A 144,179-nucleotide genomic window follows, 5' to 3' on the forward strand; every position below is an offset into this window, starting at 1 on the left:
GCAAGTAGTTAGATGCTGCACAGACACAGAAGTGGTTCCACCTGACTAGACAGGACTTGCATACTGAGGGTTCTTTCAAGTGAGCTAAGATGTTCTTAAGCTTCCCCTTGAAACAGATGAAGACTGAATTCTCCACACAATCAGTATCGTGTGTGGTTTCGAAGTTGTGGTGGAGTATTTGGCCTCTGAGACAAGAGGTTCAGAAGGAAGGCGAGGTGACAATATTTAACTCCGCCACCGTTATGTCATCAGAATGCAATCAATATTGGACTTGGGTACCCTCTTGAAGCTCTTGGCAATTAGTTGAATGCATAGAACAAGCCCAATTTCCATTGGATTAGAAAAGCATCATTTATGAAGTGGAGATGGTGTCCAACCCAGCTGCAAAATTTATGGCACTTATTGTTGTGGGTCTGTTTGCCACCAGCCACAGTATGGCAACCTCAATGATGAGTTGTAGGGTGGAAGTCTTCAACACCAAGACTCCACTCTCAAGCAACTGCCTTGTCTCCCACTTTGCTGAGTGTGCCTGCCAAGCTGGACAATGGTTGGGATTGATTTGTTGAACACACCAGTCCCAAACTGTGTGCGCCAAGGTGCAAAGAGGTTTTTATGATGCATTATTCAGTTTATTATTAATTACTTTTCAGCCATATTCATATAGTACACAGGTCATTAGTTTGTCCATTAGAATTTGTATTACTTGCTTCTTCAACAATAGTAGAAAGGTTTCTAACACTTCAAGGCCGCTCAGCAGTTCTGAAAAGCTGAAGCAGGACCAAGCCCTATGGACATTAAGGAAGGCACAGTGAGTTTCCCATCTCCCTATTCCAGTGTTTGTAGTTATGGTTTTGGGTGGATATGTCAGAACGGGAGTTTACCACTGTAGAGAATGTAAAGCTTTGTCTGAAATGACTAGCTCTTCGTGTAGACCAAAATACCAGGCCCATAGCGTCAGGACCTGAATACAAACAGGAACACTTCTCCGCAAAGGCCTCAAAGATGTGCTAAAGAAACAACTGCCAGGGTAGATGACATATGCCTGAGGACTCACTGTATCCAATTACAGGTTAAGACAGTGATATTTGAAACTGTAACAATGGACATTATGCCCTGACCCCGACCCCATGATTGTAAGATACATATAAAGCTTGTAGAATCCAGGACTCATATAAAAGGGTGCCCTGAGATTATTCCAGATAAGACTTCATTTGGTTAACATACAGAACCAGGGATATTGACAGGGTTAGTGAAGGCCAGGTGTTTCAGGAGTTTTGAAACTGCCGAAATAAGCCAACCATCCAGATTCAGGAAAATCATCATAATTTGACAAAAGCAACATAAGCAATTACAGCCACATACTTTGTGAAGACCCTTAGTGCCATGGAAATGCCAAAGAACACTTGCTATTGGAAGTACAAAGCATAGATATATTTGACTTTGTAGGCATAAGGTGATGTGGAAAGTAGCCTTCACATTTATGGCTGTGCACAAGGTTCTCCTTTTAAAAAAAGTTAAAATGTTCATACATTAATTTCCTTGTCACCCTTTCAGTTGAGTACAGGATGCAGGCTGTTGTCTCTTTTTGGTATGGTGAAGTACATCAAATAGAACCCCCAAGGATGTTGGGCTAAGAGGTGCTGCGCATTGGCTTCCTTTTCAGGGAAAAAATAATCTTCTATTTGGTGCAGCAGAGTGTGGGTGGTGAGAGCTGGGACACTCTTATTAGTGAAACTCTGGCATGGCAGATTCTGATTTTGTAAATCACCAGCTGATCTGATGCTGAGGAATCCCAAATTTCTGCACAAGTCTTTAGATTGCCAGTGGTGGGTGGCATTCTGAGATACAGGTGCATAGATGCCTGTGGCAAGGAAACCTACAGAAGACAAAGAGATGGAATCAAAGGCTGTTTACTAGCCCCTATACTTTTCTGGTTTTGTCAACCTTTTGCTGAAATGAAAACTGAATGAAAACACTAAGCCCTGCCTGACTATGGTTTGTAGTGACTGAACACCATTTATGTGCCATAAGTCTGTCCTGTCTGCTTCAAGGAAGTCACTGCATGGATGATGGAAGGCACTGCTGACATGGGCATCTCCCACTACAGACTAGAGGCAAAGCTCCCTTTCTCTCCTTGTCTACCTGGAATACTTTTTATGATGGACACAGGTGTCTCATAGGCAAAGTATCATATCCATCAATGTAGGGAAGGGTTCCCCAGTGGTGAGACTTCTTAAATTGACCCAGCTTGCCATACAATGAAGCATGGTTCAGTGACCTATTAAATATTAGAGGGTGCAATCCTAGCCCCTTATGTCAGTGCTTCCCAGCACTGGCATAGTGGTACCTATGGGACATGTGCTGCATTCTGCAGTTGGGTGTCACTCACAGAGGCCTCCTCAAAGTAAGGGAATGTTCCCTTACCTCAGAGCTGCATTGCCCTTATGTCAGTGCCGGAAAGCACTGACATAAGGGGTTAGGATTGCACCCCTAGATGCTTAAACATTTCTGTACAACTAATCTGCTACTATCATTTACAATAAATATTAAAATTGAGCTGAAGTCTGTTTTGTTTTGTCTGAGATGAAAGGATCGAGAGAAGTGGCCTGCATAATGCCACTCTGGGGAGGTCAAAAAGGAAATGGGATGTCCTACCCATGCCTGAGGCACATAGGTCATGAGCCCATGAAGAAGAAGCAGCTCTCTGACATAGATTGGCTTGCTAGATGTATGCATCCACTTATGATTGCCTGTTCGATTTCAATGTCAATACTGATATCACCATCAGTGAATTCAGAATTGTCTAGGATTGCACTGTAGGTTATTTCTTGGTGGTTTTCTTTTCAAGAAAATGAAACACCATTTCAAGCTGTTTTTAAAGGAGCACCAGCCTTAGTGAACACTATTTGGTTGCACGTAAATCAAAGTTCACTGGAATGTGACTGTAATTTGAAGTCCAACAAAGGCTATGCTTAAGCATGCCAAAGCTGCACTTAAGCCATTTCTGCCCAACGTTGCATATATACAACAGGGATCAAATGTGTACACCTTTGGGCTGAGCAGAAATGGATTAACTACAGAATGTTAAGATTTCTTCCCCCAAGTCTGAAAACACAAGTTATTTATGACGTTTCACAGCTTTCTTGGCAAGCTATTAGTAACACTAAACTTCAAACCACAGTCTTATTTAGATGCCTGGCCTCTCAAGCAAGGATATACGCCTTCCAATTGTGACAGTACTCCAAGCAAAACATCAGTCCAGTGTGGAAAGGAGTTTCCTAGAGAATACAAATAGGAAGCATTAGATAATTACATCTTGGGGATTGCATACTTCTCCAAGCTTCATCATTGAAAGTGACAAAGAGGCTCACGATTGGTCATTCTATACACCCCGCAGGGGCTGTCTGGAATTACAGATCAGGGACCTTATTGTCTTACCCCAGCTGCTGCACAAAGCCGCTAGAAGGAAGGAGATTTACGAGCATTTCAGCAGCACTGAACCAGGCTATAGAAGCGGTACAACTGGGAGTACAGTAACTCTAAATCTACAGGCATTATGCAAAAAGAAAATGCAGAGTCTGGTACCAGGGGAGCCCTTTAGGAGCAATAGAACATTTTTGCCAAATCTCTAAAGAATAAATTTAACAGTTATTAGAGAGCAACACCCTGTTATTGCAGTTGCTGAACTTTACATCACAAGGGAAGATGCAAGGGATTTTCAGGAAGACATCTGTCATTTAAGAGTGACAATGACCTCAGTACAGACAAGCAATCCAAATACCCAGGGACAGAAACAAATTAACCCCTTAGTGAATAACAGGACAAGAACCTGAGCACACAGAGGCTTCCAGAAGTTTCAAAAGCAGCACACAGCAGTGAGACATTCACTATCAAAACAATGAACAGAGATGATAATTTAAATAAAAGTGTGCAAGCAGGCTGTGAACAGGCATTTTATCCAGTTTCTAAATTTCAAGAACAGAACCACTTGGGTAGAAACAGCAATTTGGGTTCTTTGTAATTGTTGAATATAACGTCACACAAGAAAACATATATGGTTTGGGTTTGTTTTTTAAATGCAAAAAAGTTGCAGCAGTTACCTGCTGTAACTACAGAACGCATTCAAACAGATTTACAGGCCCAAATCCACAGCACCAGTTAGATCAGCAGCTGGATCAAGATATACAAATCTGTTCTACACAATCATCTTAGCATTCAACTTCTCTATGCATGGAGAAAGAAGTCAAACACGTAGTCTGCCACCCAGAAACTGAGGAGCTATGGTACAGTTCTATCACAAGGCAAGTTGTTTATATAGACCGGGCCTTCCTTGGAAAGATATTCCAATTATTTCAACAAAAGAAGTGCACTAAACTCTGATGTGTTACAACAGCAATCCTAGCACCTCTTAGTCAAGCAATGTTCAGTGTCTTCAGAATTATGTGTCCATCGTATTTCCTGCCCTTGGTACATTACTGACACCTAAAAATAATGCAATCGACCTGTGCAGAGTATTAATATGACTGAGGAGTATTACAAAGACACATACAATTTTCTACAGCAATTGGCACAATAAACAAACATTAGAAAACTGGCTAGCTTAAAAAATGAAATCCTGAAATCCTCTTGAGTTGTTGCCCATATTGACTAACCACATGAGTACAGTAGACACAAACATATGATGCAGCACTTTAGATACAAAGGAATTGCACAAATCATAAAATGTGCCCCCAAAAATCAGCTTTTGAACCAAGGATATTTTTACCGCAAGGCAATATCTTATCCAACACTAGATAATATACCCAATTTGGCTTTAACTAACTTTCAGTCTAGCGTATCACTTAATTCATCTCCTGCATTAAAAATATAGACTACTGTTGTATTTTTTTCCCCCGATATCTGCCTTGGATGGAACCAACAAGTTGCAAGTTCGTGCAGTCAACATACAGACATCTTTCCAGAAGAAATGGCTAGTTTCAACTAGTGTATTTTGTTTTGTTTTTTTGCTTCCTTTGTCTGAAAGCCTGTGTGTGCACTGAAACCATTTCACAATCTTCAAAAGCTAAGTTTGTGTCAAAACCCTTCTCAACTCTGGATTTTACCAACTGCAGGCAGCTGGGAAACCTAAAACAGGTCTCACAACATTTCCCTCCCCCCACTTTCTTTTGCTTAACATCTAGTGATTTTAATTAAAAGGCCTATAGAATTTTAATGTTTGCTGTTTTGATACCTTCTTACATTTTGGCTGATCCTAGTAAAGCCTGATTTAGTAAAGCCATTACCCTACTTTGAATTGCAAAGATATTGTGGCATGATTTTATGGACTACAGTTCAAGAAACTACCCTACAAAAAATATGTTGACTCTTTCTGCTAGAAACTAAACTGGCTGCCTGTCTAGAAGCATTAACTATGCTTACCATGTCTTATTTCTCTTTCACTATGTTTCTGCAGACATTGATATGGTCTTCTTAAGGCCACATTTGAATGGGATCTAACCATTCAAGCAAATGTAGTTATAGTGCTTATGTCACATGTTTAACCTGACCTTATTTAATATGTCACATATTTAACCTGACCAAAACAACAGAGCAAACAAAGACTGCTTGGAGCAAAAATGCTGAAGAGGCCACCAACACTGTGCTGTTATCTTCGTCATTTCTCGAACATTTTTTGCCCATGATCCCCTTCTGAGCCTCACTTACCTCTGTGGCCCACTTCATAGCCACTGTTAGTTTGAAAGAAAGGTATTTCACTATCTGTATTGTTTATTCTAATAAATCAGTATATTATTTCTAAGGAACAAAGAAAATTCTTAAAGACATTAAACAGAGTAGCAGCATAAGCATTTGTTAGCAAAAGCAGCTAACAAAAAATACTCTCTTAATTGGCACTTTATTCAGTGTGATCTTTTTGACATTCAACGTATGCCTGCCAGTTAAATTTGGATGCTCCCCCTCAGAAAGTTACCGTGGCACCCTGATGTTCCATTTTTCCCCTGGGGCCTGCTAGAAGTATGGCGTGGCCACATGGCCCATGTTGAAAACCACTGATGCAGGCAACATACAAAGCATTAGATTTCACTGCCCTTTATCAAGACAGGATATCTACATTTTCCTATTTCAATATACTGTACATTTAATAACTCAGAACTACTAGGAAAATATGCTTTTGTTGAAATATACGGAGTTTGAAGAGTTGACTTCTAGTCGAAAGGAAGCGGTTTTTGTACAAGGGCAAAAACAGCTTTCCCTAATAGCAGTAAACCAACCTAACCTTCAACATTGTTTATGTACCTTATTCTGCATTTTTTCCCAAAGATATTAAAAATGCTATTGCACAATGCTATCTCAGTGCTCCTTCAGCATTTGAGAGATTGGCTGTCTTCATATGCCAACATTGGAGTCTCCAAGATGGGCATCCATTACCAAAGTGAGCTTCCGAAGAACAGGACAACATAATAGTTTAGCATGTGACAAAACCATACAATTTTCATTCCATCTCTCCTAACGTGCAACAATAATAATCTTGCTTATCCTAATCTTCTTCTAGTCAAAGCCACAGCATGCAGAAGTTTTTAAAACCTAACTACTAATTTGTGTTCAACACAAACCTTTTCTCAATTCTATGCCAGACAAAGGTCCATTCTCACGGCTATATCAAAAATTGATGCACATGTTATAACTGGGGAGGGCCCATAGCTCAGTGTAGAGCACATGCTTTGCAAGCAGAAAGTTCCAGATGCAATCAATGGGGACATACAATGGGCAGGAAATGACCTGTCTGAAACGCTTGAGAACCACTGTAGAAGAGTCAGTGTAGTCCATACTGAGCTGGACTAATGAAATTTAAGGAAACTTCCCTTAACAGAACTTTAGTAAGTCCCAATAATTCCTTTCACTCTTCTACACTCATTGCCACCAACAAATGAAAAATGTACAATAAAATGAGAAATTCTGGATGGATTACAAAATTCACACACAGTCACTTTTCAGTCTTTCTGTAAAGGACCATAGCCAGGGTCTGGACCATATAGTGCACTCCTTGATTCCCAAATGGCCCTTCTCCTAACTCCATAGTCAGTCCACCTACTCAGCAGAAAGAAAAATCAATAGAGGTGTTTGAAAACAGTGCTATTTACTTTCCTCCTAAGTAAGCCCAATCTGTTCAGTAAGACTTAAACCTGTAAAACTATCTTACTCACTGGAAACAACACCTCTACAAATCAGTTAGCTAAGGAACATATCCCCTCAATCAAATGCCACAGCACAGTAATGCAGCCCTGAAAGGGTAAGTTGTGATCAGACTGAGATAAAGGGATGGAACACGAATCAGGACCCAGCATGAACTTGAGTAGTATATACATAACACATCAAAACAGAGGCTGGGAAAAGCAGAGATTGAAGGATATGCACCAATAACACAGACTTGGACAGTCAGCTCCAAGTTAGTTAATTCCATAAGCAACAAGAAAAAGTTGCTCTTACCAGCAGCCATATTCAGTGGGTAAGAGAACAATGCGCAAATGACCCTAAATAATCTCCACCTATGTAGGCCACTATTAATATTGGTACTATTGGAAATATCTCTTTACCACAAAGAGTCAAACATCATTGCAATATGGCTAGAAGATTAGAGCAATGTTTTCCCACTGTGCATATGTTGGTGGACAATTACATCACTACCCTTATATTTCAGAAATGCTGAGTCAAACAAAATCTAACATTTTTGCTGAACCTTCAATTACAATAACAGGACACAAAGGTTTCTAAAAGACTTTATTACTACAAACATACATTTTTATCACAAAAAAGCTACCAGTATGTCATAACATGTATTTTACAATGAGTGATGCAGTCCAAAGACAGCCACCCTCACAGCATAATCTGGTTAAAGTTTACACATTCTAGAACTAAATATGCTGTAGCACTCACACAGCATGTACCTAAATAACTTTGCGTTGAAATGACTGAACTTTATTGTGTACAATTCTCAACATCAAGAGGGGAAAACTAATGTTTTAAAACATACACAGTACAATAGTTTCAGGCCTAACAGCAGGGTTATTAAAAAAGCTCAACTAAAAACCTTTACCTTCTTTTATAAGCAAAGCTGAAAAACAGATTACATAAACACATATTTCAAATTTAAATGGAATGCATGCACAGGGTGGGGACAACAACAAAAGCCTAATTTTTAACTATCAGAAGTGTTACACTTAGCCACGTTAACAGAAAACAGCATTTTTCTTTAATGTTAGTTGCCTGTATTTAGTTCTCTTCCGTTTGGTCAAGAGTGAAATCGGTTTGATCTTCAGCTTCTGCCTCTTCCTCCTCAGCTTCTGCCTCCTCTTCAGGCTCCTCTTCAGGCTCCTCTTCCTCAGGTTCATCAGCTTTATCTTCTTCTGCTTGCTGCTCTGGAGTCTGATCAGTAATTTCAAATGGATTTTCACCCTTAAAAAATTGGTTAAACACAAAACAGTTTCGGCAAAAGTAAAAATTACAAAACTATGCAGTGGCAAGAGTCAACAAAATAGGGAAAAACTCAACTCTGACTATACAGTTTCACTTCCTATTTTATATAGCATCTTCCAAATGATTATCTGCATCTATGTTTTACATGTAGCGACAAGCAGAGTGACTTCCTATTATGTTTGACATTTTATATTCTACAGTTTTTTAAAAAATCCTACTCAAAAATGGACATATAAAACCAGCATGTCATCCAACCATTTCCCACTAGCTCTCTGTTCTGAAACCTTTCACACACAAAATAACATTTAGTGCACCAGGTGCAGAAGCAACATCTACAGGAACTAACCCAGAAACTACACTCAGCCTCTCTCATACCACCAGTGGTACTTGGGGTGGAGTCCTGCGGCATGTGTGAGACCCCCACCGCCGGGCAGAAAGACCAACAATGCAATGCAACAAGGAGCAGCAGCAGGTTCAGCGGGCAGAAATCACGTGCTTGAAAAAGCTCTCCCATCCCCCGAGCCTCTCACAGCTGTTTACCACATTGTGTGTGGTCTCCTAACCTGGAAGTAGCCGGCAATTACATCACCAGTTACTTCTGGTGGTACTTCCAATAGGTGAACCATGCGAAGCAGGGGACAAACATTGAGAAACACTGTTGTAACTCATTTCATAAAAAACCCTAGTGGATCAGGTTAAAGGGTTCATCCAATTCAGGATCCCATTTCCAGGCACTTCTAAGCAACTCACAAACAGGAAATGAAGCAAGCACACAGTTCTGAACCTGAAAGTAGTAATACAGCCATCATGACTAGGAGTCTGATCAACTTGTATTAGATAAATTTATGGAGTGCACTTTTAAAACCACCTAAGGGTAGTGGCCATCACCACATCCTCTGGTAATGAATTCTACAGATTAATGATGTGCTGTATAAAAATAGCTCTTCCTTCTGTTCATTCTAGGATCTTTCACAGTTGACACTTGAATGATGCCATTGTTCTAGTATTACAAGTTCCAGAAAAGTTTTCCTCCCTACACCATGCTCAGTTCTAGATGCTTCAATGTCCCTTCCAGTTGGCCACCTTTATTTCTAAAGTACCCTAGAACACTGTATCCAACAACATACAAACCTTTATTAGGCATATAGAACACTGTATCCTTTCCTATTAAAGAAGATGCTCCAGCAACATTATTTTCATTACCATCTTCTTTTTGGCTCTCCCGTTTAATTCCCACACACTTCAACAAGCTGGAGCTGAAAGGCAGGTACTGATGTTCTGACAGCGCTTCAGGGGCTTTACAGAAAGCACTGATGAGCCTTCCTTGTGGGAAAGGGCCCCAACTGCCTTTTCCTAGCAGTCTGCCACTTGGACTGCAAACTTGAAGTTCAAAATAAATTACTGAGGTTTGTAAGGCTTAAGCTGCTAGTTCTCTTTTATTTCACTCCACTTGGAATAAACTAAAGGTGGCTGTTAATTGAAATGAAGATGAAAAAAAATGGTACTGTAGCTGAAATTTCAGCTTCTGCCCACACAAACAGGAGAGTATGGGAGGCCATATCCACACTTAACCATGGATGCAGGAAGGACCCCCAAGCCCCTCCCCCTGGAGGCAAGGGGACCTTTGCTCCCCTTACCTCTGAGGGTCTTCCAAGCCCAGCAGAGGCCACACGTGTCTGCCTGTAATCTCTGCCAGGTTCAGAATGATGGAAAAACAGCCAAAAAAAGAGCAATGGAACAGAATGCCTGAGGATATGGGGCACACCTGTATAAGGCTACCTTCTACAACTAACACTGAGTTTTAGTAGTACATTACTTTCAAACAGTAAAGCTGATAGCCAATTTCATGCTTCTAACAGCAGGGACTGCGACGAAAAAACTGAACACTTTATTTCAAACATACCTTGACATAGCGCTCATACCGTGCCTTCACAATCGGGTTATTCAAGATGCTGGTAGCAGTTAGTACACTCTCTCTTTTAATTTGTTCTTTGTACGTCTGTGAACAAAATCATATTGTAAAAACAAATACTGATAAACTATTACAGATGGGGCATTAAATACATGTGGTAACAAATGTTGTATTAGCTTGATGTCTGAATGTTTTATTCAATAGAGCAGTGGTTCCCAACTGTGAACCTTGGCTCCCCAGGGAGCTGTGGAAACCAGACAGGGGAGTCACAGAATCCTTGAGAAAAACCTGACACCCTATACAGTGAATAGAATTGTAGCCCTAATGGGGAGCTGCAGCCAATGGCCCAGTAGGTCAAGGGAGCCATCAGTTGAAAAAGTTTGGGAACCACTGCAATAGAGTAAAAGGAAAATAATGGCCAAAAGAAGAAAAGGCCTTGTTGACAGGTCAGTGTACAAATTTAAATATTTTCCTTTGCAAATGCAAAGATATAGTGTAGTCCTGTTATATATTACAGAAACGAGTGCTCTATGGAACTCCATTAAAAATGAATGAGACTTAAGCTTCCATTATTTCTAGTCATACTATCTGTCCAGTGTTAACTTATTCAGTTGTCTACTAGTAGTAAGGAGAATGTAAGCCACACGGAAGCCTAAATACATACTTCATTCTTAGATTTATTTCACGAAAAATTCCATATAACAGTAAGAATTTTTAAAAGTATGCAGCAGTTATAATTCCTTTCTCAACTGACAATGAAAGCTTATTGCTGCTCTAATATGCACTAGTTTCCAAGTCCTGGCATTCTGATCAACTGTTGGAAGAGGATTTTGATTTTCTGTGTATGAGAACTACTGTTGGCATTAACTTTTTATATCATAAAATTCATTTTGCTTAACTGGTCAGTGCTTTGTCACAAATTAAAGTTCGTTCTAAAAAGCTCTATAGGATGTTCTAAAAGGAGAACTGCTAACAGCAATGTATGCAAGAACTGCCAACTTTCAGCATCTAACACATTTCTGATCACCAAGGCTGCAATCTTACGCATGCTCATCTAGAAGCTCCACTGAACACAATGGAACTTCCTGCTGAGTAAACATGTATAGCATTGTACTGCTGCCAAGTTTTACACAATGACTCCACAGTCTATAAGCAGTACTTCTTCCCTATGGAAAGTGATGACAGCACAACTAAATTCAAGCCACCTTCCTAACAAGCAAAGAGATAGAATGTTTGGCACTTTTCCACAAAAGAGAACACTATTCCAAATTTTTTTTAATGATGAGCAGCATCAGAAGTCTCAGAATTTTTTCCCAGTATCACTGAAACATTTTCATTTTTCCAAACTTGAGGGCAATTCCATCTTACTGTCATTTTTTAACCATCTGACAATATCACCATCTAAACCCTTACTGCAACACTACCAGAATAATCTGAAATCCCAATCGAAACCATTTACACAGGAATGCCCTGCCCCCATGCTAGATAAATTAAAACTTCCCACCCACTGAAGAGGAACCTAGAGTTCCTGAGTAAATCTAAGAATACCTGCAGCTTTGGCCCAGCATGCCTTTAAATTAGACCAGATGTCGGGAGAGGAAGAAACTACACTCTCCCCCCTCAGACTATAAAAGCAAAGCAGGAAGTCCAAAGAGGCAGGGGTTCCAGGGAACACCCTCAGCTGTGTGCTGGGCTGCTCTAGATGAATTCTGGCACCATGTATAAAGGTTTCTTCTGCTTGTATTTGGATTTCAAAAAGCATATGATTTATGGTTGCATGCTCTCTTCCACCACTCATTTAAGGAGGTGCCATGGTCCCAATCTATTGTCTGAATGGGTTTCCTACATTTCCACCTACTTTGCATTATGTGCTGCAGTCACAAGCTATGCTGAAAATACTATGGCCCAAATCCTAACCCACTTTCCAGCACTGGCAATGGGACATGTGCTGCATCCTACAGTTGGGTGGCACTCATGCAGGCACCCTTGAAGTAAGTAATATTTGTTCCCTTACCTGAGAGCTGTATTGCCCTCATGTTGGTGCTGGAAAACGGGTTAGGACTGTGCCCTATGTTATACAGTTCCCAAGCACTCAGGCCTCCAGCAAAACAATTGTGCACATGCACAGTACTTATTACACAGTACACCACAAAAAGAGTTAAACCAAATAGCCAATTCCTACCTGTTTTCCCTTTGCATGCTCAGGAGATTTTAAGTGCTGTTGTACTGAACTGTGTAGTGCAGGAACATACACACTGCATGCAGAGCAGAGAACAGTCTCAACTTTCATCATATGGTCATCAGCTGTAACACCTGACCAAAAAAAACAAAACACACACACACACTTTATGGGTGTTGTTGCTTCTTATTATAAGACAAGTGATGCTTAACATGGGAACTTTGCAGTGGACAGCTGATGCTGCAAGTTGGCTAGGACATCAAATGTGAAAAATGATGGGGGGGAGAAGGTGCCAGGGAAAAACAATTGGTCTGGGAAGAATTAAGCATCCCATTTTCTGTCCACCTTGCACACTGCAAAGTGGCAACTGGGTCTGGAAACATGACTTGGCCATATAACATTCATCTCCAGACTGAACCCACATGACAAAATGGCAAGGTCGAATAAAACTTGCCTTCCATTAGATCTTTTTCAGGAATCTGAGCAGCTTCCATTTGGGTAGTAGTCTGCTGCTTACGCATAGCTGTCTTCTTGAATTTATTCACCATACACTCCTAGAACAAGAGCAAACACCGTTTTAAGAAAATCAAATGTTTTCTTTCATTGTCCTAAGTTTCACCTCCCACATTTTGAAACTGCTCGACTTGTTGGTCAGAACCCAAGGAACAGTGTAATTACTTTGATGAGTCAAAGAGACCTTAAAAATACAGGTCCAACCTTGTTATACATGGATTTGACTCAACATGAATGCAAATGAGAGGGAATGTGCAGATCCCTGGGGAATGGGAAGAACGCAACCCTTTAAAATCAGTTTTAAAAACTGCTTTTCTTACTGTTGTAGAGAGACAGTTATGTACGTGATTACAGGTATAACCTAATTATCCACACATTTTTCACCCATGGAAAAATCCATGGATTTTTCTATCTCAACGCAATGAGAAGGGCCCTTTAAATTAAAATAAAACAGTCATTTAACAATAGTCTCATTAATGCAAGAGAGGGTAGTTGGCTGACAATCCATCAATCCTTCTCTCCCCAGCCACTTAGAACAGCTTCACTCCAAGGCAAGCAACCCCTCCCTTCCCCCTGAGCAGCTGAAAGAAAGATAATCACTTTGCCCTGGGTGAAGGGAGGAGTCACTGGCTCAGAGTGAAGCCTTTCTAAGCTTCTGGAGAGAGACTGATTGATGGCTTGTCTGCTTAATGACTCCATCTTGTATCACAAAGATCAGCAAGGTTATTTTTAAATCACCTAGCAAAGAGAAATTGTTTTTCAATTAATGTGCTTTAATGTGATTTTTGCCATTCTGTGAATAGAACCCTCCAAAATAAAGAGACTCACTGCCCAATCCTATCCAATTTTCCAGTGCTGGTGCTGCTGTGCCTATGGCGTATGCACTGCTTCCTGTGTTGGGGGTGCAATCACAGAGGCCTCCTTAAGGTTTGGGAACATTTGTTCCCTTACCTCGGGGCTGCATTGCAGTTGCACCAGTGCTGGAAAGTTGGATAGGATTGGACTGTCAACCTGTATGTTTAACCCTGCAGCACCCCTGAAGCTGCATCATAAACTGGCTTTGAAATTGCAGGGAGTTACAAAACCAGTATGCAATGTGATAGGTCAGCCACACAAACCCAAAACATCAATGGACTAATGCAAGCCACCTGCTCAAACATTTTGGCATGCAGTCACCCTATACTATGATGTATCAGTAAAAATGCATTAGACATTATCCATGTTTATGTTTAGAAAACTTGGGCATCACTTTTTTAAATTTAAAAGCCACTTTACATTTGAAGACAAAAATACACTGAATAGTGACAGTTGTTTTAAAGTGAATTTACTTGTCTATGGCCCCATAAACAGTTTAAAAATAAAAAGGTATTTACGTACATGCAGAAACTCCATCACAACTTTGTCAAATTTGGTTTGTTTCTGAATATGATCTAAAGTTTCCTGGTGAACAGCACTTTCCAGATGCGCTTCAATGTCTTTTTCTTCAAATGTTCGAAACTTACAGAACGAGCAGGTGAATGCCATTCTAGCAAAAGATATAGTCACATGATATTTATATATCAATCATTAAAACCAGATCACCTTTAAGCAGATTTGATTAACAAAGCTGATAGTCAAGAGTTATACATATGCTGATGAAGAGAAATGGTTCCACCATAATAATGCAGATACTATCAAACAGGCTACCTAAACTTTCAGCTGCCACAACCACATCCCTCACTCCTGCTCTTATGGTTAGTTTCCTCTTATTAGTTTCCTAAAGCAAAATTAAACACAGACCAAAGGATCAACGAAGTGAAGGATTAAAGTGCACTATTTTCAGTTTTATAAAAAACTATGCGGAGAACTGGAAAAAATTATAAAAGGCACAAAAAAAGAGAAAGTTTTGTGGCACCTCAGAGAAACAGATTTATTGTGGTCCAAGTTTTTATGGGCTACACTGCGCTTCATCAGATGCACCTTCTTAGCTGGGACTAATGCACTTAAGCTTATGCCTCAATAAACCTGTTATGCCTTTAAGGTGCTAGTAAGCTCTTTTCTCATCACAACAGTTACCCCCTTCTGACATTAAAGAATAGAAGCAACTGTTATCTTAAGCATCTATCATCATTGGCATCCTTTAGTCTCGAAAGACTATGCTATCGCGCTCTGAAAAGTGGTTCTGGAACAGTGTCTAGTGTGGCTGAAAAGGCCAATTTGGGAGTGACAATCCCTTTCACACTGGGAGCAAATGTAGTCTGTCCCTGGTGTGTCTCCCTGGCTATGGGCCTTCCTTCTTTGCCTCTTTGCCTCAGTCTGTTGGCCAAGTGTCTCTTCAAACTGGGAAAGGCCATGCTGCACTGCCTGCTTCCAAGCGGGACGCTCAGAGGTCAAGGTTTCCCACCTGTTGAGGTCCATTCCTAAGGCCTTCAGATCCCTCTTGCAGATATCCTTGTATTGCAGCTGTGGTCTACCTGTAGGGCACTCTCCCTGCACGAGTTCTCCATAGAGGAGATCCTTTGGGATCCGGCCATCATCCATTCTCACAACATGGCCAAGCCAATGCAGGCGTTTCTGTTTCAGCAGTGCGTACACGCTAGGGATTCCAGCTCGTTCCAGGATTGTGTTGTTTGGAACTTTGTCCTGCCAGGAGATGCCGAGGATGCTTCGGAGGCAGCGTGTGTGGAAAGCATTCAGTTTCCTCTCCTGTTGCGAGTCAAGAGCCCATGACTCGCTGCAGTACAGAAGTGTACTCAGGACGCAAGCTCTGTAGACCTGAATCTTGGTATTTTCCGTCAGCTTCTTGTTGGACCAGACTCTCTTTGTGAGTCTGGAAAACGTGGTGGCTGCTTTACCGATGCGTCTGTTTAGCTCATTATCGAGAGAAAGAGTGTCGGAGATCGTTGAGCCAAGGTGCACAAAGTCATGGACAACCTCCAGTTCATGCTCAGAGATTGTAATGCAGGGATCTGAGTCCACATCCTGAACCATGACCTGTGCTTCCTTCAGGCTGACTGTCAGTCCAAAGTCTTGGCAGGCCTTGCTAAAACGATCCATGAGCTGCTGAAGATCTTTGGCAGAGTGGGCGGTGACAGCTGCATCATCGGCAAAGAGGAAGTCACTCAGACATTTCAGCTGGACTTTGGACTTGGCTCTCAGTCTGGAGAGGTTGAAGAGCTTTCCGTCTGATCTGGTCCGGAGATAGACGCCTTCTGTTGCAGTTCCAAAAGCATGCTTCAGCAGGACAGCGAAGAAAATCCCAAACAAGGTCGGCACAAGAACACAGCCCTGCTTCATTCCGCTTTGGATGTCAAAGGGGTCTGACGTGGAGCCATCAAAGACTACAGTGCCCTTCATGTCCTTGTGGAAAGATCTGATGATGCTGAGGAGTCTGGGTGGACATCCGATCTTGGGGAGAATCTTGAAGAGGCCGCCCCTGCTGACCAGGTCGAAAGCCTTCGTGAGATCTATGAAGGCTATAAAGAGTGACTGTTGCTGTTCCCTGCATTTCTCCTGCAGCTGTGTAAGGGAGAAAACCGTATCAGTGGTGGACGTGTTTCCTTGGAATTCACACTGCGATTCTGGATAGACGCTCTCTGCAAGTACCTGGAGCCTCTTCAGTGCAACTCGGGCAAACAGCTTTCCTACAACGCTAAGGAGAGAGATGTCAGGGCAGTCACTGCAGTCACCCGCGTCACCTTTGTTCTTGTACAGCGTGACAATGTTTGCATCCTTCATGTCCTGTGGTACTCCACCTTCTCTCCAACAGAGACAGAGGATTTCATGCAGCTCAGTGGCGATTATCTCTTTGCAGCACTTTAGGACCTCAGCAGGGATGCTGTCTTTTTCAGGTGCCTTGCCAGATGCAAGAGAGTCCAGGGCCACATTAAGTTCTTCTAGGGTTGGTTCACTGTCAAGCTCCTCCAACACAGGCAGGCACTCAATGTTGTTCAGCGCTTCTTCGGTGACTACATTTTCTCTGGAGTATAGCTCAGAGTAGTGCTGCACCCAGCGTTCCATCTCCTGCGCCTCATCCTGGATGACCTCGCCTGTAGCAGACTTCAGAGGGTCAATTTTCTTCTGTGTCGGACCTAGGGCCTGCTTGATACCATCATACATCCCCTTGATGTTGCCTGTGTCAGCTGCTATCTGTATCTGGGAACAGAGTTGGAGCCAGTAGTCATTAGCACATCTCCTGGCTGTCGTCTGGACTTTGTTGCGAGTAGCTCGGAGGATCTGCAGGTTGCGCTCACTGGGACAGGCTTTGTATGCTGCTAGAGCTCTCTTCTTTTCCTCAATGACTGGTCTCAACGCCTCAGAATGGGCTTCAAACCAGTCTGCCGTCTTGTTGGTCTTCTTGAAATGTCCCCATCTGTTGGATGCATTTGCATCGGCCGGGCCTGGAAGAGATTCTTCAAGCGCTTGTGCAAATTCCTCCACTTTTCCCTGATCCCGGGTCTTGCTGGTGTCAATGTGAGGTCTTCCTTCCTTTTCCGTGTGATACAGTTGCTTTGTTCGCAGTTTCACTCTGCTGCACACCAGGGAGTGCTCAGTGTCACAGGCAGCACTATATTCAGAATTGCAATACAAGATAAATGCAATAAGGTTGGCTCAATATCTCTGCAGTTACGTCATTCAAAGAGCTGCATGTTTTCTTAGCTTAAAAAACAAGAGCTATTTCTTAAGGCAGTGTTATTCAAACTGAGGCACGGCTCCCTGGGCAGGCGCGAGGACCACACAGGGGAGGCGCAGGATGTTCTCTTGCAGTGATAGAGTCACACCACCATTCCTGGGCAGAATGCGAGCCCCTCCTTCTTCTGCGCTTTTTTTTAAAGCAGAAGAAACGGGGGTTGTTCAGCTGCTCCCTCCGAGAGGAACTGTAAGAGTGGCTGCCGCCGCCCGCCCTCTTCTCCCTCCTCTCCGAGGCTGCCACCTTCTGTGTTTGCTGCATGTTGTTTCCAAAGCTCTTCGACTCCAACCCCCAGCTGGCAAGTAATGAGCATGCTCAGCTTGCAGTCCTTGCCCTTGCTGACTGTCAGAAAGAAACCCTTGTTGATCCTTGTCTAGTTGGGTCCTAGTTCCCAGTCTGGGATCGCTTCTCATCAAAGTGAAATCTCAATTTTCAACCCCCTCCCTCTTCCACTTCCCCCTTTCGATCTCCAAACCTTCCTGCTTTCCTCCCCCTCCCCAAATAAAATGCTTCCTATTTTACAGTCACTGGGGGTTTTAAAGTTGTTTCCATGCAGTTGGCAAGGGAGGGAGGAGAGACAAGCACACACTTTACTTGGCCAAGAGCAGAAAAAGGGTAGTTTTTAAAGTGATTTATTAATCTTGTTGTTTGACTGAAGAGCAGAGGCTGTATTTTTAAAGTGATGAATCTTGCTATTTGAAGGGAATACTTATCAGCCATTGATTAAGTGATTGCCAGCCCAATCCTATCCACACTTTCCTGGGAGTAAGCCCCACTGACTCTAATGGGACTTACTTCTGAGTAGACATACACAGGATTGAACCATGCAACTCCTAGTATAGGAGACAAATAAGCCTCCTAACCAAACCCTTATCAGCTCTGATATATTTTCATGGTCTATTTTTGTTTTCCCCATCAGCTGCTGGGAAAATTTAATTTAATTTAACAAAGGGTTCAATCCTATCCAAGGAGAATGGGAGAAATGACTAGTTGGATTGGGGTCCACAGGGTCGGTGGGTGTGTAAGTAATGTTGGTCAGACTGGTTGTCCACAAAGTTCATTTGATAAAACAATTTTATTGATAAGCTTACAAAGTTTTAAAAAATGAGACCAGACAAAATCTACCTACTTCAGCATCCTGTCTCCAACAGTGATCAGCAGCTGATCATTTATAAAGCATGTATATTGCTGTGTATTAATAATATATTTTTAAGATCTGCATTTAATTAATGATATCATTAATATAATTAATATTTCTGGCCACTTCCTGTTTAATGATGTCACTTCCAGCCCTCAGGAACATGATGGAGAGTCATGGCCAACAGCCACGGGGGTCAAGGGAGCCACGGGCCAGAAAAGTTTGAGTACCACTGTCTTAAGGGTTAGCTTGAAGGAAATGTAACATTTCAAGTAACATCAAGTAACATTTCACCAATGAAAAAAGTTTCCTTTTCATACATTTAAGATTTAATAATAGATATATAATGATGTGTAGCATTTTTAGTACATATTTGTATTTGAGGTGCTGCAATAGAGAATCCCATTAACTCCTACAAAAAGGACAGTTTTATTATTGGCAAGATAGCAAGTTTTCTTGAGGTGGGGTATTTTTTAAAGGACAGAGTTAATGGCCAAGGTGACATTTGAATCAAGTACTTCTGCTTCACAGGTCACACTGAGCAGACAAAGCAAAAGCAGCTTGGAAGAGATTATATTTACCATGGTACATACTTGTGAATGGGATTGGAGAACAAAACTAATGAATGATACTTTCACCACAAACCTGTAACCATCACCATATTTTTCACTGTTTTTCTCTCTCCTACGCCTTTGTTTCTCTCTCCTTGCCTCAATCCGACGTTTTTCTTCTTCTTCATTTTTCACTTCTGGCTTGGCACCTAAAAATGGTTAAGCACTAAATTAACACTTGAGAGTTCTGGAAGCCAACCAGGGGAAATGTGAAGTCCAACTTACCCTATCTCCTCTCAACCATCATTTATGATCTTATAAGGAGTAATAAATTGAAGCCATGTATGTCAATGGCATCTACAGGAGTGTTTGTTTAATTAGAAATAAACATTAACATTCAAACAGTTTTGTGCAGATTTGTAATTAAGAGTCATGCTCTCAAAACTTAGATCCAAAGTTAAAAAGGCAGCCTAACCTCACTTGTGGCTAGATACTAAATGCACGGTCTAAGTAAGTGACAAAAGACAATAATGGGATTGTTACAGTCATTGTATGCCCTATAATTTTAGGACATTCCTGAAATTTACTGCCACATAAAAATTCTATTCTCTGCACTAGAAGCTTGCTGATTTTATTGTGAAGACAGCTTACAGTAGGAAAGAAATGACCTGAAAAGGAAAAATTGTGCAAGTTTTAAAAGCCTGATGAATGAAAAGTCAACTTTTATCCTCAAATAAGATGCAACATCAAGTTACACATCCTATCTCACCCTGTACAATCTGAGAAGTCCGAGAATATAAATAAGAATTCATAAATGTTACAAGTTCTTCCAAAATTGTGACAGAACAGTAGGAAAAACAGCCTCAAAAAATTTGGTCTAAAGATTACATTATGGAGTCCCTCCATCTATCAGAGGGGCAGGCTTTCAAATCCATCTGTTAAAACAGGCTTTTGAATGTCAATCAGGACATGATTTTCAAGCAGCCAAACAGCTGTTCTTTCCTTGCATGTCACTTTGAGGAAAAAAAAGTCTGCCTTATTAAAAACAGGTACTCTGTAATCTGTCAATTTTTGATTGCTAAACATGCAGTGTCACAAAAGAACAGCCTACAATTACTTATGAAGATTTTAAGCAGCAATGAAGCACTACATCCCTAATTTACAGAACGAACACGCCATTCTTCCCCATACACACATGTATACCATGCATACTCCATTTCACAATAAAAAATACCCAGCCCCTGCAACAGGGACAAATTTTACAAAGTGGCACCTTACCTCCAAAGCCCAAAATGATAGGCAAATGAGTCCTTGTTTAATTGCTGCATAAGCCTGCTGACATGGAATTCTGTAGAGAGCGAGTCTGCATCTTGCTTCTCAAGATAAGCAGACACCTTTAAATCCCTAGCCTGTTAACACTGCAGGGGAATGGAAGCTCGAGTCCAGAAATGAACTTGAGGTGCCTCCTTTTCAGCATGATACTTTAAACTGAAGAGGGGGAAGTGTGCATTTGCAAAGGTGCCATTACTGATGAATCCATAGACTTAATGCTACACTAGAATCTCAGAACAGATTTGAGTTGTAACCTGAGCATGGTGCAAACTTGAAGTGTAAAAGATCCCACTTGGCCTTGTAATCAGAGCAGCAAACACAAAATAGTGCACAGTCATTTCATGGAAAGCCAATTACACAGTATGAGATATGACCACAGTTTTTTCTGAGACAAGTAAATCCATACAATTCATAGCAGGTTCCCAACATTCCTCAAATCATACAGACCGTATACAATAGTAAGGCACATCAGGGGAAAGAAGTTAAGCACAAAATTTCAGCCTCAATGTAGGATTTCCATGCTTGTGGGGTTGAAGATATGGTTTAGAAACAAAACTTCTGTCTCCTAGAAATAGATAGTTTACCTGTTTTAATAAGCAGGATGTACAAACACAGCCAATTTATGGTGAAGAACAGCTGATAATTGGTCTACTTTAAAATCAATACCTAATGAAAAATTCAGCAACTATCAATGTAAAGATAATCAATGCCAGAACACATTTAATGAGATGGTATAAATGCTAAGGTTAAAGAAATTTTTAATTAAACACACCATATACAAGATGTCAAAGAGAAAAGCAGCAAGAACCAATACAAGTGTGATATAATCAAAAGCCATCAGTACCTGCGAAGTTATCAGCTTTGAGGATAAGCAACAACTACTGCAGGAAAACACACGAACAATCAAGTGTAGCTTTTCTGGAGAAGTTTCACCAGGTGAAACTGTACAGGCACAATAACCTGAGTTTTACCTGATAAAATAAGCAGGCTTACCTTCAAAGGCCTGATAGATGCCATCATAGGCATCTTTTGTAAAGTCTTCATCTGTTAATGGGACACCTGCTTCAGCTTCATTCCCCTAATGAAAGGTCAAATGCACAAGTTTCCAATGTAAACAGAGGAGCTGACAATATGTGCCATATTAATTCCAGTAAAGGAAGAAAATATTAATTTCAATCCAGATAGCTGAAGTTATTAGCTTAATGAGGTGCTAATTCTTTATAAAGAATTGTTCTTAAATGAAGTTGTCTCCCAAGAGTTGTGTATTTAAAGCTGCATTTAGTTAACCATTCTTGATATTATTCAGAATGCCTACTTTGCATGCTAAAAGAATTCAAGTACTCTGGTGAGTTGAGCAAGGCAGATCTCACTCAATGGTCAAGATCATCTTGTGGTCAGCATTTGTATACCAGACTTTACAGATAGCTGCCCCATCTTTTCCCCTTCTATTTTATCACTATCTATCTATCTATATATATACACACACACACAAACACACACATATATACACATACACACTTTGCTAACCATTTTTAATTTTGAATTAATCATTCTTCACTGATTCAGCCTTGATGCTCAGATGTTTCAGTCTCAGAGCATGTCAGGGGTGTACACTACCATATGTGGAATCTCCTGAGCTAGGGTGGTTCAAGTTCATTTAGCCTACTATTAAGTGCCTACTATCAAATGTTCAAGTGAACAATGAAGGAATTGGCATCCCTGTGTGTTATTTGATTTGATTTTTTAAAAACATTTTTGCAATTTGTTTATTAGCTAGTTCTTGATTGTTATTTTCTTGACTTTACTGCTGCTTCTTTACTTTTTGTTATAGGAATTGTTATTTAGATTTCTTCATCTCTCTCTGCTGTCAGCCTTAAGGGAGAACTAGCTTGAACAAAGAACTGGGGTAAACATTACAAAACTTTAGGAAATCTTTGACTGCAACCCCAATTTCAATCCCTTCATCATCTGAAGGCAAGCAGTCTTCTGGAAGTTGGGCTTTTTCTGCATCAGCACTTATATACCGGTTTCACTATACCTCAGTCTTTATAGAAGCCATTACATGTATTTGTTCAAGCAAGGGGGACACAGATAACAGTGCCTTAATAGCAGGCAGCCCAGTCCTGAGCTGCCCGGCACGCTGGGCTGCAGTGGCACCAAAAATGGCTGCCACTGCATCCTGCACACTCAGCAGGCAGCACTGGCAGCTCCTCTGGGGAAGGGAACGTTTGTCCCCTTTCCCCAAGTAAGGCAAGTAGCCCCACAATGGGGCTACTCAATTCTATGACGATACAAGGGACACAAAGGCTCAGGATCTGGTAGAGCGAAACTCCACTGGTCCCGCCTCCCTTCCACTCTGCTCCCTCCCCCAGCACATCTCGTCTCCCCCGCCCCAGAACGCCTTCTGCATGCCTCCTCCCACACCCCCACCTACTTCTCCTCTGCCCGGCAGTCCGCATAACCACCAAAGCACTGGTGCTCCATTGGCACTAACCCAGCGGCGGCTAGCACTGAGCTAGCACCAGCGCTCCAATGTCACTGAAGGTCACAAACGTGCCTTATGGCACATTTGCAACAGTGCGTGCCAGCGGTGAGCTGGCATGCACTGCACAGAATTGGGCCCCAAGTCATCACACTGCTATTCATATGCATTTCACAAATGTTGATTGCATTATGTTTTTGTTCTTGTGTTTTAACAGTTGTAGATTTTATGATGCTACCTGTGTATTGCTATTTTAAATTGTGAACCACCTAAAGCTCTTTTTAAATCTAGTGGAATACATATTTAAGGATGGACACACACACACCCTTGCAAAGAGTTAGGAAACAGTTCAGCATTTCTGATGCTAACATTAAAATACCAGCTTCACAAACTATGAACAGATTTCAAATTTCAATGTGCCTCAACAAACAGATGTTTAGGATTTTTCTAGACTTCCCATTTAAATTGAGAATTCAGAAGATAAAATCATAACCTATGTTCAGAACAGATTACAAGCACAAGATGAAAAAAATTTATATGGATCCTGACAATACCCTTTATATGGGTTCTTCTACTAAACTATTGAGAATTTTCTTGTAGTTCTGATGTTTGTTGTACACAAGTTCAATAATTTTTAAAAATTCAACCATAGGGTTGTATCCTGAGAGACACACAGGGATGCCAATTCCTCCATCACCACCACAGCCCAACAGCCCCATGTCCCCAGAAAAACTGTTCTGGAGGGTCAATAGGCTCTCAAGTGTTTAAGTCTGCAGGGCATGGAGAGCTCAAGAGATAGACAATGATCCCTGTGTTAGCAAAAATGCCTTCAGTTCATAAAAGAGGTTAGGATGCAACCCATGATCTTCATGACTAAAATAAGGAAGTAAATGAATAGTTGCCATGCACATGGTCTGCATCTTGCCTTTTAATACTCCATTAAAACTAATCACACAATATATTAAACTAAAAGTTGACTGCTCTAAAAATGGAAGATAATCTGCCATCACAGATGCACATGATTCTTATGCTCATTTCCAACAGACATTGCATATGCTGCATACAAAGTGCTTTACGAGTTCATCCCAGACAATACTGTTGGAAAATAGCTGAAAATGTCCATTGTGAATGCAGAGACCCTCTCTGTATCATGGTCTTCTGGTTCACAGCTTAACTGTAAAGATCAAGCATGTCGATTACTACTGTAATAGGCAAGATGCACTCCAATGGTTGCTGCAAAGTAAGTTATTTTGCAAATTGAGAGATCTTTACCTCTGCAGTAGTGTCCTTGCTTGGTGTCCTTGCGTCTATTAGCATGAAAGGAGGAAGAAATTTAAAGAGCATCAAACTGCAGTGTAATGTTTTGTCTCACCTATCATTTTGTTAAAATCCTTGAGAAACTGGGGAAATAGGAAGTTCGGTTAAAGAAAACAAGAATACATGATTGAAACCGTCATGCAGTAGAAGGGTACATCAAAACACGTAAGAAAAATACATTTGACTTGGCCACCGCTTTCAGAGGCACAGAAAGCCAAAACACAGCCTATACAGTTAAAAAGAAAATGCAGTAGAACATGTGGGATTATATCATCATACTGTGTAATTGGTTTTCCATTCATGTTACAGATCTTTCAATTTTAGTTCACAACTGTTTAAACATTCGTCTTCATGATGCTATATGTAAAAAGATTCGTGGAATTTTCCACATTTACTCTCAGACTCCAACAGTCAAACAGCATACCTGAGCAGTTACAGTAATTTCAATGGACCACCATGCCCAGTGAAAGCAATTAAGAGAGGCTGTGACCAAAATTCTAAGTTAGCTTGCTGATTTGATAAGGAAAACAAGACCATATTTATGAGTAGCAAAAGAATAATTTTTTTTAAAAAAAACTTTAAATTATTCAAAATCACAGTAATTTTTTATCCAACATAAAAGTACAACAGATAGCTTATACTGCAACAAGGTAAATTAAAGCAAGTTTTGATTTCGATTTCAGTATGGGGATAATTTTCATGACAAAATGTTCTTTAAATAAATTCCACCACTACAACACTAGGGTAGTTTTTAGGTAAAACAACTTCCCTAATAAGGCAAAACAGAAGAGACAGCCATATCCACAAACATCATCTCTAGTAAGAGGGTAACCTCTTAACGTAGCCAAATGTGTTTGTACTGCTTATACAATTTCTGAAGTATTACTTTTTATGTATTTCTGATACTTTGTATGCATCCACTATACAATGTACAACATACGTTATCTTGGATGTGCAATATGGGTCAAAACAAGGAACTAAACAATGCACTAGAAAAATTGAATATGACATTTTAGCCCTGAGTCACCCACCCATGCAATCTCTATAGAGATGTGAGCATATGGGTGGGCAAAAAGAAAACACAGAAATTTGGGGGGAGGAACACAAATTGTCCTCACTTCCCCAAGGACAATTTTCAATCTTGCCAATAGAAAAATCAGAAATTTGGGAATAAGCTACTCTTTCACAAAACTAAATCTGATTTGGTATTTGAGAATATGTTCATTACTCGTGTCTTATTTTATCCACAGTTAATGTGCCATATAATGTGTATGATTTCAATATTCTCAATGCTGAGTTAAAAGTTTACATACAATAGGTTGCTTGATGAGTCTTCAAGAATCTGACTGTATGAAACAGTTTGTCCAAAATTTATGGTTTCTGTTTTCACTTATTCCTACTTTTCACATGGTAAAAACCAACATCAAAGTAGGTGTAGCATGAGGTGTAGCCATTTGCAGCTTGTGTGTATATTTGAAATTATGCATGTAAAAACCTAAAAGTAAAACCTAAGGTTTTTATATCTTTAAATGCCAATTGTAACACTTTTATATGCTAACCAAGTTATAAATGCATTTTAGGCTGCTAAAGCAGTAATATTTAAGCTTAATGTGAGTACTTCTGCATATTTCAGTTTTCTCCCAAATTTCCATTTTTTCCCAGAAAAGCATAGGAAAAAACCAAGCTATTTCCTCTGGTTTCATAAGTTCTGGAAAATGTACATCCCTATGGCAACCTTCTACTCTCTCATATGCAGCCAATTCACTGAAAGGGAGAAAAATGAAGCACTTTGGGATGATGTCGTAAGGGTAAAACACAGCAAATGGCTCAGCCTCCATCAACTAGAAAACCATGTCAACATAACGCAACAACTCCCCTACTTTTAATGTCCCTGTAGCAAGTTCTATACGTATATCCTGTTTTTCATAATTATGAGCACTTTATCAATAGAAATATATTATGAATAAGAAGAATGCCACCCAAGTCATTCAAACAGCAACTTACTAGTCAAACGCATCCCAAACACACAACATGAAAAGAAAATTCTTTCAGATTAAAAATACACAGAGAACAAACCGCATATTAGGCTTTTAGTAATAATTTTGAGAACTACTAAGTTTCTGGAAATGTGACTGCATTACCTTGAAAGGTTTCATTTTTTCCTACTTGTCAGAGTTTTCTAGAACTTAGTACTAGTTTTCAAAGTGACTACAATTTTCAGTAGTGGCTGCTACGTCACAGCAATTGTCAAAGGCACTGTTTGGAGTCCTCTTACACAAGGTCCTCACTGCTGTCCCCTCCACCCAGTTAAAAAATTTCAAACAGCTACACCAACATGCTAAATTTGCCATAATGCTAGTATAAGAACCCTCTAGCTCAAATTGACCCAGACACTTTTGAATGGTCCCAATCAATATGTTCCAAGAGTATACACAACGTAAGAGAAGTGGACAACAAAATTCTGTAACATTCTCTGATTGGAAAGGTTTCAGCTTTCTAATAAAATTCCCAGTGAAACTAGTGCAGTTTAAGCTTAAAAAAGTATCCTACAGGGTGAGCCACCAGTTGGCTCCATGCGATTCAATGCTTGCAGAAAAAAATATGAGGGGACAACATATTTGTTTCCCATCATCACCCCCACCTGTGTAAGCTGGATTAAGATCTGAAGTAACAATTGTTCTTATCCTGGTAATACCCTAACAGTCTTACTACAGCATGTATTTAAGCAAGCAGTCTTCACAATAAAAGAAGCTATAAAAAATTTCAAAATATATAAATTCATCCCTAAAAGGTCTGAATTTCCTAAGTGTGTGACACAGTAAAATAGTATGCAGGCACAAAGCTGATAACCTAACTTCCCTAAGTACCAGATTAAAAATTCTAATTTGTGCCAAAATCAATCTCTATTATGAAAAGTTGGTTTCAGAGGGGACTTAGAGGCTGAAAAATGAAGAATGGCAAAGCATCATAAATGTGTCCTCTCAGGAAAAAAAGTTAAATAGTGCTATAATTCGCATCTTTCATTCAATTACTTACTAGGTTTGTTTTGGTTCATCTTCACATTAGGTTTTGTCAGTTTGGGTTTCTTGATAAATGTCCCACCTGGTTTATTATACGGCTGCTGTATCATTTTTCTCTTTATTCCTCGTGCAGCTACTGCTGCAGAACTGGGTTTGTTATGATAGTCTACCACAATTCCAGGTCTATGCATGCCTCCAAAATCTCCCATGTACTGTAAACAGGTGAAGAACACGTATTAGAAAATGATGTGGCTGCTGAAAACAACATAATTACTACATGGATAAATTTACAAACAATTTAACTCAGGAAGACACACATTACACTAGTAAGTTAACACATATCAAAATTGCAAGCTTATTAGTTTTTCAGTTACTTGACCATAAAACATTGATATCAAATAGATTTCTGCTTATTCAAAGTCATTAGTCCAGATCATAAATCCATTTAAATTTTAAATTGTATTTCCTCTCTTTAGATTGTCCAGGTAATACTTCAAAAAAAATTCTACAGCTCAGCTAAAAGCCAAGTGCCTGTGAACTCTGACACACAAAACTACATAGTTAGTGCTAAAGATAAATTATTTTCCAACTGTCCACGCTGAACTGCTAACTACCAAAACATTTCTTATCATCTGTATGTCAGAAAAGGCGACCTGTGGCCTAATCCTGTGGAAAATTTGCATATAGTGATGAAGTATGGCAGCCACAGGTGTGAAAAAGCCATTTTTTCTTTTGTTCCTACTTCAGACACCTACATAACGGCACCAGTGCCTTAACTTGCATGTTTTTAAAAGTACTAAACACTGGACCAACTGAAGAGAAGAAATCAGCAGACTCTCCAAAATAAGATCTGCTTTCTTAGTGACATACTGAAATGGACAGTCATATACACAAAAGTGCATCTGACTGGATGAGTGAAATCATATAAGCAGAAATATATACTGCCATAAAACCAGGACTTAAATATTTAATATTAAAGAGTTAAGCACATTAAAGGCAGTAAAATCATTAAATGGTCTTCCACTATGACTAAAACCTTTAACCCTACTAAGCCACAATATGGCATAGATAATAATTATGCTAACTACTTCCATGCATAATTTCTACATTTCTGCTAGTCTACAAATTGGGCCCTAGTAAAGAACAATCTAGCAATATCTCCACACTGTATGTACATAAATCAAAGGACACTTTTTAGGTGATTTACATTTGCACAAGCAAATATTTCCATAATCTATTAAAGGTGCAATGCATTTTAATGACAGTAAGAATTAACTTACATATCCTTCAAAGTATTCAGAGTGCAGGAGAGGCACACTCAGCTTTAAGTGAACAAGCCAATATGTCCAAAGATTTTGCATTAAATTTTAATTCAACCTTATCAATCTAATTTTTTGAGGGGAGGGGGGTCCAACAAGAAATTCACAGAGACATGACAAGAACTCAGAGCTTTCTTGTAGTTTGGTAATCAACTACTTTGTAGTCCATTATCAAACTACAAGAACATTCTGAGTTCTGCTCATGTCTCTGTGAATTAGATCTAATTAGACCAATTTTATCTTTAAGAATGCCACATGCATACATCAATTTTTAAAGCTAGATTAGGCATGCAGATGACCTAACAACTTTCATTCTCCTCACAATTTAAGTTATAAATATGTTCCCTGGCTTTAAGATTTTCTTCTTGAACATACTATGCTTGAAGATAACATCCCAATAGCTGAACTATTTATTTGTACTAAAATATGAAATTTACAACCAAATATGATATTATAAAATAAGTAAATGGGGCACATATAATCCTGACGTATTCCATCAGGAGTATAGTGATTTTTATCCATTTTGCCAATATCTGAACCTCTTTACTTGTTCTCAGTCTGCCAACAGCAACACCACATCCAGCATGAAAGAAGATGTAGGGAATTCTGAAACAGCTGTTAGACAAAACTGTGAACTGCATGAAGTTGATTTTCATCTTGAAATGACATAATTTCAAGTTGATGGAATCCCTTTAACCATGGTTTGAAAACAGCTTATTTTTGATAATCTACCTTTATTAGATCCACCCCCTCTGGTAAGAACTGAATCCTATGCATATCTACTCAGCAGTATGCCCCATTATAGTCAATGGGGCTCACTCCCAGGTAGGTGGGGATAGGATTGCAGCCTAAGTCCAATTAAGAATGGGTACAAAGAACCGATTGTCTGTCTACCCATCTGGACAAAATCTACTCGATGGCATTCACCCGCTAGAGTTCAAAATTATTCATACATTGCACCTTTAACCTACTCAAAACTGAGAAAGGTTCTAATTAACCTTTACAGTGATTTAAAACTTCTCTCACTAGCCAAGATGCTAGTGTTAACAAGGAAAAATGCAATTCCTTTTAATCCCTTTTAGACCAAACCCATTGCCTTAATCTTCACCTTTAAACAAAAGGAGAGATTTGATAAACCTTAGCAACTAATCTCTTAGTGTTTTTACTCACAAATAGAGAGTGAGGGTACTGTGTTCTAAGTAAACATCAAATGGGATTGGCAGGTCATCAACCCTAACAGTTTGGCCCAAAGTGCACTGTGATGTACAGTGTCATTGGTTATAAATGCTATGGTCTTGAAAGGGTTTAAAAGAGCGACTAGTGAAAAGAATCTGAAAAGATTCTGTACTTACTCCTCGGCCACGGCCTCTGCCTGTTGATGGTCCTCCAAAAGCATCATAGTTTCTGCTTCCAAATCCACTGTCAGGGTAAGCAGGCGTTCCTCTCCCCCGAGAGCCTACAGGTGCAGGCTTCATATGGGGTGAAGAAAAACTGCTGTAGGAAGAGTAAGTCTCTCTTCCTCTGTCCTCCATAAACCCAGGCCTCAACTTTGAGCGTGAGTAAGGTGCTTCCCAGCTAGACCCGCCCTGGTTTCTACCTCCGAAAGAGTCAAGGCTATTCCGGTAGTTGCTGTCAAATCGACCACCATAACTACCTCCGAAGCGGCTTTGTTCAGGTTCATTATAACCATAGCCAGATCTGTACAGATCTCGCCCACCCAGAGAAGACCCGGAGTCGTAAGACTCATAAGGTCCAAACCTGGAAGAGTTGCAGTGAGGAAAAAAAAAGTAAGCTTACTAAAGTCAAACATTTCAAAAGACAAGTTATCAGTTGACATTTATCAACTAACATAAATGAATATTTTACTTAGTTATGCTGTGTCTTGATTAGGGCTGGGCAATTCCAAGTTGTGACCAGACAGAAAACTATCTGAGTCACTTTTCTTTAAAAATAACATTAAATTTCAGAATACCTGAACTTCATTAAAATTTAGTTTCTTAACAGTACTTAAACCTCATTATTTGTGCCCAGACCTAGTCTTATAAATGCAGGCACCTGCATAAAGATTAAACAAGCTGTTTTCTCTTTAACATAATACCTAACAACAATTCAACAGCATTTAAAAAGGCATTGCCTTTAAACTGGGACAGTATAAATAATGACAAATACTACAACTCAATACTTTCTTTTAAACCCTAAAATATTTACAATTCATTTTTTGATTTATTGCTTTTTACAAGGTGTAATCTTCCAATTGCAAGGATAACAACTGCCAGCATGACCTATATTCTATTATTACATTTAGCATATCCTAGCTGATAAGGCAGGTTACCCTAGTAACAGAACTGAAAAGACAAAAGTCTTCAGTATCAATGAAATATGGACTACTATTTCTGAGAAGTCATATTAAACAATATTTTACTTATGTACTGATTAAAAAATGAGAATACAGGGAAACATTACTGTCATGTGCAACTGCACTAAAAGAGGAGTTCATTGATCTTCAAAGCATTAAACTACAATTAACTCCACAGAAACACAAGACTCATATTAGACAGAAAAGACTATATATGCTGCCCTTGCCTACAACAGCATAATCTATTTCTCATTTCAAAAAATTTCAGTCACACATGACTTGCCTAATTAAAATGCAATCTATAGAATACTCCATTATGGAAACAATTTCATGTACTTTTTGTGATCAGTGAACTCTAATCATATGCAGATTACTAAATGGTAGGTACAACTTATACCAGAATCTTGGGGCTGATACAAATATTAGATACTTCAACCAATTGTTGAACAAAGCTGTGCTGTAAGACACATTTTCCAGCTTCCCTAGTAATCAGTACAACAGAACTTATAATTTCAGAGTTGTCAACCTGCAGACTTGTACTGTCATACAACACGCAAATAAGAACATAGTGAGGTTTAATATTTCATCCTGTTATTGTTTAAAATGCACAGATCTTAGATAAAAAACAATTTTGCTTAAAAACTGCAACCTGAAGTTAGTATACATGAACTGCAGGCACAGTGCAAATCCAAAAGCTTGTCATAAATATCACTAGTGCTCAAATTACAAAATTGTAAGATCACTGCACCAGAAATTTGAATAGCCCAAACACACATATTTTAGTGTAATTAGTACCTGCCAATAAAATAATCTGGACATGATAAGTTTTCTACCAGTCAACATTCTTGTGACATATTAGCACTAAAGTTGAACTTAAGTGTTCCTTGAAACATGAAATAAAAGCAGTAATGCTGATCCAAACTAAGCTAGTTTCAGGTTTAAGTTCTACACAAATACTTAAATGCTTAACATGTACTACAATGCAAAAAGAAGACAATTCAAATTGATTTTAAAAGTAGATGAACAAAACATGTATTACAATACTATACACATTAAAAGAAACCAAACTCAAGAATATTTGTTTTAGATCAGAGAATTCATACTGCCTTTCTGTGCTTAACAGAAGACAAACCCATTATAATGGGCACAAGGAACACTTGAACTCAATAAAGATATACTATAAAATTTAACTGTGTTTTATTCAATACATAAAAGTAACCAATTCAGTATTTTACCTGTTTCCACCACCCCCTCCACCGCCGCCGCCTCCATGACCTTCCATTCCATATGACTGATTCATATAAGAGTCCATAGCTCTTGGACCACCATAGGCACCGTGCCCATAGTCACGGTCCATTTCTAAGAAAAAAACAAATTAGATTTTATTATAAAGAGACTAATCAAGCCCTGCCTGGTGGATCAGCATGTCAGAGATACACTTTGAATAGAATATGCTATTCTCCTGATGGGGAAACAAATTTAACCAAGTTTCCTGCTATCTAACTCCCTCCCACTGGCAACAAGAACAAGCAGACTAGAGAAGCTTGCAAATTCTGCCATACAACAACCAATCTTTGTATTAAGCAGGAACACCTTAAAGAACAAAATACTGCTGCATTTTTAAAACTCTAACAGCAATAAGAGAACAATGGATTTCACAATAAGAGCAATACTGTTGTTTCTCTTAAACAGTTATGCCCTGCTACTGTAGGCCCACATGTGGCAGCCCCATCACTGCTGCCACCTCATCTTCCTGAGCACAGGAAAATATAAAGAGCAGCTGTGTAGAGCAGATCTACTCTTAAAGGACAAGCTTATACTTTTATGTGGACAGCAGGCAGTGCAGGGGAAAGGGTTCACCTGCACCACCACACAATGGCATTCTAGGTTCCATAGCATATTCTGACTTCAGTCAGTTCACCTCTTAACTAGTCATCAGCATAATATCCCAAACCTACTAGAACAGAATATGGACTATATTCACTATTTCATACTCATACTTTGGACTGCTGTAGGTTGACAGAAATTACTTTGAGGCTGCACTCCTAACCTCACTTTCATGGAAATAAGTCCCACTGAACACAACAGGACTTACTTCTGAGTAGACCTGGTTAGGATTGTGCCCTAAATTTCCTCACTTAGAAGAATTACACAGGCCAACACACATTTTGCTTCCTTAAATGTTACACCAATTCCTGGGTATAATTGGGGTGCCGATTCCAAAAATGGCATCTGTTTTGCCCTATCACGTCTAGTTTTGGGGACACAGCATAGCCTCTTTAGTGAATGGTTCAAGCAGCTTCCTCATGAGGAAGCCTACAACATGGCTCATGAGGAAGCTACTTGAAGCATTCACTAATGAGGTTATACTATATCTCCAAAACTAGCCGTGACAGGGCAAAACGGATGTCATTTTTGGAATCGGCATCCCAAATTCATATCAAACCACCATAAAGTTTGGGAAAAACTTTTCTGACCCTCAATTTTGTAGGCCTGTTACTCCAGAACTGAACAAACTGCTTTTTTAAGGTTCACACACTTTATTATGTCAGCTGTAGAATGTTGTTGAATTAACTGTTAACGAATCAACAACTTGCATTTGTAGTACTAAGAATTCTGGTCAAAGTAGGTTTTGCAGCTATGTTACAAATTTTGCTTACAGCAACCATAACTGCTTTAATGTACTCTATTCTTGCAATTCATTTTTATTCAGAAGCAACAGATACATTTAGCTAATTCTTTTCTTTAAGAGACAGTTACCCAAATTGAAATATTTCTGTCATAAAATAAGCACATGCCTGTAGAACTAGAAAAACCACATAAAGTGATCCATCTAACAAAAAAACACATATATCTCTTCATGCGTGCAATTAGTCAACAGCAATTGACTTCATTCCCACAGATTTCCTTAGGAAGAGTAACTCACAGTCATGCCATCTGCTGCCTGTTCTTGGCTATCCACAACTATTAGCTGCATTCACAGCCATTCAGAAGGTATTCACGGCCATTTTCAAACTATCTGTGGGGCCATTCTGAATCTTTGGTGGCCATTTTGAAGCTATCCAAGCCTTTCTTAAGTTACTGAAGCTGTAGCCAGTCAAGTACTGGCAGTACCCCAGAATACCTTGCAGCAGCTAGGCTGTGCCCCAGAATGCTTTGTGGCACTAGAGTCGGAGTAGGTTGCAACTTCTGGACCACTGAAGCATCAAAGGTGCACCTTTTTTTAAACTATAAATTGTTTTTGTTCTTTTATACTCTTGGTAGCTCCCCTGGGCATCCAGCAAAAAGGACAGGAATGAGTATGACCGTAAGTAATCCTTTTATATCACAAGTATATACCAGTGTTTCTGTATCTGTGTATATCTGTGCGTCAGGACCGACTAAATGGGTCGAGAGCCAATTTCAGGTGAGTCCCCATGCATTTCACTATTTTATTTTTAATATATTAGACTTGATGCTGCCATACTATGTAATTGCATTTGGGGAAATGCTAGAGATTTGTACTTTTAACAAATTACTATGTATATTCTTTTAACAATGATAGTAAATGGAACTTACTCCTGGGTAAGTGTGGGCAGGATTGCAGTCTAGCATTGTTAAAAATTTTCCTGCTTGATGATGTCACTTTTGGCAGGTCCTGACAGGTTTTCATTCAAAAAAGTGGGTCCCGGTGCTAAATGTGTGAGAACCAGTGGTTTAGAGAATAGTCTCTGCAGAACCTGACCCCATTAATCCCATATGATTAATGATTGTAACTGTATTTTCTGTATCTGCTGGGTTTTTCAGGAATCTAACCCAAGCAGATAACAAGAAGTGACTGTGGGTGCAGAATAATACACAGACACATTGTAAATATTTTTTTTAATTGTACATTTTAAACCCACAAAAGAGAACTGAGAAAATTCACTTCGGATCAGAAAATCAACTTTTCTGAGCTATGTGGCTGAGTTAGTTTGAATTAAGCAGCATTCAGCAATAAAGCAATAAATTCAAGATACATCTCTTAAAACGACACTCCGATGCTACACTTGGGACTGAGGGCACAATCCTATCCACTTTTCCAGTGCCGGTGCTGCTGTGCCAAAGGGGCAAGTGCTGCATCCTGTGGTGGGGAGGCAGCCACAGGCCTTCGCAAGGTAAAGGAACATTTGTACTCCCAGGAAAGCATGGCTAGGGCTGCAGCCTGAGAGCCCAAGCCCATGCATGTCTACTCAGAAGTAAGTCCCACACTAGTCAAGGGGCTTACTCCCAGGAAAGCGTGGCTAGGGCTGCAGCACTTAAGCTGGCTGCTTCAGATGGACCACGTGAGAGCACCGAGGGCTGGGGCGCGCCCCCCCCCCGAGAGCCTCGCCTCGCCTCCTCCGCACAGGCGCAAGAGCAGGAGCCCCCCTGCGCCCGCTCGGGAGAAGGCCTGGAGCGGCGGGCACCACTCCCGAGCAACGGCCACAGGCTCGCGCAAGCCTCTCGCGGCGAGGCTGGCCGGGCGCTCGGGCCTCCGAGGGCCGTCCCGCCACCCGCACCACCAGGCCGCGCCGCCGCCTTTCCCGCCTCCGCAACGGGCCCGCCGCCATCTTGGGCCGAGCCCCTGCGCGGCCTTTCTCGCCCCAGCCGCCCAGCGGCGGCCCGCGAGGCGAGCGCTCACCTTCCCCGTAATCCATGCCGGCGACGGTCCCGGGGTGCGTGTGGTGCGTGTGCCTGCGCGGGGGGGCAGCGGAGCGCTCGCAATTCCAGTCGCAGCAGCCGTTGCCTCGCCTCGAGCGGCCAGTGACGCGGCTCCTTCCACAACGAGGCTGAGGGGGAAGGGTAGAGACCGCCCAACTGTCTCCGGCTGCCCGATTGGCCACGCGAGCCTCCTACGTCAGCGCCAAGATGGCGTCGAGAACAGGAGGAGGAGGAAAACTACGATGAACGATAGAGAGAGTCCTGTGGTGGCAAGAGCGTCTCTCCTTGCCTTCTTTTGTCTTTGCCGCTGTTATGTAATGGCGTAGTCAAAGCTGGGTAGGGTCTTGTGGGCGCCCCCTGCTGGACAACAAGCGCTGGTGTCATCCTAGAGAAAGAAAACCCAAGAGTCTAAACAGGGTACAGTGTTTCTCAAACTGTGGGTCAGGATCCACTAGGTGGGTCACGAGCCCATTTCAGGTGGGTCCCCATTCATTGCAATGTTTTATTTTTAATCCATTAGACTTGATGCTCCCATGGGATGTGACTGCATTTGGGGAAATGTTACAGACCTGCACCTTTAACAAGCTACTATGTATATTCTTTTAACAACGATAGTGAAGGGGACTTACTGCTGGGAAAGTGTGGGTAGGATTATTAAAAATTTTGATTGGTGGCGTCGCTTCCAGTCATGACATCACTTCCAGTGGGCCCTGAAATATTCTCATCCTAAAAAGTGGGTCCCAGCCCTAAAAGTTTGAAAACCACTGGGGTAAAATAAATACATTTGATGAGAAAGTTTAGTTGGCAACCTTCAATCTCAAAAGACTATGGTATCGCGCTCTGAATGGTGGTTCTGGCACAGCGTCTAGTGTGGCTGAAAAGGCCAATCCAGGAGTGACAATCCCTTCCACACGGGGAGCAAGTGCAGTCTGTCCCTGGTCTGTCTCCCTGGCTATGGGCCTTCCTTCTTTGCCTCTTTGCCTCAGACTGTTGGCCAAGTGTCTCTTCAAACTGGGAAAGGTCATGCTGCACAGCCTGCCTCCAAGCGGGCCGCTCACAGGCCAGGGTTTCCCACCTGTTGAGGTCCACTCCTAAGGCCTTTAGATCCCTCTTGCATATGTCCTTGTATCGCAGCTGTGGTCTACCTGTAGGGCGCTTTCCTTGCACGAGTTCTCCATAGAGGAGAACCTTTGGGATCCGGCCATCATCCATTCTCACGACATGACCGAGCCAACGCAGGTGTCTCTGTTTCAGCAGTGCATACATGCTAGGGATTCCAGCTCGTTCCAGGACTGTGTTGTTTGGAACTTTGTCCTGCCAGGTGATGCCGAGGATGCGTCGCCTTTGATGAGAAACAACTGAAATATCAAGTGGTGTCAGGAGACATTAGCCTTCTGCACAGTTGAGGAGGTCAGCTGAAGAGCACAACAAGAAGGTTAGGTATCCAAACAATGCAATAACCCCCTCCCCTCTTCCAGAAAAAAGCAACAAATTACTTACAAATGGAGATGAGGGGAAAAAAACTTAAATTTTGATTGATAAAAAGATTAGAAGGAGCATAATTAAAGCTGACTGTCACAAAACAAACACCTATGATTTAGGCAAAAAAAACACAACAACCCAGACATCATGGGAAACTTACAGCACAATCCTATGCACACTTTCCTGGGAGTAAGCCCAATGAACTCAGTGGAACTTACTTCTAACATGCATAGGATTGCACTGTTAGACATTATTCCAATATAATACACACACAAACACACACACACTTATTTATAATTATTTTTCTACCCTGGCCTGCTCATGTTCAAACAAACTCAAGATGGCTCACAATGAACAAAATATAATTAAAAACAAAACACAGAATCAAAAAAACAAAAACAATACCACTATAAAAGCAGTGGCAGTCTTCCCCCACCCCCGCAGCATGGGACAAAGGTTCACAATGGTGTCCCCTGTGGGATGTTGCCGCCCCCCTGCATGCAAACCCCCCCCCACTTACCTGGAGCTCACGGAGCCTCGTGCAACTCCAGGATGCGTCAGAAACATATATAAGGTTCCCCAATGTTTTAAACCAGTGGTCTCTAAACTTTTCAGCCAAAGGGCCGCATCAAATATCTGGCACAGTGTCGAGGGCCGGCTAAAAAATTAAATATAAAATTTAAATAAATACATTAGAGATAGCTCTTAGATGGAATGAATGTATGGGCTCAAATGTCCAGGATTTCTCCAAGCACCAAACACAGCCCAAGAAATAAAGCACACACTTAAATAGAACCCCATTTCCCCTCCCCACAAGCACAACTCCGGTTTCATTTGGTCAACTGGGCCAGAAGCTCTCAGGGGATCAGAGGCTGGCTGTGGGCCGGATAGAGGCTCTCTGCCGGCCGCATCTGGCTCCTGGGCCGGGATTTGGAGACCCCTGTTTTAAACTGTGCTTCCAGAAAACCGGACTATGCATGACTATGCAGAAGTAAGGCCCATTGAATTCATTGGGACTTACTCCCATGGAAGTGTGTATAGGATTGCAGCCTTAGGTGAATGTGACACTTCTAGGTAACGATGAAAAGGATTGCACTTTCAGTCTAGAAGTCAAAAAAAAAATCTCACATGACTCAGTATTTGTGTGCTTCAGTTTCAGTAAGAATGCTATTTAATCTGTGCAGCCCACAAGTGTACACATTTGACCCCTGTTGCTTATATGCAATATTGGGCAGCAATGGCTTAAGACAGGAGTGTCAAATTCATTTCATCCAGAGGGCCACATAGCATTCATGATGCCTGCTGAGGGCCGGAAATGATGTCATTAGACAAGAAGTGATGTCATTAAACAGGTTATAACCAAAAATAAACATTTTTTTCACTTAGGAACTCATTAGCTGCAAATAACAAAAGAAACAATATATGAATCTTGATCATATTTCAAGCAGGGCCTCGGAGAGGAATTTTATCAGGGGGTACAAAATTAATTTTGGGCCCCTTTGCAAAGGGGGGGGTGAAACAGAGCAGGGGAGGGTGGTGATGGGTGAGCAGAATAGGGACAGGGAGGGGCAAAGCAGGGTGAGGGGAGGGTAGAGATGGCTGGAAAAGTCTTTGGAGCCCAGGTCTACCCACCCATGTGGCATCAGTAGTGTCCCCAGCATCCCGTATGGGCAACAAGTCTGAGTAGATAGGAAAATGTCAGATCCCAGCAAATTTCTGGGCCCCCTCCTTTGGCTCCTGTGGCCCCCTTTTGACCCTGGGCCTGGGTACAAATTACCGCCTTTACCCCCCTCTCCTAGGCCCTGATTTCAAGATATGGGAGACCCCAATTTTCTTGGGGGCTGCTCTTTCAGCAGTAACACCTCAGCACTCCTCAGCAGCTGAAAGCCTGAGGGCCATATAAAAAGCTTCCGCGGGCAGCATCTGGCCTCCGGGCCTTATTTTTGACACCCCTGGCTTAAGACAAGATTACCGTAAGGAAATGGATGCCTGATTAAGAACTAGGTGCTGGAATAACAGGTAAATAAAGCAAACATCAAACAATAGAAAAACATGCTGCCATAAGAAACCAAAACACTCAGCATAGTTCAGGACAAGGTGGCAGTTTTATCTCCACAGTAACCAGCGCTCAGAATAGTGACAACATATGTGGGCTTTGATATGAAGTGTTGCAATCCAAGATAAGCAGAGTCTTGCAAAGACAGTGTCAAGTATCTGGATCCACAGACAGACAGAGATGAGTCGTGGAAGACAAATAGGTCAGCAAGATTGCATTATTTTAGCCTTAGGAACTGTCAGCAGGTTTCTTCTGGTTTGAATCTGTTTGAAACAAAGACTCCTTTTTGTCCCTGCAGGACTTCAAGAAATGAAAGGCAAGGGAGAAAAAGAAGAAAAAAAAACATGCACAAACACAATGGAATACAACAGTACTGGGCTGTATTGCCAAGCAGGGGAAAGGATCCAAACCAAAATGACTCAGCCCAGAATCTTCATCAGAATTTTGCCTTTTCTCTGGTAATGGACTCCTTGCCTTTTCCAGTAACATTTGAGATATTTTTCTCCTACAGATTTTCAGGATCAGAAAACAAGAACAATCTCATGATTATTCTGACCATCATAGCACTAGATCCAAACAATACTGAGACTCATACAGCACAATCCTATCTTGTGCTGGAACAGGCAGGACGGTGGGCCTAAGCTGTATCCAGCGCAAGTTTCAGGCTGTCTGCAGCTCAGCCCAAGGTAAGGGGAAAACTTATCCCCTTACCCTAGGGAGAGCCGCAGCAGCCCCAATGGGGCTACTCAAATCTGTGCCACCTAAATCAGTGGTGCAAATCCGAGCAACCTAGGTGAACTGCACAGAACGGGGCTAGGATCCGGCATAAGTGCCAAATCCTGGCCCCGCCTCCCATTCCCTGCTTGCCCAGGAATGCCTGCCACCCAGCCTCCCTTGCCCCAAAATGCTTCCATCCCATTCCGGAACCCCCAGTAGATAAAAAAATCAGTGGATACCAATTCAGTGAAAAAATAGCTTTAAAGACCCACTTTCAGGTCTCTTGCTCCTCTGTTGTGACCCCAGAATGCATTGATATAGACACTGTACTGCATTCAGCCACTAGATGGGGTGAATAATGGAATCTAATTGAATGAGATTATTGAATGCTGTTAAATAATTATAAACAGCACAAAGGTAGGAAATGGGATTTTGGCACTCTTTTTCTTCGTTACTAGGCATTTAAAGGTAGACCACTGATGAGTCAGATCAGTGGATACCAAATTAGTGGATAATGAGGAACCACCTGAATACTGTACTTGTAACATTTGGACCACTTTTTAGACATATGAAATATGTTTGCAAGAACAACATACTTTGTAACTGGCCATTCAGGCAACACAGAAATATATTATCTGACAGATTCAGTAAACTACCCAATCACATTGATTAACTCAGATAAGTTCATTGGGTAGAATTCATGTCTCAGGTCTTAGTATCACACTTTAGCCTTTGGAACTTTTAACATAGTTAAACTTTAAAAGTTAAACTTTGGAACTTTTAACATTATAATGCCATTGTACAAATCTTTGGTAAGGCCACACCTGGTGGAGTATTGTGTCCAGTTCTGGTCACCACATCTCAAAAAGGACAAAGTGGAAGTGGAAAAAGTGCCAAAAAGAGTGACTAAGATGATTACAGGGCTGGGGCACCTTCCTTATGAGGAAAGGCTACAGCGTTAGGGCCTCTTCAGCCTAGAAAAGAGGTGCCTGAGGGGGGACATGATTGAGACATACAAAATTATGCACGGGAAGGATAGAGTGGATAGAGAGATACTCTTTACAATCTCACATAACACCAGAACCAGGGGACATCCACTAAAATTGAGTTAGGACAGACAAAAGAAAATATTTCTTTTCTCAGCATGTGGTTGGTCTGTGGAACTCCTTGCCACAGGATGTGGTGATGACATCTAGCCTAGATGCCTTTAAAAGGGGATTGGACAAATTCTGGAGGAAAAATCCATTACAGGTTACAAGACATGATTTGTATGTGCAAGCTCCTGATTTTAGAAATGGGCTATGTCAGATGCAAGGAAGGCACCAGGATGCAGGTCGCTTGTTATCTGGTGTGCTCCTTGGGGCATTTGGTAGGCCACTGTGAGATACAGGAAGCTGGACTAGATGGGCCTATGGCCTGATCCAGCAGGGCTCTTTCTTATGGTTTTATGTAGACCTTAACTTTATTGGGGGAAAATCGAATACCAATAGACCATAAAGTATCCATATTTCTGAACCATAAAGTATCTGAAGGAGCTGTTTGGACTGCAAGATAGTAAAAAAAACTTAACACTTTGACAACTCTTGATCAATAGCACAATCCTACACATACCGACTCCGAATGGAAGTTAGCCCTGTTGAGTTCATTAGGATTTATTCCTGGATAGACATGTATGGCAGTGCTTCTCAAACTATGGGTTGGGACCCAATAGGAGGGACAATAAGACAATAGGAGGGACAATAGGGACAATAGGAGGAGCCAATTTCAGGTGGATCCCCATTCATTTCAATATTTTATTTTTAATATATTAGACTTGATGCTACCATAGTATGTGACTGCATTTGAGGAAATGTTACAGACCTGTACTTTTAACAAGCTACTATATATATTCTTTTAACAATAATAGTAAATTGGACTTACTCCTGGATAAGCATGGATAGGGTTGCAGCCTAGGATTGTTAACAATTTTCCTGATTGATGTTGTCACTTCCAGTCGTGACATCCGGTGGGCCCTGACGGATTCTCATTCTAAAAAGTGGGTCCTGGTGCTAAATGTGTGAGAACCACAGATGTATAGGACTGCAGCCAAGATTGTTTCCAACAGCCAGAGCTAGAATGGAAAACAAACCCTCAATGCAATTATCAGCCTCAGTCTCCTTGGATAGGTTAACTTTTTGGGAAACACAAACTAGAAAGAGAAATATCCTTTAAAATAAATTTATCTTATATATATTTAAAGGTTTGTCTATAGCATGTTTCCAACACAGTTTACAAACCCTGTAATCTGTACTCCTAAAAGATGCAGACTGGTTTTCTTGGCCTTCTGCACTTCTGTGCCAACGTCTCTTTCTCATTTAGTACATTTATTCCTATTCATGTATTCCTACATGAATTCCGATGCTACTTTGGTTTATATGAGCCTTATAGCAGTTGATAAACTTCAAAACTGTTTCCCTTCTTCTATTAACTTTGTGTTAGCACGCAATCCTCACCTGCACTGGAACAGACAGGATGACTGGCTGGCACTGTATCCAGTGTGGGTCTGATGCAGGCTGGGGCGTAAGCGGATTTCCTCTTCCTTACCCAAGTGATGCCCCAGACAGCCCTGTGGGGCTACTTGGATCTGCACCCACAATTTCAAGGGTGCAGATCCGAGGGGCCACTGCAGCTGGTCCCACCTCCCTCTTGGGCCCAATCTGCCCTCCCGGCCACCCTCCCCGTGCCCAGAAACGCCCTCTCCCACCTAGTGCTGGCCTCCCCAGGCCAGCACAAACCTACCTCCTCCAGGTGCAGGGCCGGCTCCACAAGGCCAGCACACATCTGTGCACTAGCCTATCATCCCGAGTTGTGGTGAACATGCTTTATGACACATTTGCAACAGCTAGGAGTTGGCACAAGGGACTTGTGCCAGCTCCTGAGGTGGGAGGAGTGTTAGGGTTGTGCTGTTAATATTTTTATCCTTAGAAATGCTTTCATTTACTTAACTGTAACTTTAGTTTGCACTTACTGCAACCAGAACAAGACAGATGTGCTTTTATTGCCCAGTATTACTTTATGCCTATTGATTCCTAGTTTTAATTATAAATAGTTAACGTATATAGAAATAAAAAGCATAATTGTATTTATTCAAACTTGTGCACTGATGTTATAGAAACTATCCAGTCAGTGGCCGTGATTCCCATGCCTTACAGGAAGATAAAGACTAGATTGTCTTGGGCTGCCACAAATTCAAAGTCTCAGTTCAGCAACAGAATAGGAACTGGCATACAAATACCTAACAATAATGCTTTTTAGATTTCCAACTTGGTTTGGTGCCCACGCTTTAGATGCCAGCAACAGATGTTATCTGATCTGTACATGAATGAAAGGGCTGCTTTTAGTGAATGGGCGACCAGCCAAAATGAATTGAAAGTACGGTACTTTACCGATGTTTCTATCTGCTTTCACTGACCCAAGATAGTGGGGGTTTTTTTGGGGGGGGGAGAGGCTAACCAAGAGACACCAAATAATTGTTAGGGTGCAATCCTCATCCACTTTCCAGCACTGACATAAGGGCAATGCAGCTCCTAGGTAAGGAAACAAGCATTTCCTTTCTTTGAGGAGGCCTCTGTGAGTGTCCCCCAACTGCAGAATGCAGTACACGTCCCATTGGCAAAGCTATGCCAGTGCTGGAAAGTGAGTTAGGATTTGGGCCTTAATTACATTGAATATATGGTAGATGTGCAGAATATTTTCTTTGGACTTTAATCCAGTTACACATATGAAAGTATTCAGGACACAATTTAAAAACAACACAATCACAGGGCACCCCCACCCCCCACAGTGCAGTTGCAGAGTTTGTGAGGAGGAGAGCTTAGATGTAAAGATGTACTCAATCTGTTCACAAGTACAAGTTGTGCACAAAAAACCCTTCCCGGCTCCCCAAATCTACATATTTGAATCCAGATATATTTGGTTTCATCCAAAGATGTACTTGGGCACACCTAGTGAAATCTTTGACCTTTACAGTGATAGATGACATGGAGAATCATCAGCATAGTCTGAAACGTATTTGGGACACATTCTGATCATCTGCATAGTTCTGTTATAATTTTATTCATATCCCATCTTCCCCCCCCCCCACTGGGGTCTGAGGAGAGGAAGAAGAGAATCATGACTGCACCTTGCTTCCTCCTCCACCCCTCTGCTACCATGATCCTCCTTGTGGGAAAGTGTGAGGAAGAAGAAGAGTGCAGCAGTAAAGGTTTATTTTGTCCTTTGGTTTTTCAAACAGGCTGGGCAGAAGAAGTCTAGAAACAGAAGAGAAACTGTCCTCTTTCACTTTCTTCCCAGGATCCATTTGCCCAAATTGCTGGGGGGGGGGGGAAACAATTACAGGGAAGAACATCATGATAGCAGCAGTGACCCCGCTGGAAGAGGAGAGGGGGAGGTGTGCTGATATGCACATGGGAACCAAAAAGGGAGGCAGACATGAAGCTCCAGAGTGGGTTCAGCTTGGGCTTGGCCAACTGTTAAAGCAGTAGTTGAAGTATTTGTTTGAGAGCGCTTATTTCAAAATGTTCCTCCTAGTTAAAACACCCACGCACATTTGTTCTGATCACAGAACGCTAAGTGGATCATCTGATTAAGGGAAAAACAGATCCTCCAGGGAGAATACGAACTTTCCACCCTCCCATCCCTTAATCAGTACTAAGCTGGGAGGTGTTCAGTTGGTACGTCTTCAATCACAGTGTCAGAAAGTGGCAGAAATGCATTCACCGAACTCACGGAAAATGCATTCACAACAATATCAAGGATGGGGGCATTTAATTCAGGTACAGCACCTAGTATACTATAGCACCTAGTATACTTTAAAGTAGTAATGGTGGACCTATGACACACATCTCAAAGGTGATGTGCCACGACGTATCAGTGTTCACCAATACCCAACAACAACTGAGTTTGTTTTACTTGTATTACTTGTATTTCATTTGTTTTACTTGTATTTCATTTTTGTAATTATTTGACGTTTCTTTAATACATAGCACCACACGATTGGACTGTATACTTTTAAAGAAATGAGTAAGTAAATAATTGTTTCTCTTTTATTTGGGGGTGTTCACCATCACTGCTTTAAAGTTTAGGTGTTTCTATAAATGCTGAAAAAGAAAGTACTAGAAGATATGAGAGGAATGAACAAAGGTTGAGGACCCAATCCTATTCAATGTTCCAGTGCAGATGCAGCCACAATGCAGCACTGAGGTAAGGGAATAAACATTCCCTTACCTTGAGGAGGCCTCTGTGACTGCCCCACCACTGCAGCAAGCAATGCATGCTCCACTGGCACAGCTGCATCTGCACTGAATAATTGGATAGGTTTGGGCCCAAAGTAAGGTAAATGTAACTGGTGGGGAAGGACGAGACCACTGGAGTAAGGAGAGGTGTCTTCTAAGGGAGTCTAACCTCCCTGAAGTTCTGTTTCCAGAAGCCAGATTGACATTCCGAATACTGTACATTACGTATTCTAGAGACACTAAAGGCCTTTGCTTTAGTTAATTCTGCAGATAATCAAAATCAAAACTATATTATAAAATGCAAATGAATCTTCAGTTGCACAAGTTGTACATTTTGTTTACGACATTTAGTATTTTTCTTTTAAAGCTCAGTGTGTTTTCAGTTATCCAAGAATTATTACCTACCAAGCCAACTTGGGTGTGCCAATCATATATTCCAGTCATCTCTAGAAAGACTGGATTTTTCCTGGACTGTAGGCCTCCCACTAACATTCAGATTTCTGAGCAAAGGATTGCTCAATGATTGCTTCTGTAATCTGCAACTAATCAGATGACATTTCTCAAGCGACATTCCTAAATCTGCCCACTACAATACATCTAAGTAACGTCTTTTTGGAATGTACATCTGTACTCCCTTGTTGGGACATGATTCCTCTGTTGACAGTAAAGGCTCAGAGTTTTCCAATGACATGCTTAACTTCCTGGTAGTATCTAACTCAAAACAGCTGTAACCTGCATACCTGGTGTTGATCTTGTACAAGATAAAAGAAAAAAAGAGGCAAGTCTTATTTGTTAGTTTTGGAAAGATTCACCCCATTCTCTTATTATTGGGTAGTGTTTCGCTTCCTTTGCCCTTTACAGAACTTTGCTATGGTTTCCAAAATACACAATGAAGAAGAAACAGCCCCAAAGAGCAAAAATAAGACCTTTATCCAACCTACACACTTTTGCAAACCTCATCTCCATGACAGAAAATATGCAAAGGTTTAGATTTGTGTCCAAAAAAAAGAGCAGAAATGTGTGTGAGAGAGATGTTTGCCAGCTGTCCATTTTTATGAGAATATTTTGAACCAGAGAATAGGTGGAAGAGAAAATCGGATACATCACCAGAATTAATCTGGAGATAAGAGAGGAATGGATCCCAAGCTTTCACAATAAGTCAGTTATATTTTATAGGGCATTCATATGTCTGTGTCATCTCTACCTCCTCCTTGGGGGAGAGCTCAGCCTCCAGGAGGCTGAGGGTCCAATTCTATCCAACTTTCCAGCACGGGTGCAGCTGCAATGCAGCCCTGAGGTAAGGGAACAAATGTTCCCATACCTTGAGGAGGTCTCTGTAACTGCCTTCCAACACAAGAAACCGTGCATACCTCATTGGCACAGCAGCACTGGCTCTGGAAAACTGGATAGGATTGGACCCTTAAGTTATTTGATATACCTGTCCAGAGAAGTCCGATGCAAGGCAGTGCCATGTAGTGAGTCCAACAACAGAACCCTCCTCTGTCATCAACTTTTAAGTCAGGACGTGCTGTACTACTGTAGACAACCTATAGAATGCCCCAGCCAAGTTAGGACTTGTGCTGCAATGAGGTTTCCCAGATTAGAAAGCGAGTAGCAGAGGAACTTTTGCCTCCTTAGTGTACTGATGATAACCTACAAATAGAACCAGGCATTATCTTTAACAGATTCCTATTCTGCCTTTCCCCTACTAACACATCAATGCATCTCATTTCTCATTATCACAAGCTCTTCTGTATTGGTCCAATGCACACCCCATATTGTTCCTGCACTGCTTTGTACCTTGTTCCCTGAACCAGGTCAAATCCTTATCCAAATTAACCCATTTTTTCCTGGCCCCCAGGTGTACACATTTGGTCCCTGTTGTGTATATGCAACATTGGGCAGAAATGGCTTAAGACCTGTACACAGAGAAGCTATGTCAGTTTCAAAATCCCCTCATTCAGACAAGATATTCCTTCAAAAACTTGAGTCTTCTCTGTTTTCTAAGGAAATCATTCACTGTTTCAGTTCATTCTCATCTTTTAAATTTTGGAAACCTGAGATAGAAAACATACCCAGGAATAGGTTTAATTTATAAGAGAGCAAAATATGTGTTGGGCAGTGATAGTAATTTAAACCAATCCATGTCTGAAGTCTAGACAAATTCCAAAGCACTGTGCTTTTCAAGCAATTCAGAAACTTACCAAATACTGTACCTGCTTACTCAGGAAGTCCCACTGAGTTCCATGAAACTTACTCCCAAGTAAGTATGCACAGGATCCCCTCCTCTGCCTGCTTTAGCAGTTTGTTTATAGCTCAACAATCTGCTTAACCGAAAGTTTTAACATCACTTAGGCTGCAGTCCTAAACACCCTTACTAGTAAGCCCCATGGAGAACAAAAGACTTACTTTTGAGGAGACACGCTTAGGATTCCACAGCTATTCTTAAAATGGACATGTTACAATACATGTACGTGCGCACCCACACTTTATAATGGTGGTTTAGTCTGAATTACGAAAACAGTTATTTACCATTTCAAGTGTGAATTTTCCCATCGGTTTTTAAGTAGATTATTCCCGGTTTTTGCTTGGGAAGGCAGCCTGCAGCAGGATGTGGTACCAGCAAACTGCAAACTGTATCAGTGATGGATTATACTGTTCTTTATTATTTTTATTGCAAAAGTGCCTAACAGACCAAGCTATAACGACACTCAATTGAATTAAATCCTTACCAAAGTAGATTTAGATTTTTTTTTAAAAAAGACAATTTTACCACCCCAGATACTAGGTAGAGACCATAAAAGCCAAGTAAGCTACTTAACAGCACAAATAATATCTCTGGGCAAAGAGGATAATGAGCATTTTTGTTTGGCTGGTTACCATTTGGGAACTAGAATTGTTACAGGTAGCAATCCTACGGAAAACAATGGCAAAACATGATTATAGCTTAAATGAAGTTATCATGGGGGCAGGGTAGTACAGAGGGGAATTAGGAAGAAATAGAACGCGAGAAGCAGGAGATGAAAATGCAGAACACACCAAAATATTTCTTACAGAAAAGTTAGGGCTCAGTCCACTTGATTACTTGTACCCATGTAGCTCTTCTATGAGTGCAGCTACATAAGAAAGCCCTGCTGGATCAGGCCAAAAGATCCATCTAGTCCATCATTGTGTTTCTCACTGTGGTCCACAAATGCCACTGGAAGCCCCCAAGCAGGAGAGAAAGGCATACTTTTTTCCCACCATATCCCCTGTAACAGACATTCCGAGGAATGTTGTTGCTGAACCTAGAGGTCAGGCATAGTTATCATTAGTAATCACAGATAGACTGGTCCTCCATTAATCTGTCTAACCCTCCTTTTAAAGTCACCCAGGCTAGTTGCCGTAACCACATCCTGTGGCAATGAATTCCACAGACTAATAGCGAGCTACATGAAGTACGGTATTTCCCTTCACTCGTCCTAAATCTCCTGCTAATTTTATTGGATGATTCCTGGTTCTAGTATTGTGAAACAGGGAGAAAAATGACTCTCTGTGCAATCCATACAAAATTTCATTTTTCAATCATGTCTCCCTTAATGTCCTTTTTTCCTAAGCTAAAAAAAAATCCCAAATGCTATAGCCTTTCCTTGTTAGGAAGGTGCTCCAGTCCTCTGATTATTTTGGTTGCCCCCTTTTGCACCTTTCCAGCTCCTCCATATCCTTTTTGAGGTGTGGTGGCCTGATCTGTAGTTTTCCAAATATGGCCACACCATAGATTTGTATAGGGACATTATAGTATTTACCATTTTATTCTTGGTCCCTTTTCCCTAACGACTTGTAGCATAGAATATGTATACTCCATGGCTTTAACACTGGGTCACTGCTTTCATTTTGCTACCCACTACAACCCAAGAATCTCTTTCTGAATTCACCACTAACAACTCAGAACTTGCATGGAGGGTTTTTCAATGTAGGAGAGGGTGGCATAAAGTCCTGCATATTAAGTAGGGCACAGAGGCTGAAAAGAGCAGCTGGATCATGGTTTAATATGTTGTATGGAATGTTCTTTAACTTATGGTAAAACTGATGTGCATATTATTTGCTTTGCCAGTAGAAGTCCATTATTACGCAATGTCCTCTTTAAAAGTTTAAGGACCTTTATTGCTGTTTTGGCATCTCTGGGAGGGTTTTTTTTCTTATGTAGCAGGATATTATTGTGACCTCTCACCTTCAATATAAAATAAGACAGGCCAGTTACAGGTCTGCAACCTCTGAAAGAATGAGACCATGAGTCTCTCACAAAAAAAAAAAAAAAAAAACAACTCAGTAGTTTGGGGGTTCACACTCACCAATGAAAAGCTAAACCAAGTCAGTTCAACATTATGTTTTAGGGCAAGGGTGCCCAAACCCCAGCTCCGGGGCCATTTGTGGCTCTTGGGGACTCCCAATCTGGCCTGCGGGGAGCCCTCCGTTTCCGGTGAGCTTCTGGCCCGCTGGAGCCCATGCTAGACATCTGCTCTCAGCATGAGGGCTGACTGACTTCTCGCATGAGCTGCAGGCTGAGGGTTCCCTCCATAGCTTGCTGTTTCACATATGTGAAGCAGCAATGGCAGTGAAGGAAAGGCCAGCCTTGCTTTGCGCAAGGTCTTTTATAGGCTTTGAGCTATCGCAAAACCTTCATTCATTCATATAAGTTCCATCTCTAATATATTCATTTATGTAAATGTAGTCAAACTTTAAATGTAAATTCATTCTTTTTCCCAGCCCCCAACACAGTGTCAGAGAGATGATGTGGCCCTCCTACCAAAAAGTTTGGACACCCCTGTTTTAAGACAAAGGTGGGACACTTGCTCAGCACTGAGCAAAAGAGCATCAATTTGCATAGCATTGTTCAGGCTTAGGAAACATATTGATCCCCACTCAAAGCAAAGGTTCTACTTGGGGGGGGGGAGGAGGTTATATTGTGATTGTGTGCAGAGGCAGTCAGTCTCTGTTGCACTACTTCCCTGCTCCATTCCATGAAACATTACACTGCAGTCACACTTGACATTGCGCTTATTTAGAATTTACCTTTGAAAGATGAACACTGACTCTGCTCCTGAAAAATATTGACACATTTAAATGAAAAGCAATGAATTGGGGTTTTAAAAAACAAACGTTCCTTCTTGTTTCCAATCTGATCGCATCTTTTGGTATCACTTTGTCAGACTTCTCTCTGGAGCCATGTGGGTTGGAAATCTCACCACATATTCCTCCATGTGCCAAAGGAAAAGTGTGTGTGTGTGTGTGTGTGTGTGTGTGTGTAAGACAGGCAGACAACATTCTAGAAAGAGCTATTCAGCACAATCTCACTGTGCATAGCTGGGCCGCCTGGGCACATGGGACACAGATCTCAGACATGAGTCATGTGCCCAAATGTACTTTTGTGAACTGCTGCTATGGGTTAACATAAGCAGAGCCCTGCTAGATCAGGCCAAAGGCCCATCTAGTCCAGCCTCTTGTATCCCACAGTGGCCCCCCAAATGCCCCAGGGAGCACACAAAACAGACACAACCTGTGTCCCGATGCCCTCCCCTGCATCTGGCAATCAGAGGCAGCCTGCCTCTAAAACCAAGAGCATGCACATACCTATTATGACTTGTAACCCGTAATGAATTTTTCCTCCAGAAACGTGTCCAATCCCCTCTTAAAGGCATTCAGGCAAGATGCCATCACTACTTCCTGTGGCAAAGGGTTCCACAAACTAATTACATGCGACTAAAGAAATACAGTATTTTCTTCTGTCTGTCCTAACACTCAATTTTCATGAATGTCCCCTGGTTCTGGTGTTATGTGAGAGGGAAAAGAGCGTCTCTCTAGCCACCCGCTGCATAATTTTGTATATCTCAATCATGTCCCCCCCTCAGGCGCCTCTTTTCTAGACTGAAGAGGCCCAAACGCTGTAGCCTTTCCTCATAGGGAAGGTGCCCCAGCCCAGTAATCATTTTGGTTGCTCTCTTTTGCACCTTTTCCATCTCCATTTGAACAATGGCATACCAAAACCAGCATCCTTACCACAAACAATTCAGATTAGCTCTTGATCCTGCAAACTGCAATTCACAAAGAAAGGGGAGGGTTGGCATGCCACACTATGTATCAGCTCGCTGCTGTTCATTTCTAGTGTTACATTATGGCAACTGAAGCAAGCTCCTTTGCAGCAAGAACTTCATATAGATTTTGCCTTATTGTTCTCACTGAGGACACCTTCAGAATAAAGCCATTTCTGCCCAACGTTGCATATATGCAACAGGGACCAAATGTGTACACCTGTGGGCCAGGCAAAAATGGCTTAACCAGCCCCACTCATTCACCCCCTTTTCTTTTACTGCTGTATTTGCTATAGCGCCCATGCAGCATGCTGTAGCCTGATCCTACAAGGAAAGGAGTAAGCCTGCTGCCAAGGGATTTCAGTTTATTGCTTTGAAAAAGATAAAATTAGGGAAATGCTCCTCTGTTGAAGTATACACCTTCTTCTCTAAGCCAAAAGATCATGAAACTGTAGGACACTGGGGAATGAGCAGGAAGAAAGGGTTGTCTTATAGATGTTGCCCCTTTGCTTTTAAATTAGGGGGGAGGTTACATGGGCATTCCTGAACCAGAGTGATATGTGAGGAAATGATCACTCCTCTATATATATTCAATTGAATATCAATTGAATATCAATATGAATATCAATATGAATATCAATTGAATATTCTATATATATCTATTGAATATCATAAAATGGTTCAGGAGGAATTGTGTTCTGTCATCAGTGATGTCACTGGCATTATCCAATAGGTGGCTGTGACATTCTCAAACCACATTTCACACAGAACTCACAGCTGCAATGGACCCTGGGAAGGGGAACCATATCATTTCCCTTTTAAGAGATTTCATATGCTTCTAGCATATAATCACCAACTGCAAATATTTGCATGCTAGCTGAAGTACACTGTTGCCTGATCACACTTGGAGTGGCAATGGTAAAAAGATGGGCTTCCTACCAATCAGTGTGGATATGGGTACATATATAGTGGTGGCCGTTTAGTCTTTCCAGTGTTGCAGTTCTATGAATTTTAAGGGCCATCTTGGAAGTGTTTAGACTGAAAGTGGAATAAAAATGTCTAAGCAGGATTAGCAGCTTTGTCCCCCTTATGCCAACTGCCTCTGACCATCTTTGTTTTGCTTGCAATGGAATAGCAGCACACCCTCTTTTCCAACTCACTTTTCGTGTTTTGGTAGAGGCAAACTAACAAGAAGATGCCAGTACAAAAATAGGTCAATGTTTTTCTGCTCTCCAAAACTCTCTCTTAAGGTCTGAGCTGAAGCACAATCAAAGCAGTGGTTCCCAAACTTGTGGGTTCGTGGCCCACCAGTGGGTCTCGACCCAAATTTTGGTGTGTCATGAAATTGACAATTAGACTATGACTAGACTAGACCACTAGATTAGGCTATGTCCATCAAGGTTTATCAATCTGCTACTTGGGGTGAGTGCTATGGCCAAATAACCTTTATAGCTATTGAGGCTTGAGTGGTTGGTAAACTGTTTTTGTTTTTTTTAGGTGGGAACCACTGACTGGGTTTCAGGAAAAAGGCTGCTGTATACAGTTCGTAGCCAGATTTTCAGCCAGTTTTTAGGCATGCGTTTTTAGTCCTTTCAATGAGCCCACTGGTGTTTTAACTTGGCTGGTCCAATAAATGTTCTAGCACAGCCATTTTCGACAAGTGTACTGTGGCACGTTGGTATGCTTCGAATGGTCCACAGGTATGCTGGAGAAGATTGAAGGAGGATCATTAATTAGTAGGGCCATTGTGGGATGCGAGTCCCCTACCAGCAGTCCAGTGTGCCTTGTCATTTGACAAAGAACTGACAGTGCAACTTAACCATTTCAGTACCTCTTCGGTATACCATGAGTTGAAAAAGGCTGGAAAACTGCTGTTCTTGTGAGTTAAGGTACAGACCTGGAGGGTGGCAGGCATCCATCCATACCAGATTCTGACCTATCCTCAAAATGTGAAGTTGTCCAAACTAAATTTTTTGTTGTTGTTGTGGCTGTTCTGTGAAATAGAGCTGATGTTTCCTACTCCATTATTCTCAAAGGAATGTAGTAAGCTCTACTGATGCTTTTAAAAAGCCTTTTGAGTTCTATTTCAACTGCACTTGGTGCATATTAGCTTCTAGGCATGACTGAATGTTCTGGTTTAAAAAAAAAACAACTGAGCCCAAGGCTCAGTTAGTCTCTGAGAGTCCCTATTCCTATATAGACCGCCTGCAATATCTTAGTAGAAAGCCCTGCTCCTGGTGCCGCCAACAGATCGGTTTGTTTCAGCTACAGCACACAGCCTTTCTCACAGTGGGTCCTTTATTATGAAAATTCCTCCTCAGGAAAGTCAATTAATTTGTTGTAATGAGTGTGATACTTCTGTAGATTTAATTGTAAAGAGAATGCTGAATTTTTCATTACAGTAGAGATTGTCACCCTGCACATGCCCAATCTCATCTGATCTTGGAAGCTAAGCAGGGTCAGGCCTGGTTAGTACTTGGATGGGAGACCGCCTGGGAATACTGGGTGCTGTAGGCTTATACCATAGTCTTTCGAGACTGAAGGTTGCCAACCAATTAGATGGTCACATCACTATTTGCAATGATTTATTATATTTTTTTTATTTTACATTTCCTGTAAAGGTTTAAAATGGTTTTTAAAAAATAGATCAAAGCAAGAAACTCCAATTTCTACAGCATGTTTTGAACATGACTGTGCACAGCAGCTTTATTTTGTGCCACAACTACTGTCCATCTTCTATCTAGTCCGATATTGTCTGACTGGCAGTAGTTCTCCACAGTCTCAGAAGGGGGCCTTTCCCATCACTTGCTATCTGATCCTGTTAGACTGGAGATGGTGGGAATGAAATTGGAATCTTCTGTACACAAAATAAATGCTCTGCCATGTGCCTGTGTCTACACTAGAGGGACTGAGAGGAAACAGCATTAAAAAAGTTAGAACTTCTATAGCAATTTGAAGGATAAATAAGGAATAATAAAAGAATTAATTTCATGCCCAGTCAACAAAACATACCTTGGCTACCCACATCAGTAGTGCTAATGGCCCTGATCCAGAAAACATAGTCACATGCAACATGCATGTAACTAGTAGCCTACAACAGTTTTAGGTGCTGTTTTTTAGGTTTACAGTATCCACAGGGAATCTATTTCCGGAACCCCTGCAGATACCAAATCATGCGGATAAACAAAACCATGGGTCTGGTCTATAGGACCACTAGATGTAACTAGAGATGTTCTCCGGTTGCTGCCCAGAGTTGTTCTGAGGCCTGCAGATTCCTCAATAGGTCTCAGAAAGGTCTCCGGATGTGACAGAAAGGTACTTCCAGTTTTCAAAAAAACTGGAAGTGCCGAGGCATTTCTGAGGCCTGTAGAGGTTATATGCAGTCTCTGTGGGTCTCAGAAAGGCTCCCAGGCTCAATCGGTTGCGTCTGGGAGCTCAGGTTCAGACTCCACCATGGGTTTGGAACCTGCGGTTAGTTAAAACCATAGGTCCCTCATCTACGTATACAGAGGAACAATCTGCATATTTACACTACTGTGATTTTAATATGTTATTTTATTATATATGTATATGACACGCTGTTAACCACCTTGGGCATCAGGTTTTGTTACCTGGGGAAAGGTGATATATGAATCTGCAAATAAATAAATAAAATAAAAATCTCTCTTGATGAATCAGTGCCGACTGTGCTTCCTGAAATCAAATGGAATGATTTTGGAATAGAAAATCTGTTTGTTTTAAAAGGACTATAAAATGAATTGAGCCATTAACATTATTTATAGTAAGAAAAGGTCACCAGTTTAATCAGTACATTAAGCAGGCGAGCAATTTGTAAACATTCAAAAGCGGCAGCATCCAAGTTACAAACATCTTAAAAGAAAAAAGGATCAAGACTGTTTAAGGGTTCCCTCCCTCCTCTTCCCCTCCAAATAGTTTGGAAATGATGGTTGTTTTTTGTTTTTTTTAAATACTACAAACACCAAACATCTTCTACCACCTTCTAACAGTCTTTTCTTAAAAAAAGAGTTCCAGATTCTTAACACAGGATTTTATAACAACTTGTACTTGAGCATGGTCTACGTCAGTCATTGGGAGTTCTATTTCTATTTAGATCCCATTAGCAAAGGGAATGTTTGTATCTTGGTTTAATGCTTCTTTGACTTCTGAAGGCAACGTGTCAAAGAGGTGATCTTCCACAACGAGTCCACTTTTCCTGAGAAGCCGACACTGACCCAAGGTTGCTGGGAGACGGTCCAAACAGTTGCCCTTCAGCTCCAAATGGGTTAGCTGCAGCAGCTGGCCAACTTTTTCGGGGATTGAGGTGATACAGTTTTGCCCCACACTCAAAGTCCTCAACTTAGCACATTTAAACAACTGTTTTGGCAAAATATCCACCTTGTTTCCGGTGATATGCAAATGCTGCAAGTTCTGGAGCAAGCCGACTTCCACAGGAATCACGCCGATGGAGTTGTAGCTGACATCTAAACATCTGAGTTTCTGTAAACTGAACACTGCAGCTGGCAAGGATTCGAGTTTATTGTTGGAGAGGTAAAGGGACTCCAGGTTTTTCACATGGGTAATGGAAGGAGGAATGTTGACTATTTTATTGTGCCATAACTTCAGGCAAGTCAGTCTTTTTAAATGTTGGAAGCTGATGACTTCTTCTATTGTGCGTATGCTATTTGACTTTAAGTCCAATTCCTGTAAATTGGTGAGACTGAAAATGGCATGTGGAATTCTCTCCAGTTCACAGTTCTGCAATTCTAACTCTGCTACATTCATCATTTTCTTAAGGCTGTTCAATACAAAGAGCTTGGTACCATCATTATGAATGACAAGCTTGGTTAGATGAGGTGCCACGTCTGTGATGTTGGAGGGAATTTTGGTCAAATTGCTTTTCACGTAGAGAATTTTAAGATGCCTCAATTCTCTAAGAGATTCAAGTCCTATCATTTTGTTATTTTCAGAGTTCAAATTGCCGATCAGGTACAACTCTCGGAGATTTTTGAGTAAGTACACCCAAGCTGGAATTTCGGCCACATCTGTGAACTTCACATGCAAGCACCTCAAGTGGTCGCGGAGGAAGCTGAAGGCTGTTTGTTCTACCTTTGCTGGGCAGTGGTAGAGATGTAGCTCTTGAAGGTTCGTCATCTGGGAGATTTTAGCAGGGATTTTTGCTTCAGGGATCAGCTCAAGTTTCAAGACATCAAGGTCTGTAAGGTCAAACACTGCATCTGGGACCCCTGACAGCATGAACAGGTGCAGTTCTTGCTTGTCTTGGGCGTTGCGAGAGACATGCTGCCGCAGCTTTTCAAAAGTCCACTCGTGGTTCAAACTTATTTCTCTCAATTTATTCTCGCTTACCTCTGACAGGAAGACCCCAAACCGCTTGGAATACAACTGATCGTACTGGTCAACCATGTGCAAGAGAAATGCAAAATCATTCTTGACATCTGGAATATCACTGAAACTGCTTTCCTCTCTCACTTTCTCAAAGGAGTATTCCTTCAGGGGTAACCGAAATAACCAAAAGAGTGTGTACAGGCAGATAAAACCGTAGACACAAATGAGAGAGATATAACTGATGAGGAGCTTCTTCAGCATATAAGCCATGTTGTGTGTGCATTCAAACTCTTGGTAGCCAGTCAAGTGCTCTACTTTGGGCGTGCAGCTGTGCTCAAAACTTATTTCATTGACAAAGTTTGCTGTGTAGCACAGAATGAATATGAATTTCACAGTTTTGATGACAGTCTGAACAACATAGAGTTTATAAATCAAATCACTGTCCTCCACGTGGGCCCGGAATTTCCGTACTTTTTCAAAGAGGGCTTTTGCCTGCTCTCCATCTTTTTTGTCCAAAATGGTCATGCTGGGGACCTCGACAACAGGCTTTTCTGCTGAAAACTTAAAACCGGACTTGCCTATCATAGGGGTGCTGGCACTCGGGCTTCCTTCATCGCTACTCGTTGAGACGTGCTTTGGCAGAGACTGGGCCCCCGTTAGTCTCTGTTTATTCTCCTCTGAATCCTCACATGCTGTTTCAGACAACGCTTTTGTCGTCCAAGGAGATTCAAAGCACTTCCCCAAAATAGAAACAAAGTGCTCAATCTTGGAGCACGTTTTGGGATATTTAAACCAAAAATTGCTGCTGACCATTAAAATAATAGTATGTATAAGCGCTAAGTAGGGAAAGTACTTTGAATACCAAGGAAGAGCCAAGTGATAGCACATCTGGTTAATAAAAACATATTGCTGATAATCCAAGTTTGTTTTTCGGCCCGGAGGATCTTCCTGATCCTTCTTTGTTTCCTGATTTGCAACCGTGGAGCGCAGTGGTGAGGCTCTGCTTGGAGGTATGTCAGGGGTGACGACAGAGGGTGTTTCAAAGGAAACGGTCTGTGCCTTTTCTTTGTCTTGAACCGCTGTTGTTTCGGAGTCTGGTACAACGTTTGGGACTTTGGCACTTCCCGGAGAGCTGGGCTGCACCTCTACAGGCTGCAACACGGGCAAACAAACCACCTGGTCTTTGGTCAGCTGCATGGTTCCAGCAAAAATGGCGACCATTAGCATAACAACGGCCAGATAATCCATAAATACATCCCACCATGGTTTCAGGATGCGGTAAGTTGGCTGAATGTCATTAAGAGATGCAACTTCTGCGAGGGTAAACATTCCTGTAATAGAACAGAAGTCGGCATCAGTCATGGCTAGCAGGCACAGTCATAATCAAGTTTACATTCAAGGACATACATCCACTAGACCTATAGAATTCGAACACAGCCTACCTGCTTGTGTAAACAAAAAAGAAACATGCTGCTTTCGCATCCCATTTTAACACCCCAGAGTAACACTGCTGAATGTGAGTCAGCGTAACCATTTGGATGTGAATCGGTTTTTTCACTCTAATAAAATATGCCCCAAATACCATAAATAATACATAAATACATCTGCCCCAATATAGCTGAAAATAAACCCTATCATGTTTTGAGTATTGCTTTGTGCCTAAATTGGTGTCCAAAATGTTGCCTGATTCTAAATGAAGAGATACTGAGACAACTGAAAGTTCATGCCATGAATCAAATCTTTGGACACCAGTCTGGACATAAAGCAATACTCAAAACATCATAGGGTTCCGATTCCCATGATTTCACTTTCTACTCCCTCTCTCTTTTTTAACTAAGCACACAAAACAGTCACAGGTTTCTCTCCTTGCTGGTCAATATCCAAGGCTGTTTTCCAAACTAATCAGGTCATCAGACAACAGCCCTTCACTAAGCAAGGTGAAAGCCGCAGTTACCACATAATATGACCATCCAATCAATCAATATTTTTTCTGTTTACAATAGCACGGCCCATGAAAACAAGAAAGCAAGAGCAAGAAACTAAAAAAAATCATTCCAAAGCAGCATTTCTCCTCACCCCCATCCCATCCAAAGTTATTTACAGGTAAATCCAACTCCTTTTTTTCTGAAGGGCAATAACTACAAGACATCATTCCTCAAATCATATACATATACATATACATATAACATCTAATTAACTGTGCAATGAGAATGCACTGCTCTACCATTGCCTGGACTTGGGGGAGGGGCAACAGGTTCCCAACAGAGTGAGAAGAAAATATGAAGTGGCCTGCAAAGCAATCATGCCTGGCTTCCACACTGCAGAAAGCAGGCTAGCAGTGGCAGCGAGGAAAAGCCTAGCTGATTGTCACTTAGAGGTGTGTGTATGTGTGTGTGTGTGTGTGAGTGAGAGAGAGAGAGAGAGAGACAGAGAGAGGGGGAGGGAGAGAGAAAGAGAGAGCTACTGTGTCCCTCCTGCTCCCAGTTTAATTTTGTGTTACTTTCATTGTTGAGTGACCTCCTGCACATGTGTTTGAAGTTCTCCAGGGAGTCATAGTTGTCCTTGGTACTCAGCCTCTCCCATCTGTAAAATGGGTAAATATCTTCTAAAATGATTTCTCAGCATTGTATTCTTTAACAACAGCCTGCATGTGTGTGTGCATGCGTTGTACTTGTGAGAAACAGACAATCAGGCAAAGACATCAGGTGTTTTTCTGCTTTCAGTTGGACTCACTTTTGCTGTCATCTTGTTTAATGTGGAAGGTATTTACTGTATTTTATTACTATTATGAACCACTTTGGGAACTTTGTTTAAGAAATGGGACAAACATATATAAAATAACCAATTTTATATATAGTCTGCAGCTGGGTTCCCTGCTTGAATTATCTTGCTTTGCACACTGTCAGTTCTTGTTAGTGACATAGTTGTTGTCTCAATTGTGATAGAGGATTAATGGTACCTCTGCGGAAAGTATTGACTGGTGGCAAGGGTCCCTATAGAGTATAGACACATGCGACAGCTGTACAAGAGATGAAAATTGTATTTTCTATGGGAACATAAGAACATAAGAACAGCCCCACTGGATCAGGCCATAGGCCCATCTAGTCCAGCTTCCTGTATCTCACAGCGGCCCACCAAATGCCCCAGGGAGCACACCAGATAACATGAGACCTCATCCTGGTGCTCTCCCCTCCATCTGGCATTCTGACTTAACCCATTCCTAAAATCAGGAGGTTGCGCATACACATCATGGCTTGTACCCCATAATGGATTTTTCCTCCAGAAACTCGTCCAATCCCCTTTTAAAGGTGTCTAGGCTAGACGCCAGCACCACATCCTGTGGCAAGGAGTTCCACAGACCGACCACGCGCTGAGTAAAGAAATATTTTCTTTTGTCTGTCCTAACCCGCCCAACACTCAATTTTAGTGGATGTCCCCTGGTTCTGGTATTATGTGAGAGTGTAAAGAGCATCTCCCTATCCACTCTGTCCATCCCCTGCATAATTTTGTATGTCTCAATCATGTCCCCCCTCAAGCGTCTCTTTTCTAGGCTGAAGAGGCCCAAACGCCGTAGCCTTTCCTCATAAGGAAGGTGCCCGAACCCCGTAATCATCTTAGTTGCTCTCTTTTGCACCTTCACTCCTTTATTGTTGGACCGTATTCCAACCCCCTGAGCTGCACCTGGGTACCAGAATGTTGTCTTTCGAGAGTGAGAAATCCTCACAAGGAATGGGAGTGATAAGAGAAGACTACGTTGCTTGACAACTGCAAGTCCTATTCAGATCATCTTCAGCAGAGCCTTTTCTAACACGTGCCTACGTATTTCAAGGTTTTCCTCTTCAACCCTTAGAACGAAGAACTTCTTAAAAATGAAAGATTCAATTCTTCATTAAATGTGGGAAAATACACATGTGCCCAGAATACACATGGCCTTAACAACCACTGATTTTTTCCCCTCTGCTTTATATCCTGCTTTTCAGGGAAATCAAGGTGACAGACACAACTCATGGTCACTCATCTAAGCACAGATCAGATCTAGACCTGCTCAGCTTCAGCAAGACGGCTGCATGATGTGTTCTCAGACCATGCCCTGGGACCTTGCATTCATAGTACTATTCATAGTACTATGTACTATCCATAGTACTATCCATTCATAGTAAAAAGGAAGCTGCCTTGTACTACTTGAACATTTATACAGTCACTATGTACCAATTTCAAGCACAGTTGACTTGTTCCCCACCCCCACAACTAGTTTCCTACGCGTGACCTACAACAATGCAATTTGGGAGACAAGAATCCCCATCACAGAACTCTTTGGAAACCAATCTGACTGTAAGGCAAAGGCTCAGTATACCTAACAGCTCCCTGTAATCCTCTTACCCCACATTTCTCCCAGAATGATGTAGTAAGAGCTTTATCCACAAACTCCAATCTCTTCTTTGCTGATCTTTTCTTTTCTTTGCTCCAATATACAAACTGCCTGGTTGAATCTGGCCAAACATCTATATAGTGCAACACTGCATCCCCATCAGTGACCATCCAAATACTCCTGGGAAATTCAAAAGCAGGCTTTCTGAGTTTCAAGACTTGTGCAGACAGCCACTTGTGTAGTGCCCAGCATCTGATCATCAGAAATATGCTAAATTGATGTTTCACTTTCAGCTATTGTGGCTAGTAGCAGTGAAATTGACAATCCTCCATGAATAGGCTGCAAGAGGAATTATATGAATGAATAACTTCCTATCAATTGTGTAAACAATCCCAAGCTCTAGTGTGTTCAGTGCATGTGTATGCATATGCACAAGGCAAGAGCATTTCTGTATACGGTCTCATCACACACTTCATCTTTAAAACAAAACCTCACACTCATCTCTTCTCCAAGCTAATTGCCCCTCCCCCAATTTCATGAGTCTTTCTAAAGCAGGGGTGTCAAACATAAGGCCTGCAGTCTGGATGCAGCCTCCAAAAGCTCTTTATCCCTCAGGCTTTCCCAGCACCACCACCAGCTGCTGAACAGGGCTAGGGGTTGCTGCAAAAGGGCAGTATTCATGATAATTGGGCATCTCCCGCAACTTGAAAATATGATCAAGATTTATGTATTTTCTTTTCTGTCATTTGCAGCTGAGTTCCTAAGTTATAAAAAGTGCTTATTCTGGTCATGATAAATGACATCACTTCCGGCTTAATGACATCACTTCTGGTCCTCAGCAGGCATTACGAATGCTACTCAGCCTGCTGTATGAAATGAGTATGATGCCCCTGTTCTAAAAGCAACCTAAATATTTCTCAGTAATTACAGCTAATTCAGACCACTACCACCACCCTCAATGTATACTAGATATTAAGGGCATGTATGGTGTTTTTTTTTAATCCAATGTACATATCACTTTGGGCTTGCTCATGACAAATCTCATCTGACATTTTGTTGCTTTAATCATTTAGTTTTGGGAGAGACTTTCTTCCAGTCTAATGTAGAAACTAAGGCTTCTGTGGCCAGAGTTGTCACCAGATGAGAAATTCTTTTTCCAGGTTTCAAGGCCATGTTTACCAAGTCTAGATAGTAACCTGATGTTTCAGAGTATTATCAAGGGAATAAAGAAAATGCTTAAGGTGAAACATCGGGTTCCTATCTAGACTTGGTGAACGTGATCTTGAAATCTGAAATCATCAGATTTCTTCCAGTCTGTTTGGAATTTCAGCATCCTTGCTAATGTGGTGTCATGGGCAACCTCACCTTTTGCCTTTCCAGATCATTTATGAATAAACTAAACAACACCAGTCATAAAATAGACTGTTTTGGATGACCCAACTGATTACTTCCCTCCAGAGGGAAACTACTAACTTATTCCTATATTTGCTGTATGTCTTTTAACTACCAAGTGACCCCCTTATATCCCATGTCTGCTAACTTCATCAGTAACCTTTAGCAAGGGACTTTGGGTCCAATCCTATCCAACTTTACAGAGCCAGTGCAGCTGCACTGCAGCTTCGATGAAAGGGAATAAATACTCCCTTGAGGAGGCGTCTGTGACTACCCCCCTCCTGCAGGATGCAGTACATGCCCTTTTGGCACGCCTGCACCAGTGCTGGAAAACTGGATAGGATTTGGCCCTTTGTCATTAACTTTTTGAAAACACAAGTTCAATTTCTACTGGGTCACCTATCACACCCATTTTTTGCTAACTAACCACAAAATATTCTATAAGATCAGACTGACAAAAACTTGCCAATAGTTTGCCAACATGGTGTATTCTCCTATATGCCAAATTATTTTTGCCTTTCAACAAATTAAGTAAGATGGAGTTCGGCTGGCAAGTCTCTAAAATCTCACTTTCTTGCTAGATCCAACTGATGATATAACGGGCACCTTCCTGTCCATTAAAGTCCTTGTTTTATTAATGAGTTAATAGTGAACAAGGGGGATAAGAAGTCAAGGGTGAATATTATCCAGACCCAGTAAAACTATGTGCAATTTTTCAGTTTCTTTGAAAAAGTCATCCTTTGCTACCTCTGAAAGCTTTTCAGAGGCACGACTAGAAAACTGTGGTCCAAATCGGAGTATCCCCCCACAACTTCAGTGAAGACTGTTGCAAATAATTTCATTTCTTTGCAACTGTTCTCACATAAGCAATAACTTTATTATTAGTTATATCTTCAGCAACTTCCTCTTAGGCTTGTCTTATTGAAGATGTATCTTTGATTTGCCAGGGTTTGAATTCTCTTTCTTAAAAAGTTCTCCATTGGGGCAAGACTTGCCATGCACATGAGGGTTAAGCAGGTTGCATATTTTGGGGCTGAACTGATAAGGAAGAAGTGCTTTCAAAACAGCAAGGTGTATAATTAAGGGCACAATCCTGACTTGTCCTTGGGCCAGTGCAAGTCCCTTACGCTGGCCCAGGAAGGTTGCAAGCGTGCCGCAAGGCTGAATTTGAGAGTTGGCTGGGCCAGCGCGTGGAGGTTGAATTCAGCCTCTGCGCTGATGGAGGGAGCGAGCCTTGCATCGGCAAAGCTTGGCAAGACGCAAGGCTCTGTGGAGGACACGGAGAAGGTGGGAGGGAGGCATTCCGGGGGCGAGTGGGTGGGGAGCGGGAGGCAGGGCTGGGATCCAGCTGTTATGCCGGATTCCAGCCCCCATAACCGAGCAGCGTGGAGTGGTTTCAAGTTGCTCTGCTCTCCTCGGACTTCTGCCACCTCTTGAGATGGTGCAAGTCTGAGGAGACCCATAGGGGCTGCAGTGGCTTACCCGGGGGAAAGGGGAAGAGTTTCCCCTTACCTTCAGCTGAACCACTTTGCAGCCCTATCTTGCGCTGGATACAGTGCAGGCCTCCTGGCTTGCCTGTTCCAGCGCAAGATTGGATTGTGCTGTAAGATGACGAAAAACCAAAAACCTTTTCCTTCATCATCAGAAGATGTATAAAGCAATATATCTCAATTTAAAGGGGGAGCACACATGACAAGTCGCATTCTGTAAATGAGTTTTCTTAGTGACTGTTTCCTCCACCAGCTTCTTGATCCCTTGATTTCACTGAAGTAATAACCACCTTATTCATTCTGCATACTTCAAGGGTGTCAGTTTTAAACAGTTGTTAGAAGACCTTTGCAAACAAAAACACACTGTTTTATGACTGGCAGCTCGAAGCATGCCAACCAAGCCAGCTTACTGTGGTATATTAATTTGGTAGGTTCTGTTAATACCCTGTAGAGGCTGGAAAACATTTTTCTATTTCATAAGTCCTGTGGTTCTTGGCAGGGACTGCACATAAAAACTGAAAACTACTTTCATCCCTCTTGAGAAAGAAAAATAAAATGTAGTTTGTGCAAGAGCCAAGATAAGATTAAAGCTTGAGCCTCGGTCCTCATGCTAATAAAGTCAGGTTTTGCAGAAAATGTTGAGCTTTCAAAAACAACCTCAAAGACAAAGCTCTGGTACATAATATGTCTTAACAGCAAAAACTTTATATTTCAGTTCTAAATAGTTATCTATACTTTGTCATACTAGTAGCCTTTTAATGATTTTTGTGCTTTCAAACATCTTTTCACCTTCTCTTATAGCACGTCTATACTACAGATTTCAGCAGTTTTAATGGACAAACATTATTCCCAGGGAACCTTGGGAACTGTAGTTTTCTGAAAGTGAGGGAGGAGGCACTAAGAACCTAACAGAATTCTCAGGACCTTACTATTCCAGTCCCTAGGCTTTGGGGTTTGGGGGGAAATCCTTGTAGTTAAAACCACCAGCAGTGGGGTGGGGCTGCTAGATCTGGGTTTCAGAGACTTTCCTGGCCATTGCTGTCCTCCCCCACCCCATTTTACCCCTTCCCCACCCCCATTCTGCCTACCCCTAATGCTACTCTCCTCCTGCCCTGCACTACGGTCACCAACCTTAGTGACACCAGTGGTTAAAACTGATGTAATTGTTGCATAGCCCAGCATTTAGAATAGCAAAATGTATTCAAGAACTTCAAAAAGAAATGAGACTGATGAAACTGGTGAGACTACCCAAAGGTGTTCAAGAGCAGGGCAGGGTCCAAGAGTACTCTCAAGCTATGAACCTACTCTTTCAGAGGGAACCCTACCCATCAAGACCAGCTTGAAATCCCAATCCAAAACCACTTCTCCTACTGACCAATAGAAACAGCATGCTAGGCACACTTCTTAAAGAACAATAGTAGATTCATTCAACTACAAATGGATGCACATTACTGAATATAGGGAGAATACAGAGTGATACAGGTAAGGGCATGAAGTGTGAAGCATGAAATCTTTGCTACACACTTTAGCTCAGCTTTGAACTATCACGATGGCCTTCAGCAAGGCTCTCTGCTTTCAGCTTCGGTGTCTCTCTTCCCATCTGCAATGAAAACATAATGCTAATCTACCCTACAAACACTGTGCAAATTACGGAGATAAATGTGCTTGGAGCACCTAGGGAAAGCACTAACTAAATACCAAGTAGGGTTCTTGTTTAGTTAGGTCTGTAAAACATGATAAGAAAGACCTTCTTCTCAAACAGCAGCCCTCCATATCCCACAGTAAAGTCATCTGAAAATGAAAAGGAGTTTCAAAAGCCATTTGTGATCTGCCACAGGAGCCAGCTCTTTGGAGAAAGAAAGTCAAATACACCTCTGCACTAGGAGAAGTCCCTTTGGAAGCAGCCCCTAAGCCCCTCTTCAGATCCTGGCCATAGTCCCTTTCAAGTATCCCAGGAGAAGGGAAAGGGAGTGAAAGGCTGAAATCTACTGCTGGTCACACACATAAACCTGCAGTTTGCTACTGACGCAAATGCATCATTTGATAATAAGGTTATTTAAAAGCATTGGGGAAAGCTGTAGCACAATTCAACTCAAACAGCAACTGTTGTGCTCTGGAAAAAAAGAAAAGGCACTGTTCTTAAATGAGCCTTTGAGATCTGAAGAAGTTACGTGCAGTTAAAACAATCAGGTCGGAACAAGAACCAGTGGTAATTAACACATCCACAGACAGTAAGGTAAGAGCAAGAAGCTAAATTGCAGGCCTAGGTTAAATCAGTAAGTATAACTATTAGGGCACAATCCTAACCAGGTCTACTCAGAAGTAAGTCCTATTTTGTTCAATGGGGCTTCCTCTCAGGACAGTGTGGTGAGGATTGCAGCCGTAGTATATAAACAGTATTGCCTGCCCAATTAAATTTCCTCTAATTAGATGTTGGGAAAACTCCTATTAGTACAACCCCCTGAGAGACCATGACTTTTTGTGACAGGCTATTAAAATTATATCAAGATGAGATAAATAATAATAATAATAATTTTATTTTTACCCCACCTTTCTCCCCGAAGGGACTCAAGGCGGCTTACAACAGATTAAAACAGATTAAAAACATAATTTAATACAAATAAAAACATATTAATACATATCATAAAGATAGCAGTCAGATAAAAAATAGTCAGGTAAAAAGAGCATAGAGCAACAAATCATAAAAGAACCAGGCCTGTAAAAAACATTAAGAGATGTTGAAAAGATGTTAAAAAGGCCATGAACTCAGAAGGCTTGTTTAAACAGAAGGGTCTTCAGGTCTCGCCGAAAAGTCTCAAGAGAGGGAGCCATTCTTAAGTCAAGGGGAAGGGAGTTCCATAGCGTTGGTGCCACTACTGAGAAGGCCCTATTTCTTGCCGCCGCCCCACGCACCTCCCTAGGCGGCAGCACTTGTAAAAAGGCCTTCTCTGATGACCTAAGAGGACGAGCCGGATTGTACGGAAGAAGGCGATCTCTAAGATAGCCTGGCCCAGAGCAGTATAGGGCTTTAAAGGTCAAAACCAGCACCTTGAATTGGGCCTGGAAACGAATGAGCAGCCAATGCAGCCCTCGGAGAAGCGGGCTGACAGAGTTGAACCACCTACCTCCAGTAACTACACGGGCCGCCGCATTCTGCACTAGTTGCAGTTTCTGAACCGTCTTCAAGGGCAGCCCCACATAGAGCGTGTTACAATAATCTAGCCTCGATGTCACCGTGGCATGGATCACTGTGGCCAGGTCTGCACGATCCAAGTACGGCCGCAGCTGGCACACCAGCTGAAGCTTAGCGAAGGCCCCCATAACCACAGCCACCACCTGGGAATCCAAGAGCAGCTGCGAGTCCAGGTGGACCCCCAAGCTGTGGACCTGCTCCTTCAGGGGGAGTGCAACCCCATTCAGTGCAAGCTGATACTCCAGCACCTGCATCGAGGATTTCCGAACCAGGAGAGCCTCTGTCTTATCTGGATCTAATTTCAGCTTGTTAGCCCCCATCCAGATCCTCACTGCCTCCAGACAGCGCTCCAGGCCCTCAACCGCCACCCTGGAGTCTGGAGGAAAGGAGAGATAGAGCTGGGTGTCTTCGGCATATTGATGGCACCCCACTCCAAACCCCCAGATGACCTCTCCCAGCGGTTTCATGTAGATGTTAAATATCATGGGGGACAGAATTGAGCCCTGTGGCACCCCGCACCTCAAGGGCCAGGGTGTCGAACAGGCATCCCCCAGCACCAACATCTGGGACCGATCCTCCAAGTAGGAGCAGAACCACCGCAAAACAGTGCCTCCAACTCCCAACTTGGCCAATCGGCCCAGAAGGATACCATGGTCAATGGTATCGAAAGCCGCTGAGAGGTCCAGCAGGACCAGCAGGGACGCACTCCCCCTGTCCAGTCCCTAGCATAGGTCATCCACCAAGGCGACCAAGGCAGTTTCCGTCCCAAAGCCCAGCCTGAAACCAAATTGAAAAGGATCCAGATAATCCACTTCATCCAAGACCCTCTGGAGTTGGGACGCCACCACCTGCTCAATTACCTTGCCCAGAAACGGGATGTTGGAGACTGGCCGGTAGTTGTCTAACACAGTGGAATCCAGGGAGGGCCTCTTCAGGAGGGGGCGAACCACCGCCTGTTTCAAAGCACATGGCAACGTCCCCTCCATCAAGGAAGAGTTGACCATCCTCCCTGTCCACTCAGCCAGTCCACCCCAGGCAGCTCTTATCATCCAAGCTGGGCAAGGGTCAAGCAGGCAGGCAGATGGCCTCACACTCCAAAGGAGTCTGTCCACATCCTCAGGCTGTACAAGCTGAAAAGAATCCCACAACACTGGACAAGCAGTTGCCAAGGGGCATCGTCAGACATTGTCAATGTGGCATCCAGGTTGTGACGAATACGATCGATTTTATCTGCAAAATGTTGTGCAAACACATCACAGCGGCTGACTGTGTGTTCCTCCTGGTCTACTGGAGGGGCCTGATGGAGGAGGCCCCGCACCACACGGAACAGCTCTGCCGGACGATTGTCAGCAGATGCAATGGTAGCAGAGAAGAACGATCTCTTCGCTGCTACCACCACCACGGAATAGGCTCTGTAATAAATGCTCCCCCCCCCCGTTTTGGACACTTCTAATCCTTCAAAGCCTTCTGTGATGGGTTCAGCATTCTAAAAGTTGCTGGGAGATCCTCCTGCAGTGGCTGTTCTTTGTCTGAAACGAACTTCCCCCAAAGACAACTGCTCCACAGACAATCTCAGAGCTTTCTGCTTGGGCAGCTAACCTCATCTGTCTGGGTGAAGGGGTGGGATAGAGAAGCCAAGTGGCTTCCTCTCATATATTCAAGTAACCCCATGACATAATCAAAGCTAGGTTTCACAGATCAAGCACAGGAACGCCTGGGGGTGTTTTGCCAGAGCAACTGGAACCAACTGCTAGTTTGCAGAAGACAGTAAACAGAGAAGGTCAGAGTTCTTGGGACAACCTACGGCCCAATTCTATGCAGTGTGTGCAGGCTCACCACCAGAGCGCACTGTCGCAAACGTGCCATAAGGCACGTTTGCGGCCCTAAGCACTGGTGGAGCACTGGTGCTAGCTCAGCACTAGCCGACACTGGGACCACTGGGCAGCAGAGAGGTAGGGAGCATGGGGGGGAGGTAAGGAGGTGTTCCAAGGAGGGGGGAGGTGAGGAGGAGGCCCTGACCCTTCAACCCTGACCCAGTACATCGGTGAAGTTGAAATAAAATCAAAAGTTGTATTGGTGCAGTGTATTCTGAGCCCTTGGAGTAGTCATCCTATTTCTAAAAAACACATGCAAAAAGTTCTTATTTATGTCACTTTAGGGTAGTGGTCAGCAAATGGTAGCCCTGAAGTCAAAACCACCCCAAGGGATGATGCCTTGTCCCAAGGCTGCCAATCTAGACAAAAAACAAGAATGGAAAAAGTTGCATCTGTGGCAAGCAGAGGGGTTTAGGCATTAAAGAGAGGTCCACCAACCCTCTCTAATTTCTCACAGTGGCCCTCCAGGAAAATGGGTTATTAACCTCAGCTTTACCATCTCTGTGCAACAGAAGTATTTGGAAAGCAAGTAAGTAACTTGAGTCATTTCTGGTTTCACAGCTGACGTGTTCCATTTGCAAAAAAAGAACTTGTATAATGAACAACTTATGCACACCCAGAATAAAATCTTTGAGATGACTATTCCTATTAGCTAATTACTTGTAAAAAGATTTCCTTCAGGTGTTGTATAAGCACCAGTTAGTGTCAATGTCAAGATTTCCTTTGCAAATATCATGGGAAGATTACTGAACTCCTTTTCTAAGAAAACCTTTCATTTTCTCCCTCAATTCAAAACCAAAGCATAGACTTCAGTTTTTGTTTGAACAGGTGTTAAATTGTAGCCAGGGATTCAAAGGAACCTTTCAGGACCAAATTAAATCTCAGCTGTAAATATTACCAAGCTCAAGAATTTCAAAATAATGGATTAGTCTCCCAAAAGGAGATTATTTAAATATAGCTCAGTATTTCCAGATCAGTGATTTTTCTTTTTAATATACCATTTTAAAATGCATGGTTATTTTTATTAACATTGTGGGATTGGCAAGCATCTACCTACAACCAGGAGAAGAGGAGAAAAAACCCAACTCTCTTAGTTAACCTCTGCCAGCTTTAAACCAAACTCCCCTGAGCGCAGAGGACAGCCAACATGATACACAGGACTGGATACAGTGCACTACTCTTGCCTACTGAACCACTTTAGAACATGCTTTTTAAAAAAAAAATCCATGTAGATTCGACCTGACTCCTGAGTGTTCACGTGGTTGACTAATTCAGACAGATTATAATAAATACAGCAATAATTCAATAGTGATCTCTCAACTATACAACCACAGACCACGTGCTTTGTACGCAGAAGGGCCTTGAGTCAACCCCCAGCATTTCCAGAGCCGGTGACAATCAAGGTGACAATACAGGGTTAGATGACTGTGTAGCTAATATTTTGCAGTTTTGAAAAAAGTGACAAGAAGGGGGTAAAAGAGAGAGCAGCTGTGAAAAGGAACAGGGAATCTATTTTATAATATTCAGATAGTAAGAGCTATTAACTCTTCTTAGACTTTGATTAGGGTGAGGTTGGTGGAAAGCTGAGCAGCAATGGATGAGTGACAGGTTCCAACAGCTCCAGACTCCATAGCTTATTACCCATGTATCACTGATTAAGAACTCACTCAGGTTCCAAAGTGCAGTTTATTCACTGCATGAGTAGAGAGAATGACCTGGTATGAATAAGGCAGCAGCAGCATGCCTCTGAACCGAATGTCCCCAAGCTATAAAGGATCACCTAGAATGGCAAAATAAATAAAAATCACAGGTAGCCATGCTGGAAGGAAAAAAAAAAGCACCACAATCTTACTCTTATTTGAACAACTTCAGAGGAAGAAAGCTCTAAACCAGCAGTTCTCAAATATTTTACTGCCACAACCTACTTCGTCAGCCATGGCGGCCACAACGCATCCCAGTAAGCCTTAGAACTCCTGGGTTGCACCCCAGAATGCAATGCCGCAAGGAATTCTAGGTCATGATGCGGCCAATGACGTGGGTTGTGCACAGCATGGCATTCTGGGGCACAGCGAGGCCCAGAACACCTTTGCAGCCTCCAGGCAGCACCAGCCCTGTGACCCACCAAAAATCAGGTCACAACACACAGTTTGAGAAACGCTGTTCTATTTGTACAGAAATATGATCTTTAAAGGTGCATATTGTTCAAAGTTAAAACCACAGCAACAAGCAAACAGACTACAAGCACACAGGGGCTCAAATCCCCACTCAGACACCAAGCTCACTGGATGGCTTTGGCCAAGTTACTGTCTAAGCCTAGCCTACTCTAACAGGGTTATTATGAGTCTGCAACAACTCCGTATTACAATACCAAACCCCTGAGAGAAAAGATGAAATTACAAAATGGAAAAAAAATAACTAGCTTTTCCCCCACCTAGATGTTTTTACAAGCAGCAGCAGCCACACAGGCACCAAAGGAGAAACTGATTTTTGAACAGAATAGCTCCAGAAAACAGACATCAGCTATTATTTAACTGACTGAGCACCTACACTAATGAAAGTTAGTGATGTCATCTTAACCTGAAATGACCAGATCTTAATTAATGATTAGAAGCCAAACTCCTAAAACCATATGATACTCCTAAAACATTTAATCTCTTGGCATTTTTTTTTCCTTTAAGGAAGAAAAAAAATTCTGTTTGCCTTCCACTCTCCACATTCCCATTTTCCCCAACCCCATGAACACTTTTTGGAATAATTTGTATGACCGTATAATATCCAATGAATTAAAAACACTGAAGACGTACTTGCATGTTTCATTTCAACCTTGAGATGCAGCTCTAGTTCCACCAGAGGGGCAAAACTTACCATTTTTACAGGTGTGTCCCCTTATCCATGGGGGTTCTGTTCCGGAAACCCCTGTGGATAGCCAAAACGGCAAATATGGGCGAATACCCATTGCTGCGGTCCAGGGGCCGCTCTTGCCTTGTGGCTATCTAACCCCGACTGAGCTCAAACTGAGCTCTGAACATAAAAAACATGACTTTCAGTTTCACAGAGAAACCGGAAGTGATATTTTTAACATCTTATTAAGGCACTGGGAGGCCCAGGAAAGCCCTGGAGGAAGCCCGGGGGGTGGGACGCATGCACTGGGGAGGGGCAGATCTGATCCACAGATACCTGAATCCATGGATATGAGATCCACAGATATGCCCCTCCCATATATTATTCTCCTGACCCAAAAGCAAATCAACTGAAGACAAGAAAGTCAGGTATATCCAAACCAGTAGTATGGAAGGAAGGCTTCCTAAAAAGCATTAAAGAAATGCAGCATTTAGACACACAGAAATGGCCACAGAACATATGAAGTTGCAACCTGAAGTTTTGGGCTCCAGGATGTAGCTTTCTGTCTAGTTCAGGTTTTTTTCTCTCTGCATGGTCTCCTAGATCCTTCTGCTTCCCTGTCTCTCCCCCCCCCCCCACCCATAAAACTCTCAAAATGAGTGAGGAGGAACGTTCAAATATAAAGAGGCAGCTGCAGTTACCAACATCCACTGAACAGTGTACAAGGGACAACAGACACTAAGCAGGATCAAAGCAGATCCCCTGTGGGATTAGCATAGGAGGCGTGCAGGTTCACAGTTGAGCAGATGTCTGTGGCTCCAGCTCCAGCTCTTCAGAACCTTCCCTGTGTTAACCAAGGACATCTGCTAAAAGACTTCAGGCTCTTTATGTCAGAGGAGAATACCAGGTATCAAGAGCCTGAAATTTAAGCAGGTGAATTTTACTAGCTGGAATTTGGGGGCACATCTGTAAGTCTTTTGAAAGTAGGTAATTATGTGCATACTTAGTCAGAAGTAAGCCCACAGCATCCAATGGAGTTTACTCCCAGGTAAGCATGCATAGAATAACAGTCCAAGTGTCTAAAATAGTAAGAAATGTAAGCCTGGGTCTGGACACAGACCGAGTATGGAAAAAGGATTGAGTTTGCTGCTCCCCCCCCAAACCCAAGTGCACATCTATGTGTGTGCACATGTGCATGTAGGGGAAGGAGGATTTAGTCTCTCTCTTTCCTCACACACAACTTGGGTTATTTATTTTACAGTTGTACAATCGCCTCTCCAGCAAGAGCCAGGGACACAGCTGCTATTCACAACTATCTGAGTTAACTTATGTCCTTGAGCGAAAGTTCTCGAGCTATGCCAACACCTCATTTAACTATATCAGAAAATGAGTGACATAAATGGCCCAAATCCAGTGCCCATTGTCCATAACAGTGCTTCAGGATGAAAAATTAATTGTAACCGAAAGTATGCATTTGATGGATTGCACTTCCATCTCTAGATTCTGCTGACTTGCATATTCGGATAATCTTGTGCGGCTGCCTCAGGCAGCAAATTGGTGTGGGGCCACCATCCCTGTCCACCTTCTTGCCTCCACTGCTCCTTTTTTCCTTCCCGGATTTGAAAAGTAAGAGGGGGACAGAGAGGAAGATGAGGGGACAGGAGGGGATTGCCGCACTAGAACACTAGCTGGGTGGAGCTGGCACATCATTGAACAAGAGGGGGCAGCATTTGGCATACCACCTCAGGCATCAGGAGTCCTTGGGCCAACCCTGCGGAGGTGACTATTTAGCACCTTTTCGAAGACTTCCATATCATTCTGTTTTTCTCAAATTATGTGAATCTTTAGATTCAGTGGTGTTGTGGAGCTAGCGAGACTCATTGAACTTGTATGGTCTGGGAGTCTGCAAAATTCCTGGAGACTTTTGGATGAAGGTGACTAAGCAAATCAGACTGGCCATGAAGTCTCCATGTTCCTTGGCACTGTAAACTCAATACATCATTATGCAACCTATCTACAAAGGAATTGTTTAAGGCAGTAGTTCCCAAACTTTCCTGTCTCTGGAGCTGTTTACACCTAAATGGAGTCTTGGAGAGCCCCTCTGGTGCATGTACAGTCTCAGGAACCCCCAGAGCACTGACACATGGGTGGAATGGTGCACTGCTGATCAGATGATGGCCACTAATGGTGTGCTCATGGAGCCACCGAAGGGGTCTCAGCGAACCCCAGGGCTCCCAGGAGGCAAACTTTGAGAAACTCTGGCCTAAAGTTTGTTTGAGAAGCAACACAGTTACTGTACACTCCAATGGAGGTACTTTTTAGAGTGCTTTGATTTGAAAAACTGCTAACTGATTGTCCTCACTAATGCTGAGGGAAGGTTTTGCTGATTCCTGCTGCTTTTTCTGGTCCTCTTTTTTCATATATTTTTCATCAATGAATTCGACCCTATCTGCATCCAAAGTAAAAGATCAGCAGCCTCTCTCACTGAAATTTCTACTTACAAATTGATTAGCTATCTTGGTCAAATATGTAAATAAATGAGTATCTGCTAAGTTTCTGGATATCTGACTGGGGAGGGGGGTTCAAATTCTATATTTTTAATATTCATTTGTATTTTAATTGTATTATAATTCAATTTAACAAAATAAAACACCAACAAACATTTAAAGTTTTAAAATGAAAAGTTTGTAAAATACCAAAGCTTTGAAGTAACAAAGATCAACCATCTACTTTAAACACAAAATTAGTGTTGACTGAATTCACACAGAGCTTTCACTGACAACCAGAAATGCTCAGCCCTACAGGACTTGTGTGCGCCGACTTCTAATGAACAATAAAGTGTTCTAGTCCAGGCTCTAATGGTGCCCCAGAGTGTATTAGGAAGTCAGTGCAGGCTAGGAAGCACATTAAGGATTTATCAACGGGCAGCCCAATCCTGAGCTGCCCGGAGCTGTGGGACCCGGCGGCTCGACGGAGGGCTCCCGCCGGATCCAGCGCCTCCTGCGCTACCGCTATGTTGTCCCCTTCCCCCGAGTAAGGGAAGTAGCCCCGCAATGGGGCTACTCACTTTAGCGGCAACTGTTTGCTCACCGCTAAAGTGAAGGCACTCATGTAGGGCGAGCAGCCCTGCCCAAGTGCCCTGGATCCTGCGGAGCTTGGCTCCGCGGATACGCCTCTCCCCCGCCCCCCAACACGGCTCCCCCATGCCCCCAGCCATGTCTCCCCCCCTCCCCGGAACGCCCCTGGCCACACCTCCAACTCCCGTTCTGCAGCCCGGCGGTCACGGAGACCGCTGAGCCGCGGAACCCAGGCACCCGCCACATGCTGACTCAGTGCCGGCCAGAGCTGAGTCAGCTCTGGCAGGAGCCCGGCAATGAGCCCCGCAAACGTGCCTTACAGCGGAGGCGCAGCACAGACCACAGGATCAGGCTCTCAGTCACGTAAGACAGTTTCTTTCTTTCTTTCTTTCTTTCTTTCAAACATTTTATCACTTCAGCACAGAATAATCTCACTAGCACAGATATTTAGTATAAGGCTAGATCAAGCACCAGTTAGCAAACTCCAGTTTTCTACAGACAAAATAGACAACTTGAAAATTGTATTTCTAGTTTTGTGACAAACCAGAATGCCCAAGTCTTGGACATTTTACACACACTCAGTACTCAGCAACTGGGCCAGGGAACACCATCACCCTTTTATAGGATATGATCATAAAGCAGATTATTGTAGTTCTGTAGCTCTGTATTGTAGGCGACACGGAAGAAATGAGTAGGAAGTTTTTTTCCCCATCAGCCCAAGGATCAGGAATTTAAGCCCATGTCATAGTGCAGTATTTCTCTGCTCAGTAGACTCACCCTCACCTCTGCTGCAAGGGTTCACTTACAGAAGGAAAGAGAAACCCCAAAGTAGGTAATGACAGTTGGTCATATGATTCTTGGTGTCATGGGATATCTTGCATGCAAAATTCTGCCCAAGATGCAACACCAAAGTCCAGTTCTAAGTCTTGAGAGGATGCATCACTCTCTCACATGCACCCTCACCACCTCCTAAGGATCACCTTAGGATCTCCTAAGGAGAAGGCTTTCAAGAGGAGACCCAGTCCCTTAATAATAAGTTTAGGTTTGAATTTATACAAGGATTATTTCTCAATTGTCTGTCAAATTTCAAGTGCCTCTGTACTTTAAAAGCTAACAAAGATTAAAAAGGCAGAGACTGTTTCACAGACAATTTACACATAATACGAGGGCAACAGTTTGCTTAAAATGTAATTTAATTTCACATTCTCACAAAGAATAACCTTTGAAGAAGCTCCACAAACCATCAGATCACTAAAGCAATTTATGGTCACAATATTCCTTTAGCGTGACCAATCACGACAAGGTACAGCTTGAAGATTCTTTTCTTGCAAAACAAAAGTTTATGCCCCAGCTTTTAAAAGTCTACTTCTTTGAACTACTTTTCTAATACTTGAGATTAGCAGAGCTAACAAGAAATTCTAAATGTTTGTTTCTTGGTGGAAAATATAAAATAGTAACACACAACACAGCAGTGTAACAAGAAATAATCTTTTCTAATCTCATCCTAGAATGGCATTCATTATACTTAGTCCTAAATCCAGTTTTATTCCTTACTCAGGTGTCTGTAGGGCATAAAACAAATGCCTTAGGGGTCTGGCTTTATTATACACCCTCTAGATTTTCATCAGCATTGTTATTATGTCTTAGTAATATACCAGAGGCACACAGGTAGTCTTTCCTTCCAGGCACGATAAGAGGCACCCATTTAAATCCATTTCAGTCTCCAAATGCGACGGACAACATGTAGGTATATAATCAAGCAGGCAATTACCGCAGAGGTGGCATGCTTATTTTCCCTGGCAACATTTTTGCCTAGTACGTACATGTTTCCCATTGAAACATGTTCCTGCAAGTCATTTCCGTACTACAAAAGTTAACAGAACAGCAGCTGTTACTGGAGAGAGAAAAATGTGTTCTTTTCTATGGAGAAGACAAAAAAAAGTAAATTAATATGCCTTGATGCGCAGCTAAGCAAAGGAAATCCAGACTTACAAAAAACGCAATTCTAATGCAATGAGACAATTACATTGTCCTCCCAGACTACATGAAGAAAAAAAGTGGAATATCTAAATTCCGTGTTCTCTTGGGCCCAATTCTTGTTATGGGAATGATGTGGTTGCCATCCCTACAGGTCTCATCTAAGGCTCAGTTCTTACCTTATGGCAGTGTCACGGCGGAGGTGGCTGCTGTGTGCCTCCATCTCACACTGGTCTAGTTATGGAGGAATTTAGAAATCACATGGAAAGAACTGTACTAGTATCAGATGGTGAGTGGGTAATAAAGTGGTTCCTGCATGAAGTAGTTCCAGAAGAAGCTGGCTCTGGAGAAGGAGGAGGAGCCAACAGCAGATGAACAGAGATGTCTCCAGGGGCTCCTGAGAGACAGAACTGCAGGTCTGAAGAGGATCAAGATCTTTATCAGGAGAGATAAGATCTTTCCATGGTGCAGGTATCTGAGATTTTGAAAGCCCGAAGGGGGGGGGGGGTTTCTTCTCGGAAACCTAATCCTCAGGGACAGTACTGGGGAAGGTGCAGTGTCTGCAATCCAGCTGCTGACTCCATGCTAAGATACCATATGAAAGAAAAAGCATGAAGCATAAAGTGTAAGTTGGAAATTTAAGATAAGTATGTGTTAATATTGTCCCTGGCTTTGACTGACTGATTTGGCTAAAAGCCCTGGATATACTGAAGGCATTAAAGAGAAACTTTTTAAGGATGTTGAAAGTGCTCTTTATTTTTGTAGTGGAATAAATCAGTTGTGGATTATAATTATAAATATAATTTGGTGTGTGGATTAAAATCTAGAGTTGTTTGTGGATATAATTTTTATTAGATTTGAAAGAGTTTTTTTTTAGACTGTTTCTTTCGTTTTGTTTTTCTCCATTAACCACACTGTAATCTGTAAGAAAATTTCAAAGAATGCATGATCGAAAAAACATGTGGTGGAAGTAAGGAGAATAATATGCTGCGGACATCTTGTGGATTAGAGAGAAATTGCAAGATGGAGCCTGTTCCAAACATTTGGACTCAAATGATCCTTAAAAATTTGGAAAAATTGCTCACAATGAGAAGACAGCAGTTGAGTTGATCCTTGCAGATTCAGGCCAGTTTAAAGACTCTCTCTCAACAGATAGATGTGTGCAAGGAGCAATTGCACAAGAAACAAGAAACTTGAAGAAACAAGTAGAAGATACACAGAAGGAAAAAGTGGAAAAGATGATGGTGAGGGATGAAATCATAATCAGAAGAGTGGATATAGAAATTAGAAGAGTGGAAAATCAACAGGATCTAGAGGGGACGCCAATGGAGATTAAAATAGAGAAGATGGACAGAGTAAAATGGGTGCACAAAATACAAAATTTGTTGGAACAAGAAGAAGAAAACATATCCCAGTTAACTGGAAGAATGAACATACCTTATACGAGAAAGTGTGGGCCTATTGGATTCTGTTATGGAGATAAATTATTAAAGCTATTACAGGAGAAAAATGGAAAGAAAGAAAGAAAAAGAAACCTGAGGGTTAAAGAAAACTGGAGGATTTTATTTAGTTAATAATTGGTTTAAATTTAATTTTATATATATATATATATATATATATATATATATATATATATACACACACACACACACACACACACACACACACACACATATACATATACATATATCACATTATTTCATATATATTTCACATATTATTTCATATATATATGAAATTTATATGAATTAGAATGAATTAGAAAAAATAGCTGGAAATGTTAGCATGTGGATGAATTGTTTTATAGGTGGTTATTACGTTAAATGATAAAAAGTGAATATTTAGAAAATGTATTATAGGGAATTAGGAAAAATCTATTATATTTGATATAAGAAATATATAAATGAGTAGAAGAGTTAGAAGTAGATGGACGAATTGTTTTATATGTTATATTTTGGTAATTAGAGTATTTTGTTTTAATATTAATGAGTAATTGAAGTAAGTTTATGTTTGATAGAAAGTAAAAATTTAGAAATATAGTATAGGGTATTAGGAAAAATTTAATATATATTATATAAATAAATGGATAAACTAATAAGAGGTAGAAGTAGATGAGTAGTAGATTAGGAAATATAGTATGATTAATGAGTAATGGTATATGGTATTTAGCACTCCTAAGTGTATGTTATATGTTTGTATGTTTGTGAATTAAAAATAAATAAATAAAAATGAAAAAAAGAAGAAGCTGGCTCCATCACTGAAGGATAACAGCTAGACTTTGAAGGGTTCCATACACAAAGAACAACATTGTAAAAATCCTTATTGGGTCTAAAAAGCCAGCCTGTGTAAACCGCCATGAACAACAGTCAAAGAGCATTCTGAGGAGAAGGGAAGGTGGTATATAAATACAAAAATTAAAAAAAATTCTTGCTACACTATCTGCCCCTCTCATGTGATTTCTTTATTTCTACTACACTAGAGCAACATGCAATGGAACCACAGAACAGAAGCAAAAAAAAACAAAACCTCCCATACTGCAAGAACCTGGTCTCAGTATCTTCTATACCTGCCATACCCTTATTAAAGAGTTTAAATGTACATTCTTAGGACGCGGGTCTTTAAATGTATTCTTGAAGTAAGCAGTTGTGAAGAGCCTCAGGATACCCAAAGGAATGTCTTCTTCCGCGTGGATCCTGCAGTATGGCTCAGGTCATTACCTGAGACCTTGCTTCAGCTGTCTGCCTATCTATCCAGTGGACATCCACATGGAGCAGTAATGTTCTGGAAGCATCACCAACCTTCTGGAATGCCTTCTACCTGATCAGGTGGACACTCAGACCATCTAACTTTAGGAGACTTGGCTGTTCAACAAAACCTTTGGCACTAGATAGCTTGTTGGCTTGCTGTTGCTGCCTACCTAGATTGCTACTATTTATTTCATGATTGTTGATTGTTTTTTGCCATTTGACATTTTTGCTAGACTTGATTGCTGTTGTGAATTACCCTGGGTGCACTGCCATGGGAAAAGGACACGTGGGGGGAGGGAAATAAATTTGTAAATAAATAGAATTAATGTTAGCAAACTCTGTCAGTCCATAAATGGTCAAGTCATAGTGAAGATTTATGTTCGAGAAGCCAAGCAACATAAGAAGCTGTCTTATACTGAGTCAGGCACTGGTCCATCTAGCATAGCAATGTCAACACAGAGTGGCAGCTGCTCTCCAGAGTTCCAGGCAAGGATCTTTCTCTGCCCTACCTGAAGATGCCAGGGATGGAAATTGGGACTTCCTGCTTGTAAGGCAAAGTGGTCCACCAAATATTGGCGTCAGTCAAAATGAAGAAGTATCTCCATTGTTGCCACTTTGCCTTTCTTCAAATAAACTTAATATGCACATCAAACGAGTTTTTGATGCAGTGTTGGAACTGATGCCAACTGGCGTAGAATCCGCCACCTTCCAGATATATTATAAATGAATAATAATCATTTCCTTTCTAAGGCTGTACTTCATTGGCAAGCTTCAGTTTTAGCTCATAAGGCAAAACCTCCACCTAGGCCGCCCCCCAGCCCCAAGTAAGATTGTCAATACCATTTCGCACATGGCACATAACCAACAGCGTGGTATGCTCTTTTGCTTCCAAGCAGTGCAACATGGAGGAGACTGCGGGCTTTTGGATGCTGACTCATCAAACTGCTACAATTCTGACTATTCTTACAATTCTTACAGGCAAGAGCCTGTAAGAGGGTCAACATTGTTTTCTTTTTTCCCCCTATACTCTCAGCATTCTGAAGGTAGAATCCTCATGACTGCAGTTCCCTGCTCAAAGGGTGTCTGATGTTGTCATGACTGATCAGGGCTTCAATCAAATGTTTCAAATGTTTCACTGTGGACAAACTCAGTGCGTGAGCAGTCAGGCGTCGTTTTCTGAGTTTGGTTTGGACAGGCTATAACTTGGAAGGTAAAATAGTTTTGCAACTCTTGATGATACGGTTTTTTGAATCCTATTGAGAAAGTGCCAAGGGAGCAGAATGCTAAGTGAGTGTTCTTAAAATTTTAACATGGGCAACATTTGCCAATAGTTATATCACTACTGATTGAACCTTCCAAAAATGGTGTGCTTAGGTACAGACTGAGTGTGGAAAATTTCAGTTCCAGCAGTTATTGTTCTGCACTGTAAACAACTGTTTCAGCCAAAATTGTTAGGCAGTTAAACAACAGGCATTGCTATGATTGTTCTGTGTAATTATAATAGAGTAAAGCAGGTTGCACAGGGTGGCGTCTACCTATCTCTGACACAGAAAGTGCCAGAGTTGGGGACTGCACACTAGGCATAGAAAATAGACGGGTGGCCCAATCCACCGTAACTCCCAGCACTGCACCAACTGTCTGCTGTATCCCATGGGGGAGTTTTGGTATGTTTGGTCTCCCTGAGGTAAGGGAACATCAACTAAAAGACCATGACAATACTCCTTTAACATAAGGTGAAAGTTTTAATATTCTCCACATCACCCCAGCTGCTGCTATGAGTGTGTGTGTGTGCTCCAGTCACTTCTTGAGTCAGGAAGCTACTGCAGTGTATAGCAGCAATTTTCAATGGGTGCCTCCAACCAGGGGAACCTGGAGAAGCGATGTCATGATGCTGCATGACATCATGACATTATGTGATACCATAACATTGCTGCCCCGGTAACTGTGGCCCCTGGTGACGCCCCTGACACCAGGGATTTCTTTTTTAAATTAGTGAAGGGTTGAATTCAATTCCATGCTGCATTCCCTTCCTCTCCAATGCTGCTCCATAAACAAGATTCTAAGAACATAAAAAGAGCCCTGCTGGATCAGGCCATAGGCCCATCTAGTCCATCTTCCTGTATCTCACAGCAGCCCACAAGATGCCTCAGGGAGCACACAAGCCAACAAGAGACCCGCATCCCAGCGCCATCCCTTGCACCTGGCATTCTGAGGTAACCCACTTCCAAAATCAGGAGGTTGCACATACACATTGTGGCTTGTAATCTGTGATTTGTACAGATTCTCTTACTTCTGATCTCTTTTTCTGCTTTCCCACCCCTCAACCTCACAGAGAGCTGCAAGGACATGATCAGGCTCCAGATAACTGCTGTTTCCAAATGTTATTTGGCCAGAGATAAAGACCTGAAATCTCTTAAAATCCTGACCGCATAAAGGCGTCAAGAGGTTAAGCAAAGGATTCAGCAAGACCAAAAGCCACTGGACCGATGACTCACCTTTGTTTCATTTCTAGATAAGTAACCCTGTAAACAATAGCAAGGTCATCATTTTGTATATGAAGGATATAAAAGTTCACTGCAAGAAAATAAAGGCTTGAAGCAGCAGGAAAAGGAGTTTAAACCCTCTGATATTCCCCTGTAAAAGACAACTGCAGAAGCTGAACCGCCACCTCTGATAAGCCAAGTCTGAAATGTTTCCTGAAAAACAGTTCATATGTGGAAGTGGGTGAAAATGGTGATAATGAAATAAAGGGTTCAATCCTATCCAACTTTTCAGTGCTGATACAGCTGCGCCAATGGGGCATGTGCTGCATTCCTTGGTGGGGAGGCAGTCATGAAGGCCTCCTCAGGGTCAAGGAATGTTTGTTCCCTTATCTTGGGATTGTATTGTGGCTGCATCAGTGCAGGAAAGTTGAATAGGACTGGGCCCCAAAACACATAATGCTGCTTCCTGCACTTGTCATTCAAAAACCCAAAATCTGTGAAAAAATAAAACATCTTATGGGGGTGCATGGGTAATGAGTGTGGCTTTATCTGCTGACACTATATTACCTATATAAACCAGCTAGTACACTTTAAAAATGATTATACAGGTGATTTACAATTATAAACAATAAATTATAAATTTGGCACAATCCAACTCACATAGAACCTTTTCCCCCTTTGTTTCAACAGGCTAGATTGACAGCCCAATCCTATCCCCAATGGCACCGCTGGGTTGAAGTGGCACCAAAATGACTATCACTGCATCCACAATGGGGCTTCTCAAGTCTGCACCAGCTGTTTTGCCGGCGCAGACTTGAGACTATGGCAAAGCAGAGCTCTGTCGGCCCCACCCTGCCCTCCTTGTCCCAATGTGCCCTTCCTTATCCCCGTTCCGCCCACTCTCAGCTTCCCCCACCCCCAAAATACTCACTGCTAGCCAGCGCTGCAGGAGCACTGGCTAGCCCTCCATGAGGCGCTGAGTACCAGCGCCGACTGGCACTGGCCCAGCACCAGTGGTGCCTCCTCTCCGGGTGCCACGGACATGCTTTACAGCATGTCTGTGACACCCAGCACCGGCACTAGAGCTTAACACTAGCGCTCGGCCTGCTTAGGATTGGGCCCTACAGCACCTAATTACCTCTCTCATTGCTATCAAAAAGACAGGAATGCTCATGGATCTTAAATGGTTTGAAATGCTTGAAAAATAAGAGTAATAATGCATTCATCTCTGTTTTTAGGTACACTGGGCAGCATCCTCAAGGAAGATGCTTATCTTAAGCCTACTGCTCAAAGAACAGTCATGCTTCAGAGAATTCTGTGGGCAAGTTGCATTGTGATCTTATCTTCAGTTTGGAAAAATCGCAGTAGGATTTGTTTGCCAATTCGTTTTTATTTCTCCTGATTAATTAGTTCCTGTAAGAGCTCTTATTTCAAATATTTATCTTAAAACCCAGCGCCATCATAATCATTATTTGGCACATCGCCTTCATGCCCTTTGTCCTATGCTACAGAGTCTTCCGTTTTGCCAAAACCGTCATCATTTTGGCATTTGATTCTGGATACGACACATATGGTATTTATTCAAAACACATACAGTGCTTCAAGGGAAAAAGCATGCCTATATTTCAACTATTGGGATAATAAAACACATTCTTGTGGTTCTGCAGATTTACCTTTTTTTTTTAAATCAAGAACGCTATTTAAGCATTTATGGCTTGTATAACATGAAGGAAGTTCACAACAACATGAAGAAGTGAATCAAAATTGCCCAGTAAGAAGGATAACAGATTTATATTCGTTTCACAGCTTAGAAATGGTCTCAATCAGCAAGACTGCCTTAGCTCTGGAACCTTCACTACAGTATATCTGCCAAAGAATTTGTTTTGTTGGCCTTGAAAAAGCAGATTTATGAATTATATAAAAAGCTGTTATCTTCAGACAACCTCAGTCTCTCTCTACAATGGTTAAATGTGTTTGGCATCCACTATAGCAGTGGTTCTCAAACTTTTAGCATGAGAATGTTTTAGCAAACTTTTTAGAATGAGAATCTGTCTGAACCCACCAGAAAAGATGTCATGACTGGAAGTGACATCATCAAGCAGGAAAATTTTTAGCAATCCTGGCTGCAGTCCTAACCATTCCCACCAAGGAGTAAGTTCCATTTACTGTCATTGTTAAAAGCATATACACAGTAGCCAGTTAAAAGTACAGATGTATAACATTTCCCCAGATGCATCACATATCATGGTAGCATCGTCTAATATATTAAAAATAAAATATAGAAATGAATGGCAACCCACCTGAAATTGGTTTGTGACCCACCTAGAGGGTCCCGACCCAGTTTGAGAAACACTGCACTATAGCCCCTCTTCTAATATACACGAAATTATTACCCAAAAAACTATCAACTAATTTTATTTTAAAAGTAACAAATACTTCTTTAGAATAATATCTTTGTTTCTGCTATACTTCTAAACAAAAGGAGATGGGAGTGAAGTATATTGTTAAACATATACTGTAATAGCACGCTAGTTTATAAATCAACACTTTGCTTGATCCAAACCCCATCTCACACTCACACTATCTAGAACTTGCACAAGAGGAGGGGAGCTGCAATTTTCACTTATTCCCTTTTGCTCTTCAGTCTCTTCCAACCCCAAAAATCTGCCCCAGAGGTTCCGGGAAGGCAGATTTTCAGGATTGTGCGTGCAGAGAGTTGGGAAGGAGGAAATTGGTGCAAATAGTTCCCTCCTCTTCTCTTACCCACACCACTTCGGCATGGTCAGAAAACTGAGCTGGGGTTCAATTCCATGACTTTAATACCACTACTTAACAACTTGTAAGAACATTAAGAATACTGAGGTAAACATAAGAATACTGAGGTAAACATTAGTCACAATACAGTGGGCTCTTGATATATGTGAGAGATCCTTTCCCAGACCCCCCATGGATACCCATTTCCACAGATGTGGAAAGCCCTCAAAGGACTCTGTGAAGTTCAGAGAAACAAACAATAGACGAAAACCAGAAGTGCCTTTTGGAGGCCTTCAGGGTCAAGGTGCAAGGGATTGGCAACAAGATGCATGTATCTTGTTGTCTTGTTGTCTTTTGTGTTCCTTGAGATACTGTGAGATACATAAAGTTTGACTAGATGGGCCTTGGCCTGATCCAACTGCTTATTCTGTAGTACCTGCTCACCAAGCTGAGCAACTCTGATTTTGCAATTAGCTTGACCAGATAAAGGCAGAATTTTTGTACCACCTGGTGTACAAGGATGAGCCTGAAGCTTGAACTGAAAACTGGAAAAGCTGGAGCCTAAAAATGCAGTGGGAAGCAAAACTGATAGGCTGATCCAACAAGGGCAGAAGGTCAGGCTCCCAGTTCACACCATCCAGAGGCTTCATACTGCCTGTCAATCACAAGGCCTGAAGTTGCATGCTCCAACCTTCTTGGCATCTGAAGACAGCTCACAGCTCTATGGACCTACACTCCGTGACAGTACCTACTTCAGACAAAGAGGCACTTGGGTTCAAGCTCCTGACAGTACCTATCTTTGCGCTAACAATCAACATCACTCATACTAGCCAACTGCAAAAATACATATATTCTGAAATGGATATTACTGCACAAGGTGCATCTGTCCAAAGAATGATTCATAACTGAAGGTACAAGGCAAGCTGCAAAATGTAGCAGCAGTCCATTCCCAACCATCCAGTCCTTGTACTCCTTGGCAAGCACGTCTTCACCAGGTAGGTGCTTTTCCAGGGCAGGAGCAAGGTCCAGGTCCCAGCACTCAAGTAGCTGCATTCTTGCATTGACACTTGAAACCTAGCCTGACATGTTATACTCTGCTTAGGATTGTGGGCACAGTCATTTCAGCTGGCTACTTTATGCTGTCTGTTAGCTATGTCAAACCTGCTCTTAGAAATAAAAAGCTTCCATAAATAAACAGCATCGAGCTATGCAGATCTTGTTCTATAGTTCCTGATGCAGGTTTTTCTTGAAGGAATGACTAAGGAAGGTGGCGAGATCAGAAAATTTGAAGACAAAAGGGTCTTGCTACAATGCTGAAAGGAGGGGTGAGCAAAATACAATTTAGCAGCTACCTGTAGTCATCCTGTTAATAAGCAGGTTGATGCTTTCTTCATATATTAAGAATTAACTCAGCATTAACTCAGTTGCAAATTGCCAGTATTCTCTCATTAAAGCAATTACTAAAGCTTCCATAAAATTCTTCTTGGAGCAGAGAGACAAGCTATTATAATATAGGGCACACTATGGAAAAAGATCAAGACTTCCTGTCCTATAGGATCCAGGCTATGCCCCCAAAAGAAAAAACAAGAACAAGAAATTCAAGACATTTTTTTCACTTGTCCTTGCCTCTAGCATAATTCTAATGTACTACTACGAATTTTAATGATCTACTTTGAATACAAATTGTGTTTAGTTTCAGCTTTAAAGACAAGAGATTATGGTTGTCAAGTTTTGCTTTCTTTTTTTGAGAAAGACGTATATGCCTGACACTTGGGTATAGGGCAGCGGGCTGTATCCAAACTAGACAGCTCCACTGTCCACACGCAAAAGCAGCACAAGACTTTTTCAAGGACCTCTTGCTCATGACCTTTCACACTTTCTGTAAGTAGACAGAGTTTCCTGACGACAGAGCTGTGCAAGACACAGCCCAGTGTCTAAAAGAAGGATGGGATTTTTTCCCCCAGAGTATTAAACAAAAATAACATTTTCTCAAAACTGAACAAGATAGATAAAAGGAATGTGTACTAGAGGGTCAGCTTACATAACTTTGCCAGAATCAAGAGACTATCATCACACAGAATGCTTTCCTAAGGAATAGCTCAGACTAGATTAATATCAAGTGTTAATTTGTAAAGAATTCTTCTAGCTTAAATAAAAGCCAATACATACAAACAAATAACCAGCTCCATATCAACAGCAGGCAGATCAAGCTACAGATGATATTACTGAAGACTTAAAAAACAAACAAAAAACACCAGGTTCTATTTTGCTTCTATACACCCAGCTAATCATCAGCTCCTCTGGGTGGGTGCTTGACTATTTTGGCCTGCAGGATGCAGATAATAGCAGGGGGGCCAAATATAACTCTTCCACAACACAAGAGGCAGCTGGAGCCCTTCTTGGCACTCTCAATTTTGGCTTTTAAAGACCCCAATTTCAACCACATCAATATTTCTTTGCTCAGCTATACTATCATCATCTTTGGAAAAGCCAGTGAGCGTAACTGCTTTTTTCCTTTGCAAAAGCATGAAATTACCAAGACAACCTGCCAATGTTTCAAGTGTTACACAGGAAGTGTCATCAGTTGCAAATGGCCCTCATTAAACCAGCTCTGCAGAAAGTTTATGTCTGCTTTGGCAATGCATGCAAAATTCATGTCAGTGTATATTTGAAAGTCAACTGTGCCCTCAATGGCTAGGTTTAGGACCCTCAGCACCTTGGACAGCATCTTTTAAAAAGGCTGGGCTAAAGAGCAGACAAGTTCAAGGACAACTCAGGGCACTTGTCCAACACAGAGATAAACTTCATGTAAAGAATTGCGTAAGAAGTACATTGCAAGAATTTGTTTTTCCATGAGTACACTGAGGGGTTTTGTATTTTTGGACTCCACCAATCATGCTGAAACTGCTAGTCTGCGTAGCAGTTTCATCGGCATAAGCCTGTAGTAAAATCGGAGTAAGTCCTTGCAGGGGAGGGGAGAGAGGCAGCAGGGGCAGGAGGAAGGCAGCGATGCGATCCACAGGATCACGTCGCTAATGGGGCTGCAGGGACTGGGATGCACCCACCAGTCCCTGCAGCAGCCGTCCTGGGGTGCAGGGAGCTCTGCGCGAGCATCTGCAGGGCTCCCCAGCCTGTAGAAAGTAAAAGCTGAGTGATCGCGTTCCACTTCCGGTTTTGTGGAAGTGAAGCGCAATCGCTCAGCTTGCACTTTTGAGGAACTGGGGAGCCCTGCAGACACTCAAGCAGGGCTTCCTTGCACCCCAGGACAACTGCTGCAGGGACTGGTGAGTGCATCCCAGTTCCCGCAGCCCCGTTAGCGACGCAATCCTAGGGATCGCATTGCTGCCTCCTCCCTGCCTCCTCGCTGCCCCTGCCCCTTAAGGGGGCAGAGGTCAGGGCCTTCAGGCTGGGGCACCATGACACCCCAATTTGTAAACCACTGGCATAAGCAAGTGTGTAGCAACAATTGGCATGACACAGTCTCCATGCAGTCTGCAGACATCAGGCATGGTGAATTACAGTGCTATCCTAAGCATGCATACTCAGAAATAAAAGGTCAATCCCAGAACTAAGAGTTTGAGAACCAGTGCCCTACAGCACATATGCCTCATCCACAAAGACCAGACAGGAACAAGAAAAATTCAGGACAAGCATTTTCGTATTGAGTGAGATTGCACAGTGAGTGCATCCTTTAAACACATCTGATACCTAGTTTAACATTTTCTTTTTCTTGACTTTTGTACAGGGAGTTGGCAGGTGTGATTACAGCACCTTGATATATTTTATAGGAACAATTTCTTCACCCACTCACATCCTCACAGTGCTGGTCCACCTTCCCCAAACACAAACAAGTCCAGAAAATGTCGGCTATTCTTATGCTCCACATCAACTTGTATCACTCCCAAGGGCACTAGCCTTTGTGCTGTGTATGTCTTCAAAAATAGGGGTGTGTGATTCATTTTAAGTCTGCAAAAAGTTTCTTCATGTCCAACTGTACTTTGAGCATTTTTCCAGTCACTCCGGAGGTCAACCAAAATGCTGATTCGTCATCTTTGCTTATATATTCTAAGACTTGCTAGAGCACTTCACACTGCGAGTTACTAGTGTCTTCATCAAGGGCAGGGATTTTGGCCTTCTTTGGTTCATGCCATGAGGTGCTCCTGCCTATACTTCCTATAGTGTCACATACTTTCTGAATATAGGTGGGGCCTCAGTATCCGCAGGAGACCCATTCTTGGACCTTCATGGATTCAGAAAATAGTGGATAATGAAATCCACAGTTTTGGCCCCTTTAAGCCCTCCAGAGGTAACTGGAGCTGCGCTCCGTCACCTCTGAAGAGCTAAGGTTGGGCCAAGTCTGGCTCAACACAAGTCCAGGGGACCTGCATTGAGCCAGATTCAATGGTACAGATTCTGCAGATACGGAGGCCCCACCTGTACAGTATATCCTTTTTAATTGCACTCCCTGCAGTATGCATCTCTAAATCGGTACTCAGCAGGGAAGCTGAATCCATTTCCACACCAATAACATGCCCTTGTAGCTGTAACATGCCATGTCTTTAACTGTTCAGCAGCAATTTTATGTATCTTCATTCCTTTTCTAACTGTACTTTGGAGTTCCACTGCATCTCCAGCTGTTGTTTCCATTGCTACTCCAATTTCCACAGCATGTTTGTCATTAAGTGTTCCACCATTTAAAGTTCCTTTTGAATATGCTCACTGTGCAATCCATAGTGTGTGCAATGCATTTCTCTTAATGCATCATTAAGGCCCCCTTGAAACCACAGCATCCTGAAAGCCTTTTCTGCTACAAATGAAGACACAGATTCATTTTCACTACTAGTATATCTTCTGAAATCTGAAACTTTCTGCTATGATCAGAGGTTTTGGTGATATATATTGCTGTACAATTTGTCTTATTTCTTTAAAAGATTTCTTTGCAGTCTTCCCTGGTGCAATAAAATTGTGTATAACTCTATATGTTTTTCCTCCCACAATACTCAACAATGCTACCATATGTTTTCCTGGAAGAATCTCACTGACTTAAAGCTATTGCTCCAGCCTTTCTATATGTAGGCCGATTTCCACAGCACTATCAAAACCCTCTGTTTGTCCAATATAGTACGCCATCTCACAAAGCTTCAAGATACAGTTCTGTACCATTCAGGGTTTTCTATGCTCCATCCTCACTGTCAATTGTAAGATATTTCTTATAGATATCAACTGATAACCTTACAAGCAACACATGCGCGAGTGCATGCACGCATACACACAAGGCTGGGTTCACAACTTGGCACTGTATTCGAGTAACAAATACTGTATGTAAAACTAACTGATACATTAGAACAGCAGATTCAACATAACCAGCTATTAAGTGAAACCTAACTGAAGACTCACTTAGACCAGTGTTTCTCAAACTGTGGGCTGGGACCCAATAGGTGGATTGTGAACCAATTTCAGATGGGTCCCTATTCATTTCAATATTTTAGTTTTAATATATTAGACTTGATGCTACCATGGTATGTGACTTCATTTGGGGAAATGTGATACATCTGTACTTTTAACAGGCTGCTCTGTATGTGCTTTTAACAATGCCAGTCAATGGGGCTTACTCCTGGGTACGTGTGGGTAGGATTGCAGCCTAGGATAGCTGAAACTTTTCCTGCTTGATGATGTCACTTTCAGTCATGACATCACTTCCAGTGGGTCCTGACAGATTCTCATTCTAAAAAGTGGGTCCCAGTGCTAAAAGTTTGAGAACCACTGAGAAGTGTGAGAACCATATTCAATATACTATATAACATCATTCAACTCAAATTTTGAGCTTCCCCCCATATAGGACTAACAAACAAAAAAAGCAGTTTAATATGGGCACTGCTCACTTTTCTCCTTGGCCAGAGAGAAGGATATCAAAGAAAGGGGTAGAAAAAACACATGGACAGGCAGTGTGTTTTAAGTTCTCCAAGTAAAAAAGCATCAGGACTATAAACAGAATGTGCTGGGGGAGGGAGGAACCCAACAAAATTCAAATCAGGATGTTTCCCCCCAATACATCACTTTAACAAAACACAAAGAGTGGAGAGGCATATACTACCCCAGTCACATAAATTACTCTGACTGAGGCAGAACTGTTTTTGTCTGCTGTGGTAACACCTCCCTTTCCCAGTTCCCTAAAGGATTCCATTGCAAAGAGATGAAAGCCATAGATATAGTAAAACATTAGCTCTTTCTCAGATTCCATCAATACAATTCTTCCATGAATATTTTGTGTGTATGTGTGTGTGTGTGTTCTAAGAATATATATGCATACAAGAGACTGCCAACATGTTCCAATTCTTATTTTTAACAAGTGTCAGTATCCGATAATGCTAAAATAGGTCTAATGACTCAAACCAGTCTCTTAAAAGCACAGGTCGGCCAAATTTAGAAGCATTCCATATCTGCACTAAAAAGATACGCCCACAGTATTTAACACCTGAAAAAACAAAAATGTCATGCTTAGGAAAGAAACTTCAAAATGAAAATGCAATTTCCGGTAGAAGAACATATGTCTCCATACTCTAACTAAACCCAACATACAACCAAAATAATTTCAAGCTTTTCTCCTGTTTAACTCACCTTCATTTCCTTCCCCTTTCTCTGCGGCCTTCTTTGGGAAAATTTCTAAATTGCAAAGTCTTTCATGGCAAGTCTTTCTTTCGTCCTCACAGACTGTGTGATGTGCCATGCACAATGGATGAAACTAAACAAATTAATATCCCTACCCTGGATTTGAACTTTCAAAAATGTTTTCCCCCCCCCCCTCAATATGCCAGAGCTAGCTGATCAGTCAAATCTATGCCCTCTCCCCCTACTTGGAGGAACATTCTGATATCAATTAAATCACTTTTGGACAGGTAAATGGAGAAAACTAATTCAGTCACCAAACTCTCAAATTTGATTTTATTCCTCTCCCCACCACTACTTTTGTAAATAAGTCCACAAGGGATATTTTTCTGCTAGTATAATACTTTCAAAACAATACCTTCCCCTAAAGCAGATGGTAGGCAAGAGACTTTCAATCGGCTATATTTCCACCCAAGCCTCCAAAAAGTTCCTTGTTTCCTGCCAGTAATACTATGAGAGAGACAAAATTGGAGACTCATTCGCAGAACCTCCTTCTCCCATGGCAGTATCACAGGAAGCATATGCCATGCTATATGAAATTCCATGAACATGCCATCTGCTCCTAGATGATCCCTGTTAATGCCAAAATCTGGTTTCCGTCTGAGAGATTTCAGAGGCGGGGAGAGAAATCCGTGCATTTGAGGTAACTGGGCACTACAGGCTGCTTGCATCTCCTGCATGGAAAAAATCACACAGCAATCAGAAGAGAAAGCTGAGTGAATGATCCCTGACATGTCTGATTCTGTTATCCATAGGAGCTAATAACAGGCACCCCCATTTAATTATTGTGCTGATATACTCAATGAGCAGAGGTGTATAGGTTGTCAGCAAAATATGGAAAGTTTCACATTTGAACAAATTTCCTTCTTGAAAAAATACTTTCAAAATTATTTTTTACAACTATATAAGGTTATTCACTCCCTCTTTAATGCCCCAAAAGAAAAGTTTTCCTGAAAGCATTTGCTTGTCCCTTCCACTCAAGATGACAAACATGTCACTTACTGCAGAATTAATCTGAGATCAGAGCGCGATACCATAGTCTTTCAAGACTGAAGGTTGCCAACTAATCTGAGAAACAGTAAAAAAAAGAATTAAGATTACAGCAGGGCTTGACAAATTTGCTTTGGATCTAGGAGGAAGCCCAAAAATGTAAAAGCCAGATAAATTTTTCAGTTTCCAGGACCTTGTGTTTTGGTCCTCCAACATATTATATGTTTTGTTCAAGTACGTGTGCCCTTCTCTTTCTCAAGGCTGCACTGCATCCAGTACTGGCAGCCAGTTGACACTGCCTCCCACAATGCTACAGCCTGTGGGAAGCCACAATCCACCGCCTTCTTTTCCCCCCTCCTTAAGGGCAGTAAATGCCTTTGTGGGTCAATGACAACAAATCCCAGGACCAGCATAGTGAAATGCACAAAGAATGGAATGTTATTTTCCAGGCAATGGACAACTTGTTTGTTTTCAGCCAAGTCACCAGCCACATGGTTTTATAGACCAACAGGGTCCAGGAAGGAAGCTGCAAGAAGCTGCCTGAGACTGGACAAGGCAGGGAAAGTGAGGAAGATGCCTGGGGGATCTCCTTTTGATGAAAATACTAGATGTCATGATGACATTTCTAGGTGCTATGGCAACCTGCTGCACAGGATTTGCAAGCTCTGGCTTATATAGCAGATGCACGTTCCTGAATTCCAGCAAAATTAGGGCTTAGACATTATTGCCCCGCCCTTCAATTCAATCCACAATGAAACTGAACACCCAATCCTATCCATCTTTCCAGTGCCAATGCAGCCCCAAGGTAAGGGAACAAACATTCCCTTACCTTGAGGAGGCCTCCATGACTGCCCACCACCACCACGGGATGCAATGAATGCCCCATTGGCAAAGCTGCATCAGCGCTGGAAAGTTGGATAGAACTGGGCCTTGAGTGAGGTTTGGATGCTTTCTCCTTGATACCCTGACTAGAGGAAAAAAGATGAAGAGTGCAGTGAAGCAGGATTTTACCTTCTTCCCTGAGTGAGAGGACAGGAAAGAGCACATGAGCCTGAGGCCTTGTAGAATAAGCCTGGGAACACTTTGATCTGTGAATACCATTGCACTCAGGCATGGCAGTCACCAAATGATGGACAGGCTTCTAGGTGAACTCATCTTGCAAATGAAGGGATCAATAAGCACTTTGCAACTCATGTAAAATAAAGGGGAAGGGAAAGATTGTTTACTGTTTCAATATTTCCCTTCCCCTTTATGCAGAGCATGTACTGCAAAAGAAACAGCCAAAGCAGAAGCATATTTCTTTCGTTTTTTAACTTCATATATTCATTCCTGCTTTTCAGCCAGAATTGGACCCTGATGTAATAATACAACTCATAATGAAATTCCACAATTCCATTTCCAAATACTAAAAACTGAACTATGCATTGCAGAGAAGATATTGATGCACAATCTATTCTGAAACCAAACATTATACCCAGTGGCATCTCTAGAGGCAATGACACCCAAAGCATCGTGATGCCACATGAACATGATGTCACAAAGTCTCTTCTGGGTTCTCCCTGAGGAGGAGGAGGTGGCAGTGGCAGCTTCACGAACAGGCTGCTATCCCATCCCCTGTTCCTTCTCCCTTCGAGGCAGTGACCTCACACAACACCTCCTTCTGACCTGGAACCCAGGGGAACCGCCCCTCACTCCCCGCTTGCTATACTACTGGCTACACCTCACACAGGTTATTCCACACTGATTTGCACATGAAAAACTTCTCAGTCATTCAAAGGTAGCAGGATTCAATGGAGCAAAAAAGCAATCTGTCTGCATTTGTGACTCACCCCTTAAAGCTAAAATACTACAAGTAAGCGGAGATTTTTATTTTTTTTAAATCAACCAATCCTGAATCAGAAAGAAGAATCAAAGCCTACTTACAAAACACAAGTCAGCGGCTGTAGGCTGCTCTGGAAACATGATGTACAGTCTTCTGTTACAAAACCAGGAAGAAAGCCCACTTTCTTTTAAAATGGCACATAGCATCTAAAAATAAGTCATCCGAATAAATGATGACAGAAGATAGAAAGCACTCTAATTTTCACCTAATTTACAATAAGGCCAGCGCTCTCCACTACAACTAACCAATAATTTCTGACTCAACTGGATGCAATGAACTTGAAATAACCAAATCCACGTCTATCTCAGAGAATATAATGACTCTGAGCTCCTGAAGGGTCTGAACACACTACTTCTGTACAGGATCTTGCAAGTTTTGACTAAAACCTCTTCCTTTGGGTCATACCACAGAGATAATTATTAGCTTCCACCAATCTTACTCAGCTATTCCTCATCCAAAGAAAGATTATCAAGGAGGATGTACTCTGGGTCTATTTATTACTTGAACTCAAGCAATAGGTCTTTAACTGCGCAATTCCAGGATGCATAGAAATAACCAAACCAGCTCCCAAACCTCTCTACATAGAAATACAGTAAGTTTCACTTGGAAACACCCAGATCCTTCACCATTCCTCTGTCTTAGTCCTTTCATCTATACTACTTTCTGACTAGCCCTTTCAGACTCATCAACTCAGCTAACAGTGGAATCCTACACATCAGCAATTTTCAATATTTTCCATCTCTTGGCACACTGAGAAGGTGTTAAAATTGACAAGGAACACCATCAGTTTTTGACAACAGGCAAGGCATACTGCACTGCCAATCAGGGGCTCAAATCCCTCAATGGCCCTACTAATAAATGACTCTTCCTCAAACTACCTGTGGTCTATTTGCATCACAAATTTGCATCAAACTTCCTCAAACTACCTGTGGTCTATTTGCATCACACTGGTTGAAAATCACTGCTATACCTGTTTACTTAGGAATAAGCCCCGATGTGCTCAATGAGGCTTACTCCCAGGTAAGTGTATACAGGAATGTAGCATGCTTCGTAAGTGCAACCTTGATCCTCACAAATGGTCTTGCTCAGACAACCCAGAACCAAGCAGTAGCCATTTAAAAGCTTGCCACAGCACCCACAACAGATTAACTGTTGCCTCAGTTTGCAGCGACTTAATTAACACTTCTTCACTCTTCCAGGTTTCCAAGACATTGTGGCACAGTGGTTAAAATATTGGGCAATGAAGCCATCAGGGTGGTCATAGCCAAGTCACTAGTTCTCACATGGTATGCTTTTAAAATAACGGCTATGTAGTTCTCAGGGACCTGAATGCACACTCATCAACTCTCTATCTCACTCTGTTGAATCTTACTGTGATACTTGCTGACTGCTGTATCAGTATGTACAGGAACCTACAAAATGCAGTTACTGAGAAACAAAATTAGTGCCATGGGTTGAAGAAATAAGTTGCTCAAACACACACATGTACACTACATTCACCTGTAAACCCTTATCACTAGACACAGATACTACGTAGAAAGTGGGTACAAGGACATTGATTCTGTGAAAGAAGAAGTGAGAAAGCCAACACTTGCTAGATTCTATAAAACAACAAAAATTACAGTCAAATTTGTGGACCCTAGAATAGGCTCCCCTTCCCATATACTGTATCCCATATACTGTACATCCCATACCACTCCTTTTCTCCCTTCAGCCCCAAGCAAGCTTAGAGACAAAAATGAAGAGCACTACCAGGCAGATGACATGACTTCTACTCAAAAGAACTCACACCATAATTATATTTATGAATTTTCCTGCTCATTGCTTACATTGTCTAAGGTTGCAATCCTACACCTGAAGTAAATTACATTAAACTCAGAAGGACTTACCTCTGTGTACACAAGCATAGGATGGCACTGTGAGGAGAGTGGCATGAAAAATGCAAGCAAACAGAGCATAATTGCCATCCCCTTCTTTAGGGGGACTTACTTTAACTAGGAAATTTTAAATTGGCAGTGTCACTGCCTCACAGTTCCCAGGGGTTCACAGTTCCCATGACTCACAGTTCCCAGGGGAATATACAATTTCATTCAGGCTAGCCCCATAACAGGACACTTGATTCAGCTGCAGTAGTCATGCCATACTGATGTGCTAAGGTTGCAGATGGCAAGGAGGCAGGGAATGATTAATTCATGCAAAATGCTGTTTGCACAACCTATATCAGATGCATCTAAAGAGGCCTAAAAGCGATAACTGTCAAAGATGATAGGTGACTATTGAAAATGGTTCTTCCATTCTTAATGAGATGCTGGCCACAGAAAATAAAAGATCTTAGCTATCCCCAATCAGTCCAGGTGTCTCCAAATGAGTCCTAAACCATGCAGTTGAAAGCCCTGAAGTTTCTAATTATCAGCACATTAGAAACGAGTATGGAAGGCAAAGGCAGAGGATGCCAAAAGAAACAGGAAAATAAAAGCCTAAACAAAAGTAATTTGGAGCAGCCCCATGTATATACTTATCCATTTTACCCCAAGTGAACCCTAAGGAGATCTACTAACCTCACATGACCCTACTGAGCGCTGCTCCATGCTTTACATAGCACTACTGACATGCTGGTGCTTGCTGAGGGAAACACATAAAGCACAAAGGAGAGAGACATGTGCCAGAGAAGCACCTGCCTCCCCAGTGCTTCGTTATCATATGTCCCTAAATATTTTGAGATATACAGTCGGCATGCATCTTACATGCACTTTACTTGCGTGAATTCAACTACACACACTCAGCAAACAAACACAAAACAGAGAAAAACAATTTAAATAGTGCAGGCGATTCCGCCCACCATTCTGCTTTCTAAATTCATGCCCCAAAGTGAGCCTGGGACCGGAAAGTGAAGCTGCTGTTCCCTCAGTTGGTCTCAGTTGCCATGTACCTCTCATACTTTTTAAGGAGGGAGGAGGTATTTTTCAGATGTAAGGGATTTTCAAGTTACTATACTGAGGGCCCTCAGTACACATTAGGGATCCAGTTCCAGAAAGCCCATGGATATCTATTTCTGTGGATAGTTAAATCCATGGAAGTGCCCTCAAAGAACCTCCTGCACATGACCAGAAGCACCTTCCGATCATGTCTGGGAGGTGTTCTGAGGCAAGGTTTTTTGGTGAAAACCAGAAGTGCTTTCAGAGGCCTCCTGAGTTGCAGGGAAGCCACATTCCTTAGAACACCTACTAGAAGCAACTGGAAGATCCTTCCAGTTGCATCCTGAAGGTCACTGAGGCCCTTCAGATGCATGGTCATCAAATCTGTGGGTGCTGAACCCTCAGATGAAAGGGGAGCACTGTATATGTGATTTTAACCTTACACTTTGACTCCAGAATATAATCCTCACGTAAGATGTGGGCAGACAGTACATTACCACCTTCACCATTTTTAGGGACTGCTATGGGTTAGAGCAGGGGTGCCCAAACCCCAGCCCTGGGGCCACTTGCTACCCTCGAGGATTCCCAATGTGGCCCTCAGGGAGCCCCCAGTCTCCAATGAGCCTCTGGCCCTCCAGAGATATGCTGGAGCCCACACTGCGCTGACGCAACTACTCTCAGCGTGAGGGTGACTGTTCGACCTCTTGCATGAGCTGTGGGATTGAGGGCTTCCTCCACTGCTTGCTGTTTCACATTTGTGATGCAGTAGCGGCAGCAAAGGAAAGGCCAGTCTTGCTTTGTGCAAGGCCTTTTATAGGCCTTGAGCTATTGCAAGTCCTTCATTCATTCATATAAGTTCATCTTTAATATATACATTTATGTAAACGTATGTAAATTTATTTAAATTTTAAATATAAATTAATTCTTTTTTTCCCTGGCCCCTGACCCAGTGTCAGAGAGATGATGTGACCCTCCTGCCAAAAACTTTGGACACCCCTGGGTTAGAGCACTTTCAGAATCTTCTACACTCTACTAATCTAATGTACTCCTCCACCACCACCATCACCACTACAAGCCTATAGAACAAAAGGAAATTTATCCCAGATCAATACTTAACTGCTGACTAATGCCGCAGTTTGGAAGAATGATGGAGCAGAATGATAATCTTGCATAAGTAGAAGAGGAATGTGGCAAGGACTGGGAAACACTCAGGAGCATTACACTCAATTCAGCAATTATTTCAGTGAACAAAAACCTCATCTGCAGTTTTGCAGTTAATCTCACTTAAATTTCTAGAAGAACTTTAGTGGTAGAACTCACCTTTTTTTCAGCCCAAAAGTAGTTCTTCACACCTGCTAAAATAACCTTTCAGTTTACCCTGCAGGACCATCCTGGGACAATTTCCACCTGGTAGCTGAGCAAAAAAGGACCTTGCAAATGGTGGCTCTCTGCTATTGGTGATGGGAAGAGCAACTGTCTCCATTCACTCTAGTATAGCATATGTTCTAGTGCCTGTCTGCCAGTATGCATCTCCTGCATTATTTTTACTAAAAAGACTGTGGGCCTTCTTTGGAATGAAACAGTTTCTTATTTCTTTGCCTATGGAAACCACTTTGTACAAAAGCATTATAAACATACCCTTAAAATTTCACAATATCTAGTCAAACAAAGTTCTGCTGGTACAGATGGCTCACATGTGATTTCTTCCATGTACAGTATCTTTTTCCAGGGACAAAGATGGTTTTTCCCATGCCTCAGATAAATGTTTTCTCAGCTTTCAGAGTGAAAAAAAACACTCTCCCAACAAAGATGAATGCTCATAGAGATTATCTAAATGACTCATAACAAAAAAGAACCTAGCCCCAATTTTATCATCTCTTCAAATACCATTTAACTGGTCAAAAAAGCAGGAGGAGTATCACACAGCATTCATCTTTCCTCCTTTCCATCTTACCTGCATAAATGCCATGAAACAAGTGAGAGGATCAGTGAATTATTGATGCGATATGACCTGCCTTTTGTTTGCTTGCTATGAGTGGCTGATTAGCTTTGACCCAGCTCAAAATGGATCAAGTAACAAAAAGGTTCAACATACAGTGCTACTCTAGACAATAAAACTCAACCACTTATATTCCACACTACCTTGGAGGCATAAGGTTATATTAGTACTATAGCCATTAGATTTGACTTCTTCCATGCTATGTTGTCATCTGTCCTTGTAAATCGTGAACCAGTTCTGAGCTTTTATCAGTTCTGAGCTGTATTTTAAGAGCTTTTATCAAAATTCTGAGAATCCCAACATTTTTTAAAAAAATGAATGCTTCTGGTCCTCAGGTGTTGATAAAAGCTTAAAATACGTGGTGAGAACATGTTTTAAACATTGGGTTTCCACCTACTTGGGTGACCTAAGTAGTTCAGTATGTGCAGTTAACTTAGCTCTTGTTTATATATTATACTTCCTTTCACATTTTAGTTGTGGCTAAAATTCATGGCTTCTGGCAGAGAAACTCCTAGTTCACCACCACAAATTTGCATACACAGGTGCTTCTTTTCAGTGGTTGGGTGCAGATTCAAGATTTCTAAGCCCCGATCCACGGAGATGGAATAGCATACTGGATTTAGTGGTCTTTTTGCCAAGAGCAGTAGCATAGCAAGTCTGGTGTAGGGCGGGCTGCCCCCATGGTGCTCCGTGGGTTTCCCATGCTCTCTGTGCAGAGGTGGGGGCATAACACTTGCTGCCCAAGTGCTCAGAATGGCAAACAAACCACAGATGGGCCCTCCCGCCTGCCCCTGTGTCCTTTTGGCTCAAATCAGAGCCATTCTGGACAAAATGGAAATGACATTCTATTACAGGAGGATGAGGCAATGATACAGGAGATGATGTGATTACATCATCAAATCACCCTGCCCCCCAGTGCCAACCAAGAGTGCTCATTCCATTCTTCCCTTTCAGTTACAGACCTGGCCCCTATGGCGCCCCGGGGCACAGTCCGCAATGCCACCCCCTCCCCCAGTATACTTACCGAGCCGCATGGAGCCTCATACAGCATCTAGGACCACTCCAAAACCCTTCTGAGGCTTCTGACATGGTCTTAAACAGTACTTCCAGTTTCCAGGAAGTACTGCTTCAGAACACATCAGAAGATTCAGAAGACTTTTGGAGCGGTCCTGAATGACGCGTGGGGCTTCGCCTGCCCTCTGGAGGGTAGGCAGAGAAGGTGCGGTGGGCAGAGGCAGCAGCAGTGCAGCACAGCAGGCATGGTGGTGCTGCCCCCACAAAGCCTATGGGCACGGCACCTGGGGCTTTTGTTCCCTGCCCCCCCAGTCCTGCCACTGTTCCCTTTCCTTTTCAAGGCTAAGCCACTGTGTAGCATTAGATCTGTATTAACCATGGTTACTTTCAAACTAGAATTGACAACTAGAATTAGAAACAGTTTTGAAGCTTGCCAGAGCTGGTGTCAACACTAAGGCACATAATTATGCACCACAGATAAAAAGTGAGGGGTGGGAAAACTGGCATGCCAGAGATAAAGAAGAAGCCCATGGTATGATTCCATAACAATGATTAGGAGATGAGGAATCTTATGTTTGCACCAGGTCACAGAAGCTGGCCCAGAGCCACAGAAGGGGTATTTCTTTTCATTTTTTACTCTGTTATACTCAACCTGGAAGAACAACAGTCTCTCTTTGAATAATCAGAAACTACAGATTCCATGGGCCATAAGTAAATGGAAGCTTGTTTCTGGTGATACCCTATTCAAAGCAAAAGAGGCTGTCAAGGCTGCTTCTAGACTGGGGGTCAGAAGAAAATGCAGCAAATGAACAAGGCCTCTAAGATTTACTGCGGAAACTCAAAGAGGGACCTTGATGTTGAACTCATTCTCACCTCTTCTCCTTTCTAATCTTTTTTTCAAGTCACACAAAAGACCATGGCAGCTACACTTGGCTAGCTACAGTCTCAGGCTGCTCCTACAATCAACCTCATGCATGGTTTAGGTGCATGAAATAAAATAGGCCATCAATATTAAAAACCAGGCCAGGTGTTACATAAACAGCAGCACATACAGGATAGCCAGACTGATGGAAAACAGTTAAGACGCCTCTGTGACATTGATAAACTTGCATAACTGACCCAATGATGTGCTTTTCTCCTAGCTCTGCATCACATATTATGAAATGTCTTGTCACGTAATGTGAAAGTACAGAGGAAAACACAGAACTGAAAAGAATAGTGAGAAAAACAAACAACAAAAACAAATAAATCACTATTTGCTTACTAGTCCTTAATAGACACTGGACAAAGGGGAAAGGAAATATTGTGTTAGAGATTAAAAATACATGTCATATTGAAATATCTCTGCATGTAATATGCTTCTTGTGACACATCTAAAATCTTTGTATATAAAAGAAACGGTTAATCATCTCTGTTGATACCTGCATAGAACTCACAACAAACATTAAGAACAGGTAAATGTTCTGTAAAAAAAGAACCCCTGCTAATTGGGTAAGAGGCACTTTTTCAAGTGGGTGCTCCTTTTTTTAGCAGGGGGAGAGAAACTGGCCCATCTCACCCCAGCAGTGTCTGTTCTGGTGGCTGTCTGCTGGTATTCTTTTGCATCTTTTTAGATTGTAAGCCCTTTTGGAACAGGGAGCCATTTAGTTATTTGATTTTTCTCTGTAAACCGCTTTATGAACTTTTAGTTGAAAAGCGGTATATAAATACTGTTAATAATAAATAAGGAATGAATAATTAGGGTTCAGAAAAGTGGAATTTCTGCATGCACAAAAATGACACAAATGCACAAATTAACATTTGCTTTGTAGCGATCAGAGCTACATTCAACACCAATATAGCTATATTCAACACCAGTATCATGACTCAACAAGAGGGTATCCTATGAATTTTTAAAGATACCCCTACAAACCCAAAGAACGTGTCCTGTTGTGGGTCCTGCTTTTTTGGAACATTGCTTTATGATCAAACACACACTTAAGCCATACAAAAATGTCTCTCCAACAGGTTTTCCAAATGAACAGGAGTGCAATTTCACGTGCACTCACGCCCATACATACAGACAATCACAGAGGTCAGGAGGCAGGAAAACTTTTCCCATAAAAAAGCAAACTAGATTGCTCTGTTCTTTGATTCCAAGTTACACAATGTTCCTGAAAATGTGTTACAGGTCCCAAAGTCTGGGCAAGCACTCCTCAAGGCCAGCCATCTAAGCTACACGCTTCACACCCAGACCTGGGGCGATGAATGCTATACCCGGAATTTTGGATCATCCTGCCAGATTCAAATTACACACCCATCTCTATGAAGATATTTCCATACACTTTCAACCAGGTTTCAAGTTCAGAAGAAAAGACAGAAAGTCCTGGCATCACTGTTTTTCGAAGCCTTACAACAGGGCGGATGCCTCTGCCTCCCAGCAGCAGGGCCCAGGCCCCTCCCACCCATCTCAATACAGAAACCACAATTTAACTCATGACTAAATTTACTCTCAGAGTTGCCTCAAGTTACAGAACCACCACCAGACGAATGTGCAGTCAGTTCCCCTTCCACACTGAGCCGGTGGGTGGAGCAAGGGGTGCTTCCTGTTCAGTTGGGAACTTGCACAGGCTGTGCTCAACAAAATAACCTATGCAGACTCCCCCATAAGAGTTCCCTTTCAACTGCTACAAGCAGCACCACCAACTGAATGCAGCAAAGACATTTGGAATAATTATGCTTCTTCAATAGTAACACATGAGGCTATTCTCAGCACCTACCGGATCACTATGAGGTGCAACGAACTAAAAATCATTTGTTTGCTTCCTGTCATGCAAACTCCCGTCGACCTACATACTTCAGGTGTAAGACATCAAGGTAAAGAAGGCACAAATTACGAGTCACACACAAAACTACTGCTTTGTTATCTACAACATTTCTTATGGGACAGAACTGATCGTGCAAAGCCACACAATAGCTTAGGAACTAAAGATAAATAAATGCTGTGTAATTGATCTCCAGAGGCCCCAATGAAACAGTAGTTCATTGCAGGTTCTGCAAACAAGAGGCAGTATTTTTTAAACCCTTGAAAGTCTGGGGGAAAATGAAACAAACCACAAAGAAAAAAATGCTGGAAGGAAGTTCTAGGTCTACTCTTCCCTAAGAGTAGAGAATACTTTTCTGCATCGTAAATCCTTTCTCTCTTTACTTACCTTCAATAGTTTTTTTTTTAATTGTTCTTTTCCTCTAGTCGCCTTTTAAAATGCAGGATTATAGAGATGAGTACACCCAACGCCTTAAACCTGGCAATTTAGATAGGTTATGTTCAGGATTATCGCAACGCTCCCTTGTCCCAAAGGGTCTTGTTAAAAGGCCAAGTCAAAGCAAAAAGACTGTAATCATAACAGTAGCTAATCTGGACTTTTCAGGTCACCCAATTTACATGGAGGGAGTGGGGATTTCTAACCAGGCCTGTTCCCAAGGGTATGGGACAATTAATACCACTTAAAAACAGAATGTCCACTTAATGTACTACATACATTCATGTATTTACCCCAAAAGGACCCAGTCAAATGACTACCTAGATTTGTAGTGGCTACATGAAAATAATGTTACAAGCCTTAACACAGTGACCACTGCAATCCATAGCATGAACACCATGTACATCAACTGACTCCAGGAAAAAAAAACTGTGCTCTCCAATGATACCGGAATCCTGTGTTTAGCAGCAATTGGTCAAGATTATCTTGCCACAGGTTAGGAGTCAAGTTTCTTCCCCACGGCCAACATATACTCAGCAAAGTTGTGTAAACAGGTCTTCCAGGCTGACGCTTAAAACACAAATCTTCAGGAACAGAAAGTACTACAAGCGCAGGGCAACCAATGAGAACACATTTCTGCATGTTATCATCACATCAGCTTGGCACACAAAAGGCATATGCATAGAACAGATGGCTCTAGGTTGAGTTGTCTCTACTGGGGACCATCCACCCTGCATCATCCCTCCTGGGCACTAAGTTCCTGCCACAAACTGGACACACTTGCAACTGTGACGGCCAGTATATGGAGAAGATACAAGGGAAAAACTACCAGGTCAACAGACTTGATGAGGAAGTTCTAAGGCACTGGGGATCTCAAACCAAGAATGCTTGCAGCAGTGCCCAGGTGCTTTATTCTCTGCAGCTCCCAAGCAGAAGGAGATAATTGCTGCAGTATTACAGCAGTATTACAGATAATATGAAGACATGTATTCTGTTCCCATGTAGTGGCCAGGAACAGAATCATCACTCAGATTCCTCAGCTCCAGAACCGAAGAAACTAATAGTTGTCTGGCTGACTCCATACAACAGTTGCTCCATCTAAATTCCTCAGGTTGAGCAACCATGTGAGTGGCCACAATGCTTGCCATCCCTCCTTTTCTGCTTCTTCTGGAACCTGAGTACCAAGCCTATGTCATTTTTCCCTAGCCCTGTGTCTGTCTACTCAAGTTCTCATTGATGGCTCTGATCCTGCTCGGTCCTGATAAACGTACATATCTGAAGATGCTCTTTGTTTGAGATCTAATATTACAGATGCTCTTTGTTTGAGATGAATATTATAGGGAAGCAGGAATCACCAGAGGAGACAGGGGCAATGTATTTGATACATATCTTCAAATTCCTTCTTCAGCATTATCTGGGTGAGGTAAGCAATCTTGAACTGTCTCTTGGGAGCGAAGAAGGTATTTTCCTGAGTGGTATCTAGGACCACTGCCAAATTTTGAAGATTTTGTGAGGGCACTAGTAAGCTATTGGCAAAATTGATGATGAAACTGAGAAAATCCATATCAGGCTAACGAAAAGTGCACATCTTGATAATCAGGTTGACAGGACAGAGATGACCTCATTAGAAAGTCATTCAGATAAGGTTCAGTAGCTGAACCGAGCTAGTGGGATCACCATAAAATTGCAAACACCCAAAAATTGCAAGGAGTTGAAGGCTTAGGCCAACAGGTAGAGCTTAACACGGGAAATGGTAGATACCCTTCCCTTAAATATACCAAAGAGATCTCCAACAAGCTGGATGGTCAGACTGGGCAGAACGGCATGTTTTAGTCAAGTTGACATATTAGGAAACCTTTTCTCATTATAGCTCAGCAATGCTTTTCATAACTCCATCTCATTCTTTTCGGCCAACATTATATGGAGGAGCTTGAGGTCCAGGATGGCTTTCAAATCTAAGATGGATCTCAAATTCTCCCTTCTAGGGGAAATGCTGAAGAACACTGAGAAAGCTACGAACCATCTTTTGTGCAATGGAAACTCTTCTCTGGCTCCTATGTCAGATTAAACAGATTGACATTTCACAGGTAACTGCACTTGCGGAAATTCCTTGGATATTTTAACAAATCTCACCAAACAGCTTCTTACCGTGGAATGCAGCAGTGGACAGGCAGCTATCTGCATATTCCAGTGCTTTAAGTCCAGGTTTATGTGAGGCACATAAACCAGGGGTCTTGAACAAGGAACTCTGGCAGCAAGGGCTCAGGAGTGTAGTTTTCTGTGTCACCATTTTACTCCAACACAGAAGGAGTTATCAGCCCGCTCTCTGCTGAAAAGCACAACTGGCTGGTCCCATAGAACGAGTTGTTCTAGGCTTAGCTCAGGGGTGTCAAACTCGTTTCATACAGAGAGCCGAAGTTAGCATTCAGGGTTCCAGCTGAGGGTCGGAAGTGATGTCATTAAGCAGAAAGTGTCATCATTAAGCAGCTAATGGCCAGAAATCAGACCCTGTTCTCATATAGATACTCATTAACTGCAAATGACAGAAGAGAAAGTACGCAAATCTTGATCATACTTCAAGATTTGGGAAAGCCCAATTTTCATGTGGGCTGACATTTCAGTTGTAACACCTCAGCAGCTGAGAGCCCGAGGGCTGGATAAAAAGCTTCCAGGGGTCGCATCTGGCCCCCGGACCTTATGTTTGACACCCCTGGCTTAGCTCCTCAGTCTGAGTAGCATCACTGAAAAGAACAGCAGCATAGATTTACTTTGCCTTTGTTTGATTTGACCTCTTGCGCTATTTCCTCTGCCTCTGGCATCTCTGAGCCTTGTCTACCTGATCCGGAATTTGACTTCTGCAATGTCTTGACCCTGTTTGCTGCCCCAACACCTTTTGGCCTCCAAACTGTAGCCTTACTTGGAGTCAGGCCTAAGCAGATATGACACTGGTCAAAAAAATTGCATTCGGTGTTCATGAACTTGCCATAAATTCTGTTGCTCTGTGAAACCTCAGTAGGTCTCCTCCAACATGTCTAGAAGCTCAGCCTCTAGCAAAAACAACAAAGGTTCTATCAAGAATAGAGAATATGGTGGCCAAGCTTCATGAAAGCTTTCCCAGAAAGCGGCCTCATTCTCACTACAGCATGCATCCACTAGAACAGTGTTTCTCAAATTGTGGGTCAGGACCTACTAGGTGGGTCGTGAATCAATTTCAGGTAGCTCCCCATTCATTTCAATGTGTATTTAATTTTTACTAGATGCTACCATTGTATGCGACTGCATTTGGGGAAATGCTACAGATCTGTACATTTAACAGGCTACTGTGTGCATGCTTTTAACAATAATAGCCAATGGGGATTACTGCCAGGATTGAAGCCTTTGAGTTGCCTGGGGAATTTTTTAAAAACAGATCAACAACTGCTTGGGAAGATTAGGGGGAGAAATATGTTTAAATTTATACTTATTGTAAATTTTTAATTTACTTACTTATTTGTTTGATTTGTTTTTGTGTAGGAGAGTGTTAAAAAATTTTCTTCTTGATGAGGTTCCAGCCATGACATCACTTCCAGGTTAATGACATCACTTCCAGTGGTTCCTAACAGATTGTCATTCTAAAAAGTGGGTCCTGGTGGTAAGAAGTTTGAGAACTACTGCACTAGAAAGTCCATCCCTTAGAGCTAACAGCTCCAGCACAGTTCTATACCAAAGACGTCTTAAGGATATCCATAGTTTCTTCAGCCAGCAAATGTAATTTTTTGTCCAAGTGACTTGCTGCCCTGTATCTGCCAAAACCAGCTATATATCGTACAAAGGCAGAGCATAAATTAACAGATGATGATGTTTTGGCTAGCTCTTCCTACTCCCATCTTAACACATCATTGAATAAATCAGGAAAAGGAAGAGCTGGCTTAATGCAGAGAAAAACCTTGGATGTGTCCCCTTTCTTAATGAACTGGCTAGAATCTAGGGTTTCCAAACAATCAATAAGGTGCACCTATTTGACAAGGAGCACAGGAAAATACAGCCTTTGTTGATGGGGTCACCAACAGGCTGTTCTTCCTCAGAAATACCACCACCCCCATCCTTCAGCATTCCCACTCACTGGAGGTGCCCCAAGACCTAAGAGTTTCTTTTCCTTGGCTCTACAACCCAGCAGGAAGTGAAGCGTGAATGGAAAAATGTGTAGCCTGCCTGAACCCTGTGGTAGCAGGGGCAGGGTATATGGAAAGGGACATCCGTGACTCTTGTGCCTTGATTGCATGTATGCACTTGTCTTTGCTTCTTCTTTGACATTCAGATGTTGAGTGGAACCTGGAAGAGTTCAAGCATTAAGAGGAGCGGCTTGAGGAAGATCAGAGACTCTTTCTACGTCCCCACTTGTGGTTTTTCTGCTTACATTCCCTGCCTAGTTTAGAGCTGTTCTCTTTAGCTGCTAGGTTGCTCATACTGTCGACTTTGCTTTGGCCAAGTGTCTTCTTTCTTACTTTGGCTATACATATTTGCCTGGAAGCAAATTCCATTGAACTCAATGAGTTCACTTTTGAGTAGACATGTCTAGGATTCTGCTGTTAGTTGAAAATCCATTCGCAAAATTCACATGTATAGCATTATCATTAGCACGCAAGCAATCAAGCCACTAAAACTAAGGAGATACCATAAGAGGTCATTTTTCCATGTTCACTACAAATTCAAGTAGACTTGAATGTTCTCTTCACTATTTCAGGAAACACCTTAGTTGTGCTCTTGAATTGCAACATACTGCTGGGCATCTGCTTTCTTTCACAATTCCAGACACTAAAGAAGATGGGGGAAGTGAGCAAATACCAAGTTCTTTTTCAGAAGCACTGACATCTCATGGCTCCAGTGAAAACACTAGTGTGGAACCACTTTGGGAAAGGACACTATTTGTATTAATAGGCTGCTTGAAAAATTGAAGTTGCTCTTCATGAACAGAGCCACCATTTTTTCCCTCAGAGGTGTTCTCAGAGGTGTCACTAGAGGCAGCAGTGCAATTGTGTCATGTCGTGTCACACAATGACATCACTTCCAGGTTTGAATGAGGGCAGCTGTGTCCTTGCAATCTGACTGCCACCTCCTGTTCCTTCTCCAGCAGCTTCCTGGCTGATTTTCAGCTTCTGCTAAACTCTTGCAGGACCCTGAGTACAGGACTGTGCTTGGAGGTTTGCAGCTTACTTGGAGGTTTGTAGCTGTCTGGTAGAAGCCGAGAGTCAGCTGGGAAGCTGCAGCTCAGCGGCGCCCCCTTCAAATGACACCCAGGGCACAGGCCCTGCCTGCCATACCCTAGATATACTACTGGGGGTTCCTGTGCCTTTTACAAAAATGTGATGTGCATAAATTTAGCAGGTAAACCCTTTTCTGGCATGATAATGAAAAGCTTTACCTGTTTCCTTTGTGCATGTCAGAAACCTGTTAAAGGCAGAGGAACCTTGCTATTAAAGAAGCTGGCAACCCTAGCAAGTCAAGGGATGCACTCCAGTTCACGGTGGTTGGAACACTTCTGTTGATTTCAGCTGCTGCCCAACGGATTGAACAGCCACCAACAAATTGTTCATGGTTCTCTTTCTGCAGCCTGGCATTGCCTGAATGTGCAATCATTAGTGTCTTTTTGTTAGTTTACTTCCACAATTATCACCATAACATTCCACATAACACAGTGGGAAAACTGAATCAAATGGATTTTAATTACTCCAAGACCCATCAGTAATTCTGGGCACCCTGAGGGAACCATTTCTACAAGATTTGGTATTAAGATTATCAAAGGTACTAATCACTACTTCTATGCATCATGTGATGGGGCATGCATGGGAAGCTCACTGTCCAGTAAACAAAGACCAGAAAAGGGGAAATGAGAGCCTAGATTAGAAATCACATACACAAAACAGGTGCAAAGTTGCTCTGAGGAAAGTCACCAAGAGAGTAGAACAAGTGCACTTAACTCGGCAGGGGGAAGACAAGGTAAGTATAGTTGCAATTTTATTTAGGCAAAGTCCTATTTATGGCGAGGACATTACATAACCAACTGCTGATCCCAAAAAATAATTCTGCTGACCAAGGGAAGGCTACATGACATGTCTGTACTGATCATAACCTTTTATTGGTTGTTGTCAAATGCTGTCAGGGAGCTTGGTTTTGTCCTCTAACCCAAGCTTGATCCACTTTGTGGCTGTTCTACTGACACACTCCCAGTCTCGCTGAACAAAAACCCTCCTGACAAAAACAAAGTATTAATAGCGCCAATTAGCCCTGGGTGTTCACAGAATGCTAGGAGATTAGCTCTGGGCAGAAACGTTCTCTAAACCCAGTGGATGCTTTCCACGGTTTATATTTTCAGTGCAAGAATGGGCTCACTCCCTGCCCGCCAGCTTACCCATATCAACTACTCACATCTTTGCCAACCTCTTGCATGTTAGCCAGATTGCCTGCAAGAGCCAGCAAACAGGGGGGGGGGGCACACTGAAAGGCAGTAGTACTGATCATTGCAGGGGCAGTACAGCACAGAACAGACATGCTGGCTGGTGCTGCACTGGTGTCTCCAAAGCCTAGAATTTCAATGGAGCAGAGGGAGGGTAATATTTCTGCCTTTGATCGGCAGCTCACCCACCAGGTAGGTAGGTAGGTAGGTAGGTACGTAGGTAGATAGATAGATAGATAGATAGATAGATAGATAGATAGATAGATAGATGAAGTTGCAATTTTCAGATCTGTCACTGTGGCTTTGCGCTTGTAACTCAGACAGGGGAAGATGCACATGCAAGCCCTGCCACCCACCCCAATGGCTGAAGCAAAAAAAAAAAATCGGCATTAAATAGCAAACTTTGCAGTGGAAGCCCTGGATCCCCCACCCATGCACACAAAGCCATGAGAAAACAAGCACACTCCAACCTGCCGGAGCTGCGGGTTCTCCCTGCGGGGTGCTGGAGCTCGCCTTGACAGGGAGGGAGCCGGCAAAGGCCCTTCCGCCTCTTGCTCCTCGGAGACACCGGAGTGGTCCCTGCTGCTGCTGCTGCTGCGGGTTCAAAGCGGCTGCTGCGGCTCAGCTGCCCCCCTCCAACCCCCGCCGGCCGCGGCCGCGCTGCCCTGCTGCCGGCCAGGCGACACCACCATCGCCTGCGAGGCGCCCCGGGTCGCGCTGCAGTCCCCGGGGCGGCTGCAGGGGCGAACAAAGGGCCGGCGGCGCTCGCAGCCTGCGCTCACAGGCTGGAATGAGCCGGTCGCGGGGAAGCATGCTCACTGCGAAGCCCGGGCCAGGAAAACAACGTGCCGTTTCCCATCGCCGCCCGAGCCTCGCTCGCTGCTCCTCCCCCGGCAGCCCAGCTCCTCCACTGCGCACGGGCGTCTGGCGGCCGGCAGCGCGCGCGGCCAAAGGGGGACGCTGCTGCCAGGCCAGGCAAGCCCCGCTCCAGGAGCCGGGGGGGGGAGGCGGAGCGCGGCAGGAGGAAGAGCAAGCCGCGTGGTGGCCAGCCCTGCAGGCGCGCCGGCGCTTCCTGTTCAGATGGGGGGGGGATCCAGACTGCGAACCTAGCCACACTTACCCGAAAGTAAGCCCCATTGACTGTAATGGGACTTACTTCTGAGCAGACGCGCATAGGATTGAGCTCCAAGGCTGCTGCAGTTCTAGCCACACTTACCCGGGAGTAAGCCCCATTGACTATAATAGGACTTACTTCTGAGCAGACGCGCATAGGATTGGGCTCTAAGGCTGCTGCAGTTCTATCCACACTTACCCAGGAGTAAGCCCCATTGACTGTAATAGGACTTACTTCTGAGCAGACGCGCATAGGATTGGGCTCTAAGGCTGCTGCAGTTCTATCCACACTTACCCGGGAGTAAGCCCCATTGATTATAATGGGGCTTACTTCTAAGCAGCCACGCATAGGATTGCGTTCCCAGTCTCCCTCTGCTACACTGCAGGGCAGCTTCTGCCACTCAAGGCTGCCATCCTATCCACACTTTCCTGGGAGTAAAGTCTCATTGACTATAATGGGACTTACTTCTGAGGAGACTTGCATAGGATTGGGCTCCAAGCCAGCGTGCTCTCCATTTCTTCCTTCCACAGCCCTGCTGCTTAACTGGAGGGTGGGGGGCTTTTCTTCCCACTGAGCTGTCTTCACTCTGGACATCATCTCCATCTTTGAAAGGCCACCTGCGCGTTCGCACTCATTGCCCCCCCCCCTCCAGCCACTGAGTCTGAGCTGGCCAGGCTCTGGTCTCTGTCACACAAGCCTAAGAACATAAGAACAGCCCCACTGGATCAGGCCATAGGCCCATCTAGTCAAGCTTCCTGTATCACAGCAGCCCACCAAATGCCCCAGGGAGCACACCAGATAACAAGAGACCTCATCCTGGTGCCCTCCCTTGCATCTGGCCTTCTGACATAGCCCATTTCTAAAATCAGGATGTTGCATATACACATCATGGCTTGTACCCCATAATGGATTTTTCCTCCAGAAACTTGTCCAATCCCCTTTTAAAGGCGTCCAGGCCAGATGCCGTCACCACATCCTGTGGCAAGGAGTTCCACAGACCAACCACATGCTGAGTAAAGATATTTTCTCTTATCTGTTCTCTCTCCCAACACTCAATTTTAGCAATGTCCCCTGGTTCTGGTGTTATGTGAGAGAGTAAAGAGCATCTCCCTATCCACTCTGTCCATCCCCTGCGTAATTTTGTATGTCTCAATCATGTCCCCCCTCAGGCTCCTCTTTTCTAGGCTGAAGAGGCCCAAACGCCGTAGCCTTTCCTCGTAAGGAAGGTGTCCCAGCCCCGTAATCATCTTAGTTTCTCTCTTTTGCACCTTTTCCATTTCCACTATGTCTTTTTTGAGATGCGGCGACCAGAACTGGACACAATACTCCAGGTGTGGCCTTACCATCGATTTGTACAACGGCATTATAATATTAGCCGTTTTGTTCTCAATACCTTTCCTAATGATCCCAAGCATAGAATTGGCCTTCTTAACTGCCGCCGCACATTGGGTTGACACTTTCATCGACCTGTCCACCACCACCCCAAGATCTCTCTCCTGATCTGTCGCATACAGCTCAGAACCCATCAGCCTATATCTAAAGTTTTGATTTTTTGCCCCAATGTGCATGACCTTACACTTACTGACATTGAAGCGCATCTGCCATTTTGCTGCCCATTCTGCCAGTCTGGAGAGATCCTTCTGGAGCTCCTCACAATCACTTCTGGTCTACACCACTCGGAAAAGTTTGGTGTCGTCTGCAAACTTTGCAACCTCACTGCTCACCCCTGTCTCCAGGTCATTTATGAAGAGGTTGAAAAGCACCGGTCCCAGGACAGTTCCTTGGGGCACACCGCTTTTCACCTCTCTCCATTGTGAAAATTGCCCATTGACACCCACTCTCTGCTTCCTGGCCTCAATCCATGAGAGGACCTGTCCTCTAATTCCCTGACTGTGGAGTTTTTTCAGTAGCCTTTGGTGAGGGACCGTGTCGAACGCCTTCTGAAAGTCCAGATATATAATGTCCACAGGTTCTCCCGCATCCACATGCCTGTTGACCTTTTCAAAGAATTCTATAAGGTTCGTGAGGCAAGACTTACCCTTACAGAAGCCATGCTGATTCTCCCTCAGCAAGGCCTGTTCATCTATGTGTTTTGAGATCCTATCTTTGATGAGGCATTCCACCATCTTACCCGGTATAGATGTTAGGCTGACCGGCCTATAGTTTCCCGGGTCCCCCCTCTTTCCCTTTTTAAAAATAGGCGTGACATTTGCTATCCTCCAATCTTCTGGCACCGTGGCCGTTTTGAGGGACAAGTTGCATATCTTAGTCAAGAGATCAGCAACTTCATTCTTCAATTCCTTAATAACTCTTGGGTGGATGCCATTATTGATAACTCCTTAATATAATTCCTTAATAACTCTTGGGTGGTGGTGACTTATTGATCTTTAATTTATCAATGAGGTCTGAAACATCTTCTCTTTTAACCTCTATCTGACTTAACTCCTCGGTCAGGAGGGGCCGTTCGGGCAGCGGTATCTGCCCAAGGTCTTCTGCCGTGAAGACAGATGTAAAGAACTCATTTAATTTCTCTGCCATCTCTAAGTCTCCTTTTATCTCCCCTTTCCCTCCCTCACCATCCAGAGGGCCAACTGCTTCTCTGGCGGGTTTCCTGCTTCTAACATATTTGAAGAAGCTTTTATTATTCCCCTTAATGCTGCTGGCCATGCGTTCCTCATAGTCTCGCTTGGCCTCCCATATCACCTTCTTACATTTCTTTTGCCACAGTTTATGTTCCTTTTTATTCTCCTCATTAGGGCAAGACTTCAATTTATGGAAAGAAGCTTCCTTGCCCTTCACAGCCTCTCTAACTTGGCTCGTTAGCCATGCGGGCACCCGCCTGGATTTAGTGGAACCCTTCTTTCTTTGTGGTATACACATCTACTGGGCCTCTATTACTGTTGTTTTAAGCAGCCTCCATGCACTCTGGAGAGATTGGACTCTTTTTACCCTCCCTTTCAACCTCCTTCTAACCAGCCTCCTCATTTGAGGGAAGTCCGCCCGTCGGAAGTCAAGGGTTTTTGTTAGAGATCTGCCTGGTATTCTTCCCCCAACGTGCATGTCAAAACGGATGGCAGCATGATCACTGTTCCCCAATGGCTCAGTAACATTTACATCTCTAACCAGGTCCTGTGTACTGCACAATATTAAATCCAGAGTCACCTGCCCTCTGGTGGGCTCCGTGACTAGCTGCTCTAAGCCACAGTCATTTAGCACGTCAAGAAATCCGGTCTCCTTATCGTGACCAGAACACAAATTGACCCAGTCTATATGAGGATAATTGAAGTCCCCCATGATTACAACCCTGTCCCTCCTTGTCACCTCCCTGATCTGTTTCCTCATTTCAAGGTCCCCATCCGATTTCTGGTCTGGAGGACGATAGCACGCCCCCAGTATTACATTGCTGCACAAGCCTGGTAATTTAACCCACAGAGATTCTACGGTGGAGTCGGACCCACCTTCAATCTCTACTTTGCTGGATTCTATCCCTTCCTTAACATAAATGGCCACCCCGCCTCCAACACGCCCCTGCCTGTCCCTCCTGTAGAGTTTATAGCCCGGGATTGCGGTATCCCAGTGATTCTCTGCATTCCACCAGGTTTCCTTTATGCCCACTATGTCAATGTTTTCCTTTGTCACCAGACATTCCAGTTCTCCCATCTTTGCTTGGAGACTTTGGGCATTCACATAAAAGCATTTGTACACGGAATGCCCCAGGATGGGCTGCTTATTCGCTCCTTTGTCCCCGCATCCTCTCATTGTGCCAAACCGTCTATCACATCCCATCACGCTACCTTTCCCAATTTCTTCTCCTACTCTGCCTTTGTCTTGTTGTTCTCTAACCTCCCCATCTGCCCCATCCTCATCCCATAGGGATAGAGAAGCCTCATGGTTCTCACTCTCTAGCTCTCCCCAGTTTGGACTAATTCCTCCAGGCAGCATCCTAGGGAATGATTTACGTGTGCACCTTTCCAATGGTGTATCACCCCCTTGACAGAGAGAGAGAGAGAGAGAGAGAGAGCTCAGCCTTGGACACATTGCAGAGAGCAGCAAGGACTGGCTCTGAGCGTGCGCTTGCTTGCATAGCTAATAATTATTAATACTAAACACTCACTAGTGACATTTGCCCGCTAGGGGTGTGCAAAGGGCAGTTTGCACCCTCTAAACAAGGGCTCAAAGCAGTTTCATGCAACGTGCCACATTACAGGGATGTGTAGTAAATGCTCTGCTGAGCAGAGCCGAGCATGTGCCACAATAGATCAGGCCTGGTATGGCCTGGTTCTACAACTCCTAAAAGGGACGGTATTTCAGACCACAGATGACTAATTGCAGCAGCATCTCTCCCTGGGTACTGTTGAAGTGTATAATCACCCCAAATGCTCTCCCATAGTTTTGTGTATTTGTTTGTAATTGAAATATCAAAAAGTAGGTCTTTGAATATTGAGGCACTTCTTGCACTATCATTACTCTTTGCCTGGGGCCCCCATCCTATCCAACTCATTCCAGCATTGATGTAGCTGTGCCAACATGGTGTGCACTGCATCCTGCGGGGAGGGGGGGGCAGTCACAGCAGCCTCCTCAGGGTAAGAAAATGTTTGTTCATTTACTCAGGGCTACATTATGGCTGCATTGGTGCTGGAAAGTTGGATAGGATTGAGCCCTGGGATAGGTAAATGTGAGACAGCTTTTGGAAGAAAAGTCTCATGAGAAAAGTCTCACGCGAGACTGGATGCTTATGAAAGATATTCAAGCCAAAAAGTCAAACAAATCAAGGCAGCGATGGCTTAAGCCAGTAATTTAAACATTTACGTCTTATATAACATGAAGGAAGTTCACAACAACATGGAGAAGTGAATCAAAACTTTCAGACAGGAGGGATAATAGATTTAAATACCTTTCACAGCTTAGAAATTGTCTAAATCAGCAAAGCTGCCTAAGCTCTGGACTCTTCAGGATCACCAACCCGTTCAGCCCACCCCCCCACCTCCCTTCCACCTTAAAAGTAGACATATGCTCATTCTTGTAGGAATACTGTTATTACTGTTATTATTGGATACGTACACAGTATTTTTTCTTTACAACTGCTACTATTTATTATGAGTCAGGGAACCACTTTCCTGTGAACTACAATGGTTACTACTACAGCTGATCTTGTACATATCACAAACAGGAATTAGTACCACTTGTACTTTGACTCCCATCAGAAGAGAAGAAAAAGCATCCATGTTTTCAAGGTCCGAGTCTATGCAGGTAATCTTTGACTTCAGTAGTTGGCAACCTTCAGTCTTGAAAGACTATGGTATCGTGCTCTGAATGGTGGTTCTGGAACAGCGTCTAGTGTGGCTGAAAAGGCCGATTCATGCAGTCTGTCCCTGGCCTGTCTCCCTGGCTATGGGCCTTCCTTCTTTGCCTCTTTGCCTCAGTCTGTTGGCCAAGTGTCTCTTCAAACTGGGAAAGGCCATGCTGCACAGCCTGCCTCCAAGCAGACTGCTCAGAGGCCAGGGTTTCCCACCTGTTGAGATCCACTCCTAAGGCCTTCAGATCCCTCTTGCAGATGTCCTTGTATCGCAGCTGTTTGCCTGAATCTTTGACTTACAGATATCTGAATTACAGACAGTCCGACTTACAGACAACTGTATCAGCACTTTCACACAAGCACAGTCCATCCGGCCTTGTGCTGTTGCACAGACGTAATCGTGCTGCTGTTCTGACTTCCAGACAAACCTCCACAAGAGAACCTTGATGTAAGTTGGGGGACAACCTGTATTGCAGAAGTCACATCCCTATAAACTTTCAAGTGTAATCTGAGAGCCTCTCAAAAGAGTATTTCCTGCTTAGTATTTTGAAGCACATGAACTCTTTTGCATGCATGTAAACCACAATTCCAGCTTTTGCTATTCAAAACCTTTTTATTTCTGGGTGTTCACTTGGTAAACAGTCATTAGTAAGATGTCTTTCTACAGTCAACTGATTTTCAAACAAAAGAGGTTTGTTTTGAAACAGATGACTGATGCACTTTACATACCAATCCACTTTTCACAGCACTCCATATGTCAGCTGTCTGTTCCATAAGCTCAGGTGATCTTTTGCATGCCACTGCAGCTTGGGGGGGGGGGGGGAGAAGAAGAGGGAGTGGGATGGAACACTTGTTGCAGTTTGAAGCAAAATTAGCCAGTCCATATATATGTACTCCTCTCTGTAGGAACAAAGTTGCCATGGGATAGTAACTGAACCATATCACTGTGTGCCTCAGGACCCTGAAAGCTTCCAAAAAATGCTATTACCCTCTCAATTGTCCTAGAAGGTATGCCATTTATGAAAAAGCAAGTTAGCTTTTATTTTTGTTTCTAAAGTGTAAAAGGCTCTCCCGCACTAAGGATGTTTGGTGAATATGATTTTCCATTGAGTACAATTGGACTTCTGGTGTAGGATTGCAGCCTTAATTCTCTTTGTTCTCTGTACTGTACCACCACTGTTGTACGGCCTGGTTACAATGAATTCAAGGGGAAAATTCCCAAGACAGATTTCATGCCCAACATTGCATAATACTGGTTATTATAAGCTTCAAATACTGGTTATTATAAGTCTTCCCCTACACTTCTCTTAATTATTTCATTGTATTCCTCTTTGATGCCATCTGCATTATCAGCAGAGCAAAATTAAGAGGTCATTCTGTCTCAAAACCAGGGAACCTAGTTTTGCAAAACATGACAATATGATTTATGGTAAGTGAGTTTTGCAAAACATGACAATATGATTTTGCTATCATACGATATATATTTGTCAGATGGCACAAGAACCATCTAACCAGAGGGTAACATCCACACAAGGATAAGCACCAATGATAAGTGAGCAAATCGGGCAAGTTTTTCCTATGAAATTGATTGAACTTACAAAGTGCTTAAGCTTGGCTGGATCATGTCTTCAGTAGTACTGCAGAACAATAACAAAAAGGGTTTTTAGGCTAACACCCTGCAAGTTGCATTTTTGAAGCAATGCTTTTTTAGAACATTGGCAAGAGGCTTCTTTTCTTCTTTTTTTCCTTAAGTAGTTTTGGATATTTACATAAAATGGAAAATAAGAATGGACTTATCAGTTTCCCAATGACTCACACTGTGGAATATATGAACTTTCTGGTTTGTTATTCTAAACATTTGCTAGATTAAGCACCAAGCCTGTATCCTCTGGGAATGTTTTATGAAGTTAATTGGGAATGCATGTGGAAAGTGTTTCTAGCCCCCTGGTGTCATGAGCAGTAAAGAGGTATCCAAGTATAGTGTTTTTTCAAGAACAACAGTTCACATACATTTACTCAGAATACTGCATTTTGGGCCAGAATTATTCTCATCATTAACTGATCAGATGAGAAAACTGTCAAATTTGCTGTACAGCAGAGCTCTGCTAAAACAGATAGAAGTGACATTTTCTGCATTGTTTTTATCTGTTCAATATCATAAATGACAACAGATGATCTCACACTTATTGTTTGCTTATTATTCTAAAGTGACTTTCAGAGGCATGCTCATACCATGTCTATTTTGGTCAAATGTCAAATCTGATAATGTTTAAACATCTAAACAAATGCAGCTTCAGTAAACCCTCATTCATAAGAATATGTCCAGATTCCAATCAAGAGCAAGGGTAGTTCAGACATTACAGCCAAGGCAAGTTTTCCGAGCAACACTTCTAGGTAGATTCACTTGAAAATTACTTGGAACTACTTATGTTCATCTAATAAGCATATCCAACTAAAATATATTTTCTGCTCTACTTTAAGGCATACTTTTCTCTTAGAGTTGCAATATCACTGATGGCAATTACCCATCTTTCTTCTGATTACTAAGCTCTCTTATATGGCTTGCAGGAGATTGAGAAACTGGAGACAGGGAGTAAAGAAAGTGGAAGCAACAGATGTCAACACTGGAAAATAAGGGCGATTCTCATTACCGAAAAAGAGGGAGCAAGCTTGTATGCTGCCAAAGCAAGCATCGATTGCAGAGGTGCTCGTTCTATAGCAGTTCTTCTGTTGCTTAAAGATGAATAGCAAAGTAATTTGTCTATCAGTATACAAAAAGTTCAAATGATACAATCTACTTCCTCAAAGCACTTTTCAGGCCCTTGTGCTTTCCAACACCTGCTAGATGAAGGTCTTCTGAGGCAGACTTCCCCAGCTGTAAGTCAAAGGGGATAGTTAACCAGTTTGCAACATTGGAAGAACACAGAGGTGCCGTAGTTCAAAAAGAGCTTTGATTCCTTTGCATGAAAGAAATTTTTGGCACTAGAGAGCGAGGGACGTCAGTAAAAATTAGTGATGTGGAAATGAGCATTACTAACTGGGCAGAATGGCCAGCTTGATCTATGAGACAATTTTACCAAACATGTCAGAAGATTCTTTATAATTGAAGTTAAATAATTCTCCCAGAAAACTCTATTTTAGAAGACACATTTTTTCCAAGATATGTACTCTAAGTGCTGAGTGGTCTAAAGGCCAGGCTACAATTAGATAAAAGTTCTGCAATTTCATCCAATAACATCCTTGTTTTTTATTATATTAATTAAAAATATAGGAAGCTGCCAATAGTTACAGTGGGGGAGAGCCACTGTATCAAACCCGATTCACACACTGGGCCAAAGAGCATTCATGGCGCTTGCTGAGGGCTGAAGTAATGTCACTAAGCAGATGATGGCCAGAAATAAGCACTTTGTTCTCAGCTAGCTGCAACTCCTTAGCTGCAAGTGATATAAAAGAAAATGTACAAATCTTGATCATATTTTCAAGATATGGGTGAGCCAAATTATCACTCTGGTAGAGCCCCAATTAACATGCAGGCTGCCCTTTCAACAGTGCATTTCTGCTGAGGTGTCATTTCGTAGCTCATCAGCTGAGAGATGCTCCACAAAGTAATGCAGTGCTACTGAAAGGGCGGCCAGAATGATCATTGGGCTCTTCCACCACTTTGGCAGCATCTCCCTCTCACATCCCTCTAGGTCTGCCCCTTTCCCTGCAGCATTCCTTGCCTTCTGAGGCCCCCTTCTGTCTCTCCCTCCCAAGATCCTCAGCAGAAGTGGAGCTGCTGAAAGGGCAGCACTGCCAGTTATCACAAGGGCCAGATAAAGAGCTTCGCCAAGCGACATCTGGCCTGAGGGCCTTAGCTTTGACACTCCTGGTTTAGACCTTTCTCCTGCACACCCTTTTCTCCAAACCAAAACCAAATATTCCACAGGCTACTGTTTGCCTGTATCCCCCGCCCCCGCCCCCCCAGCTTGCAGGACAAAAGAATTAAAAAGAAATTGTATCCATGTTTGCTTAGCTAAAATGATAATGTCTAAAATTCAAACATGAAACAGATATGTTCAATAAAGGCAAGAGGTTGCTATCAATTGATAATATGCAACTACAAGAACACCACCTTGCACTTCTAACCTACTATCTCCTGAACGCAAGTTGGTACAAACAGATTCCAAGGCACTGTCGCCTCTAGTCTCATCTTCAGATATGCTCAGTTGGAGGTGGGGGGGGGGGAGCCAGCCCTCAGCTTCCATACAGTCAGCAGAAGATGTAATCAGAGCTCTGTGCACATACTGACTCTTCCATGCAACTGGGAACCCTGCAGAAATCATGTATACAGAGCTCATACGCGTATACTGTAGTTGTATGCCCATGGGGCTCTGGTTCCCCTCACAACCTTCCATTGAATGTACAGGTGTCAAGGGTAGAGTGAGAGGGCGCAATCCCCTTCCCCCTCCACTGGTATGCAGTGAAGAAGGAGCAATCTGAGCGGAATCGAATTCAGAATAAGATAAATTTCACAAAACCCTCAAATTTAGGAAACATTCTGAGTAACATGGAGTCAAGACATTGATGAATTGAGTACACAATGAGACATTTCATTTTTCCTTTTACAACTCCTTTCTCTTACAGCTATAGGACAAAATATCACAGTAGTAGCATTAAGCTAAAGATTTGGTTTCAAAACATTCTTTAACAAGCAAATAAAGAGAATCTCGACTCAAACATTTTAACAGTACAGTCCTACAGTACTAAAAGCAGTTCAACCACAGCTGTCAAACCACTTACCCTAGAGTGGTTTCCACTGACCCTAATGGCATGATTCCAGAGTTAATATTTAAGGTTACTGCAGACTAACTGTCCAAGTTTTGGGAGAAACACGGAACATACTGGGTAGAAGCGTGTTACACACGCAAATGCATGTATGTTCTGAATTAAGTCTTTAGTTTTATTGTTGCTGTGGCACTCTGGAAAATTTTGGGGTTTCATTTGTTTTTCTAAAGTCTCTCACTGCTCGTACAATTGCAGACAATCAAATGATTGCACAACAAATGTACTTTTGTTTCCCTTACACTTAAAACATTTAGATCTGGCCTCTGCTAAAAACAAGATAGGTGACATTGCAGTACAGCAGGATATGTCTGTGGTACAATGCTCTAATTTTGAAACAACAAAACCATGAACGAAACAACACGGCCTTGAAAAAAAATATCTTTGAGTTCTGCTCTCTCAGCATGATTGGGGCATTTAGAGTTCTGTTTCCAGTATATACTTTCTACCTATACAAGGGAATAGATATGTAAACAAGTGATCCTCTCCTTAAGTCTTATATATATTGTATTCCCAAAAGTGAAGGAGCTACCACACCTATTTATTTGAATGAATCCTCAATAACTCTCTGTATTTAAAAATCTTGTTAGCGACAGGCTAAACAAGATCAGTTGCTGGAACATTGGTCAGAAGTTCTGCTTCACCACAGGAAGTTCTAACCACTTTGCAAGTTAGAGAGAGCCTCTTTTGGCATGTTAAAAATGACATGTTTCACCAAATACTGTTGAGTGGCACTGAGAAGGTGGACTTGAATAAACATCTTGTATTGAACAAACTTTACATATTCTCATGAGGGACCACTGCAAACTTTTTAAAGTCTGTATTTTAATTGTGTGTATGAAAGTCAGATTTTAAATTTGTGCATTCATGTCCTGTTCAGATGCTGTAAAACTACACTGAATTATCTGGGAAAATTATGGGTACCAAAAAGGGGCATAGTGTAGTGTTATTGCTGCAATCTGATATATCTACTGGATGGGATATTACTAATATCCACAACTAATAATGCCCACGCTATTGGGAAAAAGAGGAGTGGAAATACATTAAATAAATAGCATAATTCTCAAATTGCTCTATTTAATAGTTAAATTCTAAAAGGACCTTACATACTATAGTTTAGACTTTTTTTTTTCCTTCTTCTTATTTTCTACCACAAGTATCTTTTCAAATGGGAGGAGGCTTATTAGGAAAAAGACACAGGCCTGGATCCAAAGTAGGATTCCATTAGAAAGACTCTCCTATTTCCACTTAAGCAGAAGATATGCAGGCCCAGAACCACTTAGGGCAAATTACTAACAAAGCTTTCTCTGCATCCCAAGAATGAGAACCTTGGCAAAACAAGTTAAAAAAGGAAAGTGCATCATACATATAAGAACAAGGAACAAAAATCCTATGCTAGGTATAAGCAAGCTGTGCAAATCAAAACAGCACAAAATACGTATAACTGGGGATATTCATCACTGCAGACACAGCCTAAATCCTCAAGACTCAATCTACTCTTTAGGGATTAGCCAGCGTCCCTTGGATTAGGGCTAACCAGTTCTCATGTGGCTGGTTGTGGCACATTAGCAAGTTCAGGTTAGTAACACAGTACATAGTAACAAGGAGGGCTGTTTTGCAGCTGCTCAGATAAGCAATGACTAAGAACTACAGTACAAGCAATTCCTCTACCAACCCACAACAGAGCTAGAAGGGAAACTGACCAAACACCAGATGTGATCAAAGGGAAGGGGGGAACCCCACCTTCCAGAACTAGAAACAAGCTTGATCTAATAGAAACTGTAAGGAAAGCAGCAGAAACAAAGTCAAGGGGAAAAAGTGGGGTGGGGAGAGTGAGATAATCAAATGCATAACTTAAAATATATATTGACTATTTATCCAAAGATTGTGAAAATCTATAATTCAGGCTTTGTCATTTTTTAAGTTATGCAGGATACAAAAAAACCCCCAACAATATCCTCAAAGTATCTCCAGTCAAGGAACTCTGTCTAAAAACCTTGTTCAATTAAATTAGGAGATGCAATTTATACTCCCCCCCCCTTCCCCAATGAATTTGGAACGCAAACATTTCACTGAAATTTAGTTTGGAACGAAAATATTCTTGCAAGCTCCCCATCTTCTTCATAGTTAAGATCTGTTAACAATGTTCACATTTGCCTAGTGGCCTTCAATGGCTACATGTCCTTCTACTCTGTATTGTTTCATTCTATTGCTTTTCTCCTATTCTCAGAACTCGCTTTGCCTCAGAGTTCCTGATCTTGACAAAAATAGAATTATAAGAAATACAGCTGTGCAACAGCTCTGAAAAGAGGGTGTACTATAATAGATTTAGCTAGCCTCTTGAATGTTATCTACTTCTAGTAGAAGGAAAAGGGCTTTTCCAATGTCAAAAGGAGAAGATGAGTTTTGCTTTAGAACTGTGGTTCTGACAAAGCAGCATCTTTCTATTATTATTATTATTATTAACAGTATTTATATACCGCTTTTCAACTAAAAAGTTCACAAAGCGGTTTACAGAGAAAAATCAAATAACTAAATGGCTCCGTGTCCCAAAAGGGCTCACAATCTAAAAAGATGCAAATGAATACCAGCAGACAGCCACTAGATCAGACACTGCTGGGATGAGGTGGGCCAGTTACTCTCCCCCTGCTAAAAAAAGGAGCACCCACTTGAAAAAGTGCTTCTTACCCAATTAGCAGGGGTTAATTCTTTCTATGATCATAAAGTAGTAAGAACTAGTTATCCTTGGATAGACAAGCTGTGGCACATAAGGGTCATGCCACAGTGGCGGTTGTGGAACATCTGGAGAAGGAAGGCCTGCTGCAAGCCCAACTACAGAGCCAGACTGGCATTTCTGTCTGCCTATCCTGTATTCCTGCTGTCTCCTGCTCCCTGGTTCAGGAGCAAAACCACATCAATGAAAGCGGGAGGAGGGGGGGAGAGGTCATGTAATGCATACTAGGGTGGAACACATGCTTCAGAGCAGACTTGCTGAAAAAAGTCTGCGAACGCTATAATCCACCTCTGTACTCCAAGGCAGAAATATCAATCCCTTGAGACTTGCCATGTTTTACTCTGGCTAATTACGGACAGCTAAGCTGTTCACTATGTCAGTGGGGAAAAATAAAGAAGATGAAGGGTATCATTGCAACCACTGCATAATCAAGAGGATAAAGTCACATTTATTAAATATGAAGTTGAAAAACAGTCACAAAGGAGCAATGACGATTGTGGTTCCTTATTCTACACAGGGTGCAACCCTATCCACACTTATCGGAGAGTAAGTTCCATTGATTATAATGGGGCTTACTTCTGAGTAGACATGCATAAGCATGGGCTTACAGTGATTTTAATTTTCAGAGTTGGTTTCAAACACAACTATGCATTATATTTTTTTTAAAAAGTTACCTTTTAAATATTTTTAAAACAGGTTTGCTCTCAGACTCGTTTTTGCTTGCTCTAAGTTTACAGGCACATATTTGAAACTGAAGGCTGACACACTTCTGTTTTTAAAAAGTCCCAAGTTCTAGATTTAAATGAACTAATATCCCATAGTATGAATGATTCATAAAAATTTTAAATGATGGCAACTCTAACATTTACCATATCTCCACATATCCATTTATGAAATCCAAATTACAATATGCACTCAAAATGAAACCTACTGACAGGTGCCCACATACCTTATAACTTCACCTGGTGCGTTCCTTACTCTATATTCTCAATAGCCTTACACTTCTAGCCTAAACAAATTTGATCAAAGCAAATCTCAATGATTTCAATTGAACTTGTTGTCATATACCGGGCTACACCCAAAAAATTTCCTTCCTCCAGAAGGAGGAAGCCATTGGAGAAGCCATATTGGTGAAGACAACCATTTTAAAATTACACCTAATTAACAATGGATGTGGTCAAATATATAAGCAAATATGCCTTCAGGAATGGGTTTACTGCTATAATACTCCCCCCACTTACTTGGAAATACATAATCTCATTGAAGCTGGTGAGAATTACCAGTAAAACATGCATAAGATCAACATGCAACAGATGCAGTTTCAATGGGTTAAACATGAAATATACTGTACAGCTACCCATACAGGAAGCCTCAATGCTACTGTAGAGTTTGTAGTTCAGTTGAAAACAATTCAACACAAAAATCAACCTTATTCCAAGTCAGAGCATGGGTCCATCTAGGTTAATATTGTCTGTTCTGACTGGTAGTGGATCTCCAGGACTTCAGAGAGTGATTGACCTTAGCACCTTCTGCATGCACTCTACCAAGAAAGTAGAGTCCTTCTTGTCTATAGAGTGTTGCCTTGTAGAGTCTATAAGTCCTGTTGTCTTCCCCCTAGCAGAGTTCTAACCCACAGCAAAGGTCCTCAAAAGTCATTCCATACTGTGCCTTCTATAAAATCTCTTCAAGGCAGCATTACAAAATTGCTTCATACAAAAAAGCATCAAAAATTTAAAACAATAGCAAACACCTATTGCGATACAAGGACACCTAAATGCGATACAAGGACATCTGCAAGAGGGATCTGAAGGCCTTAGGGATGGACCTCAACAAGTGGGAAACCCTGGCCTCTGAGCGGCCCGCTTGGAGGCAGGCTGTGCAGCATGGCCTTCCCCAGTTTGAAGAGACACTTTGCCAGCAGTCTGAGGCAAAGAGGCAAAGAAGGAAGGCCCATAGTCAGGGAGACAGACCAGGGACAGACTGCACTTGCTCCCGGTGTGGAAGGGATTGTCACTCCCGGATTGGCTTTTTCAGCCACACTAGATGCTGTGCCAGAACCACCTTTCAGAGCGCGATACCATAGTCTTTCGAGACTGAAGGTTGCCAATACAATAGCAAACACCAATCAAGCAGAACAACAAACATTAAAATACTAAAAGTAGCTGCAGTAGCTAAAACAAAATCTTTAAGTAAAGAGACCTGGACAAATAGAACCTCAGAAATAGAGAAAAGGAAAAGAATGGAAGAACAGCATGCTTGTGGCAGAAACTGCACTCCTTCCCCAATGTCACTTGTTTGCAACTCTGATCTAGTCAATGCATTTTATTTTCTCCCCATGCCTGCTAGAGTCAGAGGCCACACACTGGGGAGGCCACACACTTGCCAACTCAGCTACAACCCTCCCCTCATTCTGCTGTGGACAATGTCTCACTTCTGATAACTGTGACTCAGCAGTTACTTCATTCTCAACCATATCAGCTGGTTGTCTGTCATCTCTAAATAAGAAAGTGCATATTTCCCCACTACTCTATGAGCCACTGTCCTAAAATGATCCTCTTACAGCCCAATCCTATCCACACTTTCCTGGGAGTAAGCCCTATTGATTCTAATGGGGCTTGCTTCTGAGTAGACATGCATAGGATTGGGCTCTAAGCCTACAAAACCTCTGACAAGTCATATACATGGCATCCAACCTGGAGTCTAACACAGCTTCTGCGTTTTCTGTATGCAAAATCAAAATGACTGTCAAGTACCTAGGAGGCCACAATACACACAATTAAATAAGGCCACAATGAAATAATGGGTTGAGTTGGATTTGGTTGATCACAAGCAAAGATATGATGGCGGGGGGAGGTGGGAATCTGGAAAAAGTCAGAACATGTACAGATTGTTTTCCAAAAATGAGGGGCAATTTTTCCCCCCAGACTGTCACATTTTACAAATTTTGTTCTAATTCCACTCTCCTTGTACAGTGAATGTCACAACTAATTAGGTTAAGGATCTCTCAATTAAATGACAGTTGCCTTCCAAAAAGAATGCTAAAATGCACAATAGAAGTTGCACAAATATCAACACAAAACAGTCAGACATTCACCAAGCATACCTTGGCATATGCTGTATAGCCTTCCCCCTGTATCCATGGTCATTCTGTTCCAGCCCCCAACCTGTGAATTTGGAAACTTTGGATATGGGGGAACCCTATCTCCACAGCCCCCTCATGCTCTTACTATGTTGTTTAAACACTTACTGGGGCAGAGTATTTATTTCTTTTACAGGATACTATAAGTGTGCAAGCTTATAACACACGCAGGCTGCCTGAATGCTTAAAGAGACCAGATTGAATGTTAACAGGAAGTAGGAAGTTAACTGCTTTCTATAAGCCTGCATGCTTTTATGTCAAAAAGAAACACTTTACCCCAGTAAACATCTAAACAACATTAATGGACATGAGGAGCGCAGGCCCCCCCCTCCGAATTTGCAGATAACTGAATCTGTAGAGATGGGGTGGGCAACTGTATTTCCTCACCTAAAACATAGCAAATCAATCACATACTCATTAGTCAGTTGCATGAATACTTTCCAGTATCATAATGCATGTCTATAGTGACCTAAACATATTGCCCAACCTCTGACTAGAATCAGGTAGAACTTTTTCTCACATTGACATCTCTGTTCTTCAGCTGGTTAAACAGTCAGCGAGGATAGTAAAACTCCTTTATCCCCCCAAAAAGATGGCCAGCATCACTATACTTGGATAGCTTGGATTTGGACTATAATCGTATTCCTGAACTGTCATTTACCAGCAAGGACACAGTACCTAGTGGACACAGTACCAATGAGAAAGACTGCTTATACACCATAAACCAATTCTTGCCAGCAAGGGCCAGCCTTGCCATGAAGCAATTTGAAACTGGCACTTAGAGCAGCACCCTCAGAGAGGTAGCAGAGAAATGAGCTACCAGCCAGTTTGTCTACGGCCCACTCTAGACTGCTCCTCCAAAGTTGAAAAAGGATCGTGGCAGGATCATTTTCCAACAGGGAAAAAAAGAAGCTGCCATAGCTCCAAATCATGTCTCCCCACCCAGCTAGTGCCTTCAAAGGACCAAGGGTGAAGCAATCTGGAGCCCACTTCTTTCCATGAGCAAAGCACACAACTTCCCTCCTCTATGCTGTTTCTGTCTGAAAAGCCTCTGCTCCTGTTCATTTTCAACAAAAGCAGTGTGGAACAAAGACACTGCACACCAAGCTCAGGTAAGTAAAGGAGATGGGGGCATCTCTCTTCCTCCTACCTATTCACAGGGGAACAGTTGCTGGCCCCCTGACCAGCCTCACCTCAGTCACAGGAGGATGCAAATGAAAGCAGCACAGGGACTGCAAAACCGGGAGGGGGGGTTCAGTTGGCACTGGGGGCACTAATGATACTAGACAGGAAACAAGCCTTTGCAGTGCTTAGTGCAGCTTGAAAACTACGTGAACACAACTGCCATTACTCAAGGAACAAATAACAGATGAAGATGCCATGATTAACAAAGCAATGTTTAATTAACAGGATTGGGGCAAACAGTTTTCCGTTCTTCCTGCTACTACTACTGCATCATTCCAAAACAAACCGGCCTACTTAAACCTTACCAACACCTACATTGCAGCAGAGTACTGAACTGTGAAGAAGACCACCTCCTCTCAGTCAATCCTGTTCTGCTTTGCTTTTTCACATCAGCAGCAAAAATTAGTTACCCTTTCGGTTCTTGGCAGCAGCTGCTGCTACTCTCCATATTTATGGATGCTCCTGAGGCAAGGCACTGTTGGCAGGAGAAGAAAAAGGGAACCAAAGACTTCTGCAAAGGAATTTAATCTGAGGATATTAACTTTCCGAACTTCAGTGGACTTTGCTATCATGCTGGATGTATTCCAGTTTCCACTCACAACTGCTTCTCTGGACAACACCAACACAGAAGCTGGAAGCATCATGCTTAATAACAAGGTGCTTCATCTCCCAGTAATGTGGCAACAGTTCTGATCATTTCTCATGAGCTAGTGTCATCTGCCTTAGGCTGCCTGTCCATATTGCCTCATTAGGACATACTGTGGCTTTTTTTCATTCCTAGAACCTGATGGGGCACCTCATGAGTCACATCAGTTTAGAGAACTCTCTTCAGGTCGACATGGCAAAGAACATACCAAATTCTACTGATCAATTTAAGACAGGGGAGGGGCAAAGGAGTGACACTAGGAAGTTGCCTGCAGCCTCATGGGGGGGAGGAGCCAAACTGAAATGAACTGTCAGGCTTTCTGAAACAAAACATACCTAGTCCTATAAAGCAGTGGTCTGGAATAAGGATGATCGCTAAAATTTAATATTTAAAAGGGGAAAAAGAAAGAATGGCCATTTAAGGCACTTGAATTCTTTTTGCATTACAGCTGAAGCCATGTCCTATGAAGAACAGTTAAGATTTGGTATGATAGCATAAAGAAGAGGGAGGGGAAAGGCTAAACTCACAATCCTATGCATGTTGACTCAGAATCAAGTCCCACAGATTGCAGTGGGACTTACTAACAGCCAAGTGTGTATAAGATTAGATAAGATATACAGATAGGATAGGTAAGAGGAGCTATGATAGCTGCCTTCAAGAACCTGAAGTGCTGTCACATAGAAGGAGGTGTGGCTTTTGGGTCCAATCCTATCCAATTTTCCAGTGCCACTGCAGCCATGCCAATGGGGCGTGTGCTGCATCCTGTGGTGAGGAGGCAGTCCCAGAGGCCTCCTCAAGGTATAGGAACATTTGTTCCCTTATCTCGGGGCTGCATTGGGACTGCAATAGTGCTGGAAAGTGGAATAGGATTGTTCCCCGAGGCTCTCCTGAGGGTGGGATTAGAACAGTGTTTCTCAACATTTGTCCTCTACCACTTCACATAGTCCACCTATTTGAAGTACCACTGGAAGTAACTGGTGATGACATCATCGCCAGTTACTTCTGGGTTGGGAGGCCAGATGCAACACAACAAACACCAGTAAGAGGCTCAGGGTGGATGGGAGGGCGTGGAAAAGCATGCTTTGGAGCTCTACTGAGCCAAGTTGAGCCTCCTACTACTGTTTGTTGCATTGCATTCCTGGTCTCGCTGCTGGGTGGCAGATGTCCAGGGGTGTCACAAGTGCCACCAGACAGCATGCCAAGTACCACTGGTGGTACCTGTATCACTGGTTGAGAAACAGTGGATTAGAACCACTAGGTTGAAACTACAAGGAAGGACATTGAGCATAGCCTCGCTTCCCTGTCCACAACAGGGGGTTGATCATCATGCTGGCCTACCTTGCAGGGCTGTTGTATGGACCACATCAAGATCATGTATCCAAAGCGCACTGGAAATGCCAAGCGGCAGGCAGAGCTGACCCACGAAGGTCCGCAAAAGCGGCCCCCACCCCGGAAAAAGAGGCAGCCCAGAAGGGGGCCATGCAGGAGCGAGGCAGGCTGGTCGGAAAGGAGCCCAGGCCAGCAGCGCAAACCCCCGCTCGGCCTGGAAGCAAGTCCCGCTCGCCTCTCACGCTCCCTCCCGGCTCCCCGAGCGCAGAGCGCGGCCAGTGCCGCGGCCCCAGCCAATGGCACCCTCCGCGGCGTCCATGTGATCGCCGGCAGCAGCCCGGCCGCCTCCAGACCCGGCCGGGAGAGTGCGCCGCGCGCCAGCTCGGCCCGGGGTTCGGCATGCGCCCCCCTGCGCCGCTGTGGCTGCGCCCGCCGGACAGAAAGCCTCCCGCGCGGGCGTCCAAGACCGCCTCCTCCCGCACAGCCCACTCGGAGTGGGACCCCAGTGCCGCCACAGCCGCTTTTGACGCACACAACACTTCTCTACACGCATCTGTATAAAACACGCACACACACAACACCCATATATAAAACACACACATATATCACACACATCTATATATAACACACACGCATAACACCTATATATAACACACATCTATGTAAAACACGCACACACACATCTATATATAACACCAATATATAACATATAACATCTATATATAACACACATCTATATAAAACACAATCTATGTAAAACAAACACACATCTATATATAACACCTATATACTGTATAACACACACATATATCACACACATCATAAAACACACACACATAACACCTATATATAACACACATCTATGTAAAACACATGCACACCTATATATAACACAGATATATAAAACACACACATATAACACCTATATGTAACACACATCTATGTAAAACACACACACCTATATATAAAACACACACATATATCACACACAACTATATAAAACATACATATATAACAAATATATAACACCGATATATAACACACATATATATCATACATCTATATAAAACACACATACATATAACACCTATATATAACACACATCTATGTAAAACACACACACCCCTATATATAACACCTATATATAAAACACACACATATCACACACATCTATATAAAACACACACATATAACACCTATATATCACATACATCTATGTAAAACACACACACATCTATATATAACACCTATATATAACACACACACATCTATATAAAACACACATATAACACCTATATATAACACACATCTATATAATACACACATCTATGTAAAACACACACACATCTATATATAGCACCTATATATAAAACACACATATATCACACACATCTATATAAAATACACACACACACACAACACCAATATATCACACACATCTATGTAAAACACACACACCTATATATAAAACACACATATATCACACACATATATAAAACACACACACATCTATATATAACACCTATATTACACACACATATCACACACAACTATATAAAACACACACACATAACACCTATATATAATACACATCTATATAAAACACACATCTATGTAAAACACACACACACACGTATATATAACACCTATATATAACACACACACATATCACACACATATATATAAAACACACACACAACACCTATATATAACACACATCACACACATATATAAAACACACACACATCTACATAACACACATATATCACACACATGTATAAAACACACACACATCTATATAACACACATGGCTTATTACTACAACTCTGAGCCAGAAAAAAGAGGACATCAAAAACAAATGTATCTATTATTATTAAGAATATATACCACTTTTCAACAAGAGTAGTTCACGAAGCAGTTCACCTAGTGTAATCAATAAATGGTTTTTTCAATATCTTCTGTTTTTCAACGGAAAAGTTCACAAAGTGGTTCACGCAGCAAAATGATTGGCATATGCCCCTGCTGACTGAAGAAAGACACATCTTGCAAAGTGGTGTCCTCGCAGGGTGACCAGCTGCTGTAACCGCAAAGGAGGATAAGGCACCCCCAAATGTAGGACATCCAAGAAAAATGTAGGATGTGACAAATTAAAAGCTAAAAACACTCATCTATTGACTTCATGTGGTTAATTTAAACACTCTATTACTTATTATTAAATTTTAAACCATCTTACATATAATTTATTAATTACAAGAAGGCTATGCATTGCCTACTCACTGAGAAAAAGAGGACATTTAAGTTTTTTTCCAGGACACGAGGCTAAAAAAAGAGGACATGACCTGGAAAAAAAACATCTGGTCACCCTGTGTCCTCGTATATTTAGCAGGAAATGAGCAACATGAAATCTTTTTCAGTGGCTGTTACTGGTGTCTGCTGTGTCTTTTTTATTTTTAAGATTGTGAGCCCTTTGGGGACAGGTAATCATTTATTGATTTATTTCATTATGTAAACCGCTTTGTAAACTACTCCTGTCAAAAGCGGTATATAAATATTCATTGTCATCATCATAATATAATTATACATGTTTCTCCTTCCTCCCCCAGCCTCCATTTTATTCTCACAACTATTTGAAATAGATTAAGGTTGAGAGATAGTGACTGAGGGCCCAATAGTATCCAAATTTCTAATGCTAATGCAGCTGCAATGCAGTCCTGAAGTAAGGGAACAAACATTTCCTTAACTTGAGGGGGCCTCTAACTGCCCACCACCACCACAGGATGTGGCACACTCCTCATTGGCATGGCTGCAACCAGAAGTGTAGCTCAAGGGGGGGTGGGAATGGTAAGTTGGTTTGGTTCTGTGAGCACCTGCTTGTTGCTGTCAATGCCCAGAATGACTCCATGATGGAAGCCCGTGGATACCAACTTTCCAGGATTGGCCTGAAATTTCCAGAAATCAATATCAATCTCCAGAGACTACTGAAAGCAATCCTGGCGATATTAACAGGGCCTCTTTGGCTAAATGCCTTCACTGAGAATGAGCAGTTCTGTATGAGCTCCATCATCTTCTGCAATATGGTGAGAGATCCTGGGCAGAAGACAGAGGGAACTTCTTGGATTATGTGCTGCAGCCATTTTGCAGCAAACAATGTTTTGGGACAGCATGCTTTATTTGTTTGTGTCTTTTGACAGCATCCCTTCAGCAGAAAGCTCCCAGGGTGGCATACAGTGAAAGATTAAAGAAATCAATACAATAAAAAACACAGAATGAATAAATAGCATGTTGTTGGCATCCTTCAGTCTCAGAAGACTATGGTATTGCGCTCTGAATGGTGGTTCTGGAAGAGAGTGTCCTCTCCAGTGTGCGAAGCCTGGGTAAAGTAGAAATGGAGGATAGACTGTTACCCATGCAGCAAATCCCCCCTCTCCACAATGCTGAAATGGTCCAACGGAAAGGCAGAGGCCAATACGGTTGGTTCCAGCAGCATCACAGGAGTTGCCAGAACATGACTGTGCTCCGGATTTTGCCTCGAGGTTGACTCCTGAAGCCTTTTCCATAACTGGATGTAGCCACAAGGCAGTGGAGGTTTGAGATCAAAGTTTTCCTTCTCTCAGATGAGCTGCCTTCCCAGGCTAATGAGTCCCATCTACCTGGTGGCTGTTTAGTCGCCTCTTACGACAAGTACAGCCAAACTGAGGGCCTATTCTTATCCCCAGCCCCCAGGGGAAATAAATAGCATGAAACCACATAAACAGTGGGCACCCTTGTGATAAAACCCTACAATGCTGTGTTTTTCAGCTACTACATATGCTGAAAGGCTTGGGCAAAGAGAAAAGTCTTCAACTAGTGCCCAAATAAGAACATAAGAACAGCCCCACTGGATCGGGCCATAGGCCCATCTAGTCCAGCTTTCTGTATCTCACAGCGGCCCGCCAAATGCCCCAGGGAGCACACCAGATAACAAGAGACCTCATCCTGGTGCCCTCCCTTGCATCTGGCATTCTGACATAGCCCATTTCTAAAATCAGGAGGTTGCACATACACATCATGGCTTGTAACCTGTAATGGATTTTTCCTCCAGAAACTTGTCCAATCCCCTTTTAAAGGCATCCAGGCCAGACGCCATCACCACATCCTGTGGGAAGGAGTTCCACAGACCAACCACACGCTGAGTAAAGAAATATTTTCTTTTGTCTGTTCTAACTCTCCCAACACTCAATTTTAGTGAATGTCCCCTGGTTCTGGTGTTATGTGAGAGTGTAAAGAGCATCTCTCTATCCACTCTGTCCATCCCCTGCATAATTTTGTATATCTCTATCATGTCCCCCCTCAGGCGCCTCTTTTCTAGGCTGAAGAGGCCCAAACGCCGTAGCCTTTCCTCGTAAGGAAGGTGTCCCAGCCCCGTAATCATCTTAGTTTCTCTCTTTTGCACCTTTTCCATTTCCACTATGTCTTTTTTGAGATGAGGCGACCAGAACTGGACACAATACTCAAGGTGTGGCCTTACCATCGATTTGTACAACAGCATTATAATATTAGCCGTTTTGTTCTCAAGCTCAGTTTCCTCTCCTGTTGTGAGCGAAGAGTCCATGACTCGCTGCAGTACAGAAGTGTACTCAGGACGCAAGCTCTGTAGACCTGGATCTTGGTATGTTCCGTCAGCTTCTTGTTGGACCAGACTCTCTTTGTGAGTCTGGAAAACGTGGTAGCTGCTTTACCGATGCGCTTGTTTAGCTCGGTATCGAGAGAAAGAGTGTCGGAGATCATTGAGCCAAGGTACACAAAGTCATGGACAACCTCCAGTTCATGCTCAGAGATTGTAATGCAGGGAGGTGAGTCCACATCCTGAACCATGACCTGTGTTTTCTTCAGGCTGATTGTCAGTCCAAAATCTTGGCAGGCCTTGCTAAAACGATCCATGAGCTGCTGGAGATCTTTGGCAGAGTGGGTAGTGACAGCTGCATCATCGGCAAAGAGGAAGTCACGCAGACATTTCAGCTGGACTTTGGATTTTGCTCTCAGTCTGGAGAGGTTGAAGAGCTTTCCGTCTGATCTGGTCCGGAGATAGATGCCTTCTGTTGCAGTTCCAAAGGCCTGCTTCAGCAGGACAGCGAAGAAAATCCCAAACAAGGTTGGTGCAAGAACACAGCCCTGCTTCACTCCGCTTCGGATGTCAAAAGGGTCTGATGTGGAGCCATCGAAGACAACAGTGCCCTTCATGTCCTTGTGGAAAGATCTGATGATGCTGAGGAGCCTGGGTGGACATCCAATCTTGGGGAGAATCTTGAAGAGGCCGTCTCTGCTGACCAGGTCGAAAGCCTTTGTGAGATCTATGAAGGCTATAAAGAGTGGCTGTCGTTGTTCCCTGCATTTCTCCTGCAGTTGTCTAAGGGAGAATACCATATCAGTGGTGGACCTGTTGGCTCGGAATCCACTGTCGTTGTTCCCTGCATTTCTCCTGCAGTTGTCTAAGGGAGAATACCATATCAGTGGTGGACCTGTTGGCTCGGAATCGCTGCCTCCGACGCATCCTCGGCATCACCTGGCAGGACAAAGTTCCAAACAACACAGTCCTGGAACGTGCTGGAATCCCTAGCATGTATTCACTGCTGAAACAGAGACGCCTGCGTTGGCTTGGTCATGTCGTGAGAATGGATGATGGCCGGATCCCAAAGGATCTCCTCTATGGAGAACTCGTGCAAGGAAAGCGCCCTACAGGTAGACCACAGCTGCGATACAAGGACATCTGCAAGAGGGATCTGAAGGCCTTAGGGATGGACCTCAACAAGTGGGAAACCCTGGCTTCTGAGCGGCCTGCTTGGAGGCAGGCTGTGCAGCATGGCCTTTCCCAGTTTGAAGAGACACTTTGCCAACAGTCTGAGGCTAAGAGGCAAAGAAGGAAGGCCCATAGCCAGGGAGACAGACCAGGGACAGACTGCACTTGCTCCCGGTGTGGAAGGGATTGTCACTCCCGGATTGGCCTTTTCAGCCACACTAGACGCTGTGCCAGAACCACCTTTCAGAGCGCGATACCATAGTCTTTCGAGACTGAAGGTTGCCAATACAATGTTCTCAATACCTTTTCTAATGATCCCAAGCATAGAATTGGCCTTCTTCACTGCCACCGCACACTGGGTCGACACTTTCATCGACCTGTCCACCACCACCCCAAGAAACTGACATCGAGATTGGTGCCAGTCAGGCTTTTCTGGGGGCATCATTCCAAATTTTTGATTGTTTGAAGAATATATACCCCACCTTTCCCATGCCAAAGCAAACGCCCAAGATGGCTTGCAAATTTCCATAACTATATACAAACAGTGAGTAAAATTATTAATAAAAAATAATTAAAAAATGGGGGGGGGATCTGTTAGGTCCAGGAAGAGGTAGCAGAACCAAAACACTATTATAGAGGCACAGAGGGCAGACATCAACCCTTCACCCAAACAATTGTTTTGAGCCCTCATTGAAGAGCCATGAGGAAGGGGGTAGTTCTTAATTCCCCCAGTAGGGAGTTCCATAATTGTGGCACCACTACAGACCAAAAATGCTTTCTCTTTGCATGTTCACCCACCTCCCAGTCTCTGCATCTTGGGAGCATGTCCCTTTAAACTCAGTGAAACATACACATAGAATTGGGCTGCTGTATGTTTCAGTCCTACTTTTTGTATTTTCTCCTCATCTGTAATGCCCTTTGTGTTTCCCAAATTGTAAAGTCTGGAACTTCTGTTTGCATTATTGAAACTTATATCAGTTATATTCAGACTGCTTGAAGGATCAGCTGTCTGCCTGAGTGTATGGCAAAACCATATGTCCACCCCCAGTTATTTGTCTGCAGTGCTCAGTAATCTTAAACGGCAATCCTAAACACACTTATAGTGCAATCCTTTGTACAGCTACTCAGAAGTAAGCCCTGTTGTGTTCAGTGGGACTTGCTCACAGGACTTGCTCCTGCATATGGAATTGTAGGAATAAGCCGCATTGAACTTAATGGGAGTTCTTTCTGAATGAACATGCTCAGAACAGTGCTGCAGAGGTGTTGCTCTATGTATGCACATGTACTTGGGAGTAACACAGCTGAACTTAATGTGATGCATTTTTGAGTATATAATATATCCATCGGACAGTGATATGAAAGGTGGTTTGAGAAATTTCAGTTGTGAGTCTGTGCATTTGTAGGCGCTTAAGGTTTCCAAGAAGCAGCATTAGCTTCTGAAATCTAAAGAAAATTACCCCAATTGTCTCAAACATCCATATGCATTTCTATTTTTAACTCAGCTTTTTTCATTACAAGTAACTGTGAGTTAATTTTAGCTTTCTAAAATTCTTTGGGGTTGGTTTGGCTTTGTTTTATTTTTTGAAAGTGCAATCCAGCTCAGTTGTTGTTGTTTTCCTCTGGTCAGTTCACTATTCTTATTATTTTTGGGCAGCTGTTAAAGCCCTGCAGTTGTTGCTTTCCTTGTGTTGATTGATGTGTTTTGCTTTATTATTTTATTGACTGTGGCACTGGAGTGTGGTTGCTTGCTGTGTGCGGTTTTTGCTACTTAGGCTCCAGGTTGGTAAAGATTTAACAGGGAGAAAATGCATCATGAGAGCTGAAGAAAAATAATGCTTATTATTAAAAACACTGACTGGAAAATCCTAAATATAGACAACTGGCAGGAAAGGATCAAAAGAGAGACAAAAAACAACAACATCAGAATGGTGATTTGACCAGTGAAGACAGACATACATATTTTTAGTGACAAATGCAATTAAGGGTGCAATCCTAACCCCTTATCCTAACCCCTTGCCAACACTGACATAAGGGCAATGCAGCTCTGAGGTAAGGGAACAAACATTCCCTTACTTTGAGGAGATCTCTGTGAGTGCCGCCCAACTGCAGGATGCAACACATGTCCATTGGCACTGCTATGCCAGTGCTCGAAAGCACTGACATAAGGGGTTAGGCTTGTGCCCTAAATGTTTTAAAGATAGATCCTGAATCAATAGAGGTACTGAGAACAACTTTTATCCATTATCAAATGGATAGATCTTCTCAAGAGGTTCAATATATTGGGCATTACCAGAAAGCCATGAGAGTTTCTCTGTGCAAAGATTGATACATCCCCCTACCAAAGTTTTCCTGTGATAACTACATTTTAATATTTATTCAGCTCTGAGTGGGAATTTTTCCTATATAGCCATCTCTGATGGCCAGAATTCTTAACTGGTAATAAATTCTTTTTTTTTTTTTTTTTAAGTATGTGTTTGTTTGGCTGTCTCTCCCAAGGAAAGTTGGACAGAAGCATCAGTACTTATATGCAAATATTATTTTTCTTTCTCATTTCTTTTAATTTCTGTTTTAATTCATTGTTTTTGCTATGAAAGCTGCTTTGAACTTGTTGCTTAAAAACAGTATACTATACATATATTCCGGCAGTGCAGTACTGTACATGTCTACTCAGAAGTAAAGGCCAAATCCTATTTGGACGCTGTGCCCACATCACAGATTCTGGTGCAGTGTCCTTCATATCCTAAGCGTGGCCTGGCAATGCCAAACTGACAGCGATCTGAAGCCAGCACAGCAAGGGCCAAATGCCAAGCCTGTCCTGTAAAACAACGTTGGTGCAATCCTTTCTAGTAACACCCCTCAGTGTCCATGGAACCACCAACATAGCCCATTTGACATCAGCACATCATCAGCATGTCATCACTATGACTTTGTGCATCATTGGTCTGAGGTCTGTGTGTTATCGCTATGATGTTGATGCTTCATCTGTGTGACATCCATGTGTCACTGGGATGATTTCCAAAGAGTCAACCACCACATCCAATTGGCCCCAATGCTGGCTGCCAGAGAAGCGCTGCCAGGGTTAACTGAGTGGGAATAGGGGCAGATGAAAGACCAATGAGTGACCAATGCTGGGAGTACACAAACACACCCCTGCTAGCCACAAGGAATGGGCAATACAGCAACAGACACCACCCCCAAGCATGGAGAGATGCCCCAAGGACACCACACACACACCTTTGTTTTTGTGAAAAACAAAGGGGCAAGGCTCTCTTAGCTGTCAAATAATAAAAAATAAAAAAAACAGGCAAGAGAAAGGTAAACCACAGAATCAAATCCTATGTCATGTTTTGGTATTTTTTGTAAAACTTTCCATTCCCATAGAAGATGCTGAAAATATAAAGCCATGAGAGCAAACAGGTAGAAAATAAGCAACCATTTCCAGTACTGTGGACAGTTCCCAAATGATAAACAGTCTGGTCCCATGGCCATTTACTTGGAAGTAAGTTCTACACATTTCAATGGCACTTGTTCATAAATAAGTGCATATAGATTTGCAGCCAAAAAATAAAATGTTTGCTTCCTCAGCCTCACAGCTTTGCCCTTCATCGTACAACATGATAATGAAGGACTTAAAGAAAGCTCCAAAAGCATGAGGGCTAAGTTCCAAGCTTTTTGGTTGAGAGCGAAGCCAAACAACTTTTATATATGAAGTAAAAGACCCTTGGGGGATGATAATAGGCTATAATTGGTCCTTAGACCATTTTTCCTTGACAGTACAATTAAAATCAACCAGGTATGCTATTTATAAGATCTTTATCCTTCCTAAGTAACTATGCATCCCAACCACCAGCTGCCCATCCACCAACTCCACTGAAGCCGATGTGCTTTGTACATGTTGAAGTAACATGGTATGAAATGCAGCTCTTTGTTTTTAATGATGAGTTTGGGGAAATACAAACTTCACTTACACAAATACTCAACTTTTCAAATTTTTGCTGATAGAAAGTAGGTGTTGTAGCTTTATCTGCGTAAGGGCTCAATCCTATCCTACTGGCATGGCTACACTGGCCCTGGAAAGTTGGATAGGATTGGGCCCTAAGGCAGGGCCTAGGAGAAGGGGGTAAAGCGGGTAATTGGTACCCGGGCCCAGGGTTAGAAAGGGGGCCCAGGAGTCACAGGAGGAGGCCCAGAAAGTTCCTGGGATCTTACATTTTCCTATATCACCTCCAACTCACAGCCTGCGCAAGGGGCACAAACGCAGGCATGCAGTGGCAACTACTGCTGCAAGCCATACACACCGGGCCCAGGAATACATCCATGACCCTCCTTAACACTGTGTCAAATCTGGGAGGAAACTGGCCTTCTACAGTAGCTCTTTGGCTTGTGGATTTGATAACCATGAAGGAGTGTACAGGAGCTCAGGGACTAAGCTGCAGGGCTACAGCTACTGCAGAAGTTCATTCTGATGCACACAACACACTGTCCATTCTACTCAGTGGCGTCACTAGGATTCGCGTCACCCGGTGCGGGAGGCCTGCGTGTCACCCTATGCAGTGGGCAGGGCAACGCCCCAGGTGGTGGGCATGGTGATGTACCATTGCCACACCCCCACTGGTTTTTTGGCTGTACCTTTTGTTAGAACACAGATATTTCAGTGTGGCTTGTTTCATTGCATTCTGCATGAAATTACGCATTGATTGATATGTAACATGATGTATTATTCCTCCAAACTCTGATTTTAGTGATTTTGAAAACGTGTAGAGACACACACACACACCTGTGTCAACTTACTAACACCTTATTGCAGCAGTTCTCAAACTTTTAGCACTGGGACCCACTTTTTAGAATGACAATCTGTCCAGGATGCATTGGAAGTGATGTCATAGCCAGAAGTGGCATCATCAAGCAAATTAAAATAAATAATTATAAATAATTAAATTAAAATAAAAGAAATAAATAAGAGGGAGCCAGCCCTGTTCCACCAAGTGAATTTTCTCTGTAGTCTGCCTATAATAACCCCCCCCCCCAAAAGAATCAGTGAGATCTTCAGCGCTCCCCAGTGCCCAGTTTAAAGTTCTTCTGTTTCAAGCATATAAACACAAAGACCCACCTGGCTTTACAAGTGCAAAATAGAAAACATGCCCTTCCCAGTTCAAGCCTCTTTTTTTGTCCTTTTTAGTGGGAGGGGGGGAGGCTGCCTTCTGGAGCATTTGTTGCACTCCAGTTCCATCAGATCGGGACCCTTCTGGTGTCCTCACATTCCCCTTTGCCTGGCCTGACCACCAGCCAAGGCATGTCTGCCGACTCTTAGTAAACATGATCGTGAGGCTGCTTCGCTTTCCATAGGGCTCAATAGATTCGCAACTGGGAGGGAGGGAGGGACCTCCTTCTCAGGTGTTTTGGGGGCTGCATTCATTGAATCAGGACCATTCTGATGTTGTTGGAGTCCTCTCAGCCTGCCCTTTCCGACAGACTAAGGCAAGTTTGCCTACTCGCAAGTAAATGCAGCCACGTGGCTGCATTTCAGGCTCAATACACTTGCAGCTGGGAGGAGGGACCTCCTTCTCAGATGGTTTTTGGGGCCTGCATTCACTGGATTGGGACTATTCTGGTGTCGTTGGATTCTTCTCAGCCTGCCCTTTCCAGTGGACTATGGAAATTACGCCTAAGCATGAGTAAACGCATGATACGGCTCACTTTCACTTTCCATAGGGCTCCATGCATTTTTTTCTTTCTGGTTTTTTGGCTATAACTTTTGAAGGAAAGGGGCTATTTCACTTGGGTTTCACTCGGGTTGCATTCTGCTGGAAATTCTGCGTCCAACGGTATATGGCATGATGGGGTAGCTCCTAAAGCCATGATTTTAGCGTGTCATCCCCCAAGGGCGCGTCACCCCCCCAGCGCATCACCCGGTGCGACCCACACCCCCCTAGCGATGCCACTGATTCTAGTGTGAACTCAAATATGAAGATGCTACTTTTCTGCAATGGATTTTCTATATTTCAAAGATTTTAGAGAGACTCAGGTGTGTGTTTGGTTTTCCCTATCATTTTATCTAGCTGTCAATTGCGCATGGTCGGGTAGACCTCGGCTCCGCATCAAGAAGCCTGGTAGACCTGGGTTCCAAAGACTATTCTGGCTGTCAGCATCCTCCCCCTTACCTATTTTGCCCCCCCATTCTGCCTGCCGCCATTGCCCCCCTCCCTCTTTGAGAAGGGGCCCAAAAGAAACTTTGTACCCCCTGATAAAATTCCTCTCAGAGGCCCTGCCCTAAGGGCCCAGTCCTAACCAACTTTCCAGCACTAGTTTAACTGTGCCAATGGGGTGTGTGTTGCATCCTGTGGTGGGAGGGTAGTTATGTAGGACTCCACAAGTTAAGGGAATGTTTGTTCCCTTGCCTTGGGGCTGCATTGCAGCTGCACCAGTGCTGGACAGTTGGATAGGATTGGGCCCTAAGACATCTAAAGACACTGGTTGCTGTCTGACAACATTCCTCAAGAGAAAGTAGATGGCCAAAGTAGTTTATTTCTGATACTCAAGATCCATACTATTTTATAGATTTGCTCCCTGATCTTAAAAATTCTTGCAGGCTAGAAATGGACAATGTTACTGATTAAACAAACTCCTTTAAAATGAAAATAGAACTGAGAGCACTCTTTTTCTTATAAGGTAAATGTTAACTAATGACCCTTGCTATGAGTTAACACAGGTCCAAAGTTTAAAATTAACTCTGTTCAAAACATTAATAGGTAAACTAAAAAACGTAAGTTACGAAGAATCAAAGATATTCATGACCTGAAAGCACAGGATGTCTTGTTCTAATATATGGTCTCTTCAATGAAAATTTAAAAAAAAAAAATGCAGATGTAAATAAAATCAGAATTGCTGATGGTTTGATTCTTTTCGAATCATGAAAGGTTTCAAAACAAAGAGAGAAAAGAAATAAAAGAATACCTCTTATGGGGTCAGCTTGGAATGATTAGTTAATGGAAGTTTTCAAACTTGTTAAAGTTTCTCTTCAGGTGTGGAAAAAGTTAGATCTGAAACAAATAAGAACAGGCAAGACTGTTAGCATAGGGCAGTATTGAAATAAAATGTGATCATATTCATAGTGAAATGTATATCTGACTTACTTCAGAGCTTCATCCAATTGCACAGTGACTTCTGAGTGTTTGGCAGAAGAATAATCAAGCAAAAAAGAAAAGGTGGCAAGTAGAAGTCTATCCTGTATAACATTTAATCATTCAGTAGTTTTTACTCCTCAATGGCCAGAAATACCACTTTGCTGCTAAATAGTAACTAGATTGCAGTACAGACCTGCACAACTTGTGACCTGCGGAGCCAAATTCACCTTACTAGGCATGTTTTGAGACTTCCTTAGTGCTCAACAATGTGTTCTTGAAGTCCCAGGCATGTGGCAAGAGGTTTGTTAAGCATTCATCGGCTGCAGCCCATGGCTTGTCAGCTGCATTCGGTTTGGGGGCTTCAAGTTTTACATCACTATCAGTGTCTAATGCAGGGGTGTCCAAACATTTTGGCAGGAGGGCCACATAATATAATATAATATACAGTATTTATATACCGCCTTTCTTGGTCTTTATTCAAGACTTTATTCAAGGCGGTTTACACAGGCAGGCTTATTAAATCCACGCAGGGATTTTTACAAATTGAAAGAAGGTTCTCTCTTTCAAGAACCACCACATTCAAGATGTTACGCTCCGATCTGGTTTAACATTCTGGCCTCCATCCTCCCACGCTCCGAGCAGATGGAACAGCTCAGCTGCAGCTTGCCAGCTGCTTCAAGGTCGCACGGTGCCGGTGGCCTCGAACTGCCGACCTTGTGGATGTTAATCTTCAGGCAAATGGAGGCTCTACCCTCTAGACCAGACCTCCTGCCCATCATCTCTCTGCCACTGTATCGGGGGCCAGGAAAAAAAAGA

At 42.4% G+C, this 144,179-nt stretch overlaps 2 protein-coding genes and 1 pseudogene across 7 annotated transcripts; 1 reads left to right on the plus strand and 2 right to left on the minus strand.

Annotated features, from left to right (window-relative positions):
* Positions 1-7,763: 7,763 nt before the first annotated feature.
* On the minus strand, positions 7,764-36,073 carry ZNF326 (zinc finger protein 326). 6 transcript variants are annotated; one of them, XM_066626687.1, is made up of 13 exons: positions 35,903-36,073; positions 32,496-32,619; positions 30,257-30,662; positions 27,668-27,797; positions 24,521-24,555; positions 21,760-21,844; positions 19,529-19,643; positions 15,460-17,622; positions 14,454-14,601; positions 13,018-13,117; positions 12,567-12,697; positions 10,376-10,471; positions 7,764-8,451 (listed from the first exon to the last, which is right to left on the minus strand). In XM_066626687.1, the coding sequence occupies exons 1-13, from the start codon at positions 35,916-35,918 to the stop codon at positions 8,269-8,271; spliced, it is 3,732 nt and encodes a 1,243-aa protein (XP_066482784.1). In that variant the 5' UTR covers positions 35,919-36,073; the 3' UTR covers positions 7,764-8,268. The 6 variants fall into 6 exon arrangements, with proteins under 6 accessions (XP_066482784.1, XP_066482783.1, XP_066482788.1 ...); XM_066626686.1 differs by having other exon boundaries at positions 27,602-27,797; XM_066626691.1 differs by lacking the exon at positions 15,460-17,622 and having other exon boundaries at positions 27,602-27,797; positions 35,903-36,072.
* A 17,842-nt stretch (positions 36,074-53,915) lies between these two features.
* Positions 53,916-54,035, plus strand: LOC136650113 (5S ribosomal RNA; annotated as a pseudogene).
* Positions 54,036-55,340: 1,305 nt separating this feature from the next.
* LRRC8D (leucine rich repeat containing 8 VRAC subunit D) lies at positions 55,341-110,763 on the minus strand. The gene is made up of 2 exons (XM_066624162.1): positions 110,667-110,763; positions 55,341-58,192 (listed from the first exon to the last, which is right to left on the minus strand). The coding sequence occupies exon 2, from the start codon at positions 58,188-58,190 to the stop codon at positions 55,626-55,628; it is 2,565 nt and encodes an 854-aa protein (XP_066480259.1). The 5' UTR covers positions 58,191-58,192; positions 110,667-110,763; the 3' UTR covers positions 55,341-55,625.
* Positions 110,764-144,179: the final 33,416 nt, after the last annotated feature.

The sequence above is a fragment of the Tiliqua scincoides genome, chromosome 4 (genome assembly GCF_035046505.1).
Source record: "Tiliqua scincoides isolate rTilSci1 chromosome 4, rTilSci1.hap2, whole genome shotgun sequence".
Taxonomy (NCBI): Eukaryota; Metazoa; Chordata; class Lepidosauria; order Squamata; family Scincidae; genus Tiliqua; species Tiliqua scincoides.

Bases quoted from the DNA above. Each gene is read 5' to 3' on its own strand.
- ZNF326 (XM_066626686.1), bottom strand. The intron at 30,663-32,495 runs GTAAAATACTGA...CAACTCTTCCAG, and splicing joins GGAGGGGGTGGTGGAAACAG to GTTTGGACCTTATGAGTCTT. The intron at 24,556-27,601 runs GTAAGTAATTGA...TCATGCTAATAG, and splicing joins GATGAACCAAAACAAACCTA to ACGCAAGGACACCAAGCAAG.
- LRRC8D (XM_066624162.1), bottom strand. From the start codon at position 58,190: ATGTTTACCCTCGCAGAAGTTGCATCTCTTAATGACATTCAGCCAACT.